The sequence below is a fragment of the Buteo buteo genome, chromosome Z (assembly GCF_964188355.1).
Source record: "Buteo buteo chromosome Z, bButBut1.hap1.1, whole genome shotgun sequence".
Classification (NCBI taxonomy): Eukaryota; Metazoa; Chordata; class Aves; order Accipitriformes; family Accipitridae; genus Buteo; species Buteo buteo.
The window spans coordinates 13340425-13444373 of NC_134204.1; the positions used below are offsets into that span (position 1 = coordinate 13340425).

General features: G+C 41.5%; 1 protein-coding gene across 4 annotated transcripts; it reads left to right on the top strand.

Annotated features, from left to right (window-relative positions):
• The first annotated feature begins 5580 nt into the window (after nt 1-5580).
• Nucleotides 5581-95371, top strand: RAI14 (retinoic acid induced 14). 4 transcript variants are annotated; one of them, XM_075021730.1, is made up of 18 exons: nt 5581-5718; nt 15817-15908; nt 56950-57080; nt 75588-75676; nt 77473-77537; nt 80124-80181; nt 80663-80733; nt 82169-82275; nt 84556-84734; nt 85416-85444; nt 86418-86504; nt 87158-87244; nt 87955-88015; nt 88356-88474; nt 88987-90513; nt 91286-91435; nt 93035-93100; nt 93359-95371. In XM_075021730.1, the coding sequence occupies exons 2-18, from the start codon at nt 15873-15875 to the stop codon at nt 93434-93436; spliced, it is 2940 nt and encodes a 979-aa protein (XP_074877831.1). In that variant the 5' UTR covers nt 5581-5718; nt 15817-15872; the 3' UTR covers nt 93437-95371. The 4 variants fall into 4 exon arrangements, with proteins under 4 accessions (XP_074877831.1, XP_074877833.1, XP_074877834.1 ...); XM_075021732.1 differs by lacking the exon at nt 86418-86504; XM_075021733.1 differs by lacking the exon at nt 86418-86504 and having other exon boundaries at nt 87958-88015.
• Nucleotides 95372-103949: the final 8578 nt, after the last annotated feature.

Below are 103949 nucleotides of genomic sequence, written 5' to 3' on the forward strand. Positions count from 1 at the left end.
TTCACAGAAGAAAAAATATGGTCTGAAAGTCTCTGCATCAGAGGAAGCATTTTAAGAAACAAAACAGATGACTGACATAGGGAGATTTGGTTCTTCTGGAGATGTAAGGAAACTTCTTTTCCAAAAGCTGGAAGAGTGACAACAAAGATAGAATGCATATGGGATTTTGCACCTCCACAACAAAATCAGCAGCAGAAATTGTAGCATGGGAATACAGCGTGGGACAGAACTGAAGTTTCAGCTTGCTGATGCCAAGTGCATTAAGAAACCTGGTATGGAGCAGAGACAAAAAAATAAGCAGTTTGAAATGCCATTTGCAAGGTGCTTGGTTTCTCTCTAATGCAGACAGTCATATAAAATATGCAGGAATGTGGATTTCTTTGGTTTGAATGGGAAGAAGAAATTGATTTACAAATTCTGAATAGAATAGAAGCCTTAGACCAAGAGTAGAGACAAAGCAACTCCCTGCATGGTGTGGAGTAAATATGGGATATAACTGCCTCTTCCTGTGGGAACTGCTTTGACTTTTGTGCTATTACAACATAATCAAGGTGCTCTCTGGTGTAATTGAATACTAGGGATTTTACTCTTTAGTGATCCTCAGATTAGTATAATCTTCTTCTTCATTGTTCTTGGGCAACTGGCCTTTCAGGACTTTCAGTGGTGTGCCTTCAAAGAGCCCTTTATATTTCCAAAAGGGTGGAAGCCAGCTCTCTGCAAGGTGTGCTCTGCCTGGCCTCTGGTAGTCTGGTGGCTTCACACAGACATTGCCATAAGGCTTTCGAGGAGTCCCAACCCTCAGCCTTGCAGGGAAGCCTCTAGGTTGTGCAGGGGCTAGGAAGCAAGTGATTTTCTCATAAGTGATCTTGGTCCCCAGCTGTATCTGTGGGGCCAAGCAGAGGGAAAATCTTCCTCTCGCTTGTGGAAGAATGGAGAAAAGTTGAGTAAGCCAAAATGCACAGAATTCCCATGGCCCCGTGCACGAGCGGCTGTGCAGGTGAGAATGAAGCAGTCTTGTTAGAAAAAACAACGCAGAGGATGTTACACAAAACCAGTCCTTTCATGGTATAGAGACCTGAAATACGCCCTGTTGATTCTGGGAGAGGCCTTTAACAAAGCTTTGTTCTTTACTTCCAAAGGTCTTGTTGCCTGTTATTTGGACAGTTGCCTTTCTGCTTGCTGAGCTTTTCTATAAGAAGAAATGAAGCACTTTATCCTTTTTAAATTATTCACATAGTTGCACTGCCATTTCAGGTACAGTCTGTGTAAGGAGTGCTTAATCCTCTTTTGTTGTTTCCATGGACTTGTCCTTTTAAAATAATGTGAGAATTAAATATGTTATAGAATAATTCTGAGGATGAGTCTCTGTGGGAAAGCTGCGTTAGATCATCAAGCCCACTTCCTTGCAGCTCCAAGCTGTGGTCCCCACAGGGAAGATGTACAAGATAAACTTATTTTACACTGGATGTTAGTGAAAAGGCCGAGAAATTATTTTTCTCCTAGTTAAACCTACAGAAAGCACATTCATATCAAAGACACTAACATGCAAGCACAGATTTCCATAATGATGTGAGCAAGCAAAAGGAAAAAAGAAGAGGATTTTTACTCTTTGTAGTTAAGAAGGATTGCATTAATTCCTTTTGTGTATCCCAGTGGCTACAAACTAAAATGAAAAATACATCCAGAGGCAGATAATGTCCTTCCTCTTATACGGAGAGAAGAGTAAGCTACATTTCTGGAGGACTGTTCTCTTCCCTAACTGGAACTGATCCATACAGTCCCACCCAGCTAAGGCTGCTCTTTAAGGCAGACCCCAAGGTCCAGCTGCTCTCTTCTGCGAAACCCCTGAAGGATTTAGCAACAGTGACACAGACAGCCTGACCTCCTCCTTTGGCTCCTCATTTCTGCTCCTGCGGCAAAGGAGGAATACTCAGATTTACTGGCAGTCCAGCCTCACGGTGCCTCTTGAGGCCATGGCAAAGCAGGGCCCTGCAGCGCAGGAAGAACCACAAGGGCAAGATGACTGAATTTCTCTGGAGCTGGCTTAGAAACATCACCTGGGACTGTGAAGAGATCAAACGAATTATAGACGGGGACTCCATGCAGAAAGGTGCAAAGAGGAGACCGTAGATTTTAAACCATGAGGAAGAAGGAAGGTTGGTGGAGGCAGAGGAAATATCCATCTAGCAAGTGAAAGTTGAAATAATCTAGATAATTCCCTGCAACTATTACTGGATTTTTCCTTCAGCCTTTGAAAGATCAATTCAAAGTAAAAGAAGTTCCTTGGCAGGCTTTCCTCTCTCTCAAGATTTTGTCTCAGTTAAAAGCCCTGTCTGAGCAGCGCCAGTTGTGACATTCTTCAATTTTTAGTATTTTCCTATGTTGACCCTGTCAGGCCCATTGCTGTCACTACACAAACAACTCAGTAACAGTAAAGGAGAAAAATTCCCAAGCAAGTTTTCTGAAACATACCATATTGTGAAGAGGCATCAAGTACCTCCTTTCTATGCTAGCAAGTTATTAAAAAAAGAAAGCTCTCTGGTGGAAGCAGATATAAAAGACACTTTTTAACTCCCTCACTTGTTACCACAGAGATTCCTGTATTTGTGGGGGACATCTGTCACAAAGGGTGAAAAAAATATTTTACTGTAGGCAAAGAACAGCCTGGGAAAAAAAACATGTCTCAAAATCTAAAACCAAACTTTCTTTAAATTGTCCTTTAGCAAAAAATAACAGCCAGGATTAGCAAACCAAACTATATTCAGATTGGAAATAACCAGACCAGAAGCCTAATGAGGGAAGAGAAAATGTGGCTCTTAGAGCTCATAGAACAGGTTTAAGCTGCTTGAAGGATAGCAGGGAAGTGATCAACCAGCTCAGGAGTGTGATTTCCTGTGCAAATAATTTCTAAGTGGAGATGTGACCAGCGCTTTGTGTTCTGTAAAAGGCAGTAGCCAGAAGCAGCAAAAAAAATTTAACAACTATCCAGAAGCAGCAGAAAAAAAATTACAAATGCCAAGAAAGCTAATTAGCAGATGCTATCAAGACAGTGCAACAGAGTGATAACATGTGATTAAAGACATCTTTAAGCCACTTCCAGGCCTCTCCTTTCTGGAGAACTAGCTAGGAATGCATGGGTGGTTTCACTACATCCTCACTGTGGGCAGCTGCTCAAAGTCAAAACTGGCTGCAATCTCCCAGCTTTTCCAGGAGACTGAGCAGAAGAGGATATTCTCTTCCTCTTCCACCCTTGCCTCATGTGGAGAGGCATGGGAAGGGCGTCACACTGCCGATGTGCTAATACTTAGATTTTGAGAGAAGCTGCTTGTGTAGGATGTACTCGACCTTCTGCCTCTCGCAGATGAGGTTCTCTCCGTTTTACTAACAACTTCTGTTAGTTCATGCAGAGCATTTAATAAAACTCTCAAAGAGTTGTTCTCACCCCATAGACGGACAGCAGAAGCACAGGTGGACAAACATGATTATCGCAGAGTCCTACAGCACACTGAGGCCAAAATTAGGAACAGGGCTGAGATCTCCTGACTCCCAATCTTGTGCTCTGCCTGCAGGGGCTTCAGCCACAAAGTTACACAGGAGTGTTTTGAGTGAGAGACAATGCCCTGCCTTTGGAGAGGGACCCAAAAGGGGGCTCAGAAAAAGAGCTCAAAGCACAGTCTTCCATGCAAGGAAACTAACCCAGAGGGCAGTCAGGTTCTCTCAGACAGATCAGTTTGCTTTAATGCATTTAAGCTAGCTGCCACTACAAGGCCCAAAGCCTTTATCCTGGCCCACAGTTTATGAGATGATGAACAATACTCTGGAACTAGTAAATATGGTATTTCCCAGTTCTCCAGAACTTAGTATTTTCTAATACTGTAGCCAAAATGTACTATTTATTATTCATGTGTCATTATATGTGACCATCCCATGCAAACATTCCCAAACCCCATCTTTATGTTATGCTGGCATTGAGAACAGAAATAAAAATCCTACATGGTCAAACTATTCAAAATGCAAGAGATAGTACTTGCATATTAAATAATTTTCATGCTAGTCACACATGATTACATGAAATTTTGCTCATGTTCGAAGAAGTAGGCCAGAGACTTTCTAACCATATTGTACACATATATTTGGCTTTTAAAAATAAATGGAATTAAAAATAATTGCATAATAATTACAACATGTTTTGTAGCTGCTGAGCTAGCATTGCAGGGAAAGTTTAATTTTCCTGTTTTTATGCAAATTAAATTCTCAGCATTAACTGTTTAGATCAACATTGGTGTGCATCTTTTTTATAAGAAAAAAAGAGAGGAAACAGTGCTGGCACAGTAATGGTTGTTCTCAAAGGTCAAACACATGCAAAACAAATTGGCCAATGTAAGGACTGCAGATTAGCAGAGGAAAGTATGCTTCTGGTGATAATCAAGTGTATTTGTTTAATAACAATACTTGCCACTATTACAATAATGACCTAAAGTTTTGAAGTGCTTATTTCCTCCCTGTACTGTTTGCCACTTTAGAAGGTGTGGATATGGTTGAGAACAGAGAAGATAAGAGCTACCGCAGAGATTAAAGGAGGCCTTCTCAGGCGGGGAACACTGTTGTGGCGAGTGGGACCAGTAGATGGGCATGGCATGATGGTAAGATGGCTAGCAACTCTGACAGGACTCTTGCGGTGGGACGGTAGGCAGAGGCTTGCCCCCTCACTTAACAGGACAATTCCCCAAATGTCCAGAGTTCCTTGTGCAGGTGAAGGCAACTGTGATCTTTTTGGTGAGATATGGAGGTGGTTTGCCATCAGCTTGCTAGAAGAGTTTAGAAAGGGCGCTCTGGAAGTTCAACTTTGACAAGAGGGGTTTGGCCTACACAGAAAAGAGACTTCTGGAGCACGTCCAGTGAAGCAGCACATTGGCGCAGCTATAAAGCCCACTTGTGATTTTCTAACCTCAAAGCCCCTGTGTGACCGAAGGCCGCACCGGTCACCAATTTGAATATTAAACAAGAACTGCCCCACTTCTCTTTCTTCTGAAGCAGTCCTTCCTGCCTAGGGGTCTGAGAAAGGGGAATTCAACACTCGGGGAAGCTGTGGAGACAACTGAAGTGCACCACTTCTCTCATGCACGCTCCTTGAACAACTCGATATATTTTTTGCCCACCCCCGCCTCCCCTCAGCTTTCTCCTGAGGAGACCCAAAGGCACCCAAAGGCACCCAAAGGCGGAAAGGACTCGCCACCCACCTACCCCCCACCATACCCTTCCTCCCCCCCTGACACCGGGCCCTGGGGGAGCAGGGTGGGCTCCTTGAAGCGTCCCCCACCCACGGGGGGGGGTGACAGTTCCCGCTTTCCACCCCTTCCCCTCAGCGACCCCTCGCAACGGACGGGCGGCGCCGCGCGCCGCCACGTGACCCTCCCCCGCGAGCGCGGGGCTCCGGCCCCCCGCGGGGAAAGGGAGGGGCGGGGAGGGGGCGAAGCCCCCTCCCCGCCCCTCCCTTTCCCCGCGGGGGGCCGGAGCCCCGCGGTCACGTGGCCGCGGAGTGATGTCACGCCCCCCCCCCTCCCCTTCCCGCCCTATCCGCGCGGAGCGGCCGAGTGTCCCGGGGCGCGCGGCGCCGCCGCTCCGCCCTTCAGCAGCGGCGCAGCACGGCGCGGTTGGGTCCGCGGCTGCCGGCGGCGGGAGACCCACGATCGTGGCGGGACGCCGTTCCTTCATGAGGTGAGGGCGGCTCGGCGTGAGGTTGCGTGCGCGCAGGCACGGCGGCGGGCGGGCGGGCGGGCGGGCGTCGTCAATAGGGGCTTTGTGTGCGGCGCCCACCTGCCCCCCGCCGCCCAGCGCCGGAGGGCTGCTGCCCGCCGTTGCCGCCGGGCGCTTCCCCGGCGGAGCCGGAGGGGAGAAACCTTCTGCCGGGCGCAACAGGAGGGAACTTCTCCCTTGTCTTGCCCCGGTGCTGCCGGAGAGCCCCGTTTTCCCGGTGTGGAGAGCAGCGGGGAGGGGGGCGGGGGGGTGCGCAGCCCGTCAGTCGGTGCCGCTTGGCTGTTTATTTTTATTGACTTTGTTTATAGTTTTATGGTTTTTTGGTGTTTTCTCTCCCCTCGGTGCGTGGCGGGGGCTGACAGCTGCCTGCGGGCGTCCGCGGTAGCACCTCGGTGCGGTCAGGCCGGCGCCGGTTCACCGTCCCCCGCCTCCCTACCCGCCCGTCGGTGGGTCTCCGCGGGTCCCTCAGCCCCGACCGGAGCCGCGGGGGCCGCCCTCGCCGCCTCGGGGAGGGGGGTCGCCCGGCCCCTGACAGCGGGGGTCCGGCTGAGCCCCGGGGGCAGCCGTGCCGCCTCCTCACCCCTTGTCCCGGGGGTCCCTGACAGGAGTTTCGATCCGCTCGGAGTTTCAATCCGCTCCCCCCGGGGGGGAACACACACCCTCAAGTTGCCTCGCTCCCATGAAGAAAGGTGGCCCCGGGGTCGGCGTTGTCCGGCTGCTCGTGTGGCGCTGTTTCTCTCCGGGGTTTCGGTGGGAGCTCGGGGAAGGGAGGGCTGGCTACCGGGCTCCCCGGGGGGGCGGTGGTTGGGCCGGGCTCCGCCGGGTCCCCCCCGCACAGCTGCCGGCCGCGGCTCCTTCTGCCCCGCGGGCAGGCGCGGGGGGTACGCCGTCCTCTGGCGGCGGGGGCTTGAAAGATGAAGATTTTCTGTAGCTGCGGAAAAAAAAAAATAAAAATTGAATCGCCTGCTTTAGGAATCGCGTCAAGCTTAACCGGGAACCTGTGCTTCTAAGTTCCAACAGAGCACGCGAAGGATTTTTGCTTTCTCTTGCACAGCGTTTCTGCAGTCTGCTGTTGCCACTTGTGACATGGTTAAGTTTCTCCCTGTGAAAAGGCTAGTTAAATTCTGCTTTATCACCACTGCAGGATCTTAAATTCTCCCGTTTGTTTCTATAGTGAGCGTGAGCACGCTTATTACAGAACTGATATAAACCGCTTGCAGTCTAGTGGAGTGAGTGCTACTTTGGCAGAAGCTGTAGTCTCTTCTTTTTTTTTTTTCTTTTTTTCTTTTTCCCCTTTATCCCAGTGGGTTGCAGATTAGTGTGTGTTATTTTAAAAAAAAAATCAAATGCCAAAAACTACACATACATAAGTTTAGAAAGGCTTTCTGATGTCCTAGATTAACTAGGAGTAAATGAATTTAGTAAATATCTGTCAATGACCTGCTTGGCTCTTGTCTTGGGACACTCAAGGAAAGCTGTCAATGAGATTTTATTTACTAATAGGAGAATTGCATAACAGCCATATGAACCAGAGTGAAAGAGCATTTGAGTAGAACGAGGCTTGATATGAGCTCAGGGTTCTCTTGATTTGAAGCCAAGCTCAGTGCCAATAAGTCACACTATGCAGTAGCAGAACGTCCATCCTTCCATTCTCTAAAAATATTGGCCCTCTGCTATTCTCATCCTTGTTCCAAGAGTGCATCTGTAAGTAAAGCAATAAAATGCTACCTCCTCCCCTCTCCTTCCCTGAACCAAGAGATGGGTAATATCAAGTGGAGAAGAGACTAGGCAGGAGGCTGCTGGTTGCGTGAAGCGATGTAAGCATTTCACCAGAGGGGTTCACTCACTTGCCTCATCTCTTTCTTTTTGTATGATCCTCACTGTGTTACTTTTCTTCTCCCCCTCTCTGATAAGGATTTTGTGCCTCTTTTGAGGGAGAAGCAGTGCCTGGAGAAACATGAAAGCTGACTTCTTGTGTGAGATGTTGGCAACTTCTAAATCCTACTGCAACAATACTCTAATCACATTCCTTTTGCGAGCTGATTGTGGGCTAGTTCTTTTTGCATGGGGATAATGCTTGAAATAACTACAGAGAAAAAACCAAGCAAAACTAGAAGAAATAATTTCAAAGCTTTAGTGCCTTGCTTAGTGGCAGAGATAGTAGGCTACTGAAAATCCCAAGGTGGGAGCATAGCAATCCGTAACATCTTCTGGGGTTACAGATTGGAGTAACTGGCTCTCCTGCTATGTGTGTACTTTCTGCATGTCTGAGAAACCTATTCTCTAGCCCGCATTCCTTGGAGTTGCTGTCTAGGTGCCTGTGAATGCACATAAGTGATAGCTCTGCGTTTGAAGTGGCTTGGGGCTTCTTTTCAGAGTTGTCAGTCCTTGCTGCTCCTAATGTTTTGAGGGTCATCTAATAATGCACTTTTAGGGTATAGAGGAAGTAGTGCAAATAGCTGTAATTCGAGTAAGACATTAGAGCAGAGCTTATCGCTGTCAAACCGCTAGAGACAAATGCGGATCTGGTGAAGTGTGGAAGCAACTGAAGATCTCCACTGGCACTTAGGACTAGCTACCAGTTCAGGTACTTGCCGAGGACTGCTGGAGTGGAAGCACACAGCAGTGAAAGAAGGCATCCTTCCCTTGTGTTGAGATCCAGAACAGGATGGCCAGTAATGCCTGGAGGTGATGGTGGTAGTTGGTGTGCTGAACTTGAGACCACCTCTGGAAGAGAGAGCCTCTGGCCTAATGGTTAGTGCATTTGCCTGGAAAGTGTTAGATCTTGACTCAGGTCTTTCCTCTGCAGGCAGACCATGCATTTTGGATAAATGCTGCAATAACGTGTGTGTATTTTCTAAAGTACCATAGTCTCCTTTTGCTTTTGTGCCTGGAAGCCATTGCTGGTATTCAAAATACTGTGAAACAAGATGTGTGGTTTGTTTCACCTGAATCTATAGCAGGGATGGGTAAAGTGGAGAACCAAGTTTGTTTAGTCATTACCATAGAAAAAGAATTTGTATGATGGCCTGTCTATGACTCTAACTTTAGTAGCTGAGGATGTTCCATTTCTTTCCTCATAACTGCTGAGAGGCAGGGAGCTACTGTTGGTTATTGCAGATGTCTGGATTCCCAAGGGCACTGGGACACCCTGAAATGTGTCTGGGGAGTTTGACAGTCAGCTGCTTTCTGAGGACCTTGTTTACAAGGACTTGCCTAAGACACCAGCATGATAACTCTAAGGGAGATCCAGAGATTCATAGGTCTCTGCAGGCTGGGAGAAGTATCTTAAAACACTAGATCTTCTTCAGTATTTGTACAGCACCTAGTGCCGCTGCTTTTGAATGTAACTTTCAATGACCTGAATAAAATCAAATAAGAATCACTTGATTATCACCAAGATATATGTGTTGATCTTGCTGATGTTCTGCTAGTTTATAGCATTGATAGTCTTCTGGGATAGAAAATATTTGACTTCCTAGTACTTTTTTTTGAGGGGTGGAAACGCCCCAACTCTCTTTCCATTTTTGGGTAATGTTTAAAAAGGTACTGCATTTTCATCACCTAAAATATTTTCTCTACACACGAACTTGGAAGCTGAATCAGGGAGTTGTATTATCAGCACAGGCTCTGAAGGTATTTCTAGACTGCAGAGGTTTTCAGTAGGATACCCTTCCAAGACCTTTCAAAAGTATAAGGGCAGAGTTTATGGTGGGGCTTTGCAAATGTCTTAGATAAATTAAATTGATGTTCCCGTCTTCCTGACTCCTGCCCTAACAGATGACTGTTCTGCCTTAGGCTATTTCAGAATATTAATCCATAAAGGCATAGATATGTCTCTTCATAGATTTAATGTTGCATCTGTACAGATTGTCATGTTTGCTGATTCTGAAGAGCATCTAGTTGAATGGTTGATACAGAATATTAGGAGGGAAGTAAGTGTAAACAAGTACTAGCTGTTGTTACCCATGTGGGTTTCTCATTTAAGAACTGGCATTTCACAAGTGGGACTCTGCGTCATTTTTCTCTATTTCTAGTTGTAGCTGGATGCTTCAATTCCAATCTAGCCCTGTCGGACTAAGCATTGAACATGGAAAAGTCTTCAGGACTGCAACGTATCTTATGTATGATCAAACCAGAGAATATGGTCTCAAAATTGAGGGGCACGCAAAGGGGGGGCCGCCTTTTTGTTTTAGAGACGGGGAAATTGAAAGCAGAGAAAGACAGCAGTATGTCCCATTTCATGCAGCAAGTCTTGTCTCTTTTACTGTGCTCTTCAGTGAGCTGGATGTGTGTTGACAGACACTTCCAGACAAAAGAACTGGAGTAAGAACAAGAGTAAGGTTGCATGTAATGAGTGAATGACAAATTTGTGTGGACTTCACTTGAGCTAGAATTTTGCCTGGAGTGCTGTCTAATATGCCAAGTAAACAAATCAGGGCAATGTCGCATCTTGATTTTTCTCTAATCTTCTCCTGTAATTCACTGTGTCTAAGGCCTTGTTGATACAAGCTTTCTCCTAGCTGTCTAGAACTGATTTTGAGAACACTGTTTAACAAACTGCACATATCTGCGCATCGACAGTCTTCCCTATGTTTGTATTGGTTGTATAACATCCACCACAGAGGCTGGTACTGCTTCAGCTGAATCCATTAAATCCCTAGAAGTTTAACATTTGCAAATTCTGAATATCAAAGGAAGAGTAGAGAGTTGATGCAAAGTGTTCTGGAGGAGGGAGCAATAGCTGTAGATTTGTTGGTGATGCAATATCTGTGGAGCTCTAACTTTCAGGCTCAAATGCTTAAATTTGTACAGTTCAGCACATACTTGCTAGTGGTTTGTGAACACATAGAGGGATCGTACTAAGTTACCCAAGGCCCTTGCTATCTCTGATGTCCAGTTCTATTTAGAGTGGGATTAACAGTGTATAAATCCCTCCCACTCTTGTGTAGTGCTGGGGATTCTCAGTGCATTTTTCAGTGGGTTTTCATTAGTAAGTAATAGTAGATTAAACACGGCAAGAATTATTTGTCTTTATCGGTGACAAAGTTTAAAAAAATTCTGTTCCATTTGACTTTTCCTACGATAGGAGGATGGGTTACTCAAGATGGAAGAACTAAGCTGTGCTGATAAAGAGTGGGGAAATGTTCCCATTGCTTTTGGTGACATCATATGTGCTTCTAGGCTTTGGCCTAAGAAATAGGATAATATGCTCAGCTGGATGGAAGTGAGAAGGTAGTCAGAGATGAAACATTGAGTGGATTTTTTTAGCACGGTGTGGGCTTACTGCATTTATGTATGAACAACCAAAGAGGCTGGGCAATGGCTAATGCCTCCAGGTGGTCCTGTGGCTTTGGCAATGCTAAGGAGAAGCTCGGGTTTGGCATGTTCTTGATATGGGATAGTAGGTCAGGGGAGCTCAGGCATGTGAAGTATTTGAGAAGTTGGGTACTGAAGGTGGGCAGCAGAAGAGATGCTAGTAGTGTGGATGCCTCTGGGTGCTCTGCAGTGCTGGCTGCTGCAAAGGCTTGTGCTTCTGGGTCAGAGCAGGGCTTGTGGTTTAGAAAGTGATCTTCCAGAGAATAAATGGTGGTGGTGTGCTTTGGGAGAAGACACTTCTGGGGCCCCTTGTATTCCCCTGTGAGCACAGGTGTATTCACACAAAGGACATGTGAGTGTACGGTGGCAATGGTATTCTTCAAGACCCTTTTTTCTTTCTTTCTTGTTTTTGTTTTTCCTTTTCTTTGTCAGATCTTGCATGGGGTCTCTAGTTATTTTCTGTAACCTCACAAGGTTAAAAAATTTTTTGAAGTATTTTTGGGAGGGGAAGGAGAAGTTAGTTGATGACATGAATCATGCTTTGCTAGAGAAGAGCACTGTCTCAGATGGAGGCTTCTCAGGGTGTTCTGAAAGAGGTGCAAGATTTTTGACACCTAAATTAATTGAATTCAGGACTTAGCAGTAAAGGGTAACTGTCATTGGCATGAACAGTATCCATAGTGTGTGGTTTTACTGTAGACTTGTAGTTTTACTTAGTAAAACTGAGGCTGTTTTACTGTTGCATCACTGGATCTTTGGCCATTCAAGGAGTTAATTGTAACATTGTTTGAAAGGCCTTGCTCTGATTTTAATACAATTTAATGAAACAAAACTAGTATGTCAGTGTTGTTTTTTACTGTGGTTTGCACAAATCTCACTGTAAATCAGTGGGGAAGATTATCCTAATCCGTTTCCTACATTTAAACCTAAAGATTGTATTGTGTATTAAAATAGAGTTTCAATGAAATTATTGAGGCCAAAGATTACCACCACTTTAATGTCTCTTGTTTTAACTAGATAGGTTTACCACCAACCAAAAGATGTTTTCTGTGGCTTGTATTCCAGAAAGCCATTTCTTAACATTAAGCTGAAGGGAAGATGAGATAGAGGACTAGATATTTAGTTTTGGAGCTAATGGTTAAAAGCATGTGATCAGCATTAGCTGTTGAGAATCCCTGGAGTTAAGCGCTTCTCTACTGCTAACTTGCTGCAGCTACAAAATGACAGCGCTCAGTATTTATTATCACATTTGTTCTGAAAGCGGAGAAATGCCACTATTAGTAGAGGTTGCTTCTTGTTAATACCTGTGATTCATTGCAGAAATATTGTTTGGAAGTGTCTTGATGCTCCCTAGTGAATTTCTAGTAGTCGTTTCCTATCTTGTAAAACAGGAGTGTATTAATGGCACTTCCTTTATCCCCCCTCTGGCAAATGAACAGTTGTCATAAAGCTCTGCTAAATGAGGATGCTGACCTCTTTTTGCATCAGTTCCAATAATTGCACCCTTTGAGAGGTGACTTCCTCCTTTAAACAGTGCCAAGAAAAGAGAGCCCTCACTGTTTCATGGGTTTTTATCTCTACAGCTGAAGGATTATGGCCATTATAATGCACAAGCTCTAATCTTAATGTTTGTGTTTAACTACCTCTTATGGAGAAAATACAGATGTGACATATGCTAAACTTGGGAATGCTGTTTTTGTGTGCTTGTGCGTGCTTTTTAACTATGCTGAGGACTTGAGTTTCATATTCAATGTATATAAAAGCACTTACGCAAGAGGTGAAGTATCCTGTGGGAAAAATAAGTTGGCTTCCAACAGAAACACAGCTCACTTCCCTTCCTTCCTCAAAAGGGGGAAAAGTAGCATATTAGGAGTGCTAGCGAAGCTTGTTAATTAGAATCTGTTACAGGGTTCCTCAGAGAAGAGAGTCCAGCTTTGCAGCTGTTCTGTGCCTATACCTACAAGGAGTTATCTCCCCCATAGCCTTGTAGTTGAGTACTTTATCTTCCATGGGAGCTATAACATCTTTTGTTCATGGAACCCAAAAATGCTCAGGGAGTGGGAAGCAGAAAGACAGCCTATAGCAGGCAATTTTTTGGCAATCTGTATGTGAGGAAAGATTTCTTGTTTTCAATTCCCCATGCACAGGATTTCTTTATATTTTTATTCACTAGTCTAATTAAACTGTTTACCTTTTTTTTTTTTTTTTTTTTTTTAGTCAAACATGTTTAAGTTTTAAAATAAAAAGTCTTTGTAAGTTTTGGATTTTGTGGGATATCGTATGATGTTTCTCAGATTTTAAAGTTCCTTTAAGTTCTGGTTTGGTTTTGTTTTTTCCCAAAAGTTTTAAAAACAGTTTGGGGTTTTGTCCTCTGTTTCCTTTCTCTCTTTCAAATGTCTTTTCCTTTCTCTCTTTCAAATGTCTTTTCCTTTCTCTCTTTCAAATGTCTTTTCCTTTCTCTCTTTCAAATGTCTTTTCCTTTCTCTCTTTCAAATGTCTTTTCCTTTCTTTTTTTTTTTTTTTCTTTTTTTGCTGGTGTGGTATGTGAAGAAGGCCAGATAAGTGTAATGGTGTTTGTCTTGTCTGTACCCTGGCATTTCTGGTCTTTGCAATGCTTATCATCCTTGGTATTGCTAGAGAATGATTTAGGAGATTATTTGGCTCTCGCTGAGGTTCAGGCTCCTTTCCAGTGCAGGTTATGACAGTTGTGCAATTTAAACACTTTCTCCAAAGTTTGAGTAGGTGTAGCAGAAATGAAGTGGTATGCTTCTCTCAGAGCAACCTAAAATAATTCGTTCTTTTTGATTGTTCGAAACTTGCTTTTTTTTTCCCCCCCCTTTATTTTTTGTTGCTGTATTACAAACACTCCATTCAGCTCAGGAAAAAGCTAAGAAATTGTCACTTAAGTCAGGGAGTGAAAAACTTCTGCAATTTTTCTTTTCCTTTTCCTTTTGCATGCTAAAGAACTAGAAATGCCAGAAGCCCATTCTCCTTTAGATGAAAAGCAAGAACTTCAAGTGAAACCCCTCAATCATATACCTGAAAGCAGTCAGGAATCTTGTATGACTTTAAAATGACTATTTAATTAGACTTAGAGTCATTTAATTAGATTTAATGATATTCTAACAGCCTACAGAATTACCCCATCCAGATTACTTACTGGAGGTGTGTGTTCTGTGGGAAATGTATTTGTGTGTATGTAGCATATGGTATTTCTTGTTTGTTTGGGGTTTTTTGAAGAAATGTGTTTGTCTTAAATGGCTGTCAGATAAATACGAGGTTGAACTAATTGGTATGTTTACTTACCACTCAGAAATAACGATTAGTGCTAGTTAGCGTTGTATTTTGTGGAAGCATTCATATATATTCTACCAAGAGTATACTGTGTAGTTGCATTTTAAAACTCATAGTAGAGAGATTGTGTAGAACATAGCAACTTGCTTCATAATAATGAAACTTTCTTTTATGAAACAATTGAATCTCACTTTGCTTATCAAACTGTAATCTACTGTTTCTGAAGAGTGATGTGAAACATTAGTGACCCTGCATGACCTATTTGAATTTATGCTCCAGTCCTCATTTCAGTTATTTATTTATCTGGCTAGACTTGTAATATTTTTTCTGCTTTTTTTTTCTAGGGTGGAGGGAGGAAGTTTATACAGCTGAACATCCTTTACTTTAAACTGTTCCTTCAGAAGGAATTTGTATAGCAGCTAAAACTTGTAGATGAGGGTGACTGGCTATTCCAGTGACCATACTGTAAAACTAGAAATTTGGAACATTTTTGCATAGATGGCTTTGCCCAGTCCAGATGTATGTTGCTTTTTCATTAAGTTTTCCTGTTGTGCTCTAGGAAAAAGCACATTGTCATGCTACTTTAACATGCTGTTTGCCATTACATTTGTCTTGGATTGGTAATATGTTGTATATTGAAGCTTTCTGTAGGAAATTTTGCTTTAGGCACTGGCTCCCTGTTCCCTGGTGAGAGCTTGCATCTTGTCTGTAATGCTAGTTGTATATGTTTGTGCAACTGCTGCTTTTCTTCACCTGAAAGGGAGGAGGGGGAAACATGACTGTTTGTGATAGTGCACTGCCAAATTAAAAGCAGCTATGGCTCCAAGAATACACATACAGTTTCTTATGGGGAAAAGCATAAAACAATTCTTTCAGTGATAACCTCTGTTCTTGCTCAGATGGTTCTATCTGCTATGTTGTGTTGAGCTGTCCTAGTATGTGTCATGCATGGTTTAAGTATAATTTTGAATTTGGTTAGTGGTTAGATTTGCACTTACAATAGTGGTGGTACTTCTGCTACCCATTGCAGACCCACGGTTGTAGGATATTGAAGTTTTAATGAATAGCTTTGAATGTTTATTTCTGCTTTTCCCACTTTACAAATGACTGCCCTGATGATAATGTTAAAATAGGCAGTGGGCACAGAAAGCTGCTACATGTATGAACATGTTGGTTCTCTAATTATGCTGGGAGGTAGCTAGTATAACATGATACACACTTGAGGTTTTGGTAAAGATTTGCTCTATTCTTCTGTGGTCAGACTTAGGCTTGCTTTTAAGTTTGGAGAAGCAGAAAGTTTCCCTTAGCTAGCTGTTAATCTTTTTTAGAGCTTGAGGGCTAAATCCTCAAAGGGTGATATAGGTATGCAAATTCAATTCAGACTTGGCTGCCAGTGAACTGAATGGTATCAAGTTGGAATCTTATTCTTCTTTCTTTTCTGTTTAGATATTGAAGAGGGATAAAAAGCTCCTCAAAGGTTTGGAAGGTTGGATGTGATCAGCATGAAGAGCTTAAAAGCAAAGTTCAGGAAAAGTGACGTAAGTATTTCTGCTCAGTTTGACTACTGGTTTCCATGCTGGAAACAAGTTCTTCACTCCCACCTTGATAAGGTTGTAGGTTAATGAATTACAGAGAAGAAAACCTTTTTCCAAGCACAAAGGCAACAGCTGAATACAGTATGGAGTAGGCTGTTTCTATTCGAATTTTAATTCTCTGTTATGCAAACTAATAGTATTTCACTACCTTGCTCCCCATAACTGAATCATGCACATATGTGTGGGGTCTGCAGAGCTTCTGTTAGATTGTTCTGGTGCTCAGATTGAAACTTTGTTCCAGGTATAGGATTAAGCCTAGTAAAGACTTTTCTACCCAATCATATTTCTGTCTAACCATAATACCATTCTTATCAGTGTGGTGTGTTTGAGCGCTTAACAAAATGTCTCAGTTTGTGGCAGGGTTTCTTTGTCAGCAGGAACACAGGAACTAGCTGTGCAGTTAGAGCAGCTGTGGCTTATCAGTTCTAGCACTACAAGAGAGGTGGATATGAGGCTTGAGCAGTGAGGATGACAGACATAAATATGGAGGTCCTACAGGAGACTCTTCAGAACTGCATTTAGAGAGACATTAGGCTGCACATCATATATTGCCTCTTGCTGGTAGTAGTAGCAGCAGTGGAGATCATCTCCATGATCTGTGAAAAATCTGATGTTCCATCCTTCATCCTAAATTTGTGTGCTGCTTTGAAAGAAGTGATACATTGTTGTTTGTCATGGCCAGATTCACACAGGGTCCTAGAGCACCCATGTTTGGTGAAGATGCTTAAGTTTTAGGAAAATGAAGCTTCTTAAGTTTTGATGTTCAGGAGTAGAGTTGCACACTGCACTCAGGAGTATGGTGTGCCATGAGACCATCTTTAGAGTGGTGTCTTCAGCTGGCTTGTAATGCACTTCAGTAGCTGTGAAGAAGGTAGAGATGATGCTGTAGTGTAATCTGCAGATGTGCTGGTTACTGCTTCAAAAGTTTTTTGAGCTACAGGTTAGCATTTGGTGCAGCTGCTATATTGGCTTCTTACCAGCAGCACTGGTGGATGCTCTACCTCTCCAGTTTAGCAAGAGCTCTTTCTAAAAAGATTACCTCTAGAAATGAGGTAAATATGTCAACCAACCTTTGGGAGCAGAGGGAAACACTTTTAGCTTTGTAAGCAGTGTTTGGCTTTTGCTAGTCGCCAGACTGAATCAGCCAGTGGCACGGTGTCTTGTGCCACTTCATAACAAATAAAAATAATGTCACAAGTCTCTGGTGTCTCATCTAACTGAATATGCCATTCAATTTAGAACTGGTAGAATTCTGTGGTCAGTCATTGTTGCCCGTGTTGCAACAAGTAGCTGCAATTGCTATTTTGAGTTCACCTACACCAGTAAAACTTTTTATAGGCATTTGCTTCAGTAATGAGAACAGTCCTTTGGCTAATATATGAACACACTTGGTATTATGGAAGTTAGGTGTGCCTGTGTGTTAGGATGACTTCATTCACACTTTTATGCTAGTTGGCTGGGCTGCTGCTCTAGAGCAAAGGCTAAGTGACGTGCGTGATGCAACAAGATCTTGCTGTAGCTAGTCCACCCACTGTTATAAATTGTACTGGTTCACTTATTCCTTGCTTATCTACCCGTGATAACTTGCTCACGCCTCTCCCCAAATCCAAGTAGAGTCTGAAAGTAATTGCTGTTTTGATACTACTGCTGTCTGCTGGCTGGAGACAAAGTTGACCACAAGGGATTTTTCAGATACCTAAAATTTAGATATGCAGCTCTAAGAGCCCAGCAGTCTAAATCCATGACAGTCTGGTTTCCTCTGTTTTGAAGCCAAACCTTAAGGGCATAATTCAAAACAGCCAACAGGAACCGTTCTATATTTTGTGCAAGATAAGCAAAGAATATTATCCTTCTCTTTAGTTTCCAGAAGCTGCCCTTAACTATAATTTGTGAGGAGGAGGAGAAAGAGGAGGTGGTTTTAATTGGAATTAGTCTTATTTGTATCTCAATTTATAAGATGTGGTAACTGCTTTTGGATTGGGGATAAGGGTAAAGTCAGCAGGGGTGGAAGGACTCTTTTTCTCATCCTACCTCCCTTGTGTTTCTTTCTGGAGGAAGTCTTTAATGTCTTATTTTGTAGAACTGAAGGTGTCTTGGGGGAAGGAATGGGACCCTTCTCTTTAGCCTCACTGTTAGCATAAAAATATAGGAAGAGCGGGAGGAGTAGGAAATGAGTCTTCAAGGTGTGTGTGAGAAACAGGAATTACACAAAGACTTCTCCAGCAGTAAGGCTGATAACATAAAACCATATGCTGGAATGAAGACCATGTAGGAAACTTCCCTGAAGTATTAAAGCTCTGTAGGCTATTCTGGAGTGGCTGAATTGAAAGTGAGCAGAACTGCTGATATTCATGCGTATGTCTCAGCATCCCTCCTGCAGGGCTGTGCTTTGGTGCTGTAGCTATACTAGTCTTGCTGCTTGCAAAAGAGATGTCCCTGCTCCCTCTTCTTTCATCTCTGCCTTTCTGGTTTTGAGGGTATCTGACCCTGCGGTGAGCCAGTTCAGGGACATAAAGTGATGAAAGATGACTTTGTGGGGTGAGTTTTAGCTGGTTAACTCCCGGCTCCATCTCACTGCAGGGTCAGCCCTGAGAGGAATGGTGAAAGCAGGAGGAGCAGCAGAACATCTCTTTTCTGCAGCTGTTGCTTGGCTTAGCTGTAGTGTCAAATCATACCCTGAAATTATTGGGGTAAAAAGCACAGGGGTGGGCATGCCAGCAAAGGAGTTGCAGGAACACACATGTAAATAAGGCTGCTAATTCCGGTATTTACCAGAATTGATACAACCCACAGGTGAGCGATGGGAGCATGACTCTTAGATGGGAGAGTGACTCCTCACTTCATGCTTTTGCTGCTCAACTCCCCTGTACCTAACTTGACTCACTCTGTGTATGTGCAGGCAGCTCTATTAAGTGGAGAATCTTTTTTCCTTGACACACATAATCGCTGTAAAATCCTTCCTGGGGGTGACTGTTGCCATGTGAACATGTGGATTTGGAGTGGAGGAATGAGATTTATTGCTCTGTCACAAATTAGTGTTGTTAAAGTGTAATGCGTAGTTACAGGAGGATGCTTGTGGACTACAAAGTTGTGAACGGGATGCCTAGGTGGGAGCAAATACTGAGACTGGAAGCTAAGTGGTGGATGTGTACACTTCAAGAGTCTGTAGAGAAAACAACAGAAATTGCACTTATGTCTTGACAAAGCAACTAGTCTCTTCTGCCTGAGAAGAATTCTGCTGTTAGTTTCTCCATTCTTTCTTCACCTCTTGTTCCTCATTATCAAACTCAAAACATACTATTAGTAACACCTAAGTTGATAACGTAAAAGGATGACCATTTTAATTGTTGCAAGACTATTACATGTGACACTTGAAAAAGTTGGTGTGATAATACTGGGAACTATCACTTCAGAGTTTCAATTTGTTTATAAACTGACCGTAGTTTATTCACCCAATAGAGAATGAACTTCTCTACCCAGTAAGACAGAAGTTCTTCACTGTTTCTGCTTGGAAAAGCAGAGATTGAAATAATCCAATTAAAACAAAACCAGTGCTACTGATGTCTTATTAGGCCTCTTATTAATATTTGAGGTTGCAGTGTTTTCTGTAGTAACTAGTTGGTTTGTGGCCTGACTTCAAAAGCATCCAGAGTCTTAAACAGGCAGATGAAGGCCAAGTGGATTTTCAAACGTGCAAAGATATCAAGCCTGTCTAAACATGTTTTGTCTGATTCTTAAGTATGACAAGATGCTCATCAACATTTTTAGGCACCTACACACATTTAAATATCTAGCTCTTTGATACTAAGATGTAGGAACCTAAGTGATCTGTTTAAGTAGATTTGTTTTTAACTGTGTTCTTGATTGCTCTAAAAAAGGCATATTGTGTGAAGACTGTGACATATCGGATTGTTTTCAGTTTCTGACTTAGAGCTGTAGGTGAAAACTGAAAAGTTTAAGGGCTGTTCTCTGTGAGTATTGAAGATCATCAGCTGAAAAACATGTCTTGCAATTTGACAACGGACCAATTTTCTTCCAATTGCTAGCTTGTTGACTGGATAAGATGAAGATAAGAATTGGGATTTGTTTCCAAATATCTCCAGTACTGAATAATTAGAATAGTAGAGTGTCTTTTAAAATTGAAAATTGACTGTGCCGTTCAGGAGGAAAAGTAGCTATTATCAGAAGCAGAGCCAAGACAGGCTGGGATTTCCCAATGCTAATCACCAGCTCTAACTTCTGGTATTTCTGGAAATGTCTACTTGTTGTACTATCATGTGGGGGTTGAAAAGTTTGCAGTTCTTATGAAAATTTCTACTTTTTGGCCTGTGGTGTAGTCAGTGTTCCATAAATCTCAAAATGATGAGGCAGTTAGGTATGTTGTAATATAAAATCTCAGTCTTAATCTAGACACTATGCTAATTAAGGCTTGGCACTTCTTTTTAATGCCCAATGTTCTAAGTAGTAGGCTCCCATTCAACAGTTTTTAAAGGATAAAAAGCTACATGGGGGTCTGGAATGGAAAGATTGCTCAGATAAATTCCATTGAAATCACTGTGTTCCCATGTGCTCTGGACTGAATGTGTGGGCAAACAAACCTTGGGTGGGGCAACTTTAAAAATAATAAAGCAGGATCTCCTTTAAACAGCCCTTAAATTCTTTTATCCACTGAAAGCTACATTTAACCTAAAAAGGAGCATTGGTTTGTTGAAAACTGCACTATCCACTCTCTATATGTACTATTTTCAGGGTAATTGTGACCAAAAAAACCTCCACATACAGAGTTCACTCTCGCTGAAAAGTGAAATAGCAATGTTGTCTGACCACTTTACCCCATTATTTAGAAAATGAACTACTGAAACTTGCTTTTATTCAGGTGCCCTTCTTTTACTGGGTGTTGAATTAAATCAGCCTGGAACACATAATCAGTATTGTAGCTTTCCCTCAGTTTACTGTGTTCTTCAGTAATAATTTTTGATTCCACTATACAGTGTGTAGGGGAGGACTTGATCTCTGCAATGTGTAAATGTCCTCAACCACCTCTTCTTGGGAAAGGAGGATTTAGCCTTCCCTCCTTCTTGAAACAAGTGCTGTGGCTCCTGCTTCTCCCTCCCTCTGTCAGGAGTCAAGGGTTGTACCTTCCACCTCTTTTTCTGCTCTGGAGCTATTGGGCTTCAAGCCTCCAGTTCTGAACAGCATAAGGCTCTGCTCTAGTCAGCTTGTTCTCCCAGCCAAAGCTTAAATGCTTTGTGCAGAAAAGAAATATATTCTGAGTCTTATAGTATGTAGAGTAAGACCTGCTGCCTGTTGCAGTCAGTTCAGTGTGAACTTCTTGCCATCAAGTAGTGTATGTTCTTCATTCTTGATGATAAGAATGTTCTCAGAGTACTTCTAAAATTACCTTATTCAGGTGAACTGTAATTCTGGTGCACTTGAGCCCTCTGTGAGGGAACCAATACCAGCCCATAAGTTATGTAGCATCTCTTTTAATGGTGGAAGGAAAACGTAATGGAGGAGAAGGTAAAGACTGATAGATAAGGGTAGGGGAAAACAGAAGGGAAAAGAAAAGGTCTGAAAGGGAGGGGAAAGGAGGGACAGTTGAAGCTGGAGGGTCAGAGTTACTATTTTGGTAACAGTTCTGTGAGAAGGAATAACTGGGCCCTTGTGGGATGCCTGCTGATTGGTTGTCTCTGGATGGGAAAGTACGTAGCTTTGGCAGAGTGTTTGAGGCTAGGTAACTTGCAGATATTCTAGAAACAACCTGCAGCATCTCCAAATGGTTGGGACAGAAAGGAAAGGGAATAGGTTAAATGAGAACTGTGTTGTGGTGTTTGGAATTATAGTAGAGGAACCTGGGTTGGAGTTGGCTTACTTTGAATAAACGCATAGTTATTTCCTAAAACAGGATTATAGTCAGGAGTATAGCAAGGAACGTCTTGCTTGGGTTCCCAGCCAGTCTTTGTCAGTCTGTAATAAAATGTCACTGTCTGATACAAATTCATGATTCCTCTGTCTGGTGCTAGTCCCATGTTTGCTAAGTGTGTGGTGTTCGTTCACAGATTGGGTTGATCATGGACACTTGCAGTCCTAATCAGCCACTCTTATGATGTAGTTGCGTAGCAAGTGCAATGCTATTAAACCCTGTGTTTGAAGTCAGAAGCAGCTTTGGGGATGAATGAGTGTCAGGTCAAACCTGCAGGGCTGACCTCACTCAGCCACTTGCAGTTTCTCTGTCCTGTTGGTAGCACATGGTGCTCATCTGGGCTCTGCTTTCCACACCTGTGTTTGTTCCAGAACCACTGCCCTAAGGACATGACACGCAGCTCCTGCATGGCCTTCCTTTTGACTTCCACCTCCACCCATACTTGTGCTCCAAATTAGGTGAGGAATAATATCTGACATTATTATTGGCCCTAGAGTCATATTCTTACCAACACAGAATGACATGGGGCTAATGATTCTTTTGTAAATATAGGTTGGTGAAAGGGAAAGATGTCCTTTTCCCAGGTGCCGCCTGCCCAGGCCTGTCAGCTTTGTTATCCCAGACTTCTTGCTTGCTCACCCATCTACAGCTGGAGGAAGGGTTGGAGGCTGTGTGAAAGGAAACATTGATTAGTCACTGTTTGGCCACAAACACTGGTCTGCCCTGCAGGCCTGAGTGGTGCCTGGCAAGCAGAACACTTTGCATCTGTGTTCTGATCATGCCAAGATGGCTGGTTTGGTCATCCTTCTGTGACCCCTCATTAAAAGGAATGTATGTAAAACATTTGCAAAGATGAAGAGGAGTCCTGCCATTGCAAAATTGTTTTAAATGGAGTTAAACCCTGTAGTGTTATGGACAGCAATATTCAAAATTGTAGTAGATAAGTGTGGAAGAACCACAATGTGAAGCTAGCCAATTTGTTGACAGTCCATTACTAAATAAAATACCAAAATGAAGCAGAATGAAGTGGGGGTGAGTAGGAAGAAGAAAGGCAAATTGGCATATACAAACTGGAAAAAGTTAGTATTTTAAAACATATTGGTAACAAGAAAGGAATCTTTGCTGTGTAGAAACACATCTTTTGTGTCCCTTTAGACAGAGCACAAAAGTTCAAAGGTCTGAGTTTGGAAGAGTTGGAAAAAAGCAATTATAATTTTTTCATTTATTTGTTTATATCTAGTAAGATTTAAATGTAAAGTAAAGTAAATTAAAAATATGATAAATGAGCAGTCTGTGTGTTCTTACTGTAGCACACTATATCCTCTCTTCCTTTTTGGCACTACTTGTGCCTAATCTGATTAAAAAAAAAAATAATTCTGTCCAGCTGTCAAAGTTGTCAGTTAAACTCACTTAAAGGAGAGGATTTAATGAATGGTCCAGTCTTTGTGTTTCAAGACTGTTGTCTTGTCTTTTCTAAGAACAAAACACAATTTGCTGTGAATAGGTGCTGTAGTATTATCTAAAGAATATAACACCCATACATTTTATTTTATTGGAGATTTGAGCCTTTTCATCCTATGCTTATATTTTGGGAGCCTATGAATGGTGTGAGCAGACAACAAACATTAAGGTGTTAATCGAGCTGAAATAGATGTATTATTTGCCTTATTCCAGCAATATTTTCTAGTCCTATTCTTCAAAAAGCTGTTCTGATTGTGTGTAGTCCAGGCAAATGCCCAGCATTAGGGATATGTCAGGACCTTTTCTGCTCCATTGCCTGCCACACTTGCATCTTCTTGATGTTCATGCCATGCATGTTCTGAAGATCCGTGAAACTTAAGCGTAGAGGAGAATGAGGTTTCTGTGGCCATTTTTCCCAGGAAATACCATGTTGTGTTTAGGGAGAATTGTGACAGTTGAACTTTCAGCACTTCATTGAAGGTACCTTTTCTTGTTCAAAGGTCAGGTTACTGAAGCAGTGCATGGGGCAGGCAGATAGAAAGAATGAGGATGAAGAGGCCTTCCTGTATTACTGTGTAAGAAAGTTGCTCTGTTCTTTTCAACACAGCTGTGAGGAGGTGCTTTCTGTTGGCTGAAGACAGGTTTGTTGGGCAAGGTGAGGTTGATGGGTGATGTTTGGGCTTGACCACTTTGTGTTAGCTACAATGGTTAAGGGAATGTTTAAAAACTGCAGATCTGTGTACAGAAAAACACAGAACTGGGATGAATGGAAGGCTGAAAGCTAACAAAGTTCTTTTGCTAGTGAGAAAAAGCTATAATACCACAGTGTCTATCTTACTGTTAGGACAGTTTGTATGTATGCTATAGCTCAGTGGTACAAGTGCTTTACGAATAACTGCTCAAGTTTTGTTAACAGATGATCCTATTCTAATGAACTTTTGAAATTTTACAGACTTTTAAATGTATCACTTTATTGGGAATTGACATGAGGCTAAGAATTTATGGTCATTCATACTTGACTGTAATTTGGTTGTGTAAATAGTCAAAACCTGATTGGCAAGGCTCTGAGCAACCTGCTATAGTTGCTCCCTTTGCAACTCCCCCTCCTTTGAGCAGGGGAGATGGACTAGACTATCTTCCAAACTTGACCATTCTGTGATTCTGTATAAAGGTAAATATCTTGAAACATATCGTGGAGGAAGCTTGCAGTCATGTTGAAAGATACAAAGCGCTTTTAAAAAATTAGAGTCATCTTATTCTAGGCTCATAGCTGCCTGAAAAACGTTGAGGTTTAGCCACAGGAAAAGCTGTGGTGCCCTTGCGCATATATTAGTAGTATAGCTGCCTTGACTAGTTATTAGTGACTTGTAGTTACTCTGACATGTGAAAAGCTATTTAAAGAGCTATTTTTCCTACTTCTAGACCTAAACTATCTAGAAGTAGTTGCGTCCTTAAGCTTTTAAAAATACTGTTAACTTTGTGCTGGCAAAAGCCATCATGGTTGCATGTCTTAACTACAGCTGCAGGATGTCTCAATCTCTTAGACTCACAGCTTATATTCACAGATATTGTTACCACAGGTACTCTTATCTTCCTGTATTTTGGTTGTTATGTGGACTTTATATTTTACCTTGAAGTATTTTGAGGTAGGAACCTCTTTCAGTGCTGTTCCGGTGTAATGCCTAACACTAGTGCTACTTTATACTATTTGGATTTTGAGAGGTGACATAATACAACTAGCAAAACATAATCTGAAACTCAAGCTAAATTTACTGCTCTACAGCTGTCTGAGGAGTCTCATTCCCCAGATATGCTGTATGTGCATATCTCAGATGAAATATACAGTTAACTGTCCAGAACACTTGCATTGACTTGATGATGATGATGGAAGCAAAGGTTTTTTAATAACTTTGCAAATAATGTGGTTACCAATGCATATGTATATGTCTGACATACCTATTCTGCTCTTTTCACAGGTGCATACCTCTTTTCTTTCATCTTTGCTTCTTTGCTGTGTGTGGTGGCAGCCTCTTAAGAATCTTGTAAACTTGGGTAACCTGTCGGCTTATCCAGAGGCAGAAACAGTGCCCTTTGAAGTCAGAAGAAAGACGTCAGTCTGCTTGCCTGAGCTTTGTTTGAATCAAGAACCAAAACCAAAATGTGCTGGCTCCATGGAAGCATTATGGTTGGGCTCCAGTGAGGCATGGATTTGCCCTGAGTCTAGCATAGAAATACAGGTGGCTATTGAGGATGCTCAGATTGGCAGGTTATCCAACAGTGCGGTCTTTTTAGGGTCTAGAGTGTGGTGGGCTTTGCTTGTGGGTTTTTTCCCCCCCTTTTTTGCTTTGGAGGGTGATTGTTTATGATATGGCGTGATTCTGTTCAATAAGAACAATGACAACCTCTCAGTGACCTTGCCCTTTTGATGTGTATTTCAGATGTATAATTTATAGATATATAGGAAGTCTAAGTGGAATGTACCACTTGAGATGTAAGTGAACTTGGGGATCTTCCAGGAAATAAGCGAGAGCATGAGCTTATGGAGTGCTAGTCAATGCACTGCTTCTGAGCAATTTTATTGCACACCTCAGTTGCAGACAGATTGCTGCATTTTGAAAGTGGAGGGACCTGGATCATGCACATGCACTTTATTAATCATTAAGAAAAGCTATGTGGTAGGTCAGTGAGGAGAAGCTAGTGCACTGTCAGATTCATGTCTTCAGTTGTTTTGCCTTCGTTGCTTCTTGTCAACATGCACAAAAGGGGGAAAGACATTGTGTAGTAATGCAGTCAGATTTGAAATTATAAATCTGTACACAACCCTTTTAATGGGAGATGAGGGGATTTGTTTGAAGACAGTGATTTGTGAATACAAGTATAATCTTGAGTACAAGCTTAATCTGTAAATGTGTACTTGATTTGGAGGTTGATTCTTAAAGGCCTTTATAATGTCATAGAACCATGGAATAGGTTGGGTTGGAAGGACCTTTAAAGGTCCCATCTTCAACTAGATCAGGTTGCTCAGACCCCTGTCCAACCTGACCTTGACTGTTTCCAGGGATGGAACATCTACCACCTCCCTGGGCAAGCCATTCCAGTGTTTCACCACCTGCATTGTAAAAAATGTCTTCCTTTTATCTAATCTGAATCTACCCTCTTTTAGTTTAAAATCATATCCCCCTGTCCTATTGCCCCAGGCCCTATTAAAAAGTCTGTCCCCATGTTTCTCCTAAGCCCCCTTAAAGTATTGAAAGGCCACAATAAGGTCTCCCCAGAGCCTTCTCTTCTCTGGGCTGAACAACCCCATCTCTCAGCCTGTCCTCAGAGGAGATATATTCCATCCCTCTGATCATTTTTGTGGCCCTCCTCTGGACCTGCTCCAACAGGTCCATGTCTTTCCTGTGCTGAGGACCCCATAGCTGAACGCAGTACTCCAGGTGGGGTCTCACAAGAGCAGAGCAGAGGGGCAGAATCACCTCCCTCGACCTGCTGGTCACGCTTCTTTTCATGCAGCCCAGGATACAGTTGGCTTTCGGGGCTGCGAGCGCACATGGCCAGGTCATGTCCAGCTTTCCATCCACAGTACCCAAAGTCCTTCTCCACAGGGCTGCTCTCAATCCCTTCATCTCCCAGCTTGTATCCACACTGGGGGTTGCCCTGACCCAGGTGCAGGACCTTGCACTTGGCCTTGTAGAACCTTATGAGGTTCACATGAGCCCACTTCTTGAGCTTGTCCAGGTCCCTCTGGACGGCATCCTGTCTCTCAGGCACGTCAACTGCATCACTCAGCTTGGTGTCATCTGCAAATTTGCTGAGGATGTGCTTGATCCCACGGTCTGTGTCATTGATGAAGATATTAAACAGTACTGGTCCCAGTACAGACCCCTGAGGGACACCACTTGTCACTGATCCCCATCTGGACATTGGGCTGTTGAACACTACCCCCTGGATGCAACCATCCAACCAATTCCTCATCCACTGAACAGTCCATCAAATGCATCCCTCCATTTTAGAGAGGAGGATGTTGCAGGGGGCTCTGTGTTGACCACATTATTTCTATGTGTTTATCAGGGGAGGAAGCTGGACACTTTTAATTCTGGCTGTCGCTAAGGGAACCTGAACAGTGTATCATGTGCTTATGCCTTATGTAGTTGTTTGAGGAGGACTGCAAGTTCCAGATATCTTTGAGTGTGTTAACTGTGTATACTGGCACAGTAATAGCATGCTTAAGGATGGGATTTTTGTGGATTTCTTTTTACCCACCTATTTATGTTCCTGTCCCACTTCTCTTGGTACAAACAGCCTGTTGTGCTCTGCTTTTGCTGGATTTATCTCACAACTGTCTCCCATCATGTGTCTAAGTGTGGTAAGTACAACAAGCAGCGGGTGTGCATCCTTGCAGCTGTGTTGGAGTAGGTGTTGCCAACAGGGCTATGCCTGTGAAGTGCTATACAGCAAGAACCTGCCCTAGGCTTCGTGTTGGGCAGCAATTTTTTTTCAGTAGCGAATACCACTTCTTAATGCATATGTTGTTTGCCTGTAAACTTGAAGTTGCTCAGGGTGTTTTGGTTTTGTTGTTCATAGTATAGGTTCCTTGTTTGCAAGCCAGGTCTCGCTTCAGGTGGTTTGCTGTGCTGGTTATTTAGCATGTTGTGCTCTCAAGAGGAAGGTTGTATTATCCATGTGTTTGTGAGGACCATCAGCTCAGATTAATGTCACAGCAAAAAATTCTTGAAAATTTCCTGTTGTGGTGCACTTCAGCTATCTCCATTTACTCAGATGATGGTAAGATGCATGAGGTCACATGAAGGCTGGATTTTATGTTTGTGAGTAACACTGCTTTCCTTAGAGGAACATTTGAGGGAGAAAGTAATTTATATTATATTTTTATTGCTTGCTAAACTGTGATATAGCAAATGGAACGTGGCAAATGTGAGCAATGTGTGAGAAAATGGCTACAGGTTTCTTCAGGCCTGTTGAAGGGTGATCGTAGGTTTTTGTTATCTTGACTAGGACTTTGGGATACTGTATGGTACGTTTGTTTTCTCATTTTTAAATGTGGATGCTTGCTCAGTCATTATGCATTTGGTGATAAACACCGAACTTGCTTTATTATTTTTTCTTTTAATTTAGGTTAGCTGGGGGAACATGCAACTATGCTCTGGCCATTGAAGCTTGTTTCCAGACTTTTCTCATTTACTAACTCATTGCACAGTTTTGGGCAAATAAGCAACTATGGCTGCTGTTTAAGCCTGTAAAATACATAGTATCTACTTTGTGTAGCTGTGCAGTGTTGTTGAAGGGAAGGCACCAAGTCCAGTCTGAGATTTTCTGATATGAAATGGAGAACATAAAGTAAGTGTTCTTCAGGGACCAGGAAGGTGAGTTTAGTAAGTTACCATGTAGCTGAAATGTACTTGGCATTTTTTACTGTTTTTCTTCTGGTAGCATAAGAATGTAATTGTTCTGCCATGGTGTACTTTTTTTCCCAATCCCTACAAGGGAGTTTCCATGCCTGGAATTTAGATTTATAATCTGGTGTTGTGGTTGGGTTTTTTTGTTTTGTTTTGCTTTTTCCCCTAATGTATCCTGATACTTTTAGATTAAGGTCAAGTCACTTTATAATTTATTCTTGAAATGTTAAGTTGCCTGTTTCCTGCAATGGTGACTTGGGTTGTGTCTGTCTATAAGCTAACAGAAAAAACCCTGCTATCTAGAAATTATACATGAATATTTCTTGATGACAGATTTCTTCCTGCTCTTCTGCAACAGCAATTCTTGCACTCATTCCTCTCTCCTGTCTCCTGGATAACTCTCATAGGTTTAATGACTGCATTCAAGGCCGCATTTTCATTTTCTTAGATTTATGTTTCTGTTTTTAACACTAATAGTTTTTCTGGTTTTTCATTGGTCTGTAAATTACCTATATAGTGCTTAGTAACTTCATTTTTATGAATGTAAGATTGTTTTGGCTCTCTGTACATAGAGCAAACACAATTACATTCTTTGACATAAGAAAAACAAATTAACCATTTTTAAGTAGCTAGTACATACACTGAAGGTGGCTGTAGTACATACACTGAAGGTGGCTCTAAACAAACTCAGTATAGCCTCATTTAGAGGGAGGGGAATGGATACTGTAAATCTAGCTGTTGGAATTGACTTAAGCTCCTAGTTGAACAGCCTGAGAACTGTGAAGGCTAGTGCAGTAAAGGAAGGAAAAGTTAGAAGATTGGAAGAAGTGTTCAACCCCTCATCTTTCAATGCAAGTTTCTGTAACCTTGTGCAGGGGCTTGTTATCCCATTTTCACATCTTTAAGATAAGGGAGAGGTGTGTAAGAATATTTATATGGGGTAATGTGGTAGGTAGGAAAGTAATTCTCCAGTGCTCAAGTACTGTGGAAACCTGGAGGCTTTGTAAATTCTCTTTAAGGAGAGACAGCCAGCTTCAACCATATCTAGCTTAACTTCTTTCTCAGCTCTACATAGCCTGAGACTCCTCAGACTGTTCTGACCTTGGTATGTCTCCTGGCTGTTGTAAACTTCTCTCTCTAGAGTTTTCTGCTGTTTAAAATCCATGGGTAGTTAGTAGAGGTGCTGCTGTTGCACACTGCTGGAGATCTGACCTTCCTTGCAAGGCACTTGAGTTTGTCCCAAGTGTGTGTAATAAGACTGCATGAGGTTTGCATGGATGCTTCCATCAGTAAGATTCAGGAGGGTGATTTTAAATATGTAAGCCATAAATAGCTCTAATGATAGTCTCCTTTAATAATCTTTTCTGAAAAGTGAAGGCATGTGTTCCTGGTGACAAGGTGCTCAGGACCTTGTAGGACCAGATCTTTTACATATTGATAGCTTAGTTGTTTTCAGTAGGATTGTTCCCAGTTTTTGTCAATGTGTGATCACAGTCTGACCTAGAACATGCCTCCTCCTCCTCTATTTTCAGTGTGTGTGTGGGATTTTGGATGAATTGTCAGTTTTCACACACAGCTGAAATGCATCTTCTTTTCAAGTATGTTTGAGTAATCCATAGTGATTAAGCAAAACAAGTAGGAAAGAATGTGATCTTGCTATATGCCATGATTGTAATGACCCCCTCTTTGAAATAAATCAGTTGTTTGTCAGAAGACTCATGTCTGCATAAGCACACGGCATTACTGCAGACAGGAAGTGCCCTAGTCTGTTGACCTTGTCTCCCAGGGAAAATCAAAGCTCTCATTAAATTCAAAAAAACCCAAAACCAAACAACAAAAAAACCCCCAAACCACCCCCTGCCCCAACCCCAACTTGTCCTAGTGGAAGACAAAGGCAGTAATATGTATAACCTTTTTTTTAAAAAAAATTTTTTTGTTGTTTATGAATGTGCAATCTGATATTTAAATTGCTTTTAGAGCTTTTTTTAATGCTGCTGAAAAGAGTGAGGTCAGATGTATTTTCTTAGGGCTATATTACACTCCACAAGGGTGAACAGGAAATGGTTTAAAGGAATGCCAAGAAGCCCCTATTCCCTAACCAATTCCCTTGTCTTCTTTTAACCAGCTTTATTTCACATTGCATGCTTTAGCTGCTGTGAGCATTTCTGGGTTGAGAATAGGGGAAAGTTTCAGTGTGTTCTTAAGTTACATCATCCAAGTTCCTTTGCCTGCAATTTAAAGAAGAAAACTGACTGGATTTTAAGTACAACTATATACAGACCAGGTGTGGGGAAACAGATTTTGCTATATGCATCTCTGATCTGTTAGAAGTGGTGGGAGTGCTACCTTATTAACACTAGAAATGGTTATAGTTTAATATGACAAGAATATTAATCGCAATTTCCAATCATTACCACTGTTTTCAGGAATTTGCAATTTGAATTTATGCAGTATGATCTCCATTTATTCACTTTATTCCATGAATTCTAATTTTTCTGTTTCTAGCTAGGTTTTTCTTCAAAGCAGCCTTTTTGTTTTTCCTTTGAGTCTCCCACTGCAAAAGAAAGTAAGTCTAGCAAATTGAAAAAAAACCCCCAGACTTAAATATTGCCAAATACATGCTCTTACAAACTATTAAGAACAAATAAAAATGAACAAAGAACCTGAAACCTAGATTTCATTGACGTGTTTCTGTACAGTGCATTCACTGAAATTTTTAAGACTATGTTTGTATCTCCTTGCTCATTTTGCTTGTCACCTTGGCTGTCCAGTTAAGAAACACAAAGGAACATCTCCTTGTAGAAAAGAGAAATTGGAAGTAGCTATTCCAAAGAGCTACAGGGGGAATAGCTTACTTTCTGGAGGTACAGTGACCTGTACACAGCATGATCTTCGACTTCCTGTTATTCATAGGTGAGTCAAGTCCCTTCCTCTGTGGGACTCCTCTTGCTGGAGCAAGTCACCTCTTTCTGAGGCTTTGAACGCTGTCTTAATACCTGGCTTCTAGTCTGAAAGCTCATAAATCTTTTCATACCCAATGTGGCTGTTAATAGTGGTGTATGTGATGGTTGTACCTATTGACTGGTTAATAAGGCAAATCTTGCAAATACTTGCTATGTTTGTCAGAGTGCTACCACACTGAACATGAAAGGCTAAACCAGAAATACACTAAATTCCTTCATAAAGTGTGTGTGATGTGAATTTTTTATCGCCTTGGCTCTTCATGAATCATTTCAGACACATACACATAAGCAAGCATAAGTTCCAAAACTAACCTACTGCTTATCTTAAAATATCCTTAAATAGTCACATTAGACATTATCCTGTGCTCTTTCAAACTTGGATGTCAACCCGAGGTGTCTAAAGTATGACAAAACGAGATAAGCTGCCTAGTAGTGTTGGTATATGTTCAGGAGTTTAAACTTACTAATGTTTGGCTCCTGTCTTACTCACTATATGCAGTTGTAACTTCTTCTGTAGCTTTTGAATGCAGTGATTTGGCTTTCCAGAGCTCAGCAGCTTTGCTGACTGCCTAGCTTAGATGATCTCTTGTACCAGTGTTTACAGAAGTCAGAAATATTTGCACAACAGTAATTATTAAAGAGAGGACTAGGAGCTCTGGTTATGAAATCCAACACCTATAACAATAATTAACACTGAATGGTTGGGTGGAAGGCCTGTAATATGCTAAGAATCTAAATTAGGACTGAGTGCCTGCTATATGACATCAAAACCTTGGTTGTTGAATACTGTAACTCATTAGGCATATGGGCAGGACCTTATAATGAAATTAGAGGGTCTTCTCCAGTCTTTCTGATATTCATAATTCTAGACTTCATCGATCTTTCCATGCAATTAATCCTTATCAAACACGTGATTTGTTGCAGCTTTGGGTTTTAAGGGGATACTCAAAATTATAGAACTTCTGGTGTCACACCCCTCCCTCCCTGTGCATTCTATTCAGTTTTCTGTTTGTTCCTGGGCTGTTTTGGTAGGGGAAGACATTGAGAGGAGACAGCCTGCCATTTTTCTTTCTACTTCAGGACTACTCTGGCAAAGTTGACTTGAGACCTTAACTGGATCTTTAACACTGCTTGCCTCCTGCAGAGGTGGGGAGGTCATTTCAGTCTCTCTTTGTGGGAAAAGTGTTGGGACATTTGAGATTGTCAACCACTGCTGAGCCCTGCAGAAAAGTTCTTGGTTGGAAGCAAAACAAAAAAAAGAACCAAAGGGAAAAGAAAATATGTCTATTGACATGAAGCCTGAGTTTTATTTGAAATAGAAAAACAGGAGCTTGCACTGACATGAATCATCATCCATGTTCTGTTCCTTGTTTTCTCTTTAGCTGATAGTGGGTGGAGTTCTGAAATATTTCAAGCTAAACTAACTTCAGAAGACACTAACTTGGGAGTGAGTTACCATCAGCCTGGACCTCCATTGTCCTACTGCAGCTTTGAGGATGTTTTTGGCATTTCTTCATATGGCTTTTTCATACTGCCCTTGAGGCACTGTATTTACCAATAGATCTTAGTTGTTATTACTGCTATAATGAAAAGCATTGCTAAGCCGTGCCTTCTTCCCTCTTTCCATATCCCTTTGCTGTTCCCTGCAAGCTTATTATGTATCTGTACCACAGAAAGCTAGTACTGGGCCAGGATCTTCCTATGCTTAGTGCTGTTATTTTTATTCCCTCTTCTTACCCTTACAGTTTGAGGGGTTCTTTTCATATAAAGTTTCATTGTAAAATGAAAGCCACGTTTCTCTCTCATAAAGTACCAAATACAGTTGATCATACCTAAAAGAGACACCATGCTAGTTTGTGGAGCTGTGGGTAAACATAATTTGTGCTATACAGACTTGCTGAACATGAATAAATTCCAATCACCCAAGTTGATGAAAGACACACATTATCTGTTGCTGGCAAGAATTATATAGCATCTAATTAGGCCCAACTTTAGAACATAGCATTTCATGAGCAAAGTTAATTACAATGTTCTTAGTCTTTGTTACAAGAAAGTCTAGTGGTGGGGAAAATCAGCAGTTGACGTTAATTTGTGTTCTCTTACTTAATGCTTAACTGTCTCAGTCTTTTAGTATGTAAGCTTGCCAGCCCTGCCATGTGCTGCAGTTGCTGGGCAGAACATAATTTCAGCTGATGAGAGTGACAGGGAGAGAATCTTATTTCCAGTAGTGGAAAGCAGTGTAGTTAACTCTGTAGTGTTCATGCAGTTCTCCATCTTCAGTGACTCAATAGAGGGAGTGTTTTTAAGGGAGTTAATCAGCTGATTTGTATGCAAGATGATGGGGCGGAGTTGCTGTGGTTGGTGTTAAAAGTCCCAACCACATTCTTTTTGTGATCTCCCCTACCTTCCTCCTTGATCCCCCAATTTAAACCTCCTTTCCTAGTAAAAAGTTGACAAGATTTATGTTGTAAATATGACTACATAGTCTATGAAAGTTGTAAGAAAATAAAGTGACCCTTTAAAGAAACATCGTACAAGCATTTTGCAATGTTTCTTGAGATTGGGCAGTCGGTCTTAGATTTCATAGATTTCACAAGGTCCTTTGTGAGCAGAAGAACTAGCGAAGCCTGGCCTCCCTGTGTGGTTATTTTGTACTCCTTCACCTCATCACAGTACCTGTGGTTTTCCCACTCTGGCCTTCAGTGTCTTCCCTTTCTGCTCTTTATGTGACGTAAGTGTAGAGGCAGTTCTCTCCCATGTCCCCCATGTGCCTGCCGGGCATCAGGCAGTGTCTGCTGGGGCTGTTCCAAATTGCTAAAACAGGTAGTGCAGTTAGGTCTTTGGCATTTGACAGATCAAATAAAACAGCTAAGCTCATGCTGCAGCCTTTGGTGGAAGCACTGTATTATTCTTGTCGACATAATCGCTGTTTTTCATGAAACTTGCATGAGCTTATTTATCTTGGAGACTGCTTCCTAGCTTTCAGTAATCTTGGAGTAGGTCTAGTGGTATAGAATGATTGCATAAACCTCTTGGCGGGGTGTGTGGGGGAAGGAACTGACACCAAATTAAAAGCTATTTCAAGAGCAATAATTCTGGAACAAGAGCAGGACCCTCAAACCTGTATTGCTGAGTTTGCTAAAACTAGCCTTACAGAGGGCCGTAGGTTTCTTTGACACTTGGTCACAAATACCAGTAGTGCGAACAGAAAGCTACCAGCTGGGACCAGTTTTTAAAGCTGACAATTTATATTCAAGAATAGGGATGTGGTTTCTGCCTATGCTAAATAAACTTGTTAGGAGATTGGATTGCACTCTGTAAAATAGATGGAACTCTAAAAGTAGTGTCACGTTGAACTTGCAAGCATCTGGCTACACTTGCAGTTTGAGAATAATGAAGGGTAGATGGTTTTCTCTAATACTTTGTGCAATGGCACTTTCAACCATGACTGGGGCCCTGACATGTTAGCATGAGTTGAACTCTGACATGCATCTAACTGCACAGCTTCTTGTAAAATAAGTAGATCTCAACCTTTGGCTACATTGCAATATATGTATTTTTTTTCCTACCTGACATTGTGCATGTTATGTTGATGGGTGTAACCTCTGCCCAAAGCGTACAGTCATATTCTGTCACTGTCATTGTTTTGAGAACCTAAATGGTACATCTTGCATCCTATTTCTTGCTACTTTTACACTGTTGATGCAGACAAGAAATGAAAGAATTAGAATAGGGTATTTTGTCCTTATCCTAATCCTGCTTTGTTGTATGATATAAATTTTCCTGCTTCACCCTTCAGAGATGGACATTATTGACTCTTATGTCTGAGGATGCAAGTGTCTCACATATGCATCAATCTGGGCAGCTTTCAGGAATGCTGTCTGCCGAGTGTCTACTGTCTAGTTTGCTGCCTCCTCCAACCTGTCAGAGCAGCAGAGGTTTTAGAATAAAAATGTATTGAGGTGCCTTGTCTCAGGAGACTTGCCTAAAAGCAGGCAGTGATTAGATAGCTTACATGCAAAACGTGCATGTTCTGTATGGGAGATTTGTGTAGCATTCTTTCTGGATTCCTCAGGAGCTTTTCCTATGAGGCTGTTACCTGAACAAGATGCAGTAATCTAGTGAACAGTCAAGATGTGCTACTCTTATTAGCAAGTCAGTCAGACTGATTCCTACCATCTTGGACAAATACAAGTGAGGGATGGGCAAATTCTGCAACACAAATTCTGTTGAATAGCTTGGGAGATGCTCTTTCTGTGAGAATGAACTCTTCATGGTCGTATTTCCCTTCCCTTAGCTTCCCATCCATCTTTCTAAGACCAGCAAGCAAGATAGTCCACTACAGGGTATTGACATTGATATTGGACAGATGTAGTAACTTTTATAATCTTTGTCTCTTAAGCACACACATGAATCTAAGTGCAAAAAAAGATTGTTTATAGTAGATGAACCAAAACAGTTGTGGGACTAGGTGCAAAGAGTTGCCTTCTTCTGTGGGGAGGTGTTGGGACTTGTAGCAAAATGCATCAAACCACAGTCTGCATAGCTTTGAGGAATAGAATACATAGTTTTGATACCATCTCATTTGAGCTTTACTGTTTCTACTTGTGGTGTTTCAATAGTGCAGTTGTTTTGTGAGCCTGGGATGCTCTCTGGAATGATATAGAGCACATGATTGCCCACTGAGTCATCTGTGGCAGTGCAAAGGCTGGAGCAGGAAAGTATGTTCTAAAGCAAATCCTGAAAACTTCCATTCAGTGGTAAAAACAGGACTTTGCAATGCTGCCATTTGTAAAACACAAGCAGCCAGTGACCTCTTCATTAATATACTTAAATGCCTTATGCAGGACACTATAAAGACCTTACTGCACAGACTTCTTTTGCTTTCATTACCGGAAAGCTGAGTTGGGTTTGCAAGAAAAAGCTCTGGTTCCCATTTTCATCTGAAATATGAACTCTGCTTTACATTCCTGACCCGTAACAGAGCTATTCCAAAAACATGCTTTTTCTCCACCAAAGCAGCATGTGTTGAATTATAATGGCCCATCCTGCAATGCAGACATTTTAATTTTCAACAGGCATGAACTTCTGCAAGGGGGTGAAAGTTCGGGGGGAGGGGGGAGGCTAACGCAGAAAATATGAACAGAAATATGCTCCTTTCCCAACTCTCTGTTCTTTAGAGCATTCTCACTAAAAGAAGTTAAAACCAGAAAGAATTTTAAAATGATTTTTATCTTGAGAAGGAGTTGATGCCTGTTTGAGGTTTTGGAATGTAAGTCATGAATTAAAAGCCATCTTATGTTTGTGTACAACTTCATGGTATTTAGATGGTGGGGGAAAAATACACCTTTTTCTGAGGGCTAATAATAGGTCTGTAATTATGTATAATAAGCAAAAATAACTGACTGTCTTGCTTAGCCTTGGCATTTTGGTCTAGAGGAAGGGGAGCCTTTTGTAATCAGTGATTTCCATTGAAAACACTGAAATTCTTCACGCCTTGTAAAGCATGTTGTCTGCAAGTTGTGTGCATGTTGTTGAGCTGGTTAATTTCAGCTCCTGCTCTATCTGTTACTCACTACTCATCTGGCTCCATTCCAAGCAGAAGCTGAGCTGTTTGCCTAATGGGATGTGAAGTTCTGCCGGTGCAGTCTGGTTGCAGCTTTGTGTAGCTCAGGGATTGAGCAGCCCAAGAGGTAGCTGCTGTAGTAATAAAGGTACAAGTTGTCCTGTACTTCTGAAAAAACTTAAGGGTGGAGAGTTTGATGCGGGAGTTGGATGCAAGTAGCTAAAGACCTTAAATTGTGGTGATGGATTGACTATTGTAAAGTGCTAGAAACTGCTACCCGACTTCCCTGAAGAAGAGAGGCATCCTTTTTTTTTTTTTTTTAAAAAGCATATCCACCTTGATATACATGTTACTGGAGTAACGCTATATGTCATTAGAGCAGTAGAGATGGCATGTATCACTTCTTATACATCCTTAGGCAATCTTAGGAAGCAGGAGGGTGTTATGTATACTAAAATAATAGGGAACACAACTCTGTTGAAAGGATCTAGAAGATCTGTTTGACAACGCTGGGTACAGAAGTAAAGCAAGGCAGTGGAGCTGTCTGTTTTCCTAGAGCGTGATTTATGCAGGAGTTCACTTCTGACAGAATTTGATGGTAAGAATTCCTTTGCTTTAAAAAAAAAAGTGCAGGTACCTCATATGTTGTGATTTGTGAGTAGGTGAGCTGCACAGATGCAGTAAGAAAAGGCAGAAACTTAAATTTGGATCAGTGTTTTTGTCTATTCAGCAGAAATGCTGAAATAGGAGGAAATTGTAAGATCAATGCAGTGAATTCTAAACAAATGATGTTTTCCTTGTCCTAACCAGCCTGTAGCTTCTGTTGATCTTGTTACTCTGGCTTAATTGATCATCCCTGAGATGTACGGAGATGTATGTACCTTGATAGTAGGTAAAATTTGTGCTCAGTGTCTCTGTGGCAGTTTCAAAATCCATATGTGGAAGTATGTGCTTTTTCTTTTGTCTTTTTAATTGAGTGGTTATAAATTTTCCCTTTCTCCTACCTGTGTTCATAGACTGACTGTGAAGTGAATGTTTTGAAAAAAGTTAATATTTTTAGCTTTTTGAAGACTACATGTGGCTGACCCAATCGTATGGAATACAGGTAAATACAGCTAAGTCTAGCCTATTGTGGTGCAGGTTGCCATGATAACATGCTCCGTCCTCCCACGTAAACAGTTAAGGAAACTAGAATGCTTTAACCATGCAAATCAGATATAATTGTATTCTTTGAATGGATTCTTTGGGTTTTTTTGGCTTTTTTTTCAGCTGTTGGTGCAAGAAATGCCCTTTTGTGCTGTCTTCAGAAACCGAACAAATGTATTCTTGAATATTGTGCATCATCATAGATGTGTTGAGCTGCTTTTTCATAGCTCTTTCCAGTTCTCATGTGACTGTGTTTACTGCAGGGCTCCACAGTGTACTTCCTGGATACAAATGATTTCAGGCTCAGTTTAGAAGGAGCAATTTCAAGATGAGTCTGCTGTTCTGTTCTTTTAAAAATAAACATGAGTGTTTGTTCCAGCATGTGTCCCTAAATACCAACTTTCTCTCTGTCCCAGAGATTGTATTAAACCAATGAAATAATTGGTATATTTTCTACGTTTGGTGGGGAGAAAGCCTACCTAGATGAATGTTTCCAGCATGATACATACTTGCTATCTGTGCAATCCCTAACAAAACCAAGCAAACAAAAAAAGCCTTTGTGTGTAGCACGCTCCTATTGCACTGTGGTGTTAATACTCCCATATATGCTAGGATCTGGACACAATTATTTTCTCCTTTATGTTAAAATTCTAGCTGTGCTGGGAGGGTAGCCGAAGTACTAACCACTTTGATGGTGGTTCTCTTTTGTGTCCTTGTGTTCTGCTCAAGCACACGGAAATTGACTAACTGTGTCCAACAGAGAGAGATACATTTTGGTAAAGTACCTTGTGAGTTCTGCCGGAGCTGTCTGGGAGTGGTCTCCGCGGTAACCAGGCTTTTCCTCGCATAACTCAATAGCTCTGTCTGCAGTAAGTGTGGGTAGTGGCTGCCTTCGTGCAGTAGCAAGAAACTCATCATTTTTTGTTAGATACAAATAATTAGCTCTCTGCTTATAGACCAGTGTTTTATTTAGAGATCATCCATGTGAGACAGGCTCTGTCACCTCTCTGAAAGGGTTCAGAGCTCAGTCCCAAGCTCCCGGGGTTGGAAGAGACCATGTGTTGAAGCATGCTCAACTTCTGGGGTTGAGAATAAATCTTTCTGTGCTTATTCCCCCAGTGATTTCTCCTTCAGCCAACTGAAAAACAGTATTGACTTGCTCTGGTGGGAGGTGCATATACAGCCGGTGAAATATATAATGAAACCTGAAGTCCTATGTTCTCTCTCTCTCTCTCTCTCTCTCTCTGTAAATAAATACTTCTTCTTAAACGTAATTACTTTTGATGGCTTAAAATAATTAAAGTGTTGCACTACGACACCTAATTTTTCTAGGTCTACTGACATGCATGGATTTTTTTTTTTTTTATTGCCCTTTTATTCTGTGTTGCAGTCTCATGCAAACAACATATGGATCATAAACTACACAGTCTGTTATTTTGGACTTTACATTGAAATTCTATCATTTCTGTTTGCAAAATATGATGTCTCTTAAAATAGCAGTGGCATGACTGGTTATAGTGCTTGTGGTAACTCAGAACATGTATAGTGTATCAGGATGTAAGGAGTGTGTTGATAAAGCTCAGTTAGACTGGCTGTCATCCACTTTCCACTTCAGTTTTCCTGTTTGACATTAAATGTTTGGAAAACTTTTTGCATAGGCATAGAAATAAAAGAATGACACATTCTAAAGTAAAACAAAGCTAAGGAAGTGGCTAGCTACCCATGAAGCTCAATATTAATCTAAAACTTCTAATTTATTTCCAAATAATATAATATTCTCAAAATGTTTTCCATTTGTCAAAATGTTTGTTGCCTTCCCCACCAAAATGTTTGTTGCCCACCCCAAAAAACCCACACAAAAGCAAAATCCCAAAGCAGAACTGAATTGGAATGGTGGAATTCTCCTTCCCCTCATTTATACCTGATGTTGATTCTTTGTTTTAATTTGCAGTGTGAAAAGCTAGTGCATAAATGCTTCCCAGCTCTTTTTAACATGCCATGAAGGCTGCAGGTAACCTTCCAGCAATTGTGAAACCATGGCCCAGTGTTTGAAGTCCTGCACAAGACACAAGATGGTACTTTTGTGCTAAAAAAAAAGTGGCATTGAAGATGGCCAGCCTGTAGTGAGCATAACAGGCCAGTTATACAAAGGGAAGCATAGTAAAAGCAGTTCAGTGGCTGGGCAGGCATTCAGCAAGCAGCCTGAGGCAACGTGTTGTGTCAGGGACTGAGTACAAAGCCTTGGACAGCTGCAGCACAGAGGTTTAATTTATAGTGACGTTGCAGAGTGTGTGCCAAAACTTTCCTCACTCCTAAGGAAACACTTTCCAGTGCATAATCGTTCAGCCTTGTGGAGTTCTTTGGAGATGCTGAAGAGCACTTTTGAGTTTTTTTTCTCAAGCAGATAGCGATGTTCTGTGGTGAGATTATGGAGGACTTGTCTGTTCACACTTCACTGTAATTTCTGTAGTCACTACAGTAATATTACTCCCAGATTTTGCTAATAGCAATATCTTCACTGTAACCTTTTTTTGAAAAGTAACAGGAAGTTGATTTCACTTTCTTAGCTTTGTCAGTCTTTTCCCATTCAAACAGCATACTAGGCCAAAATCTTTTAAAATTTGATTTCTCAGAAGTAATTGCAGGGCTGTTGTGCAATACTGTGTGGAGTTTTCCAAATGAAAGTCCTTGATTTTTAAATTTTTTTTTAGTGCAGTGAAGTTTTTTAGAAGGATAAAACTGATACATGGTAATTGGTACTTCAACAGTTTTAAATAAAATTTTTTTTTGCTAGCATGCAGGCCAAGTTCTTGAGTGGTTCCTTTTCAAATCCATATTTAGGTACATAAACTAGATATTTAACTTTCCAAATGGCTGGTTCAATGAATAGTTCAATATTTCTATAGTGGGATTTGTGTGGCATAAAGTATACTTAATGTAAGAGATGATAGTCCACTGAAGTTGAATCCTTTCATAGTAAAGATGTGTCTTCAGCCTCTGTCAGAACGACTGTTTTGTCCCTCCTTAGGTTTTTATGCAAACCCTGAATTAAATTGTGGCTGTAGCCTGTCCTTGGTTTAGACTTCAACCCTTGACTCGAGTTATCATTAAAAGCTCTTGCTAGAAGATTATAGGAATCGGTCGCTGGGGTATGAGAAGACCATACAATCAAAAGTATTCCAGCTTTCTGCCTGAGTGGTTAAGGCAGTATAGCCAAATCTGGTGGCTTTAAACCATTTTTGTTCAGCAGTCATCAGAAAAAATGTTGGGCTGGTGATACAGAGCTGGCCTGTTGAATTCAGGATTACTGCCTTGCTTTTCTTAATTGTCTTTGGGTACTTGCGAAGGAGCTAAGAGATTGCTAGGGACCTACAGCATACAGGTTACTTGAGCACAGGGGTTCCTTTCTTAGGAATATGCTTGTTGGTGAGGTGAAGCATAGATGAGGGGTAGCAATGCTGGTTTTTTCTTTCTACTTTCCATCTCACAACTGAAGAAAAGTGGCGTCATGTGTGGTTAGCTGCTTCTTTAGGGCAGCGTTTCTGATGTGACCTGGTCCTGGTGCCTATTGGGCTGTACGGACATCAGTATGTCGTTGATTTTTATCCTGCAGAGCAGGAGAGGGAATAGGAGCTGTGCTGCAAAAAGTGACAGTGCTGAACAGATTCCTATTAAGAACAGAACAGTGATTATTGGTTCAGGTTGAGGGTCCCTAGTCTTTTGTTTCCAGTAGTGCCTGTCAGTGCAGATCTAGGGAAAAGCAAGCACTGAGCAAGTGCGTATGACACTTTTCTATAATACTTGCCTAGCTGCTGAATATTTTCAGCTCAAGCAGTTTCCTGAATGTGGAAATGAATTCCTTGTGGTTTGAAGGGATCTCTTCCAAATTTGTAGTGACTCTTTCTGCCGAATATATGATCAGTCCCTCCTTGAACCCATGTAAACTTACTGTGTCTGCAACATCCTTTGAAAGGAGTTCCACCAGTCTACTATTGACTTTCTTTTGTTTGGTTTTGACCTGATTCCACTTTCATGTGATGGTCCCTCCTTGTGCTGGAAAAGACACCGAACAGTTGATACCTGTCCACCTTCCCCATATTATTCTCTTTTGTTGACTTTGTATCCCCCTAAATTTGCCTCTCTTTTGATACTGAGACACCCTAGCCTATTCGTTCTTCATATAGATGCTGGTCTTGGATCATCTTTGCACTTTGAAACTTTTCCAGCTCTAATGCCATTTAGAGACCAATACTGCACATTGGTGAACAGCTTGAATGTACAGTTGGTGTACAGTGCATAGTTACTCTGTTTTCTTCTTTATGCCTTACCTGATGATTCCTAACACTTTGATTTTGTAGGGATGGGGCTGGGAGTCAGGAAACATGGATGCTTTTCCTGGCTCACTTGTGTAGTCACTTGGCTTATTGGTTTCTGCTACTTCTCTAAACTTTTATGTTGACCTGGTAAAGTGTGCATGCTCTTTTGGAAAAGAATACTCAGTGTATGCTCTTTTAGTGGCTGCCAGGGTCCTGTCTCTGTTGAGGAGCAAGGTATTATTATATAGGGGGGAATTGTAGTCTGGTGGTTTTAGGAGGGCTTTGGAGTAATTGTATCTCAGTCAGCTCCCCAGTAATTTTCCCTTCCTAGTTTGTCACTATGAGAAATTAAACTATTGCTGCTTGTCATTTTTCCTTCCTTTTCTTGCTGGAATCAGTCTGTTTTTCTTGTAGCCTGACTTGAGTTGTGGGTGGATTTAAACTACCTGTAAGAAAAAGTGGAGTTTTTCTATAGAACTGTTAGACATTACATGCTTAGTCAAGGCATCTGTGCATACCTTCTTAAATGACGCCCTGAATATAATGAGGACCTGAGTGATAACAATGCACTGAATGCCTACCATTAATTCCAAGTGATTATGTGAAATATTTGAGTAACTGAGGTATTGATGACTTCTGTTGCACATATTTAAGTAACTAATGAACTGAAGATTATTTTACCTGTTATGGCTGATGTCTCTGATTTCCTTCTCAGCAGTTTTTTTCCTTCAGCCTTTACATAATGTAGAAAATAATATTCCTTGTCACTTAGTGTATGTGTATTCTTAGTTGATGTGTATTCTTTTCTCTTACCTAGATATTTTTGAAACGGAGGCTTCTTCTGATTTGCAAATAGTCCTTTAAACTCTTTCTTTCTAGCACTTTTATGTTAATTAAGTGTGAAGTAATAATAAACCACAGATTGCTTTCAAAGTTTATAAAGGTAAACTCTTTAAAAGATGTATTGCTACAGAAAGGTGTAACAACTAAGTAGTTCATTATACCTATTTAGCTGAGCAATGTTTGTAACAATAATGGTTGATGCATTAATGTAGATTTTAAGAGCAATACCCATTTCTTTTCCAAGAGAAGGCTTAAGAATATTTATCTTGGAGACTTCTAAAAAACCCTGCTTATTTGTGTAATACCTTTTTAAAATAGTTAGCCAGATGGATCTAGGGAATGCTTGTGCATGTCACATATGTCTAACGCCTTTCCTTCTCCTGGGACCAGACTACATTACATCATATTTTATGATTACAAGACAGAATTTTAGTGGAACTTGGCCATATGGTTGAGTCATCTGTTCTCTTCACTTTTGGAAGGATTATACTACCATCTTCAAAAGACTGTTAAATTTATTGGCTTTTTTAACCCATAAAAATTGGAAACCTTCTGCTGTCTCTGGCAATGAAAACTACCCCGTTTTCAGATTATTATTTACATAATCCTTTGCAGTTATTAACTGAATCTGTTAAAGTTGCTGTTACAGGATGCAAAAAAGGTGCTTGTATGTTATTTTGGGTTTCGTACCTCATGCGATGGAAGGGAACCCCAAAGATATGTGATGTGGATTCCTAAAAGAAACCAAAAAGACAACACACACACATTCTTTGCTTTTTTTGGTCATGACTCACAAAGCTCTTAGGTGTTATCTCTTCTTCCTTGAAAACTTAAAACCTGTTACAAATCCTTGCTCTCCCTCTCTCCCTCCGCCCTTTCACATAAATTATTGAAAAGCATGTTTTGAAAAGGATGAGAATTACTTAGCTGCTGATTGGCCATTTGCTCCTGGGAACAGTCTGAATTCAGCAGTTATTCACTCATAGTTTTTGCTTTAGATGCACTCCACTGAATCCAGCATAGCCTTGGTGTGCAGTCTCAATCTTTGAAAGATATGTAAAGTAAACAGAACATGATGGGGAGTGTGACTAGGGATATTTATCAGGTTGCACTACTTGTAAGCATCAAAGGGGTAGGGTAGCTTTAGGGTAACATTTTATAGGATTTATATTATTACTAGGCATTTCTCTCTCATGTCAGCCCTTCCATGGACCCTGACAAAGAGGTTATGGCTGTAACAGGGATGTTTTTGATGGTGGGAAAGGGGCTGGTAGTACAGCTAGCCCACTTACTTTACATGGGATCGTGTGCTCTGTCTCCAAAGAGAGATTGTGCACTGTACTGCCCTTCAGGATTTTATGCTTTGTGCATCTTTTCATTGTAGATTTTTAAGTCGTTATGGCTTTGTAATGCTAACATGAAAATCTCTAGGTTTTTGAGCTGCTGAGCTCTCCTATCACAGAAAATGTGCATGGATCTTGTGCAGAAATCAGAATGTAAGCTAGGCAACCCAAAGCAGGGTTTCTCAATGTAGCAGTAACAGTATTTCTCACAGAGGGGGATCAAGGTTACAACAGACAAACCATTGGCAGCACTTAGTCTCTGATAAGAGAAGAGTAACTTGATGATTGTGGCATGCAAATACAATCCAGCCTAGAAGTAATTAATAGGAGACGAGTGAATCTTTGATTTAAAAAAAAAAAAAAAAGATATCTGTCTGTGACTTCTGTCATCTTGTGTGAATAACCCTAGCATGTTTGGTGAGGTGCAGGGTATCCAAATTAGCAAGAGCACTGTAGCAGTAGCACTTGGTGCTCTTGTAAATCACACATTGATAAGAATATTCAGATGAGAATGGGAGAGTTATTTATGTGTAGACTGGTCCCTTAATACTGAGCTGGGATGGTTGCGCCAGGCAGCAGAGACAAGAGTTAAACCCCACCACTAGCTTGGGGGAGCTGAAATGAGTTTCCACAGGCTGCCTGGAGGATGCTGTGCCAGCTGTGGCCCTGATCAGATGAAAGGTGAGGTGATCCATGCCTGCGTAAGGGCTGCGCATGTCGTTATTCGTCCCTGTAAAGAAATGGAGCTCCTTTTGCAGATGAGGCCTAAGGGAAGGAGCCAGGGTGAGTGCCTGCTTGCTCTTTCTCTCCTTTTACTTAAGGCCTGCCATATGTGGGCAGTTGATGTTCCGCATACAGACAGTCTGACGTATAAGACTTGTCTGATTCTTAGTGAATGTGATGTGGAGCATAAACAACGTGGGAAGATGTGGTGGTGTGAAATTTCATACACTCTTCTCTGGCTGCTGAAGTGGATTTTATTTTCATGCAGAACAATTGCTTGCTTTCCCAATTTCTTAAGTCCAACTGGGAAAGTATCCTAGGTATACCTTTCCTATGACTTTTGGATTATCCTTCATTGCACCCATATAAGTAAAAGCAGCTAAGCTTTGCTTGCTGCTTTAATATTTGGTTTAGGAGACTGACAAATATTAGATCTAGAGGTCAATCCACAGCACAAACATCTATCAGTGGACTCATGAAGATCAGACAGATAGTGAAACTTTTTTGCCTTCTTTTGTAGTCATGAAGTACTTTTGGAGATTGAGTTGAGCCCTTGGAGACTCCAAACAAAATAATTTCTTGGAATAGGGATTTGTCTCTATGTATGCACTGTGTTTTGTTTGGCTTTGTCATGGGTTTCAGAATAGAAGGCTATAACCCTGTAATAGTGGATATGTCCTTTACAAGAATGACAAATTCGACTATAAATAGACTGTTTTTCTACTCTGAATAGTTTTGAGATTTTAATACATGTTTTGTTACAAATTTTGAAATTGTATTGCTTCCTACAATGGCATTCTAGTAGGTATAAAAAAAAAAGTGAAATGGTTTTGAAAACAACCATCTAAGATGTTTTCTGGTGCTTGTGGAGAATATTAACATGGTGGAGCTTTGTCAAGTAATGTACTTTAGTCAGTAGAGAAAAAAAAGGACATGGCTTTCATTGTGAGCTGTGATACCATGTGGACACCTGTAATAAAATAAGATGCCATGCTGTCTGGTACCCTATGAACACATCTTACAGCAGTAGTAATACTGATTAATTAATGTAATTCTGGACTGTGTGCAGTTCTGCTTGGTGGTGAATTTTTTTTCTTCTCTGCTGACTTCATAATTAGCCTTCGTGTCTCTGTTCCCCTTTGCAGAATAATGGGGAGGAAAAAAGGGCAGCGGCTCTATATGAAAACCAGCTTACTATGCAGAAGTGGCAAGATAAGCAAAGTTTGGAGAGTTTTAGCAGTATACAGGAGGAAGGATGGAGCCATGCGTCTAAAGTGCCAGTCCTAGTAAGTTAGGTAATGTTGCAGTTGAGTGGGTTACCGCACGATGGATGTCCATTTGTCCATCTGGAAGCAAGAAGATCCATCAAGTACCTGTGTTCTCTGACTAAATTTACTAGTCAACAGAAACTGGAGGGTGTTATTAAAAATCTAGGTAGATGTAGTCAGCTCAGATACTCATACCAAGAAATAAGTGGTGCTGAATTTAAAAACAATCCACTAAGGAAGTGGCATGTGTATGGCACTGAATGTTGAAAGCTAACAGGCTGTTCCTGTCACTGTCTCGAACCAGAGAGTTCAGATGTATGCCCTGGTCATTAGGTACACTCTGATCTTCACAGACCATTGTGTCTAACACAATATTGAGGAATGTAATATAGTCAACACAATAGCTGAATAAACAAACTTTGCTTGCATAGTTGGCATTGTCCCTGTATCTTACAGCCTACTTGCCACTGAAATATACTTACCAGATAAAAGGTGAGATTAGATTGTCCTGCCAATTTCACTTCAAATCTCATGATTTCTCTTTGCCCCAACTAACCATGAGGCAGTTATGCAGCAGAAATCCTGAAAACTTGAAAGACCTTATGTGAGTTGCTATTTGACCTTGCTACATAGCTAAAATCTGTTGATTCAATAGTTCTTCAGTCTTAAAACTTCATTAGAAAGCAGTCTTTTCCATGCATCTCATGCTGATGATCAGTTTCTTGTTTGCATAGTTTTATTTTTAACTGTAAGGAAAACCTGAGGATTCTTGGTGGTCCTTGGACATTTGAGAAGTGTGGGGGTTTTTTTTAAGTCTGTGTTTTGACACCTCATGGATTTTTTTGAAGGAAAGAGCTGCCATGTGTCCAGCATTAAACAGTAGTCCATTAGATGTGTTTTAGTAAAATTTACTGAGTAATTTCAAGATGAGAACAACAGTTATCTCAGTTCATTGTAGCTCAAATCTTTATAAATATAAGAAAAGACAGAACAATGGGAGATGGTCACTTCAAACAGGATTGATTTAGCTTTTTTATTTTTAAAAAGTCCCTTGTGTTTTTTTTCCTGTGTTAAGATAAACATTGTTTCACTTACACAAATATACACAATTAATTCTTGGCTTTACTTTATTCTGTCTTACTGAGAATGATTGGTTGCGTGTGGTGTGGTTACTGCTACGTCCTTTGCTATCTGAAAGTAAAGATAAATGTCCAGTTGCTGTATTGGTGATGTGTGAGGTGATAAACAATTGGCAGTAGCTGGACTTACTGCCAATGCTCTGGCTGTATGTTACTAATGATTTAGATGTAGTTTTTCTTACTTTGTTCTAATGCTGCACATGTTTTTGCTCATGACTTTTCCTTTATCTCCACTGGGATCAAATTGGTTACATGAAAACATCAGTAATTGCTTAAAAGAAAATAGGAGTCCTGATGTACCTAGATGTGATGTTAACAGGAAATCTCACTGTTCCTCAAATGCAAAGGCTTAAAAGTAGTATCTGAAGGAAAAATACATCGTGGCCTTTACTAGGAAGTGAAACGAGCAGCATGGGTGAGCTGTGTGCCTCACAGCCCACACAGAACTCCACCACATGCCTCTAAGCTCACTAGATGTGGGCCAACTGTATTCCTTGGTCTGGGTGGACTGTGTCATGCCCTCTTGGCCTCCCTTGCAGACTTCTGGGCTCAGCCTCTTTCCTACTCTTACAGAAATGAAATCTTACAGTTGAGTTACGAAGAGGCTGCTTATCTATGCTTTATTAACTGTGCGGATTCCCTATGCTGACCTTATGGCTATTCTTCATTTAGAGCCTGGCTGAAATTGTGAAACCAAACGCAGGTTTGTAAAAAACCAAACCAACCTAAGCAAAACCCAAGAAACTTACTAACAAGAAACGCAAATACCTCAGCAAAGCAGCAAACCTTTAAATCCGTTTCTTTCCATTTTCATTTCCCTCCTGAGTGTTCTTGGAGCACAGCTCACAGACTGCTGCAAATTCCAGTCATTATTTAAGCAAAGACCACACTAACTTTTTTCTACAGCTTTCCCTGCCCCCCTCCAACCTTGCAGTCTCTTGACCATTTCAGTCAGGTCATCTTTCCCCTTCTCTACTGGTGAAAGACCCTTTTCATTTCACAGTTTGTAGTCTCCTTTTGCCAGGAAAGTTTCCAGGCAGCCTCACTGGCTGATAGAAGCGCCCTGCTGAGTGACTTGCTGTTCAGTTGCATTATTCTGGGGTTCAGCATGAAAAAATGGTTTGCGTGGAAAATAATCACTTCTTTATCTACAAAAGCTACCCAATGAATGGGTAATTATCAAGGTTTACTGACAATCTACCGTTAGTCTTTTGTTACCATTCCTTGTTCATTCACTCCAACTGCTTCCTGCCTTCCCCATGGTGCTTTTTATCTCCGGTTCAAATGGAATTCATGGTCTGACACAAGTACAGTTTCCAGTGTCAAACAAACCTCATGCACTTTCCGTGGATAGCTACCCCAGCTAGGCACAGTAGCTCAAGAAGCAGGAGGAGGACAATGGATTAACACTTCTGGTTGTAAAACGTTCACAGGTTACCTGCATTGCTGCTGCTGTTTCCACCTTTAAAGAAATGCATGTGTAAGCTCTGTGAGCTGCAAATGTTTTGTCTTCTTTTGTAAATACAATCAGTATTATTAGCCATCAGTCACCTAAAATAGGGAACATGGATGACTAAGTGAAGCTGGAAAAGACTGTTTCTGTTGTAGCAATTAGTGACATTTAGATAGTATCACTACGAATTACTTTCAAAGCCATTGTCAGGCTTTGCTTTTTTGACAACTTAATTAGAGGTCAAGACCTTACTTGTGGTGAAGTTAATGAACATAGCATCTTTTGGCATGGCCTTCAGGGCGCTGCCTCAGTGGAGTGCCGTGCAACAGAAGTCAGCTTGCAGTGCCACTGGTGCTATATATGCACCATGGGCAGACTGTGAAAGGTACAGGAAAGAGCTGGAGCCACAGCAATTGAAATAGGCCTGGGTCTGGCATCTGCTAAGCTGTGAATGTCCTGGCAGCAGTTGCCACAGGGATAAGCTGTTGCTGATAAGCTCAACAACATCCTGCTCCTCTACAAGGGAGATTTCGACTCCCACCACATAAGTTTGCTACTGGCAAATACAATCTCTAAATTGGGAATGGAGGGCAGGGAAAGGTATAGGCTACTCACATACCACTGACTCGTAGGTTATAATATTTTCACATAAGCCATTCTTTTGAGAAAAACCATCATCTGTTGTTTTAATTTTGAGGGATGTTTTGTCTAGTGAATGCATTCCCTACAATAGGATTGTTCTTGTTTATAAGACTCTCTTGGGAAGTCCAGCACATGCAGACTTTCGTGGATGACCTCGTGATGCAGTGGTGTTCAGTGTCTTTGCCATGCGATTGTTTATGACGCCAGTCTTTAAGTATTCCTTTCCTTTTCAGACAGTGAGTTGCTGAGTTTGAAATTATCAGGAATTTCAATTTGCTACTCAGCTTCCCTGCGGTTCTGATTTCAGTGGAGATAACATAACTTTGTCTCCAGTAGGTTTGCAACAATGCAAGGTCACTTAAATCATCTCCTGTAGGCTGCATGCCAAAGATAAAAAAACCAAAAAGTTGTTGTTCAGTTAATGTTTGCTCAGGTCTTTGCACATGGAAAACACTGTGTACAAGTGCTAAGTAGAACTATCACCTGAAAAAAGAACGGCTACCTTTTTAAAACATTTTTAAATTCTTGATCTTCCCTTCTGGAAAGGAAAATGTTCACTTTGTGACAGAGAATACAACCTGTGAAATAAGGAGTGCAAGCTTTAACTATAAAAAAATAGGCTTTGATATGAAGGTTCCTTTTTGGACTCAGAACAATCTGTCAACTTGTCAACACACTGTGTATGATCCCAATGATGAAGGATTTTTACTAAGCAGTTTCAGCCCCAAGAGTATGATAACTACTTTATTAGTATCTTGCAACCATAGAATTATCTCCAGGTTTGCAGAGGAAATAACGTATGCATAGAGGAAGCTTAGAGGAGACACATGGTCGACAACTGTCAGTACAATTACTGTCAGCACAATTACTGTCAGTAGCTGCCACCGAAGGGTGTGTCTGGCTGATGGAGCTGCAGTTTTGGAGAATTCAGCCTATCTCGATGGTGATCATTGAAGGTGGTGTGAGCATGCTGCATTTGGCTTGAGTATTGTGCCTTTTTTAATCACTCGTCATAAACTGATGGTGTTAATCAAATCAATCAGTTCTCTCCTGCCCTCTGCTTCACTCCATTAACCTTGACCAGACAGTGCCCTGTGCAGGAGTGGCTTTCCATCCTAAGCATGGCTAGCTGTTTCCTGCAGACTTCTTTCTCAGGTTCCTAAATGTTTAAATATGGAAAACACTTAACTGTTACCAGAGAGATGCTTCTGAGTGAGGCCATACAGCACTGTTTCCTATCTGAAACATGAAAATTAAGACTAAAGAGCATGTGTGAGAGGGATGTTAAATTTCAGTCAGAAATTTCAACCCAGCTCTGCTAAGCCACCTGATGTTTGGATTTTGGCTTACCATCCTTTCAAGTGTCACTGTGTTGTATTTGTTTCCTTGCTTCAGCATGGCAGGTGATTGTTGCAGCTAGGATTTATTAGGGATGGTGGATTGTCTGATCCCCTGCATATTTATACTATTGTTAATAGGAAAAGATTGACTATTTTTAGGCAGGACTGAAAATTTCTTGTTTTATCCAAAAGCTTGCACTTCTTGAGATTTGATCACTTTTGCTTCGTGTCTTCATACGTAATGCCAATTATCACTGCCTAAACTGAACAGTATACAAATGTTTAAAAAAATCCAAACCAACAAACCAACACCCCCCCCTAACCTGAAGAAGTACTGAGTGGACTACTGGTTCTGTTAGATGAAGCTGAAATGTGTGTTTCATCAGCTGAGTTGTGCATGTGTTCACAAACCATTGTTATTGCAGAATGTTAATTGTTTGAAGGAAGGCTGTTGATAACTGCTTGGCATGTGGCCTATAGAAGGGGGGAGGGGGAAAGGGAGAGATAAAGAAGCCCCACATGTGCAGCCTTTCCAGGATCAGGTTCTTCCAAATTCATTGAATGCGTGTGTTTACACAGAGCCACTCAGTTTTTTCATTTGCATGCTATATGTATAGCACCATGTGTCATTCTGTACTACTCAGTTGGCTAACTTGTATATTTGCATCACTTAACACAAAACAAGCAAAAAAACCCAAACCTTAGCTTTACTGCTGATGAAAAGTATCTGCTTAGCTGTAGAAGTCTGATGTTTTTGTTGCTCTGGTGCTATACTAGAGATTTTCCTGAAGACCCTTCTGCTACTCTGTTAACCTTCAGTTTGATGTGCCCTACATGGCAATGTTACATGTCTAGGCATCTCTGACATAAAAGGAAAGATTAATTTATACTACCTGAAAGAGTGGTAGTGACAGGACTGAAACTTCCCAAGGGCTATTTGGTGGATGGTGCTGTGCTACTTGGATGAAATGTGAAAGTTGAGTCAGTGGGTGTAGATAAAAGCAAGGTGAGAGTGCCCCTCTATCTGAGACGCAGCAGGATGTGGCAGTGGGCAGCTGAAGAAGGGGGCTTACAGAAATGTTTGGGCAGCCTGGATGAGTGGAATGGGATGGTTTGTGGGGCTGCAGTGGAAGAAGCTTGATGCAGCAGGTTCCTGAAGTTAAGGTCTCCAATTATGCTGGCCACCTCAGTCTTTCAAGTACTCTTGGCAGAAGAGAACATCTCTTGTGTGCATGTTTTCTAGGAGAAACAAATGCTGGTGCTGCATGATAAATGGCAGTTTGAGGTGGGTTTTACACTGAACAGTGTTAACCATAGCTGGGAGTACCCGTGTTTTGCATCATCCCAGCAGAAGTTACCTCCAAGTCTTTGGTGGATACTTGATGATAAGTGTGACTTGTGGGGTCAAAACCAGGCTAATAATACAAGAGATTCAGAAATCATATGTAACGCAACAGTCACTGCGCCTGTTCAGAGAGCTGTATTTTCTGATCTGCTCTGGGCAGCAGTGGCTGTACAATTTTTGATTACATGAGTCACTGTGAGAGCCCTGCTGGCTTAAATGCCTCCTCCTTGCTTGCCAAGTCTTGGGTACAGATTCTTTCTGGGTATCATAGGTGTTCTCTTTCCTTCTAGATTATTTTTTTTCCTGAAGAGAATGAGTAGCAGGCCTACAATTCCCTATTGGAATGGATGTTTTTGAGAGTCCACTACATGGCATTTATTTATTAGCTGTACCTTTAGCTTCTGGAATGCATTGTACAATGCTGCTGTTTTGAACACAGAGGGGAAGAAAAACCCAGTTCAATCCTATCAGAGGAATACTTGAGCAACAGTTGATGCCTGCATAGTTGTTTCTTCTGTGTGGACAGATTTATCCCTTATTTTATTTTGAAAATAAAATGAGGTCTGTGAATAGATATATATATAACTTGCATTATGGTTAAATGTGTATAATTTTGAGAGAGCTTGAATATAAAATTGACATTTCATCTATAATGATGACACATTTATTGATGCCCTAGAATGGAATCTTTATTACTTTAATGAAAAGATGCGTAACTTTTATATGGGCAATACAGCATGATGGCTTTTAACCATCTCATGTAGAACACAGCCATTTTAGTGTATAAATGAGCATAACTGCTGCACAATGATGAAGGGAAACTGTGTGTATCCTGTTGTTTTCCAGGAGCAAAACAAAATTGCTGGTACAGTATTGTTAAAGATGTCATAGCATCAGTAAGGAAATCTGAAAACATGCAATTGGAAGAACTAATGTAAGCAAATTAGGTATGTGGCAGTCTCTGAAATTACTAATTCCTTTAACAACTCTGAGTCATAGCGCTTAGAAGAAGAGACACTAATTAAATATAGAACTGAAAGCAGGGTTCTAACATGACTACCAAATACAGATCTTCCTATCCTAGCCTTCAGCCTCTACCACTTTCCTCTAAGCAGGAAAAAGAATTACCAGCTTTGTGTGAAAAATAAGGAAATGTACACTGATAGCCTTTCCTTGACAATGAGATGAATTTGACAGAACTGAGTGTTTTCAGGGTCCCTGTGAAAGACTGTGTTACTTAATGCTTTGTCCAAGTTCGGTTCTGTTTAGTTCTTAAATATGAGGGAATCTATTTAGCTGTACAGATAAGTAAGAAGCAACTTTTTAAATGATGCATCATTAAATCTTTTTTTAATTGTGTTTCTCTGTGTGTGTGTGTGTGTGTGTGTGTGTGTGTGTATTTTTTGTTACCAAAAAAGGGTATGGTTGAAAACTACAGTAAAGGTGACTTAAAGGCTCTGTTCTTGTAAGAGATTAATCCCATATGTCATAAAATGTTTTACTGTTAGCATGAGCATGGCATCATTCTGCAACACCAGAATCACTTTCAGAGCACTCCAGGCTTCCCCATTCAATATTTATATATCTCCTAGGTTCAGCTTCCACACTAGATAAATACTGAGGGGTAATTTGGGACCCAGCTGTGTTAGTTTCTCTTGGGTCTGGGATGTTAATGATACTTGTAATTATAGACAGGGATATAGTTATCACAGCAGCTTCTCAAAGGGGAAATTGACTCTTGATCTCAGTTCTTTCTTGAATTTGGGAGTTGGCATTAATGTAATTGCTTGCTTATACCAGAACACTGGATATTGGCTTATGTCAATAATGTTTCAATTTAACAGCTGGAGGAATACTCATGGAACTGCTTCTTGAAGATGTGGCCATTTTTGTACTAAAAGGCTGAATGCTGTTCTGAAAGCTGTTCTGCCAAGGATTTTTAGCAGGCCTTAATCTTAACATTTTCCTGTATCTTATTCTGTTTCATGTTTCAGAAGTAAACTGGTTATTTCAAGTTATGAGAAAATCTTAAATTGGGTGTTGTATTTCTTTTTCAAAGTATGGTTTAGTATTTGGTTAGACGTGGGAGTGTGTGTGTTACCTGCCCTATCCTTCCTTCTTTTCCAAGATTTAAAACAAAAATAAAACAACAACAACAAAAAATGCAGGAGTTAGGTGCTACCAATGCTTTACAGTCATATGATTTGTGCATAAGGGCGATTCATCAAATATCCTATATTTAAATACCTTATATGACTTAATAATAAAAAACACAGAAACAGGACAAACTCCAAAACAAAAGGTGTAATATGCTGTCAAACAAACAATGTTAACTTTAAAGGATTTTATTTACAAGTAAGATAGATTTTTTTTTTTAACATCTGCTTTTAATAACAGGCCCCTTTTAAAGCATGAAATTCCCCAAAGGAAGAATATGCATCGAGTTTCATTTGAGGTGGAGCCTGCTGCTTGGCTGGCCACTCATTGTCATGGAGTCTAAATACTGCTAGGGGAAACAATTTGTTTTGCTGATGTAATTAATGCTCTGGAGTCTACAGAGGTTTATTCCAGTGCTGTAAGAATAAAGAATATAACCTGCTTGACGTGCATTTACTTACCAGTTATACCACTGCCATAGCAGGCTGCAATGTCTCTTTATCTTCCTTTGACAGACCTGCCATTCCTACTCTTGGTTCCAGGTGGTGGTCTTTCAACTCCTGTCTGCTTTCCTACTCAGACTGCACTCTCCCTAATGTTTTTTTGATTTGGTTTTTAAATAACTAGTAATCTGGAACACTTTCTTCCTGTTCTGGTTTTCAGGGTGTGCACAGCCTGTGGAGTTAGTTCATGTCAGTGTGCACCTTGTACATTTTTCCTCACAAGTCCAGGCAGAGAAACATCAAAATTTTTGTTCGGCTGAGGGCAAAAAAAGGCTGTGTAGAGCATCAAGACAAAGTGGGGGTTTTAAGTTGAGTATTTCTCAAGGAGCATATTAATGTCAATTTAGTCATTCCAAAAGTTGTGCAGAAAACAAGTGCTAATGAATAGGCATGAACTCAAATAAATGAGTCGTGCTGGAGGTGAGCTGACTGATGTCAAAGAGAAAGCCATAGTCTGCTGAAGATAACTCTCCTTAGTGTAGCAGGGTGCTAACACTAATCCAAATGCAGCTTTTAATTGCACCAGCTCTTCCTGAAGACTGAACCCTGTTGTGAGTCCAGACTAGAAGGCATGGATGCAACTTTCACTTGTTTTGCTGTGATCACATGGGATACAGAAGGTTAACTGTCCTCTGTTTTCTTAGTATCTTACTAGATCCAGTTTGGAGGTCTGGTAGAGGAAATAGGCCATGTCCTGAGAGTTCAGAGGGGAAGGGAGAATCATCACATTAGGAAGTAGTGTCCTTTCCCTGATTCAGCTGATGAGAAGGAACAAAAAGAGTTAGTGGATTAATTTTGGAAAGATTTAAATGTAGGGTGGTCATCTTTTCTTTCAGCAGCACTAGGGATGTGCCATCAATCTGAGTGGTTGATTCATTTGTTCTAAAGACAAATGTGGGGGATAAAAAATAGTAAAGCTAGTTACAGTCTGCAAAGGGCAGTCTCTTAACCTGTTACTGTCTACAAAGTGTGAGCTGGGAGAAACCTTAAATATGGAAAGTTTTGGCTGGCCTGTGTTGTTAGGGTGGGGTGTGAATCAGCTGAGGCACCTCATTGCTCATCCACATGATGTATGTAATGAAGGTCCAATGGGGACAGTGCAGCTCCAAAATAGAAACCAGGACTAGGCAAACGAAGGAGAACTTTTAAATACATTAAGAACAAATGGATTTTCTTCCTGCACTACTCTTCTATAGAGTTTTTATGTTACAGGTCATCTCCAGTGATTGCTTAGGCCTTGGCTTGAGCCATTAAGGTCTTGGGAACCTGTGCTACGCAGCTTGCAAATTACTTTTATGTGGCTTTCTCTGTGCCGTTTCGTTGGATTGGGTTTTTCTTTCAGCTTTCAATGGTGATAAATGTGTGCAGGATCATTCAGCAGAGCCTGGGCACAGTGCTGGTACTAATGATATTTCTCCCTTCTTTTTCTTTTACTCCAGACCAATGAGTGGAATAAGAACGATGACCGGCTGCTGCAGGCAGTGGAGAATGGTGATCCTGAGAAAGTGGCTTCATTGCTGGGTAAAAAGGGAGCCAGTGCCACCAAACAAGATAGTGAGGGCAAAACTGCGTAAGTGATTTAAACAGAAGGGTGGGGCAAAACCAGCCTTGGATATGTATGCCACTTACACAAATTAAGAACCAGAGACCATCCTGAAAATGAAGTTTTCTTTTTCATATGAAGCACAATACATTCTGGAAAGCTCCTTTCTAGTAGTCTGTATTTGCAATTCTACATTTAAAATGCTATTTCGGAATCACAAACACATTGAGGTAACTTGAAGCTGGATTGCTGGGTAGATTGGGGCCATTTTAGGACAGGGTATTTTGGGACTCGGGAATTTCATGGCACACTGCAGATCGCACCCTCCAAAAGGCATTAATCTTTGGGGCTATTTTTTCTCATGGATATTAGTTTAATGACAGAAATTAAGATAAATTTTCCTTCTAATGTATTAGTTTGAACTGAAACTGTGGTGACTGAATTTAAAATCCTGCAGATGCTAATGATTCGTGCAACTGTTCGTTGCTTTGATTGAAGTTTAGCAGTGAAAGTTGTGTGAACGAGATTCCTTTTGCAGCCTCTATTTATTTCGTATATAGTATTCTCTTCTATCCTTCCTGTTGTTCTGTGAACATTCTAAATTGTGGAAGATAAAAGATTCCAGCAAGAAAATTACAGCCAAGAGATTGCCATCCTTTAAAGTTATTTTCTTACAGCATAGAAAGATGATTAAATAGATAAATGAGAAATAGGCATCCTGTGACAGAACCAAAGCCTTCATGAAGTTCTGGATAGATGGGTGTCGTGGTTTAAACCCAGCTGGTAACAAAGCACCATGAAGCCGCTTGCTCACTCCTCCCCCCATCCCAGCCACAGTGGGATGAGGAGAAAAGGAGAAAATATAAAGAAAGGCTTGTGGGTCGAGACAAAGACTGGGAGGGATCACTCAACACTTATGGTCATGGGCAAAAGACAGGCTCAACTTGGGGAAGAAACAAAATCAATTTAATTTACTACAAATCAAATCAAAGCAAGGATATTAACAAGTAAAACCAAACCTTGGAACACCGTCCCCCCACCCCTCCCTCCTTCCCACCTCAACTCCACTCCCAGTTCTCTCTACCTCCTCCCTCCAGCGGTGCAGAGGAACAGGGGATGGGGGTTGGGGTCAGTTCATGTCCCTTCTCCTCAGGGGGAGGACTCCTCATTCATCCCCTGCTCCACCATGGGGTCCGTCCCATGGGAGACAGTCCTCCACTAATTTCTCCAATGTGGGTCCTTCCCATGGGCTGCAGTCCTTCACGAGCTGCCCCAGCGTGGGTCCTTTCCACGGGCTGCAGTCCTTCAGGCACAGACTGCTCCAGTGCGGGCTTTCTTGTGGAGTCACAACCATCTTTGGGGGCATCCACCAGATATGGTGTGGGCTCCTCCCTGGGCTGCAGATGGGCATCTGCTCTCCAGCTCCCCTTCACGGGCTGAGGGGGGACATCCTGCTGTCTTGTCTCACCATGGGCTGCAGTGGCATCAACCTCCTGCGGCGCACCTCCTCCCCTCCTGCTTCACTGACCTCGGTATCTGCAGAGGGGTTCCTCTCACATTCCAATCTCCTCCTCTGCTGCAGGTTCCCCTTCTTAAATATGTTATCTCAGAGGCGCTACCACTGTCACTGGTGGGCTCGGCCTTGGTCAGAGGCAGGTCCAGCTCACAGCTGGGGAAGCTTCTGGCAGCTTCTCACAGGAGCCACCCCTGGAGCCCCTCCCCCGCTACCAAAAAACCCTGCCACACAAACCCAAAACAATGGGGAGAAAAGCAAACTGTTTCTAGTCTTGGGAGAGGCAGCACAAGGCAGTTTATACCAAATAATGAGTTCTAATGAATTGCCTCTGGGTTAGATTTATTGAGTCACGCTCTGCTTCTTGCTTGGTCTGTTTCAGTTTCCTACATCTACCCTATTTCTGTTCTGCATCTGAGGAAAGTGAATGATGGCAGTGACTCATAATGACCTGCAACTTCTTACTGCAGAAGTCTAAGTCCTCTAGTTACTTCAAGTGGGCTTTGTCCACACTTTAATATGTTTTTTATTTTAAAAAGTTGCATGCACGTGTTTGTCTTTTGAACACAATCAAAGCATGGCTTCCATTGGATCTTCCGAATTACAGCTATGTTTAGCATCTCATGTTTTTACAGTCAACATAACTTCAGAGCTAGATTCTTAAGCTGCACTGTATCCAGTGTAACACCTAGTTCGCAAGTTTCATATATAATTTGATACTATGAATTTTTCTAGGGAACCAACAAAGTCAAAGAAATTATCAGTGCTTATGTACAAGCCTCTTAACTAAGAAACAGAATTGTTGTAACTAGGGATCTGGTGCAATGATTTTCAGCTTTACAGGGAGACACTACAAAATTCCCCTTTTTTCTTCTTTATTTGCAGCTACAAAGAAGTTGATGACCACATATTTATATTCATGATGCTGTTACTAATAACGCAGATACAAATACTTCTTTTAATTGCTTGGCACAAATGTGAATTAATGCTATGAAGATCTCTGCTTGTTCTTGTTCCGTATGCTGATTTAATTGTCGTTTACTTTTTTAGTTATTTCTGCCTAGCGGTTTAAAAGAAAGCTTGAGAGAAAACGAAGAAAAATAGTATTGCTGTGATACAGAAATACAGTGTGTCAACTCTCATTCTGTTTCTATTGCTTTGGGAAACTCACCAGACCTGCTCAGGTTATTTCTGTCTCAATTTTGAAAGATAGAGACTGTCAGGTGTAGAAACAATGATGCTAATCTGGAAAGACATGGCTACCAACGAGTATCATGACCCAGAAAAGTTCTGCAGTATAGCTTATTAATAATGGGCAGTGTCTTGTTTTCATTTTCCCCACTTCAGAGTGTTTTTTTAGTGTGTGCAGAATGAAGTACAGCCATAACTTCTGTATGGGTAGGCTTGTTTCTCCTATATTTTGCAGGCTTCATTCCTGCACAGTGATTCTGGGTGCCTAACATAGCTGGTTTGCCCTATCTCAGAAGCTCTGCTAAGAGGCATAGACCCTGCTGCAGCCCAGCACTGAGGTCTGTTAGCATCCCACAGAAGCATGGTACTAGTTTGTCAGCTACCTAATCTGTAACATGCGAGACTCTCATGCTGAGAAGGTGCATCTGGAGGGGTCTTTTGGGGACAACTGGCCACCATTGTCCTCAGATTTCACTGGTTACTTTTTAGAAAGTGGTCTGCAGTGCCATGTGGGAAGGGAGCAGTTTAGATAACTGGTGTATTGATCCCTGTCAGTACATATTGATGCAGTTGTTTACATAATTAAGCTGAAGGTGACTAACCAGAAGAACGTGATGGATTCAATTATATAACAGTGTGCATAATGTGATTAAAGACTTTGGAATGTGCTTGAAAGCAAAAAAGGAGAAACAATTGACTGTTGCAGTACAGGTTTAAGTCTGTCATTGTCTGTTCCCTCAAGGTGTGACATGTTTCTTTTAAGATCTTTTCTTTTTCACTCTGCTAATAACCCTACAAACAGAATTCTCGATACTGCCCAGATATTTATTTGAAGTATAGTAATATAGTACATTATTTTAAACAGAAGGTAGAGAGGACTCTAATTTTTCATGCTTAAAGGGGTACATAAAAGGATTTGGTTTATAATCAAATAGCTTCTTAATATGAAATGCTTGAACTGAGAGGAACAGAGAGCAGAACCCAGGATTTTCTCTATTTGTCTTGTTTAATTAGTACTGTGTGCATCATTCCACTGGTCCTGCTACGATGTGCTCCATCTCTGGCTCAGTTTTGGACATAACCACCTAAATCTCACCTTTGTCCTCTTTGCCTCTGTCCTATAGGTCCTTTTCTTTGTGGCTTGCCCACATGCAATAAAATAGATATGCTTAAATTAATGAGGTCTAGGTACTAGTAAATTTCTTGGAGGTAATATTTACAGATTTTCATCAGGCAGTTTAACTCTCCAGCAGTACCTCTTAAAAAAAAAAGTATTAAAAAAATATTGTCAGAATAATGAAATGAGTTTTTTAAGACTTGCCTGACTTTCCACACCACCGCCCTGCCTCTGACTCAGTCTTTTCTATAAACAATAAATCAATTTTAAGGCCATGGAGCAAATCCACCTTTGGCATAAGTTGACACAGCCCCATTGTTGCTCCCACTTACATAGCAGAGACTATTGCCAAGCGCACTTGTAATAGAACCTATCTGGAAATCTGACTCTGCCATTGTAGTCTTATTCTGCCAGATAGGGTTTTTTTTGTCCAGCTTCCTTAAACAACAAAACAGTGCTTTCCAGTTTGGAATTTGATAATTTAAATCCCACTTAAACTAACAAAAAAGGGTTTTCAAAGAGAGCCTTTTCAGGAGGGCATAGCATTCATTCATGTACTGCACTTTCCACAAAACCAAGCGTTCAAATGGGCTGTTACTTAAAGAAGCTGCTGCTGTTATTGGAGTGCAGGGTAGGGGAGGATTTTGGGAAGTATTCACAATGTATAGATGGCAGCACTTCTTTTTCCTAAAGTTACTTTGTCTGTGTGCCAGTCCATTATTACCATGTTTGCATGTTTCTGCAAGGTACTGAACTAGAATTAAATGCTTATGGCTATTAAATGAAACAATAGTCTCTGTAAATTTTTTTAACTGCAATTGAATCAGCTGTTGTTTAATAAAATTAGTCTGACAATGGTACAAAAAAGCTTCAGAAACCTCCACAAATGCAGTCTTTAAGGATTGTTTCACAAAACTATTGTCAATAGCAGTTAGTAGAAATGACATATTTTCATTTGAACCAGAATGTTCATGCCTCGGAGGCTGAACTGAAAATAAAATTTGGAGCATGTTCCAACCCCAAATCCTTTATCATGTACATAGTATTCATTTTTCTTTTCTTTCTTTCGGATCTTATTGTATAAGGAGGTGGGTCGAATGGCATGAAGGACATCACAGTTCAAAAAGTAAATCAGGTTTTAATTACCTTTGAGAGTCTTTCCTTGTACATAATAATATTTATCTTAAAGGAACCTATTGGAAGAATACAGACTTACTACAGTCGTTATACTGTTCTAGTTGAGAAAGAAAACCATAGAAAATTGTTTAGACAGGTGATCTTCAAAATTGGAGAAATCATAGAATCATTTAGGCTGGAAAAGACCTTCAAGATCATTGAGTCCAGCCATCATCCATGCCCACTAAACCATGTTCTGGAGTACCTTGTCTACATACTTTTTGAACACCTCCAGGGATGGTGACTCCACCACTTCCCTGGGCAGCCTATTCCAATGTCTGACAGCCCTCTCAGTAAGGAAATTTTTCCTAATATCCAATCTAAACCTCCCCTGCTGCAACTTGAGGCCATTTCCTCTCGTTCTATCTCCAGCCACCTGACAGAAGAGACCAGCACCCACCTCACTACAACCCCCCTTTCAGGTAGCTGTAGAGAGCGATAAGGTCTCCCCTCAGCCTCCTCTTCTCCAGACTAAACAGCCCCAGCTCCCTCAGCCGCTCCTCACAAGACTTGTGCTCCAGGCCCCTCACCAGCTTGGTTGCCCTTCTCTGGACACGCTCCAGCACCTCCATGTCTTTCCTGCAGTGAGGGGCCCAAAACTGAACACAGGACTCGAGGGGCGGCCTCACCAGTGCCCAGTACAGGGGAACAACCACCTCCCTGCTCCTGCTGGCCACACCATTTCTGATACAGGCCAGGATGCCGTTGGCCTTCTTGGCCACCTGGGCACACTGCTGGCTCATATTCAGCCGGCTGTCGACCAGCACCCCCAGGTCCTTTTCCACCAGGCAGCTTTCCAGCCACTCTTCCCCAAGCCTGTAGCGCTGCATGGGGTTGTTGTGAACCAAGGGCAGGACCTCACACTTGGCCTTGTTGAACTTCATACGATTGGCTTCAGCCCATCGATCCAGCCTGTCCAGATCCCTCTGTAGACCCTTCCTACCCTCGAGCAGATCAACCCTCCCTCCCAACTTGGTGACATCTGCAAACTTGCTGAGAGTGCACTCGATGCCCTCGTCCAAATCATTGATGAAGATATTAAACAGAACGGGGCCCAACACCGAGTCCTGGGGAACACCACTTGTGACCCACCGCCAACTGGATTTCACCCCATTCACCACAACCCTCTGGGCTCGTCCATCCAGCCAATTTCTCACCCAGCGAAGAGTACACTTGTCCAAGCCATAAGACGCCAGCTTCTCAAGGAGTATGCCGTGAGAGACAGTGTCAGAGGCCTTGCTGAAGTCAAGGTAGATAACATCCACAGCCTTCCGCTCATCCACTAGGCGGGTCACCCGGTCATAGAAGGAGATCAGGTTGGTCAAGCAGGACCTGCCTTTCCTAAACCCATGCTGACTGGGCCTGATCCCCTGCTTGTCCTGGACTTGCCATGTGAGTGCTCTCAAGACAAACCGTTCCATAATCTTCCCCAGTACCGAGGTCAGGCTGACAGGCCTGTAGTTCCCAGGATCCTCCCTCCAACCCTTCTTGTAAATGGGAGTCACACTGGCAAGCCTCCAGTCCTCTGGGGCCTCCCCTGTTGACCAGGAATGCTGATAGATGATAGAGAGTGGCTTGGCAAGGACCTCTGCTAGTTCCCTCAGTACTCTTGGATGGATCCCATTGAGTCCTATAGATTGTGAGTGTCCAGATGGCGTAGTAGGTCACTAACTATTTCCTCCTGGATTAAGGGGGGTATAGTCTGCTCTTCATCCTCACCTTCCAGCTCAGGGGGAAGAGTACCCTGAGGATAACTGGTCTCCTTATTAAAGACTGAGGCAAAGAAGGCATTAAGTACCTCAGCCTTTTCCTCATCTCTGGTGGCAATGTTCCCTTCTGTACCCATTAAAGGACAGATATTCTCCTTGACTCTCTTTTTATTGTTAACATATTTGTAAAAACATTTTTTGTTGTCCCTTACAATAGTGGCCAGATTGATTTCTAGCAGAGCTATTGCCTTTCTAATTTTCTCTCTGTATGACCTAACAAGATCCCTGTACTCCTCCCAAGTTGCCCACCCTTTCTTCCAGAGATGATAAACTCTCCTTTTTTTATTGACTCCTAGCAAAAGCTCCCGCTTCAGCCAGGCTGGTCGTTTTTCTCAGTGGTTTGACTTGCGGCACATGGGAATAGCCTGGTCCTGAGCCTTTAAGACTCCCTTCTTGAAGAATCTCCAGCCTTCCTGGACCCCTTTGCCTTTCAGGACTGTCTCTCAAGGGACTCTCTCAACCAGTGCTTCAAAGAGGCCAAAGTTTGCCCTCCGGAAGTCCATAGTGGTGGTTTTGCCGACCACCTTCCTTGCCTCACCAAGAATTGAAAATTCTATCATTTCATGGTCCCTAAGCCCAAGACAGCCTCCGACTACCACACCTCCCACCAGTCCTTCCCTGTTCATAAACAACAGATCTAGCGAGGCTCCTCCCCTGGTTGGCTCACCCACCAGCTGTGTCAGGAAGTTATCGTCCACACACTCCAGGAACCTCCTAGGCTGCTTGCTCTCTGCTGTGTTGTATTTCCAGCAGCCGTCTGGAAAGTTGAAGGCCCCCATGAGTGAGTCAGGTCAGCTCAGTGCCTGTGAAAGGGAAGAAGAATTGTATTAGCCTCCTTTCTTGATTAGAAATTCCTATAAATCCTCTAGGAGACCTCTGAAATTCAGGCAGTTTCTACATTATTTTCTTGTGCACATATTGGGGGTCCTCAGTCTAACACCATGCTTTAGAAGATGTTTCTTTTGTACAGAGTCTGTATCATCTCTTAAAATTGCCTAAACATTTAAGTAAAAAAGCATACTAGCATACTGTCTTTGGAAAATTGTACTGGGGTAGGAGCTGCAAGAACGGTAGTGCCTGAGGATTGTCACTTCTCCAGGAGTGGATTTCATTGGTGTTCCAGTGACCTGATATGATCCCTGACAGAAAATATTTTTTAATTGACTTTTATCACAATATTTAATTTATGATGTTCCAGATGGCCACAATAATATCTAGGTTTCAGAGCATGGACAAAATAAGGAAGACAACAGTGATCTTCACCTTTTATCTCTAGCTAAAAGATGGCAGAAATCTGGTTCTTACTCCAAAATTTCTTGTGAAGTTTGTTTCCATAGGAGACTTGGGTGTAAAAGCTTTTGCCTCTCCAAAACCTTCCTGAAGTTCTTCTCAGGTTCAAATCCTGATTGTTCCTTGTTGTTCCCCCTCTCCCCTGCAGCATTGTTATGAATATAATTCAATTAAGGTGTTGATATTAAGTTTCCTGAAAAAATTGCTTTCTACTTTAGACTAACACTTAAAAATGTTAATGAAACATCTGGGCATGGTTGGGTGAAGCCATCCTCTGCCAGGATACTAAATTGGGCTAATTAACTTTCTCTTACATTCAGTATGAGCCAATTGTTAATGTATAGTGAGAGGAAATGCTCTTATCTCCATAATGGAGGAGCAATACTTAACTTCGATTTTATAATTTGGCAATACATGAAAAATTCCACATTTCATACAAACATTACTGTATTGACAATTATGCAGACTTTTAAATGAGATCCATGGAGTGGAATTCATGTTAGTGGTTTGTTGCTGGCTCTTGACTGAAACTGTGTAGACCATTTCTGACGGTTTTGAGTACATGATCCATCACTTAGACTTGGAGACATCATGATCCAAATTTTAGTTCTTAGCTATAGTTTTGACAGGACTTGAAATCAACAGCATTCAGGTTCTAGCACGCATTTTTGAAGCGATTTTTTATAAGACATTTTAGTGGTTTTATGCCTTCATGTTAAAAAAAAAAAGTGAAGAGGCCATCTTCTGAAGAGACAGAAATTAATGCTCTTTAGTTTAATTTCAATTATGAAGATCCTAAACTTCACTTCCGAAAAGGGAAGCTTTTCACTTTCTCTCTTTAGTGATTTCCTATATTGTAAAACAAACAAATTTTACTTACTTAAAGAGCAAACTCCCTATTTCATAGAAAGTTCTTTGAGCATTGAGAAACATCCCAACAGGTTTTGCATCTTACATGCACAGGACTTCTTGCAAATGATAGCTGGAGTTCAAAGAGGAAACAATCACTCTGTAATTTCTTCTAGGAGTCAGCTTGCGCCTTCTGTTTTATCTTTTTCACATAGGCTGATAGGATGGCTATTCTTAATAAACTATTGCATTTCATTATCTATTAGTAGGGCTGTCATTTCAGAAGAAAGCAAGTCATCTTCTGAAGGACTCCTTTAAGATGTGTTTGGATACCCTGTGAGCTGCACGTTCCACTCCTGCTCACAGGTAGGATCGGCCAAACCTGTAATGCAGCATCAGGCAGCCACTGGAATTCTCTGTAAAGCAGTTCCATTTGCAGAGTTGCCAAATACCCAGATTTTACCAGACCTGGCCAGGTTTCAAGAAGTTTGTCAGTTGCCTGGATCAGAGCGTAGCCTAGATGGTTGGAAGTTTTTGTATGCCTGACTTGAAACAGCTGCAGCTTGGCTCACATGGAGGCAGAACCCAGCACCCCACTTCTGCATGAGCAATGCTGCAGCTGCTCCTTGCACTCATTTTACCTGAGCTGGCAGGGGAGCAGGAGGGAAGCATGCCTCCCCTGGGTCAGACAGAACCAGGCTCTCTAAGACTGGAGGGGACAGGACTAAGGCTGCAGGTTTTTTTTTATTTTTATCTACATAATGGGCTGCAGTTATTCTACATATTTTTCAAAGACTTATGCAACCAAATAAGCTGTATGTGTAGATTTTAATTACACCAACTGGCTGCTACTGGCTTAAAAATGTACTCTAATCTATGAAGGGAAAAGGAACAACAGACAGCCAAAACAGAGCAATGTGCAAATGTTGGATTTATTTCATTTTTCTAGCTTCAAAATGAGGTCTCAGGCAATAGACTATGCTGGTGGCTGCTTATGTATTGGACTTAGATATCACTCTGCATTCTCTGGCACCTGCTTTACAGGTGCATGCTGTGTTGGGAAAGTACTAACTGGAAAATGTAGGAAAGCTCTGAAGTAGCCTTTTCCTGTACGTGTCTGTGTTCCAGTCCCTACTCTTCTTCAGAAATGTGGAATCTTAAACGCTTTAGTAGTGTAGTTATTCTGAAATGCAAAATAAAAATATATTACCGTAATCATTTAAATAGTTTATAAAAAAAATGTTAAGAGGTCATCTTGACCAGTGGTCTCTGAAGAATGTGTTACTAGTAGATTAATTACTTTAAGTATGTATTATTGCTCTTGTTTTGCAATTCCCCTATGAATTAAGAGAAGTTCACTTTATACAGTTTAATTAAAAAAAATAAATCCAAATAATTATGTTGCTTCAAATCTGAAGAGATTGGAAGTATTGTAAATGTAAAAGGCACAGAAACTTCAAACACAGCACATAACCCTGAGCTATCCTTTATCAATGTCCCTCATGTCGCATGAGGATATCCATGCTCTTTGGTTCTTGGAGCACTATATGCAGTTCTTAAGCCTGGCTGGATTTTCATGCAACAAAAATGTTTTCTTTAGATTAACTTTTACTCTGTTTTTCTCAGCCTTTTCAGCCTTTTCCTGGCCTCTTGTTACGCTAACATGGTTTGGGATTTCCTTGCTCTAATTTCATGACTTTTCATGTACTAAGGTGGTTATTGGCATTTGCTGGCACATAGCAGCAATACCAAGTGGGTTGTGTTGCAGGATGAAGGTCAAGGGAGGCGCTAGTCATTGCTCTCATTTGCTGGGCTTAATTTTAACTTTGGACTCTATTCTGGCCTTACAAGAAACCATAGCAGGTAGCTAGCTGGTTTTACCTAAGTCAGGAAGGAAGTTATGTTGATCTCGGCACATCCCTGGCATCCTCAGGGATTGCACCCTATGCTGAAAAGATGTATTGCCAGAAGCTTGAGAAGCTAACTGTGCACCCCTTTGGGCTTTACATGTGGGATGTGTTTTTAAAGAAACCACCAGAAGGAATCTTCCCTACTCCTCTGCCTTCCTTCATGCCTCTGAACTTGGTTTTAGAGGCACAGGAGACACTGCTCTCATTTCTAGGCTCTTTAAGCTTTCTGAGACTTCATTGTTTGTTGTACTTTGTCTGTTTTCCTAACCTGCAACACCAGAAATAAAAGTAGTATTTCAAAACTTCAGACTTTCTGTCAACACCTAGGAGTGCCCTGAAGCTCACCCTTGGCAGAATCTCTGTTGCAATTTGCTGATGTTAGTTATTGAGGGACTTTAAAAATGGACACTCTGCAGGAAACTTCATATGATAAATCTAACTTGTGAGCATTTATGTTTACAATTAATGGTACATGGAAGAAAAGTCTATATGTTTCAGACTTGAAGTGGGAGTTTGTGTTAATGTGGTAATAGAGTTTGCCAAAGAAAACTGTGTATGAAAATGGAACTGCTGGAACACAACCTGAGAATGAAAAATATAAAGCTTTTGGGGATCCCAGAAATCTCTCTGAAGAGCAGCTGGGTGGATATTTCTGCTGAGTTTGAAGGCTAAAATCAGGAGTCTGTAGCTTGCCAGCTCCTGTGTTACATGATGCAATTGCTTTTTTCCTATTAAGAAAGCAGCCTTTCAGCAGGCTTGCCTTTTATTAATGTCCTGTACCTTGAGGTGTGTATGATTGAAACAAGACTTTTTATGCTATGAGGCAAAGCTGGAAACTTTATATGAAATCTGTGTTGGGTTTTTTTGTTTGGTTTGGGTTTTTTTAGGGGGGTGGTAGAGTTGGTTTTGGGGGGGGGGTGTGAAAGCTGTTCCAGAATATATGCTAATGCAGAAGTGTCGTGTAGGGTTTTTGCCAGAGGGTTTTGTGTGTATTGGGGGAAGGCAAATGCCATCTCACGTTTAAATAGAAGATAGGAGAACACAGGCTGTGTGCATCACTTCACTTTGCAGTGGCTGGTGCTGAGGGGGAGAGAGGGTAAAAATCTCCCACAGCTCCTAGTAAATCCATACCTGCCTATGTCAGCTTCTTAAAATCTTAACCTGCCTGCACTCCAGAAGGTGTTAGTTAGCAACTCAGTGATTGAATGTCTTAAAACTCAGAATACTTAATTTTCTCAGTTTGTAATGGTGCCAACTCTGGCTTGAAAACAAAATCTATTTCCTGTAACTGTTTTTCCTAAGCGGATTTTTGCACTCTTGTGGCTGCGTGCATGTGTGTGACAGGATCATGACATGGACTGCCAGCATTTAATGAAAAGCCAAATTTACTACATTTTGCTCTTAGGAGGAGATGAAATGGGTGCAGTGCGAAGCTATGGCTTTTATTTGTTTTAAAAAAAAAACACAAACCCGAAACTAAAGAACTAGTAAGTATTGATAGTGGTACCTGTAGATGTCTGATTTTCCTTTAAGGCAGTCTGATTTGCCAACCATCTGGAGTGGTTCCTCCATAATAAAATGACTGGCTGTTCCTAAGACATATATCATGTCAAATAAGTGGCTGTCTTTTGATAATGCAGTCAGGGAAAGAGAAGGATTCTGTGGCTTTCGTGGGGAAACATTCATGGTTTAATCTTAGCTTTTAGGTTTAAGGTGAAATTCTACTTCCCATTCTTTTCTTTGCACTGACAGGGTGCATGCACCTGTAACTGTGTGATGAAACAGGAAGACAGGTTTGGTTTTCAACTGGCTTTGTTCCCTGTACCAGCTCACCAGCCACACAGGTACCTACCTACTTGTGCTGGTGCAAGGAAGGAGCAGAACCTGGGATGTGCTGCTCATAGAAGCATAATCCTTGCTGGAATGGACAGTTACCACTTTGCTGAGAGCTCTGCCTGGGTTGGCAGAGGAAGGCAGAAAACACCTCCAGTTTCAGGACCATCCTGGGACTTTCCCAATCTTTAAATCTGAAGGTGATAATTTTTCTATTAATTAAATTCAGGATGTGTCAAAATTTTGTTTTATTTAAAAAGCTTACTTTCATAATTGTTTTTATGCTGATAAAATCTAAAAACATTCACAGAAAATTAAACTGTATTCTTCTCTAATTACTGGTCATTGTGCTGCATGTGAGAGGACACCACACTGGACTTCCTCCTGAGTGACAGCAGGCACTTCCTTCATGCACAGAATATGCTGCTCTAGTGGTACTCACGGCCCTTTCTCCTCCAGGTTAGGTCTCGGGCACTCTAGCACTTCTGCTACTCAGCCTGTGGTGGAAAACAGTCAAAAGTCAGATATCATCTAATGTATTTATTTTTGCTGTTGTTACTGAAGTAGGAGTTGAGGCTTTGAGGGATAATAGACACTATAAGCTAGATGCTACCTCTAAAATGTGTAAAAGCTCAAGTCAGTGCAGAAAATCAGCCAGGTTATCACTGGGTCTCTTTCTGACTGAGATAGCTGGCAAATTACTTGCCTGTCTGACCTGGTAGCAGCAAAGCCTGAATATCTTCCATTTCTGTATTTTTTTTACTCAGCATTACAAAGACTCCAAGCAGTTCTGTATCTTTATTTTATCAGTCTTGTTTGTTTGTGTGAAGGTATTGGTTGGTCGGGAAACTGTAAATCATCAAACTGTTGGCAGACAAGTCAGACTTTCTAAAAGTCAGCGAAGAGTTGATGTACATTAGAAAATGAAGAAGAATGATCTGCCTTGGGGGAGGATGTTTTTACTCAAAATAAACCTTGACAATGAGTGTATGTGAGTTCATAGTGTATTTCAAACATTCTTGCACTTAAAATATTTTCAGAGCACTCAGATTAAAATGGCAAAGAACAATAGAATTATAGGCTTGCATGTATGTTTGACTTTGTTCCATGTTTGTCATAACAGAAAATAGCAAATACAATATTCACTTAGCATTCATAATTCAACAATGCTCTTAATTTGCTTTGAGTTTTGGTTAGTAATGTGTCAGTCTACTTTCAGGTCCTGGAGAAAATCTGTGTTACAGAGAATGCTTAATCTGCCCCCCAAAAAAACTCTGGAGTGTGACCTTGCCAAAAACAGATGGAGCCGCTTGATTTGGTGTAATTTTTCTGCCCTTTTTTTTTCTGTTTTTCTTTTCACAGATTAAAATTTCCTAGTTAGAAGGTTACTGTGTTAAATTAAGACTTCATATTTATTTTTTCTTATTTTCTCACATTCCACTCTACTTTTGTTGCATTTTCCCTACATATATGGACCACCCAGTTGTTTTAAGCCAGCTGTCAAAATAACAGTCAGTCAGAGGATTGTGCTCAGTTTTGCAGGATGTAGCTGTGCAAATGGTTAAGCAGAGAACCTGGATATGGCAGACCCATGTCTTACTGCTAACACCAATTTAGCAAGCTCAGTTAGCTCCATTTTTACAAGTCTAACCTCTAAATGTGGATTAATTCTGTTCTTCTACCTGTGGTGAAAGTATTTTTAAAGAAATGTTGTATGTGAGCTAAGTAGTAAAAATTACAGCACTTTTCTGTTTGAATTAGACTGTCTGGTGTTTAAATAATGTCCGGAAACACTCATTCTTGGCCTTCTAGCAAAGACCAGCTTTATCTGAACTCTTGTGCTCTGTCTGTCAGACACTGATTGAAGAAGTCTCTGTTCCCTTGCTAGCTTGACTTTGTAACCAAAACGTGGAAAATGTCCTTTGCCCTGAATAAGGGATGGGCTTGTTTAGGACAGTTCTAAGTGCTTCACCAGTTGACATCTCCTATCTGTAAGAAATCTGCTGTTCAAAACTAGTTCAGGGCTGTGTTCGGTCTGTTCGGTCCCCAAGCATTCATAAAAAGCATCTCTCTATCAGTGCATTTGAAAATGTTATTTGAGTAACATTTCTGGTCAAGAAATTTGAGGTCTTGACAGGACTTTGAGGTGATAGTCTTATAGCTCTTCTCCACGTGACTGCAAATCTAATGAAATTTTGCTGTGTGTTTGCTCTTATTCTCAAGGCCTGTTTAGTCCAACTGGGCTTTGTGTTCGTCCTGAAGAACATAATTGTTTACTTTATCTTGTTAAGGACTAAGTAGTTACAAGGCCTGTACATTCCCAGTAGGAAAAAGCAGTGTCAACCAACTGATCTTTATCAGCTGCTGCAGAGGTTGGTCTTGAATGCTGACTTGCTTCATTTCTGGATCCAGTGAGAAAACCACTGGGAAGGGCAGCCGCTCCTCTGCTGCACTGGAAGGTCTGGAGACAATAATAAAAGACCATCCAGCCCCTTAGGAAGAATAGAAATGTTTTACAGCAGTAAAAGGAATCCATCTCTAATCAGTTCAGGCTAGGGTATCAAGATGTGGCTCTAAGTGGTGGTAACAGGCTTATCTATTGTGAAGGGAAAATTAACTATGTTGTAATGGGATTTTAGGCTGAATGAGAATCTAACCCTCAGTTTGGCCCTCGTTCCAACTCAAGCCCTATGTGTTTGTTTTTATTTGCCTAAGTCATTGCACAACCAGGAAGTGGGAGGAAAACTTGTTTGCTTTCATATTAAGGGAAGTTTATTCGTGAAAGATGCAAGTAAAATGCACTGCTGCTTAAGGCTTCCAGATGGTGAGAACTCCAGTGTTTGGAAACCTGCAGCTTTTGTCTCAAATATTTTAGGAAAGTTTATGTAGCTTGTAAAGAATTGCTCCATACTGAAATGAATCTCTACAGGCTTCTTTGTTTCTGGAGCCTCACTTGCTACATAGGAGCCCTCAGTATCTACTACTAAAGTGTTTGTTTTTTTGGTTTGTTTGGGTTTTTTTAATTAAAAAAAAAGCGGGGGCTATTAACTTTAAAATCAGTTAGATCACTTCTCAAGGGAAAGTTTTTGCGCAGTGCCCTCTTGACTTAAATATGGCTGTAAGAGGTTCATCCCAGTCTGAAGTCATTCCCCTCTCTCTCTTGAGCAGGGCTGGTTTCCTGGTAAGACAGTTCAGTTTACTAAATCAGCAGCTAACTAACCACGTCTCTAATTCCCGTCCCAGTTGTTTTTCGATAATTAAGTAAAAACATGTTGCTACAGGTTTACGTGAGAGATGGTAGCAGTACAAGGATGCAGGGAGGGGACACATAGCAAGCAGTTGGGAGGGAGCTGCAGCGGCCCAGTGCTATTGGGCTTAGGTCACTGTATAAATGACTGAGAGTTTAAAACTTAACATCCTCTCTTTTCACAGGACTCTCCATATAGCTTCTATATTTTTGCTTTCGTTAGATCTTTACATCCTTCATACATGTTCTCTCATCTTTCACACCACCTGTACTGCTTACAGGTGATGTTTCTTTCATCCTGTCAATTTGGGAGAAGTAATATTTTTAATCAGGGCTTTCTTACTTGAAAATATTTTTGGCTGTGTGAATCACAGCATCTGTGTGTGTGACAACTTGTTGAGAACTGCCATGGGAATTGTTTGCATTGGTAGGGCTGATGTGTTCATAGGTCTGGAACCTGAAAGGGGTTAATTTTTTCTTCTTTCTTTGATACTTTCTTTGCAGTCTGATTCTACCTAAATAAAACTTCTTTTGCACTTGCGTATTCATGTTGCGTTTGGCACCATCCTACACAGTCTGTCCATAAAACCTCAGTGTTCCAGATTTAGCCAAGTTATTATTTTTCAGGTATTTATTATTCTTATGAATGTTGTCAAATGTAAGTGAGCCAAGTGCGTGCTTCACAGCCTTCCTAATATTTAAGTGACTTCAATTGTATTGTGTATCTACACAAATGTATCTGAACGTTTTTCGGTATTTGCTGGTATGTTGTGCTGGCTAAATTAGAGGTGTTGGAATTTGTCAGACTCCTTTTGTGTCCCTCTCCCAGCCATTTTCCCAGAGCCTGAGAAACAAACCTCTTCTAAAGGAGAATGTTTACACAACTTTGCATTGCTCACCAAGTACATGAAGTTTTGATCTTGAATGACTAGAGAACAGCCAGCAGCAGTGCTTTTTATGCTCTTGGAAGTGTTAACTCTTCAGTTCGTTCATGGCAGTAGTAAGCACGGGGATGAGCACACAGGGTATTTTTATATTTGCAGAGAACGGTTCGGCGCTGCCTGTCTGCCATTTGCAATCAGCAGCAGCCAGTGTGGAAGGACTCCTTGTAGGAAGTGAGATAGTTGCTGTACTTGATAGAGGACTCTGTTCCAGGAACTGTCCTGTTTTGATTAATTTTCCACCCTTTGTCAGATCTTGTCTGTAGGTCTTTTTCTCTGCTGAGTTTTCAAGAAGACTGCAAAGAAGTCTACAGCTTGGAGAAACAGAGTGTTGCAGTTCACATACTATGTGCCAGAAATAGCTGCTTCATTCCTGCCTGTTATTCCCTGTTTCCCTGGTTAGCAGGCTGAACTTTATGTGTTAGTTTTAACATTTAAAGGAAGCAGTTGTTCAGAATGTAAACTCTTAAATACAGTAGTTGGTGCGGCTACATGATTTGTGCTGTTCACTTTAGATTCCAGGAGAAAATCCCCTTAACACAGGGGTGCATGATGTTAAAAATGAACATCTCCTTTAAAAGATATGAGAAAACATCCTGGAAATACTGGCCTTTTCAGTTTGGGGCATGTTGATGAAGGTCCCAACTTTTTACACGCCATTAAATAGTAATTGGAAGTGTTTTGTCTTGAATTTGTTTTTTGCATTACTCCCACTGGAGAACAGCTCTGTATATCAAGCTCATATTGGTGGGACTCACAGAGAAGCAGTATGTCTGCCTGTACTGTGCCCATATCTTGAGATTGGCACGATATGCATCAGGAGGTTATAAACTTCTCTGTTTTCAGAAGCTTTTCCTTCGTTTCTGCTTCCCAGCAAAATTAAGTCAGTAGCACATGTATAGGACTGCTTCTGTGAATCTTGAGGTGCCAAGGATGTCAAACATAAACCTTCAGCTGTGAAAAGGCTTGACTTCAGTATAACTTCTTTGGTTTGTTCTGTAATTACATCTTTAGTAATTGACGCTGTTAAGTGTGTCCTGCCATGGTGTGGTTGATAACCTCTGCAATTTCCCACTGTTCAAACAAGCATGTGCTTGAGGTGAAAAGCAAAACCAAAAGCTGAAAAAATACATGTGTAGCACAGTCGCACAAACGTCCAGTAGCTTTGATTTCTCCAGGTGATATTTACAGGCACTAAAGGGTTTTTCCCCCCTCTATGTGGAAGAAAGATGAACTCTGTAAAGGACAGTGCAGAAGCACAACTTGATTTAGTTTAATTTAGGAGCTGAATCACCTTTTAGAGGAACTAAATTTTGTCACTGAAATGGAGATCAGGATTGGCTAGAATGACTAGAGCAAAGTCAGTCATTCTGAATGTTTTCTTCATTAATTCCCCAAGCCCAGGCATTCTATGGGGATATATTACATCACTAGGGATGTTAGTTCAGAAATTGGGTGGGACTAGATGTACATAAGGTATATGGTATGGGTTAATGAGACAGCAGCCTGTGTAAAACTATGACTACAAAAACTTTTTGATGTGCCTTCTCACTTTCAGAGCTATTATCTTCTTGGGAGGCAGTGGAAGGATGCCAAAAGATCTAAGGACAGGGAGAGAAGAACTTGCCAGTACTTGGTTTGTGAATGAAAGAGAAAGGATGTCTTAATAATAAGTGACATGTAAATGCTCTCTTCCAGTTTTCACCTGGCAGCCACAAAGGGGCATGCAGAGTGCCTCAGGATCATGGTGACACATGGTGCAGATGTGACAGCCCAAGATGGTGCAGGTATGCCTCTGTGAACCTATACATGTAGCATAATACACTCAATTTGGCTATATAGTTCTTGATGTGCAGAGTGCAACTACAGATTTGACAACACTGCTTTTCCCCACACACCGTGTAGGAAAAGCAGTTGTTAACACTTGCAGGTTTAGGCATACTTGCGTTTCTGCACATAGAATTCAGATTCTAAAGCCCTTAAAAACTTCTGCTGTAATATTATGAATGTCAGCATTTATAGTAGACTCCATATGCAAAATAATTGCTTGATTTTTATTTATTTTAATTATTTTTAAATTAGAAAAAACCAAACACCCCCAAACCAACGACCCTCCCCCAGCTCTTTCTGTTAAGTTCGTTTGAGTCTTTTTGTAGGCTAAATCAAGATCTTCGGTGTTGCTTTTATGTGTATCCAAGCTATTAACCACATTAACTGTACAGGAGTTGCAGTGAGACATTTCTTCAGGATTATGACATAGTGAAAAGAGCTGATACAGGCCAAAGCAGAGCTGAGAGCTATTAAGTATGCTGTTTCAGTCCTCCAAAGTCCTATGCCTTAATTACTACTCCACTAGGAGAATGATGGGAGCTGAATTTGAAACTGGCAAACTCTTCTTAATAGATTTCAGTTGACATATCTGTGGAATCTGTGCCCAGCATTTTCTCTGGCTAGCCAAGTCACCCGAATGAAGCTGTCGGCATTCTGTCTCTCCAGTGATGATCTGTATATGTTGGGCTCATGGGTTCTGTTTTGGCCACTGCTTGCAGCCTGAGGGAATTTCTGTCATATATGGAAATTATTTGCCTCTATAAGGAAGTGTCTGTGATACTGGAAGAAGCATTCAGATTATACATAATGATAAGACAATATATGTACTTGATAGAGACTATTACTCAGAATTCGTACTTCATCTTGCCTCAGAATTTATTAGTTGTTTGGATAATAAGAGGTTGCCTGCTCTCACCTGAAAGTGTTGACCCAGTATTCATTAGGGAAAGCCTTGTCTGTAATAGTCACATTATTTACAGTGAGATTCTGCTGTCACAAGTGGCTCGCTCTGTGTTGAGTACTAAATCTGGCTCCTTTTCTTAGTTAATGGATAATGTATTCTTTTGCTGTTTTGGCCTCTTTAATTTTTCAGATGGTCTGTAAAATGAAACTAGAGGAGACACTGCAGTTTTTCATCATAAATCCATAGTCAGTAAATCACTGTATTGCATAGCTAAATACGAGCTCACAGTTGCTAAAAGGGAATCTGTGACATGCAAACCAAAGTAGGCCTGTGTTCTGAGTCCTCTTCTACGTGCAGTCCACGGATCATACAAATTCATTGTAGTGGTAGCTGGTGAATTTGGCTGGTTTTGGTCTTGGTGCGGGGTTCCTTTTTCATTGCCAAATGGAAGAAATCATGAAGACACTTGACAGACATCTTTCTGCAAGAGAGGCTGAGTAATACAGGAAAATTGCTTTTTAAGAAACAAAACATAACTGCACAATCTTAGACTTACTTCTGCCAAGGTATAGTCTGACACAATGTTTGTGTCATTTCTTTATATGAATCTAGACATTAAGATTATTCTGTTAACCTGCCTGAACAACAGTCTGTTGTAAATACATTCTGCTTGATGTAGGTTTTTATTTTATTTTCCCTATCCTTACTTTTCATGTGTTGTGATAGGAACAAGATGGATTATTCAAAATTTTTGCCTTTGTCATGCAAAAGTTTATTCTTGTGCTTTGGCACATTTTTAAATTAAGTATTCCTGTGAATGCTTAATTTGCTTTGCTTTTATTCATTTAGGGCACAGTGCTTTACATCTTGCAGCAAAGAACAGCCACCCTGATTGCATTAAGAGATTACTTCAGGTAAAGTAAAAATTAAATTAATTTGATTTTTGAAGTTTCCCTTTTGTTCCTGTAGATTGGTTCTACTAGATATTGACACATTTTCTGCTAATAATCTGTATCACACTCCTGTACTGTTGTTCTGTCTCCTTGCAATCAGGAGAGGTGTTTGCGTTTAAAGACCTTTTAGGCACTGTGAATGGATGATAGAAAACAGTGCGATATCTTCACTCAGTGGTCCACAAATACAGTTTTCCATGTGCAGCTGCTCTGACATAGCAAGGTTGGGTTTCAAGCAGATTGCAGCTTCTGTCTTAGCTTCCTGGGTTTTGTCTGTGTGGTTGAAGTAGATGGGTTAAGAGGTATAGGGGAAAAGGATTTTTCACTTCTGGGGGGATTTTGATATTGTTCCACTGGAATACTTTCTGTCTGTTGTTGACCACAGAAATGTCTGTCAAGTTTAAAGTCAAAGGGAGAAGAAACCAAAGTAGTTTAGATGCTAAAATATGGAAATACTCAAATCCTCGGTGAAATGAGGCACAGGACAGTGAGGGGTTAGAAAGGCAGTAGAAAGAATGGGGAAAGAAAATGAGGAAAAAAAGTGAAGATGAAAAGAAGACTCTTGTAGTGTTGAGGCTGGAGATGTGCGTTAGTAAGCATCGAGAGACATTGTCCATCTTGGCTCCATTTCAGAAAGCCAGGTGAGTTTTGTTGGAGGTGATCAGAGGAGTTTGGACTTCAGTATGACTGTGGCTCAGACTACAGATGAAATAATGAATAATAACCTCACTTGAGCGCAGTGGTACAGAAAGAGAATTGATCCTGTATCCCAACCTCTAAATTGCTTTTCTGTGGTTACCTCAGGGCTCTCCAGTTGTCCTGTGACCCAATGTCTCTGACAATATTGGGTCCAATTTCACTGATTCCCACATCCATACTCGTTGCAAGCTGACTCCCGTGTTCCTCCACACCTGGAAAGCATTATCATTAACCAGTGAGGCTCCCTTCTTCGGGATTTCTTTGCGAATATTTACTACTTCTAACGCAAACTCATTTACAGCATAAACAGTGACATCAAGCTGTCACTGTTGGTATCGCATGCAGCAGCATGATCAACCTGTAACTAGATGTGTGTTTAATACCAAATATCTGCAGCCCATTCACTTACCAGCTACAACCAGAGAGTGCTTTTGTTGATACTTTGCTGATTTTATTACAATATGCATATTGCTAAGGATGATCGTAAGTGCAAACCCAATGGTAATATTCTCCAATAACTCATGCTCTTTGGATGCTTTCTTGCTTCTGTGGACCAGCTTGGTGACATAAACTGTGTATGTGAGCAATGTCTAATCTTGACATGCTGGAGTTGAATTAAAACAGGCTAAATAATTATTTTACACAGGCAGAATCTTGACATTTTTGTTACAGAATGTGGTAATCTATGTGAACCTGTTTTCCTGGAAAATCATAGAAGTGTTGGAGGCAGTGCTACATTTGAAAGTCAAAAGCTCTAATGTTCATTTTTTATAGAAGCCCATTATTTCAGGGTCATACCTTCTTGTGTCCAAAGAAGAGCAATGAAGCTGGTGAAGGGTTTAGAGCACAAGTCTTATGAGGAGCAGCTGAGGGAACTGGGGTTGTTTAGCCTGGAGAAAAGGAGGCTGAGGGGAGACCTTATCGCTCTCTACAACTACCTGAAAGCAGGTTGTAGCGAGGTGGGTGTTGGTCTCTTCTCCCAAGTAGCAAGCTATAGGATGAGAGGAAATGGCCTCAAGTTGTGCTGGGGGAGGTTTAGGTTGGATATTAGGAAAAATTTCTTCACTGAATGGGCCGTCAAGCATTGGACCAGGCTGCCCAGGGAAGTGGTGGAGTCGCCAGCCCTGGAGGTATTTAAAAGGTGTGTAGATGTAGCACTTAGGGACATGGTTTAGTGGTGAACTTGGCAGTGCTAGGTTTACGGTTGGACTTGATGATCTTGAAGGTCTTTTCCAACATAAGTGATTCTGTGATTCTCTTTCTTTGCTGTAAACTAAAACGAAAATCTTCTGTACCAAAACAAGTCTTCATAAGGATTTGAAATTTTAATTTTAAAAATAAATAAATAATTTATTACCTTGAAGTCTAGATTGATCAGTAGTAGCTAGTAGCTTATAATACCACAAAATATAACTGGATTGTTGATGCTTTAGTTTTTACAAATGCAAATGAAACCTTATTGTCTTTGGCAGAAATAATGCAAGACTAATTGCCTTAGTATATGGTTGCTTTAGCTCTTGCTGTAATGTAAAAAAAAATGAAGCTTTTCTGAGGCAAGAGAGAGAGTTTCTTTCCTTTTTTATTTCCTGGTTTAAATTGTTCCAAAACTATAACACTTTTTAGGGGTATCTCTCTCACCATGAGTATTTCCTATGGCTTCAGTATAAGCTGGTACCAAGACTGATAGAGAGAAAAGCTGTGCCTTTCTTCACTATTCTTTTCAGGAGTAGCTCATAAAACTTTTCTCAGATATGTTCAACACTGTCCTTAGCATCTCACGTACATTTTTATTTTCTTGATGTTTCTCTTATTGCCTTTTTTTTTTCTGCTCCTTGTTGAACTGTGCAGAGTAAATGTCCAGCAGACAGCACTGACAATTCTGGGAAAACAGCTTTACATTATGCAGGTAACTTCTTTGTTGAAAGCTTGTACTATCTATTTTGTAGTGCTTGATATTCCTAGATCTTCAGCCTGGTGGAGCTTTTTAGGTTCTAGTGACTCTGCTGATGGTTTACCAATTTCAGGTATTTTTTTAGATAAATACTGTGAATACTGAATTTCAGTTAATTACAGTTAAGAAGCTTAACTTGCACACTTGCAAGTGCAGTGCCACTGGAATACTTAAGGTTAGGCTGATTTTGACTTCAGTCTTTAACAATTATATCATGCTAATTTGGATGATAACTATTGGCTGTATTTCTGTATTTCAACTTGCTGTTCATCCTTTTAGTCTTTCTCTCCTTAAAACAGAGAAATACAGTTTAATTTGTTTTTCTTGGACCCTACTGTAATGCTGCTGTATTGCAAGTGGAAGCACAGGACACAAATTTTGTAAATGGGGTTTAACGGCCTTTCATGCTTGTCTGTTCTTTGTTTCTTTTTTTTAGCTGCATGTGGTTGTCTTCAGGCAGTTCAACTTCTGTGTGAACACAAATGTCCAATTAACGTCAAAGATTTGGTATGTACCTCTTCCCATTGTTTACTACAAATACTTAAGAGTTTTTACCACCCTTCACTCCAGTCAATCTCAGGTGCAGCAGTTCAAAGCAATACCATGCTTATATTTCTTTTTGGATTTCTCTAGTGGAGGAAGTTCCTTTTGCAGCTTGCCATAGCAGAGGTGGGAAATTACTTAAAATCTAATACAGTAGTGGCAGGGTTTGCTGCTCATTAAATTGAGGCATTGGTACAAGTAGCTACAATCAATTCTGATATATTCAAAACATGATTAAAACTCTTCCCATTGACTCCAGTATGGAAAAGGCCTGTTATCTGGCCAAGTGCTGTGAAATGCTCACAGAGCCCAACCAAAGTATGATAAGCCTAAGGGGAAAAAATATACTTGATGTAGTCTAAAGGCTCAGGGACACAACATTCATGATTGTGACACATCTACAACCAACCAGGTCTGGTTTTGAGAATGATGCAAATGACTGTTAGAAAACCCTCTGATGATCAAGAGAGGCAACCTGACAGAAATGAGGCACAAAAGGACAGGGTGGAGGGGGAAGCATAAAAATATTTAAACTTGTTTGTTTTTTATTTGGATCTATCTCCTTCTTATCTGGTCTTTCTAATAAAAAAGTCTGTCACAGAGGTTAGACCTGACATTTCAGCATATGCACTTTAAAGGCAGAAGAGGCTTGTTCAGTCTTAAGAAAAGGCCGTAGGAGGGAGTATCTTAAAAATGTCCTCAGCTACATCATGGTTGATCACAAGGAAGATGGAGCCAGACCAACCTCAGAGGTGCACGACAAAACGATGACAAGCAATGGTCAGAATTTGGGCAGTGCATCTAGTTGGGAAATTCCAGTTAGATACTAGGAAAAAAATAGTCTCACTATGAAGGTGGTCAAACACTGGAACTGGTATCCAGAGATGTTATGGTGTCTCTACCTTTGGAGATGCTTAAAACTTGACTGGACAAGTAAGTTTCTGAGCAACGTACTATAAGTTGAAGTTTGCCTAGCTTTGGATTGAGAGCAAAGGCAGAGAAACCACAGATGACCTCTAAAGGTATCTTCCAACTAAGTTATTCTGTGGTTACATGAAATATTGTATTTTTGCCTTGTACTTTGTTAAAATTATCATTTTTGTAGCGGACCTACTTAAAGGTATTGTGTAGTTCCAAAATCATCGTGTTATAGCATTAAGCAAGCAGCAAAGGGACTACAAACAGCAAAAAGCATTCCTGCTCCTAATTCCTTGCATTCCCAGTGGTCAAAAAAGGAATTAAAGTAAACCCAGCTACATTTATGGTACACGAGAAAAATGTACTGATAGCGCCTCATTTGTGCTTATAGAAGTAAAGTTCGCAGTTGACCTTTAAATCTCAGAGTGATATGTGTAAGTGGATGCGTTATTGTTCATAGTTTCTTTAAATGCATTCCTAGGATGGAAACATACCTCTGCTGCTTGCAGTACAAAATGGTCATACGGAAGTCTGCAAATACCTTCTGGATCATGGAGCAGACATCAACACCAGGGATAAAAATGGAAGGTACAGCAGGTTAACATGTTAATTCTTGCCCAAGGCTGACTGTCAAATGAAGTTTTCTTCTCAAATCCTTCCCAAAATAGTACTTGTTAGGTGAAATAATGACTTCAGTACAAGGCAGCGTATCCTGATTGTTGAGAAGGCTTACAGAATTCTGCCTAAAGGGAAAGGTGAAACAGAAACTATGCAACTATAAAACTAGATGTGCCTGTAAGATTTCCCTTGGTCTACCAGAGCAGTAAATACCATTTTTAAATAATTCCTGCAAGAATCTGATTGATAGCACTTACCCACACATCACTTTGTATGTGTCCCAGTTTTAAATGCTGCTCTCTTCTTGGCATGAGTTAGTTTCTCCAACTTAAATCCTAAAGCTGTTACTTCGGAGTGACATCTGTGGAGGGTTCTTTTTTCTACCATAATGCAGCCACAGCAGCAAGAGAAAAATACAGTAAGCCTATATAGTGGAGATGCTGACATCTTAGAAGGTACTATTTAGAGATTTGTTGTGTTAATAGATAGTGTGTGTGTCAGAAAACTGTTTTTAAAAAGCAACATCCTTGTAGTGAAAAGTGCACTTGTTTTGATGATACTGATGAAGATCAAGAGTCTGAAAATTATGGACTGTTTTATAAACAGTTGGTTAAACTGTGAACATGAAGCAGAATGCTGAGAAGACTTGGCACTTACACCTAATAGCAATCTTGATTATTGTATGTGATACAATGCTTGTATTGTTCTTTGGCAGCACCTGGGAGGATAAGACTGGGCCCTAACTTGTTTTTTATCAGTCCAAAGTTTGTTAGCGCACCCTTTCTTTTAAGTTGTCTAAAGAAAACCCCTTTGTTGTCTTGGTTTATTTGAATGGCCTCATCGGTGCTTTGAAACTGAGGTGCTGTCCACTCTGGGACCTCTGCCTTCCTCTCACTCTGTTTAATCAACAGTGTTAAGTGATCCTAGTTTAATTGGATGAAGGCGTTTCTGTCATAGACAGGACAGACTTGCCTTTTTGTATTCTCTTTTTCAAGAAAGTACAGTGTGTAGAAGCAAGAAAATGGTATGACATGGAATATACCATTGTACTTCTTGCTTTTCTTCTGGTAGGGAGAGTGACTACTCTTGCATCTTGTGTTCACCAAAGTGGTTAAGTTTTTACTGAAAAAAGAGAAGCTTTATTGGGAGGGGAAGGGGATAACCTTTGAAAATGGCATCTCCACTTTCCTATCTTCTCCAGACTAAGTGAATTTTTTTGGCAATCTAAAACCATCCCTGTGACTCTGGAGGTGTTACCCAAGTTGCCACTCAGCCCTATTTTTTAGCACAGCAGTGCAACAGCCATCACTTCTCCAGGGCTTACCCATTACAGGGAGTATGTTTAATTCATCAGTGAAATGATTGTCTTAATACCTAGTAAATATTATCACTGTAGTAACTTTTCAGTTTCATAACTGCACTGAGGAATGTGTTTGCCAGTGAACTTGGCCAACCTATTAGGTGCGTTTTAATGTTGAGAAGGCAGAATTATGCCCAAGCAGGAAAGCAATATTATGCTTGAAAGGTGGGGGTTTCTGTGTGTTTGTAATTCTTCTGTACATCTCTTATGACCCCTTCAAGTAACTGAGAATAACCTATTAGGAAAACACTCCTTCTGTATGCTACCCTTACTGTAGGATCTGACACTGTCTAGCTGCCCTGTGTTGAAGCAGCAACTGATTGTGCTCTAATCGACTTTTTTTTTTTTTTTTTTTTAAACTGAGATTAGGTCAGGATTTGAGGTCCAACACATCGTCTCATTGAGGAGCTTTGAGATTTATTTGGCTTTTTGGTTGAAATCTGTTTGTCTATTTTGTCTTAAAGGCAATGTGTAAAGGAAAGCAGCAGTGAAATAAATGCTTTTATGTTGTACCCCAACTTGCAGAGCTGTAATTGGAGTGTGGCAGTGAGATTTGATAGTCTGACTTTATCCTGCAGCCATTTCTACCTGTGACTCTCCTCTTAGCCTCAGGAACCCATTTTTAGAAGTGTTTGGAGATCTGTGCAAAGCATGCCAGGTCTTTGCAGAAGGTCCAACTGGGGAGTACAGGGAAGAGGACGAGGGGCAGGCAGGTGTTTGTAAGAAGAAACATGTTATGTGTTACATCTATGTGTCAATACACATACTGATAACATCTTGGACTTTATTGCACAATAACTGTCGCACTTTTTTTTCCTGAAAAAATGAGCTGCTGCTTAAAGAGTACAGTCTTGACACTTACTCTGTGTATGTTTGCTTTTTTTGTCCAGAACTGCTTTGATGATGGCTTGTGAAGCTGGTAGCCTTAACATCGTGGAAGCCTTCCTTCAGAAAGGTGCAGATGTCAGTTTAGTAGATGCCTTTGGACAGAATGCCCTGCATTACTCCAAGCTCTCTGAGAATACAGGGATCCAGAATCTCCTATCATCAAAGTTATCTCAGGGTGTGGGTATGTAAGAGATGCAAATCTGCAGTTTGTCACTTCTTGAACTGGCTACATATATGTTTAGCAATGAACAAATTTACTTCATAAGGTAGCCTGAAAAGTTTCAAAAGCTGTCTTCAGGATAGTCTGGCTGAGGCTTCCCAAAAGCAGGAAAATGTGGTCTTTGCCATAGATGGTAATATCTAGCATGGGATAAAGCACTGAGCAGGGCAAAAAGGTGTTCTGGAGAAAGAAAAGGTAAGCTGATGTAGCAGCATCGTGAAGTCTTGCATACAATTTGGAATAGATCCCTTTTTTATTATGTGAAAGAGTAAGTGGAAGATAAGCTCCTCAGTAGAGGGGTTGGAGAAGGAACTAATGCAGGCAGAGGGTTTTATGATCAAGCTAAGACAGATTTCTGAAGCAGGAGGCTAACGTGCAAGAATCGTGCAAGACTATAGTAGAATAAGAATTGTTACAATCCTTCAAATTTTATCTCAATATGAAACCCAAAAAGCAGCAGAGAAATGATATGGTTCAAATGGAATCTGGAAATTAAAGTATATTTCTCAGATTTCAAATAGGAATTCAAAAACCAAACAAAGTATTTATGGTGTGGAAAGTAGAGTTGAGAGATGGGCTAGGAGAGCAAATAACTTTTTCTTTGATAGTTGTTCTTAATTCCACTTCTTTTCTGCTTCACAGATACAAAGTCACCAACAAAAGCAAAGCAGGTATTTGTCCTTTTGGTTTTAAAAATACTCGGGTTATACAGACTTGTAACTTAAGAAAAAAACAGTGATTGACATTACTAGAAGCACTAGTAAATGTCACTGTGAGATGTGTTGCTGTTGACTGTAATGTGCAAGGGTTTTGTTGCTTATTTAAGAAATGTGTTTCAGGAACATTGCTTTTAGACTTAGCTTCGCTCTGTAACAGCTGCCAGCACTCTCAATGAGAAAAGGAGGGGAGTGTGTGTGTGTAATGTGCACATGTGTGCCAGGAAGATATGTTACTTTTCTCATGTGTAACGCAGGAGCTTGGCTTTTGGACTCCCTATCTCTTTAAACTGTAGAGATGATGTTCTAGAAAAATTCCCTGTTTCCAAAACATATAATTGAAGGTTATCCCTGGTTACATCTTACTGGAGATGCCCACCTGTGAGAATCCCAGCAGATTTAGGCAAATGAATTAGTTTCTTACATGTTTTATTTGGTATCATATCTTGGAGTGCGAGTAGACCTTGTAGACCTGCTGGTGGCTGGAAAGTGGACAAAAGTGCAATGAATTGGTTCATTCTTTCTCTGAGTAGAGAGGTGGGTTTTTCAGGGAGCTCAGGCAGAAGTTGGTGGAGAGGAAAGATGGTAGCCATTAAGAATGGCATGACTGGACTATGTATGAATGGAAGTATTTAAGATCACTAGTGCTAAACCTATTGTCAGCTTCTGCTTTTTCACTAAATCTTGTTTGTTTTCACTGAAGCATGGATTACAAGGGGGCAGATTCTTATTTTCAGGCATGTTTCATATCTTTATGTTAGTAGAGATGTAGTCTTTACATAGAAAAAAAAATAAGGCACTGCATGAGCTGCTAAAGTTGATATTAATGTGGGATTTTTTTTTTTTTTTTTTTGTTAACAAACCAACTTGCTCGGACTTTACTAACCAAACTAACAAACCTGCCTTTTCTGGCTGGTGAAACTTTCAGCATGATCAAGGTTCTAAATTAAGTTCAGAAAGAAGTGGAACTCCAAAAAAACGCAAAGCCCCACCTCCTCCTATCAGTCCTATTCAGGTAAAGAAAAGACCAATTTTGAGATGCTTTTAGGGGGTGAAAAGTGTTTCGAACATTGTGTGAATGATGTGGGCTGGAGTTGCTCTGTCACTGTTGGGTTTTGTGCCTGTCTCACCATGAATGCTTTTCCTGACATTAAGATGACACGATGAAAGCATATGTTGGTTAGGTTAACTAAGCAAAATTGCTTGAAATACACCATGGTCTGAGATAAAACTGTACAAATTTTACTGTGCAATTGCTTCTTCCATCTAAAGTTGAACGTCTCCTGGCTTTGCCTACTTCCATAAGGAAATAATTATGTATATTTTAATTATACATCTATGTGTAGACATTATTATATGCATATATACAGAAGAAAGTAAAATACTTAAACAGATATATATAATAATAAAATGCAGTTTAACAGTTAGGTTTAATGTTATACTGGAATGTTACCTGTATAACAGCTACACTGCATATGTAATACTGACTCAGAAGAACACTGAATTACATCTTCTCTTTGAAACTAACCTGGAGTTGTGACTTATGTTAATGCAGTGAAAAGTACTCTTTAATGTGTGTGTATACACATATATATGGGCATGTGTTAGAGAGGCAGTTATATAGGTACATGTATGTATACATACCTATTTTTATAAAATCTTTTACAGCTTAGTGATTTGTCCTCTCCACGCTCATCAACTTCAGCTCCCATGACTGGAAAAGGACAGGCTTTCTTTGCTGATCAAGTGTGCAAGGTATCAGTTTTCTGTTCTTGTGAAGCTTAGAGAAGGAAAGTATAGTATCTTAATAATGTATTTTGCTTAATTATCTATTTTGCTGACTGCAGAGTCTCTTGTGAATTAATTAGCTGAGTTTTAGGAACAAAAAGGAATCCAAATCTATTTCAATGTAATTTATAAAGCAAGCGTGGATTACTTTAATGTTTACTGAATATGTAAATAAAATTAGTCATAAATTAGTTAGTATTTAGGAGTATGGTTATGAAAGTAAGTTATTAATGCTGTGAGAGCTCATTACCTAATACCAGCAAAGTACATGGCATTGTGCAGTGCAGCTAGAGACCCTTTCACCAAAAGACATCAGGGAGATGGTTGAGTGTGTTCTGTCTGATCTTTGCCTCATGGTATTGAAGATATTTTTTTTTTTAATACTTGACAATATATTGCTATTATTTATCACAGGAGCTGCAGCTTTCCAAACTACCTGTGAGATAGTTGGCCACATTTCATTAATATTTAGTGAGAAACGGGCGATGGAACTTGGATGGGTTTAGCAGATTTTGAAATACTGGCCACATGCTACAATTAAACAAGACCCCAGAAATAAAAGAAACCCACTTTGCCAGGCTTTATCCAGCAAGATCTATACTGTCTGTACTTCTCTTTGGTGAACTGTCCAATTTCACATCTGCTTTCTGTGAAAGCGTTTTCTTTTGGTGTCTCAGCAGGAAGAATTCAGCTCCTTGCATCAAGATAATAAAGACAGACTGAGTGACAGCACAACAGGTATACAATAACTTAATTCTTATTTTCATATTTGGTTAGGTGTTTTAGGTAGTAAATGTTGAAATCTGGTCAGAAATCCTCTATGTCTTTCCGCTTAGAATGTGAAACATGGGAAGTATTGGGAGTAATGTTTTGTAATTTCACTAGCAGGTCCCCACCAAAATCTCCTGCTTCTGTTGGGTGATCTGACACATTTTTGGGGAAAGGATTTCTAGGAACAGCTTGCTTGCTCACTACGCTTAGTGATAATGGGAACAAACTGATTTGAAAGGTTAGAATAACTAACTAGCTAGCATTTCAGCTTTTTTGAAAATTTTGAATCTTTTTTTTTTCTCCAAAGGTGCTGAGAGTTTATTGGATGTGAGTTCTGAAGCTGACCAGCAAGATCTACTTCTGTTGATGCAAGCAAAAATTGCTTCTTTGACATTGCACAATAAGGAGCTGCAGGACAAATTACAGGTGGCATATTTTTGTGCTGTTCTAGTGCTGTCTTAATCTGCTAGCAGAACGAAGAGATGCTTACCGTTTTAAAGAAATGTACTGTGAAGATAATTTAATGAGCTTGTTGGTGGTAAGATCATGGAAACACTCTTCCCCAAAGGATTAAATCAGTATTTTGATCTTCTCACTTTCCCATAAATTACTGAATAACTTTGTTTATTATGATAACCACATTCTAAAAGATGTTGTTAACAGTTGTGTTAGCAGAATTGTAATTTGCATAGCGCTGATTATTAGCTTATGGAGATCAGCCCAGACTTTCAGAGGAGTTTGGCACCTACTGCCTTCTCTCACTGTAGATGACTAAATGGGAGCAGCTGGGTTTTGAATTTTTCTAAAACTTCCTTCCATGGTGCTTTAATTATCTCTGTCTGTAGAATGTGGCAAGATTTCCTTGCTTACTCTATTCTAAAAAATATTATCATGTAGTTGTTTTTATTGTGCAATTCTTTGCATTTCTTTTTGCACAGGAAAGAACACCTAAAGAAGTGGATTCAACTGTAGAATCTTATCATTCAACCCAAACAGAGTTTGAGCAAACAGCAGATAGACAAAATGAGTTTTCGGCTCAGGAGCTGAAGCCTACATTAAATGCCACCCAAATCCAAGAAAAGTTGACAAGCCTCAGTGAAGTAAAAATGAAGTACCTCCAAGAAGATTTAAAGGATGTGCAGAGGAAATTAGAGAATTCTGAAGCCAAAAGAAAGCACACAGAAGCTCAGGTCCAGTCTAGAGTCCCAGAAACAGATCATTTAAACAGCACAGACATTTCAGAAAATGGTTCTGATCTTAACCTGAAGTTCCAAGAACCTCAAAACAGGTATGAGGAAGCTGTGAAAGAGGTTTTGAATGTACAAAGGCAAATGAAGCTGGGTCTTGTTTCCTCTGAAAGTGAAGAAACCAGTTCTGAGCTGAGTAGGTTGAAGGTTACATGTGGAGAAGTTGAAATGCTTAAGCACGAATTGAAGAGAGCATTAGAGGAAAGTGAAAGACAAAAAGAGAAAGTAAGAGAGCTACAGAAAAAGTTTGAAGAAAGAGAGCAGAATGTGGTAAGCAAATTGTCTGTGGAAGAGTGTGAGGAAATTAAGAATTCATACTGTTCAGTTATTGATAACATTAATCAAGAGAAAGCATTGTTGATTGAGAGGTACAAAGAAGGCCAAGAGGAAATTAAAAGGCTACAGGACAAGCTGACAAGTCAGACACACTTGGAATCCAGTGCTGAAGCTGGAGAAGTGAAAGATGCAATGCACAAAATGATAGATGAGCTCAACAGACAACTTAGTGAATTGTCTCAATCGTACAAAGAAGCACAAACAGAGCTTGAAGACTATAGGAAGAGAAAAACTCTAGATGATATAACTTTGGACTACATTCCTAGAGATGAACATGAGAAACTGATGCAGGTAACAAATTCTTTGAAATACAAAGCAGAGAATGAATTATCAGAAATGAAATCCCAGTACACAAAAGTATTAGATGAAGCAGAAGAACTAAAGCAACTGTTAGACACTCAGAAACAAAACTCTTTGCCAATTACTGAACATCATCAGGTGATGAATGCACTCAGAAATACTGTAAAGGAAATGGAAGAAGAAATAAATGAACTCAAAGGACTGCTTACCAACAAGGAAAGTGAAGTAAGAAACTTACAGAAGGAATTACTGGAAGAAAAAGCTGCAATTAATGAAGCAATGGTACCCAAGGCTACATATGAAAAGCTCCAGTCATCACTAGAGGGTGAAGTTAGTGTTTTGTCATCCAAACTGAAGGATGTAATCCAAGAGAAGGAAAATGTGTCCTTAGATGCTATGCAACTGAGAAATGAGGTTTTGCACTTGAAGGAAGAGAAGGAAGGTATGCATACTCTTCTTGAAGCAAAGGAACGAGAGGTGACTGGTCTTCAGCAAAAGTACCATCAAGCTCAAGAAGATCTTCTTGAAATGAAAAGATATTCTGAAAGCTCATCAAAACTGGAAGAGGATAAAGATAAAAAGGTTAGTGATTTACTACAGTGGAAGGGTAGTACATGAGTTCAGAGTGCAAAGCATGTTGGATGGTGCATGGGTGGCCTAACAGATGATGTTGTGTCAAGTATCACAGAGTTGAGTGCATTTGTCCATCTTAAAATTCAGATATCAAAGTCAAAGAAGTTTTCAGTATGTTTAACTTTACAGTTGGTTTCCCTCCCATGTGGGGATATGCATGGTCTTGGAATTTACCTCTTTCAAGTTCTGCTTAGACTGGGTTCACACTATTCAGACAACCGAAGTCAAAGAAGTGGGGTTTACAGCAGGAAGAAATTCCAGAGGAGACAAGAAAACAAAAGATCAGAAAGGAGAAAAAATTCACTATTCTGATTTTTCTGTATCATCTCAACCTTAGCATGACTTGACTATTTTTCCTCTGCAGCTACCGTATCTGTCACTACAAATTTCTTTATAAAAAGCTATGTGTTTTACTAGCTGTGAATAGCTGGCCTATGTTTGGTATGTTTCTGTCTTGTGTTCAGCAGCAGCATTTGTAAAGGTGGTAAATGCAATCCTTGTTTGTAAATATTGCTGGCTTTTAGAACAAGGAATACATTTAGAATTGACTGGGCTAGGAGTGGGGATAGAGAAGCATTGTAACTCTTTGTTTACATGATGTCTCTCTTTGTCTGTTGAGTTTATTTACATCTTGTTTAAGTCACGAATAACCCCAAGATGAGACCCATAAGAATAGTGTGCCTTGCAGGTTTTCATGAAAACCTATTTTTTGCCTCCCTAGATCAATGAAATGTCCAAGGAAGTTAGCAAATTAAAAGAAGCATTGAACAGCCTTTCTCAGCTTTCGTACTCCACCAGTGCCCCCAAAAGACAAAGCCAGCAGCTGGAGGCGTTACAACAACAAGTGAAGCAGTTGCAAAACCAACTGACTGTAAGTGTGATAATTTATAAACCCACCATTATTCCCAGTTCTCCAAAGATATGTGTGCCATTCTTCACTCTGCCTTATTTAAAATGGAGCAGCCAGTGAGTACAAGGAAAGGAATTTTCATCCAGAAATTCTCTAATTTCTCTGTTTCTCTGAAACATTTAGGAATCTGCACGTCATGAAGTTCTTTAGAAGCAGTCTAACTAAAGAAAGCTGTTTTCCCCAATATATTTTCTTATCAATAGTGGAGCAAAGTTCCTGCAGTTGTAGTGGAATGTAGTGACCAGACCTGCTGCTGAGACCTTGATTTGTGAAAAATATGGCCAGTGTGCAGTGGATTTGTGTGTTTTCGCAAGAACATTCATCAGCTGGAGTCTTTTTCGTTTTGTTGGGGTTTTTTTAGCTAAAATAATTTTGACTTTCTGGAAGAAAGTAGTCACTGAAGGCATGAAGTTTCAAATTAAGCAAATCCATCTGTGTATAGGGAGCACAGTTCATTCTCTGAAATTCTGAACTGCTTAAAGATTTTTTGTTGTTGTTGTATTTTTTTGTGCATGAGATGTCCTGTCTTCTAAGCTGGGTTGAGTCATAATTGTTATTTCCAAGAGCTTGCCTGTCCAAAGGAGCACTTTAATTCACTGCTGGGGGTGAAAAGAAGGTACTGCCTGCCAGAGGCCTTTGTTGAGAGCTCTGGAGTAAACATGAAAGCAGAATTTCCAGCCTGACATGCTAAATGGCTTACCTGGTATCTGCTTTCCTACCTTCTGCAGCAGGCAGAAAGAAGAGTCAATATGCATATGGGCCAGAAAAATTCCCTTGCAGTGAGGAGAAACAAGTAAGCAGACAGGTAAACCCTGCATCCTGTCAGTGTAAAGACCCAGGCTGTTTCTTATACCAGTCCACCATGTTTGAAAGGACCCTTCATCTCCCCCTGCTTAAGGACAAGCAAAGTAGTGTAGGGTGCAAAGATATGCAACACGTTAGGAAAGTGGGTAGGATTTAAAACAGGACAGAAGCATTCTTTCCTTCTTGTAGGCTTGCTTTCCTAACAGCTTCAGCTTTATTTGGAAAGATGGCTTCTGGGATGTGGCAGTCTGTGATCGTGAAACAGGAGGTTGGCTTTCCTTGTTTGAATGTATAGTGACTAACTGCAGATTTCATGGGTTAAGAACTTTGTAAACACCTCCTCTTCCCTGGGAAGGCATTAGCTGACAAATGGGTCACTAACTTCAGGGAAGAGCTCAGCTGCAGTTGAGGGTTGATGTGTCAGAATACTGTTGGCTTTCCTCAGTTATGGTTGCTGATGAGCTCAGAGGTAGAGTATGTGCTCATTCCACATCTTTGCAACTCAGGGCTTCTTAAAACTGATGTCATCTCACCAGCTTTTTTACTGGGATGGGTAGAATTACAGTGTTTCTGTGGACCATGCTTCCAGGCAAATTATGTTTTGGATGGCTAGTGGCTCAGTACTGTCTGAGCTGGTTTTCCATGCATGCATAAGACTATGGTTTATAATTCCCCAAAGCTCTCTAAATCTAGTTGGGGAGTTGTGAATTCAGCAGTTCTGAATGCTCTGTGACTTTCTGCTTAACTGTTTTCTAGGAAACAAAGAAACAACATCAGGAAATTGTCTCAGTTTACAGGATGCATCTTCTCTATGCTGTGCAGGTATGGTCGCATATTGTCAGTTACACAGTTTTGTTATTTTAATGAAAGGTGTTTCTTCTGCAGATCTAGTAAGAATTTTGCATGTTTTATCTAAGACATCCTACCCAAAAGCTATGACTGTTGAAGCACTAATTTAGCACTGCTTCCTTTTGGGAAATTGATCTAACTACTATACCTCAAAACTAGTTTGTAAATCTTCTTAAAGTGTAGAGAGATGCTTGAATTCAATAATGTTTTCTTCTTTCTCCCCTTGTCTAGGGTCAAATGGATGAAGATGTCCAGAAAGTGCTTAAACAAATTTTATCAATGTGTAAAAGCCAATCACAGAAAAAGTAAACAAAAACGCCAAAACTCCCCATTTTTATTAATCCTGTTATGGGTGTTTATCTAGATTTGCCTTAACATAAGATTTAAACTGGGAATTTGCTGCTTTTTTGTTCTTGTGCTATTTGTGAGGTGGATTTGTCTGTCTCTACCACTTCCCATGTGCATTTGTGTGTGCAGTAACTAAACACATGCCTGCTTTTCCTATCCAAAATGCAAGTATGTTCTTCAGACTTTTTACTTAGGCCACTCCATGTCATGTTTACCCTGAAAGTACTTTCTAGCTTCCTCCGACAGAGGGAGGTTAATCTGGAGGAAAGCACTTGTGTTGCCTGGGTAAAGGTGAAATTCTCCATAAGGTCTTCTGTACTGTTTATAAGCTGCATCTTGTTAATGGGGATTAATTTAGTTGCTTGATGATGTCACACTCAAATTCCTGACATTTTGCCATATGCAGTCTTTGGCAGAGCAGAAACGAGCCTTGCAGCAGTGAGCAGAAGTAGGTATTTATGCTAAGCTGGAATATCAAACAGCTACGCTTCTTAGTGTAATATTTAACACACCATAAGGTAGCTGTCCCAACCCATCCAGTGCACTGAGTACACAAAAATCATACCATGCTTCATAGTTTCCTTGAACTGCCTGGTAGTGGAATGAAACTATTTCAAAAGGTAAAATCATTAGTTTATTGAAGTTCTGTACAAATCAGTACAGAAACGTCTGTATAAACAACCCTTTATGATAGGTTTAGCTATCTATGCAAGTGTTGGCCATGAAGCTCAGGAACAAAACCAGAACATATACTTTAGACAAGGGATTCTAGTGAACACAGGATGTTTACAGTGAATGTCAATGCCTCATACTTCCTAACCTCACTTTTGTAAAGATCTTCTCTTCACTATATTTTTATTGGCCCTCTAATGAAATTTTTTGTAACTAAATCATTTTTTCTACATAGTGTTTGCATTAAGCGTATTAATAAATATTTTTAGGTAATCATGTTTTAGAGAGTTTGTTTTTATACCCCCAAGTATTCAGTAATAGTGAAGCATAGTTTTCAGTTTGTAAAAGATCTGTATGGAATATTAGACCTGTCTGTCAGTGTGGTCCAGAGCAGTGAAGTGTAACATGCAATTCAGCCTGCTGTTTCAAAAAATGTAGAAATGATAGGCAGAGAACAGCAAAAGGTGTCAAAAATTTCTATATGTTGTTTCTCGAGGCTAAATGCATCAGTAAAGCCTTTATCAGCACTTTTTTTAAAAAAGTCAAATCAAAATGCCAGATGTGGTATAGTATGAAACTATGGAAAAATGTTTCTAAGCACACACTGCATTTGAGGGTACAACCATTCTAACTAGCTTGCAGCTTCACAATGGTATTTTTGTTATTCCTGTTAGTGGATATGTCTCTAATAGAGAAATCTTCCAGAGCTATATAATCTATGAAGTTTATGTAGAGTCATAATATGACAAGAGTCAGCAGTGCCTCAGACTGACTGGACTCATAGTGCACTTATATCAGACAATTCCTAACCCTGGCAAAACTAAAATGGATTTTAAAGGCGAAAAGACAAATCACACCTTTGCATCAGTTAGACCTTGGTGTTATTTTTCTTGGGTGATTTAACTAATGCCTGCTAATTTTGAACAGTATTTTATAGTTAGATGGTTTTGAAAATGCTCCAAAGAAATGTGAAAAGAATTCTGCTGCAGCACTTCAAAATGAACAACAAGATTTTAAGCATGCTGGTGCTGCAAAGTATAAAACTTGATGAACCATTTTGTAGGTTGCCTGATGGATTTAGTCTTCTACTTTGTTTTGGTTTGTATATTTATTACAATTATCTTTGTGGAATATTGAAAATTATATACTACAGCATAGTAAGTTTCTTTATATGTAATTTACAAGAAGTTTCCTTATGCAGCAAATAAACTATTTCCAATTTTTTCATCTTTGTTCTTCTTGTGCCTTCTTTTACTTTTTGTATTGCGGGAAATCTCACTACACAGTTCTAACGTAGTGCAAATATGTTCTATATCTCATGTTTAGATAGCTGTCAGATGTACCGGGTTTTCATCCCTGAAATTGCTACTTGATTATTAACTTCCTTGATCTGTCAGGTAGAACAGAATACACTCCAAACCCCGTGCAACCAGTTTTGCAATTATGCCTTCTATCTGATTGATAAGTTCAGAGCCATTTCTCATGTAGACATCCTGCTAGAGGTAATACAGGTTTCCCATTCACCACTGGGTGCATTCCAACTAAGTTTAAAACTGTCTTAGAGCAGTGACACAGATTGGTGAGGTCCCATGGTTTATCAAAACTGTGGTTCTCTATCACTTAGCACTTGACTCCATACACAGAACAACAGTGAAAGTTTATATATGTGTATATGCATATGGATATATGGATATGTATACTTCTCTTTAAATTTAGCAATAGTTACACAGTCAGCCCTGTTGCCTTTTATCATCTCTCCTGAGTTTATTTGAGAAACTAGTTTTTCAGTAACTTACTTGCTAATAATATCTTCCTGTCTGAGGGTGGAACACACAAATGGCAGGAACTGCATCTCTTTTGGTTACATCCTGGGGGTCAAGTAGCTCTTTAGCCTCCTGCAGAAAATTGCTGTAAGCTACTCAGTACTGGGCTTCCTTTGAAGAAGGCTGCTGACAAACTGGTATGCAGAATCTGTTCGTGGTAAGATCACCTGGTAGGGAAGATCACATCTGCTTTGATGGCTTTTGTGCCACAAGCAACGGGCCTGCTGCCTAGTATCTCCAATCTGAATTGCCATTTGTTTTTGTTGCCAATGGTTGGATGCCAGTTCTGTTGCATAGCATTTATTTTCAGGGGCAGACCTGTGGCAGTCCTGCATTTTGGCTTCAAAGTTGATTGTTGCCACATTAGAGTAGAAGTGCTTCCTGAGCATCACTGGTCTGGTGGTTATTTATTTCTGGTCTCCTGCGTGGGCAGTCATGACAGCATGGGTCTTCTCCTGGGCAACATTTTTATAGCTGATTTCTCCCCTGCTCCCCACGAAGCATATGAGTACTGGGGATGAACAACCCTCTTACAAAACTCAGAGACTGCAATTCACACACAACAGAGACCATTTGGTCAGGCTGCTCAGCTTGAGCATGCTGGCTCTTGTCACCCATCCCATGTCCTGTCACAGTAGAGAATAGTGACAAATGGTGGTAGCAGACTTCAGAGGACAGCTAGTGTGTTGAAATTTGGGAGGAGATGTCTGTTTAGATCTGCATTTTTTTTTCCCCTCCTCCTCTCTTGCTGGAGAAAGGAAGTGCAAGTCCCTGTAAACAGGTTTTGCCCTCGTTATTTGGCATCTGGCTGTCACAGGCTCCCTCTTTTGCCAACTCAGGTGGGCATGAGAAGATGATGGAGAGTGAAGTGATTGAGGAGATTTCAGCAGTAATCAGACAAGAACTTCCTGGAGTGTGCCATGTCTCTTTGAGGGACAGATCTTTTGGCTCCAGCAACATGCAGTGGCACAGAGCCAGTACTTGAGCTCAAGGGCGATTGACCCTCTTGGATGAGTCTGGCTACCTGGGCGTGCTCCACACCAGCAGGACAGCAGCATCCTCTTGTTCCTTTCCTTACCAAAGTGTGTGCAAGCTCCCACTGTGCCATATGGCTATTTTCCTGCTCACAGGTCCCTTATGCAGAAAAAGGAAACAGGTTGTTGGTCCCCCTGTACCTCATTTTGGTTCATTTGGGTTTTTTTCTGCACAGTCCTACTTCTGGAGAACTGAGAGCATCATGAAGTGTCATTCCTCTAAGGCTGGCTTTTCAGAGAAACAGGAGATTGAGGTACCTCATGGATAGAGGTACGAGGTGAGAAGCTAGTATCTCCCCATGCTGGCTGAGCAGGGGGCTCAGTGATGGCAGGAAGGCCGGCTAGTTTCCCTTCCACCACTCCTTAGGTCAACTAAATGATGTTGTGCTACATGTCAGCATGAGACGGCAAAAGCCAAGGGAAGGCCACGCTGCTGTGTGGTGCGGTAAACCCCAGCACAGTGCTCTAGGAGAAACAACTGAGGTGGGTTGACCCTGGCTGGACACCAGGTGCCCACCAAAGCCGTTCTATCACTCCCCCTCCTCAGCTGGACAGGGGAGAGAAAATATAAGAGTTTGTGGGTTGAGATAAGGAGATATCACTCACCAATTACCCTCACGGGCAAAACAGACTCAACTTGGGGAGAATTAACTCAATTTATTACCAATCAACCAGAGTAGGGTAATGAGAAATAAAACCAAATCTCAAAACACCTTCCCTCCATCCCTCCCTTCTTCCCGGGCACAACTTCACTCCCAGATTCTCTACCTACCACCCACCAGCAGCACAGGGGCATGGGGAGTGGGGTTTACAGCCAGTTCATCACATGTTATTTCTGCCACTTCATCCTCCTCAGGGGCAGGACTCATCACACTCTTCCCCTGCTCCAGCATGTGGTTCCTCCCACAGGCTGCAGTTCTTTATGAACTGCTCCAGCATGGGTCCCTTCCACAGCGTGCAGTCCTTCAGGAGCACACTGCTCCAGCGTGGGTCCCCCACGGGGTCACAAGTCCTGCCAGAAAACCTGCTCCAGCGTGGGCCCCTCTCTCCACAGATCCACAGGACCTGCCAGGAGCCTGCTCCAGCGCGGGGTTCCCACGGGGTCACAGCCTCCTTCGGGCATGTCCACCTGCTCCAGCGTGGGGTCCTCCCCAGCCGCAGGTAGAGATCTGCTCCACCGTGGACCTCCCTGGACTGCAGGGGGACAGCCTGCCTCACCGTGGTCTTCCCCACGGGCTGCAGGGGAATCTCTGCTCCGGCGCCTGGAGCATCTCCTCCCCCTCCTTCACTGACCTTGGTGTCCGCAGGGCTGTTTCTCTTACATGTTCTCACTCCTCTCTCTCGGTGCCGTTTCTGTCTGTCCCAACTTTTTTCCCTTCTTAAAAATGTTATCACAGAGTCGTTACCGCTATCATTGATTGGCTCGGCCTTGGCCGGCAGCGGGTCCGTCTTAGAGCCGGCTGGTATGGGCTCTCTCGAACACAGGGGAAGCTTCCAGCAGCTTCTTACAGAAGCCACCCCTGTAACACACCCTGCTACCAAAACCTTGCCACACAAAGCCAATACAGCAACCAAGAGAGGGCTGGTGGAAAGGTGGCTGGAAATCACCGGGCAGATGCTACATCGCGATGTGGAGCTGCGATTTAGTTTTAAAGCCCACTTTGTGTTATGTGAGTTCTCCTAAGCAACGACTGGCTGGCTGGGGAAGGAGGTAGGTGGTGTGTGATTTCATTGCTCTGAATGTTTCAGAGCTAAATAAATTACTGTTGATATACATCTGTTGTGTTTAGACTATAAAAGCTTCTCTCTGGGGGGGGGTCTTTGGCAGTGTAGGGTTCCAGCCTAGAGTGTGCAGGAGGGAGGAGGATAAGAAAAGAGGCTGGAGGTCCCTGAGGGCCACAGGATTAGAGCTGCCTCACGGCGATGGAGCAGGGGTGTCTACGTGAGCCTTTGCCCATCTGACCTGCCCCCAGGGAGGCTCTGGCTTGGGTTGGGCCAACCAAAGTGTCCTGCAGCTTTCTTCACACCGATGCCAGCCTTCATCTGAGCAAAAGGCTGAAGCAATCTGCCCTTAAACATGCCAGAGACCCATGTGCTGCAGGGAGGAATTGGTGGCTCAAGCAGTGTGGTCAGGCCTCCCAGTACAGGGTAGGTCCCAGAGCGGAGGCAGCGTCCTGTGGTTTCGGCAGTCTGTGGGGCCAGGACCCCAGCCGGCTGCTGCGGGAGGTCTTGGGATCCAGCCTGCAAAGCAGCTGAGCAGCGGGTCATGGTGCTGCATGTTGAATAAACTCATGGAAAAGCTCCTGGAGGAGTTAGGTGTTGAGTTTTCAGAGTAGCACGTACTCTGCAGGCACAAGCATAACCCAGCAATTTTTTTCAAACAAACAGGAACAGGTGCAAGGATTTTAGGACTGATCAGTGATTTAAATCCTCTATTCTCTGTGGTTTTGGTCTGCCACAGGGAGCACTAAAAGTGCTCTGAATTTCATGTCCAGCCACAGTGCAAGGGTTTGTCTGGGTACCTTGAAAACTTCATCTACAGCAACACTGTCTGGTTTTGCAAACACAGGTCACTGGGGGTGCTCGTGGGTGCAAGCCAACTCTCAGGAAAATGTTTCATAGAAATTAAGTTTCCAAATGGTTTTCTTCATCCCTGCCTCCTCCTCCTCCTCTATTTGGATCCTTCACTGATCCTTTTGACAATAGTAATGGAGATACTAGGTACAGACTAGAACTGTACTTTATTTTGGGTTTATGTCCATGTTCTCAGGGCAGTAACAAATTCTCATGTTAACAGTCATTTCCATAAACCTCCTGTCTTAGAATTGTATACAGTGGTGAACTGCAGCTGAAGTGAATTAAAATCTGTGATTTAATAAGTTTCTGCTCGTTTGAGGAAGCCTGAGATACAATTTTTGTAGCTACAGAACAGTCTAACCAGCACAGCCTGCTGCTGGCGAGAAAGCTGTGTGCTTCGCTCGACACCTACAAGTGTTGGGTTCCCAAGGTTATGATAGGGTGTGACAGAATGTCTTCTAGGAGAAATGATGGCCTGTCTCATTGCGCCCAGTCATGGGATCCTGAGGTGGTGTGACACCAACATAAGGCTCCTCCGATGATCCATTTTGCCCCTTTGCACGAGCAGTAGAGGTTTGTGCTTTTAGTCCTGCAGATGCCAGTCCCCAGTAACTTCAGGAAGGTCTGTTCTGTGATACAACTTGTAGTTCCTGAGGCACTTCATGGCAACACATCTGTTGCTGTTTACAAACCTTTGGCTGCGCTGACAGACTCTTACTTGATGAGTTTAACACAGGTATTTACGCAGTCATCAGTTTTTCAGTCTGTTGTTTCAAAAGCCTGCTTACATGCTGATCTGTCCAGAGTTGCAGTGTTGGCCCTCCTCATACATTTTCCAACAGCCTGAAATGCTCAGACGGTTGGTAATGGGGCCTCCTACCAGCAGCTGGAGATTGGAAACAGGCACATCTTGGTGACATCATCCCCTGCAAGGAGCCTGGGGCTGGAGCCCAACTCCCTGTGTCCTGGCAGGCAGCTGCCTGCTCCTGCCTCACGCTCACGGCACGCTCACCACGTGCTGTTAAACCCTGCCCGGGAGTGATGCTGCAGCTGGTACCCAGCGCTTGGCTGCTCTCAGGAGAAAAGCATCGCCTCCACCAAAACACAAATGTGCTCATAGGGGAAGCTATCACTCTTCCCTTTGGGATTAGCCAAAACCCTCCATGGTGATGGCTGGGCTCAGACCCACAGCACTCTTCTTGCATCCCCTGTCCTAAGCAGCAACAGTCCTGCACCCCTGCTGCACTTTTGGAAGCCCTGTTCAAAAATGTTTGGATGCATTTGCTTCTCTGAAAACACTTTGCTGCCCACCAGGAAGCATCCCCCAAAGAAGAGGCTGGGGAACAAGGGGGGAGCTGGATTAAACTGCATTTTCCAGAAAAAAAAAAGGGGGGGGGGGGCACACGACAGAGAACTAAACCTGGCATTCCTTCCCCTCTGAGTCTCCCTTGCAGCTGGAAAACAGTGCAGGGAGTGAAGACACAAAGTACAAAGGTCTGCCCTGCACTGTTCCTAGAAATAGCTCTTCTGGGCTCTTGCTATTCAAAGTGCGGCTCCCCAAAAAAGCAGCACTGCATTCAGCAGCTGGTGGGGCCACAGCTGGGTATGAGCACAGCTGGCTAGATGCTGTAGAGCCAGGTGCAGACATGCCTGTGCAGGTGTTGCAGAGCTGGGTGCCTGCTGGAAGGTCACGGTGAGGGGTAGCAGGGTCCCTGTGCCCGTGGAGAGGGCAGTGTTCTTGTCCCCTGCAGCACAGGTGCAGAGGATTTGGGAGCAGGTGGTGGGAGCGGGACCACCCCAAAGCCCTGTGCTGCCTGAGGGTGGCTGCGTGGTATCCACAACATTTCTAAAATTCCTGCCCTTGCTGCCATGTGAAGAAATCACATCGCTAACTGGCAAGGAGCAGCCTGGCAGAGTTTTCTCTGCAGATGCTGTGGCTAATGGGTCTCTGGCAGTATGTTGCCTTGCCAATATCTGCATAATTAAACCCATACATGATCACCTAGTCTGAGTTGAGGAGGGCATACAGGCATGCTGGCTGCCCTCAAGCAGCTCTGCGTAGCCCACACCTCTCTGGGAGCCTTTCTTGGACTCTTGGTCACCTCCGCAGAGTGGTTGCTTGCAGGGGACAGGCTCCTCTGTGCTGCCAGCAGGTAACAGCCTGGGTTTACCCCAGCACCTCTGGGACCTGCTTCATGCCTCTGTGTAGTTTATTAGGAGAGTGAATGTCTCCAACCAGCTGATGGCAGTGTTTGAGAGACAGAGCTCTCTGTGTCGAGGTAAAGAGCTTATCGTGAAACTACGGGGAGAAGAAACATGTTCTTGGTGATTCATCAGGCTACACCTGTTACAGTGGCCAGGAATATTCTTGGATGCTAGAACGAGGCCACCCCCATCATTACACTGCTTGGGATGGGCCCTGCCATGGTGTTGGCCCACGCCAGCCAGCAGGGTTTGCAAGTAACTGCCCTGCACTGCTCTGGATCAGATCACTCCTCGTTGCAGGTGGCCCTGCACCTGGCAAGGTGAGCTTCCAGCAGCGCAGACCCCGGCTGTGCAGCACCCCAACCCCTCCGTGCCCGGGAGCATCTCCTGCAGCATCTGCGTGGGCAGGCGTAGCCTGGGAGACGGCACCGGGGCCCTCAGCCTGCACTGATGGGGTTTGTGGGAGCAGCTTTGCACCTAAATGGTTGCTCCTCTGATTCCTGGACTGCACCGAGCTCGTATGAAATCTTGAGGGGAGTCTGTCTCCTTGGACAGCTGTCTGGTTTCCAAGCAGGCGGAGGCACTGCGGTTTGGGGTTGCTGCAGACCCCCTGCAGCTCCTGCCCAACTGGGTAGAGTGGCTTCACGCCTCCCTTAGTGCTGCAAATCCATTGCTGCACTCTGTTGGCATTTATGGGGTAAAATCCACACATATGTACAGATAGATTTGTTACCTAATCAGATAAATACAGGAAATACATTGAGGCCTCCAGCTTTCTGCTGGCTTGCTCATTTTTGGTCAACCCCACAGTCCCATCTGAGCTGGAAGCGTAGGAGGCTGCTAAATCCTCCATGGAGAGCTTTCATCATCCCTTCTGTCAGCCTCACACCAGGAGACTAGAAAACCCAACACCCCCTCCAGGCCTGTCTGCAAAAGCCAGCCACCAACAAAGCAAATTTAACGTCTAGTTTCTGACCAGTGGCTCACCGGGGTTTTGATCTGCAAAATAAAGGATTGGGCTCAGGGGATTTCTGCAGTGCTGACCTGAACTCACCAAATGCAGCTGCATGCTATCACTCCGGAGGGAGTGAAATTCCCACCATCTCTCTGCCTTGTGTGGGGGCAGATTTTCAATGGTACAGCAAAAGGGGAGCTTTTCCTGGATTTCTTTGTTGTGCAGTTCAGATCCTTCTAGACTTCCTTTGGGTGTACATCTCCATGGAGGCCCAGGATACTTGCACAGAATGACACTCACATTCATGGTGGATATTCAAACGCACTTCTCCCTATTAACACCACAAAGAGATTAGAGCTGTGCGGGCACCTGGTTAAATTTCCCTGCAACACTCACTCCCTTGCACGGCCCTTACAATTAGATTTAGCAACACTAATGTACTACCCTGTGTGGTGGGTTGACCCTGGCTGAACGCCAGGTGCCCACCAAAGCTGTTCTATCACTCCCCCTCCTCAGCTGGACAGGGGAGAGAAAATATAACAAAGGGCTTGTGGGTCAAGATAAGGACAGGAGAGATCACTCACCCGTTACCCTCACGGGCAAAACAAACTCAGCTTGGGGAAAATTAACTCAATTTATTACCAATCAACCAGAGCAGGGTAATGAGAAATAAACCCAAATCTCAGAACACCTTCCCTCCACCCCTCCCTTCTTCCTGGGCACAGCTTCACTCCCAGATTCTCTATCTACCACCCACAGCGGCGCAGGGGGATGGAGAATGGGGTTTACAGTCACTTCATCCCACGTTATTTCTGCCGCTTCATCCTCCTCAGGGGCAGGACTCATCACACTCTTCCCCTGCTCCAGCGTGGGGTCCCTCCCACGGGAGACAGTCCTCCACAAACTTCTCCAACCTGGGTCCTTCCCACGGGCTGCAGTTCTTCACGAACTGCTCCAGCGGGGGTCCCTTCCATGGCGTGCAGGCCTTCAGGAGCACACTGCTCCCACGGGGTCACAAGTCCTGCCAGAAAACCTGCTCCTTGGGCCCCTCTCTCCACAGATCTGCAGGTCCTGCCAGGAGCCTGCTCCAGCGTGGGCTCCCCATGGGGTCACAGCCTCCTTCAAGCATTCACTTGCTCCGATGTGGGGTCCTCCCCGGGCTGCAGGTGGAGATCTGCTCTGCTCTGGACCTCCCTGGGCTGCAGGGG

Bases quoted from the DNA above. Each gene is read 5' to 3' on its own strand.
- RAI14 (XM_075021730.1), top strand. From the start codon at position 15,873: ATGAAGAGCTTAAAAGCAAAGTTCAGGAAAAGTGAC. The intron at 85,445-86,417 runs GTATTTGTCCTT...TGAAACTTTCAG, and splicing joins CACCAACAAAAGCAAAGCAG to CATGATCAAGGTTCTAAATT. The intron at 91,436-93,034 runs GTAAGTGTGATA...ACTGTTTTCTAG, and splicing joins AGTTGCAAAACCAACTGACT to GAAACAAAGAAACAACATCA.